At 43.7% G+C, this 144,179-nt stretch overlaps 1 long non-coding RNA gene across 2 annotated transcripts; it reads right to left on the bottom strand.

Annotated features, from left to right (window-relative positions):
• Window positions 1-37,255: 37,255 nt before the first annotated feature.
• On the bottom strand, window positions 37,256-101,013 carry LOC140069585 (uncharacterized). Of its 2 annotated transcripts, none has more exons than XR_011848817.1 (3): window positions 100,836-101,013; window positions 94,552-94,674; window positions 37,256-43,550 (listed from the first exon to the last, which is right to left on the bottom strand). It is a non-coding gene; the product is annotated as an uncharacterized lncRNA (long non-coding RNA). The 2 variants fall into 2 exon arrangements; XR_011848818.1 differs by lacking the exons at window positions 94,552-94,674; window positions 100,836-101,013 and adding exons at window positions 51,797-51,946; window positions 56,544-56,642.
• Between the last annotated feature and the right edge of the window lie 43,166 nt (window positions 101,014-144,179).

Below are 144,179 nucleotides of genomic sequence, written 5' to 3'. Positions count from 1 at the left end.
GACCTCTGGTGAAGTTCTCAGGATCTTACTATAGTCCCAGACTGTAATGATCAGCTGTAAGGTGTCTGTAATGACGTTTTATTAAATGACAGTACAAAATCTTGAAAATCCAATTGTCACAGGTGCAAAAATTTTTTTATCTGCAGTTACAATTATATAATATACCAGTTCCGACTTACATACAAATTCAACTTAAGGAAAAACCTAAGGAACCTATCTTGTATGTAACCCGGGGACTTTAAGTATTCTAATCTGGACATTCACATTAAATTTAATTCATCTTCCACATACAACTATTTCTTCAATTATTAAAAAAATGTACATGGGTGATGAGAATTTCCTATATATGCAGCCATATTGTCCCTTAGTAACGAGATAGCTGACCTTGGACACGACCAAGTGGAGTGCTTGCACAAAGAAACAAATTATTTTTGCATATTAAATGTCTGGGAGTTACTCCATATCCTGTGGTAATGAACAATATATACAAGTGGTCTGGCGTCTCAATAGTGAATGCATGGCCACCACTGCCAGAGTGCAGGGTGGCCATATCCAAGGACAACTATGTTGTTTCTAAGGGACAACATGATTGCATTTATGGGAACTTATCTTTTAACAGGTAAATTTTTTTAATAACATGCCCTAATTGAAGAAATGTTAGTGGTCTAAAGAAGTGGTATAAAAATAATGAAGCACTCCTAATCTCAGTACTTACCTCTGGTGTAGATACTCCTGTCACTACTATTATGTCACATCAGCAGCATTCAGCCACTAAAGCCATATACAGGGTGCAACCATAGGCTGTAGTAGGAGCACTTTTTAGGTTAATGTCACCACTTAGCTTCTGTATACCAACAGAGACTGACAGTGATGAGAGGCGCCAAGCTGGACTGGATCTTAGGAACAAGGTAAGTATAAGTGTTTTTTTTTAGGCTACATTGACATCTCATTTATTTTTTGTATACGCTAAGCAATCTATGTCTTTCCATACTGCTTCCTCCTGCTGAGTGATGTATACTATCATCAGAGTCCATTGGAGGAAATGGGGGACAGATGTGAAGTATTGCACCCTCCCCAGACCTCCACTGAGAGTACTCTCAGAGTGGACCCCAAAGTTGTCATTGTCCATAAAAGAACAGTGACATCACTAGGGATAACATCCTAAACATCTGGAGCAGCCAATTACTGGACCCTGTCCATGTCCGCACCTTCTCCTGCTTTCAGGGTAAAAAGAACAGGATGACGTATCCCACTTTATGAGCAAACAGTGGAATCCATCCTAGCCCTCTGTTGTAAGGATACATCAGGAATCCTCTCGACTTTTCTTCACAACAGAGGAGAAAAATGTGATATGCACCCAACCACCTGGGTTCCATGGTAAAAACATTAATGAAGCCAGACAACCCCATTATTGTCCCCATAGACATCAGATGAAAATCTGCTGAAACCACAATTTTTTACAAGTTTGACCAACTATCTTATTTGTATGCAACCTCTAGATTTACCCTGATTCTCTTTCAACATAAGGGCAGATAAATATTGGGAAAATTGGAATTCATCTTTCTCCATTTTAGTTTGTGAGATAGTTGTCATATGAACAGCCATTCATCGGACAATGTGTATGAGTAGATTTATTACTATAAAAGTTGCATAAGTAATCTTTAGCTCCAATCCCAATTCTCTTCACAACCAAATAATAAAAGTGTCAATCTTTATTCATTTATATTTTTTAGTTTATTACAACAGTTACAAATGTAGAACAAAACAAAAAGTCCAAAAGTGTCAATCTTTATTTATTTGGCACCATCATATTCACAAGAACTTTACAGACCATGGGGATATATGCAAACAAAATATGACATTACAAAGTAGTAACATGGTCAGATGAAATAGTAGGAGTGAGGGCCCTGCTTGCAAGAGCTTACAGTCTAAAGGATTTATTACCATTGATTGTAGAGGACAGGGCTGGATTATAGGGAGGTCTCCAGGGGCATGTGCCTCAGGGCCCCCACCACTTTGATCATAAGGTGCCCCCACCTGCAATATCCGACAGTCAGCTCACAGCTGTGAACTGACTGTCTCTGGGAGTGATGGCCAGTGGCAGTGGCACCATGCTGCACATGCGTCTGCCTCCATACTGTCAGGGCGAGCAGACATTCTGCAGGCTTTCTTCTGTGAGAGGAGGAGAGTGGACTCTTGTGGAAGCAGTGGTGTGTGGGACTCACATGGTGACTAGGACATGTAATCAATACTGCCACTGTACCAGCTAGGCCAGCAGCTAAGCTAATATGTAAGTAGCAGAAAATGTAGAATATTAATGATAATTTAGAATAGTAAGGTATACCACTGTCTGGGTTACATACAGTGGGGGCCTTAGCAGATTTTGCACCCAGGGACCTCCAGCAACCTTAAAGGGGTTTTCCCATGAAGGTAAGTTAGGCCCTATCCGCGGGATAGTGCCTAATTTGCTGATCAGTAGGGGTCTAAGTGCTGAGACCCCCGCAGATTGTGAGAACGAAGGGTCCGACCGACCCCTCGCCGCTACTCAGACTAATGGAGCAGATGGCCGCGCATGACCGTCCTGCTCCATTAATCTCTATAAGGGCTGACGGAGATCGGTGAGCACAGTAAATGTCAGGGCCAGCGCCAGTACTTGGCATACTCAGGCAAGTGTCGGGGGCCAGAGCTTCTAGTGGAGCCCACGTAAGGCTGTGCATAAAGAATCCATGGATTGAGGGGAGCTATAACTAATTAATCCATGGTGGGAGTGGGGGGGCTTATATAAAATAACCATAAGCGGGCTGTTTGGTATGGTACACTAGGGAATATTTTAGGGAACACTGTTTTAGTTTCTGAATTTTTAATGCTGCCACGTGAGTTCACTGCAAAGGGGCCCACTGAGGCTCTGTCACCCAGGGGCCTACTGACACCTGGAGCCGACCCTGGCCACAGTGTCTGAGTCTGTGAGTAAGTTTCTCTGGTTTATCATGCCTGACTTTAATGGTAGATTTCCTTTACCATTACTTACGCTCAACAAATAGTGTAATTAAAGGGGTTGTCCGAGACTTATTAAAAAAACTAAAGGTGGCTGCTAAAAAAATAAAGATGTACTTACCTCCCGGTTCCCTCTTGGCGCCCTGCGCTGCTATGGCTCTGGTCCGTGCCCCATGTAAACAAACATGACCATGGGAGCAGCACTGGATTCAGCTTCAGCAACCCCCTTAAAGGAAACCTACCACTTGAAGTGGCAGGTATAAGAGGGAACTACCGAGCACCAGCTGAGGGTGAGCTGGTGCCGGAGCTTATTTTTGTTAGTGTTTTAAACCGCAGTATCGCGGTTTAAAACACTTTTTAAACTTTATGGCCGGAGCTGCTTCGGCGCAGGGAGGTACGCGCTCAGCGCTTACCATGCCCTCTTATACCTGCCACTTCAAGTGGTAGGTTTCCTTTAACACCAAAAAATGGATGCTATCTCTGAACTGGATAAGATTTCAATTCTGTTGGGGTGGATGTACCATGACACCGACCCAAGATTCTCCTAAATATTCATAGACGGATACTTACTACATTTTGGTGCTCTCCTGTTCTGTAGATGCTGCCAGCTGATTGGGCAGGTCCCCCACCAAGACTACTCTGTGTGTAATATTATAATTAGGATTGGATTTGTTTAAATAAACGGTTCTAGAATATGCAAACTGTACGTTTTATTAGAACCTTCTTCAAAGGAAGTGTGTTCTTTCCATACTATAAATCCCCATGTCCCGGCCATGTGGGCCCTTCCTGTGTGGCTCATGGTTAGAGCGACACACATGTTGCTTTATTAGTTTCAGTATGGGCAACATGCACTGTCCACCTTCTGAGGACATTTCAAAGCAAGGGTCCCATCTGGTTTACTTTATATACAGCCGGGCCCTTACAACCACATGCATTTAAACAACTACATTCTTTATTTTTCGGAACAAACCTTGAGGCTCATATTGGATTAGCAGCAAAGACATTAATCTGAGTTGAGTTGGAAATGGTCAGTGGCAGGAGGGTTCTGCTTTCAATATGTCACTAAGTTATTTTTAGATTTTGTACTTTAATGGGGGAGAACAAAAGAAGAGAAACAGCGATGGAGTAAGGCGATGTAGAATTGTACAGAGAAAGGCAAAAGTATGAATTATACTACAAAATGAAGAATAGTCAACGGGGATTGGCCAATATTAAGTATACTTTCAGGTACTATTGGGGGTGACCAATCATCTGCTTTCAATTCAGTTGACTCTGTGTCCCTTTATCAGTTGGAAATACCAATTACAGCTGCTGTTCCCACACATTTTCAATGGGATTCATGACTACCTTATGTAGCGTTTGCAAATACGTTTTCCAAACAATGCCTCTTTTTGCTTGCTTGAGCATTTTACTTACCTAAACATCAAGCATGACTTTCAAGAAGCCTAATAGCATGATGTGGGTTTAAAGCCAAACCAGTTTATCTATTCCAGAAGGAGCAGATTCCCAACTCTAGACAACATTGGGGCAGATTTACTTACCTGGTCCTGTCGCGATCAAGCGGCGCGTTCTCTGACGAGGATTCGGGTCTTCCGGCGATTCACTAAAGTAGTGCGCCCGATGTCCACCAGGTGGCGCTGCTGCACGGAAGTCCGTCGGAGTTCACTGAAGTTCACGATCCTATTCCTGGTGAAGGTAAGTGTGTGTCAAGCGACAGAATATTTTTAAAAAAATTCTGCGGTTTTGCCGAATCCGTCGGGTTTTCCAACAGCCACGCCCCCCGATTTCCAGCGCGTGCATGCCGGCGCCGATGCACCACGAACCGATCACATGCACCAAAAACCAGGGGCAATTCAGGGAAAAACGGCACAAATCGGAAAAATACGGGAAACAAGACGAAAATGCGCGAATAGGACCCTTAGTAAATGACCCCCATTGCTTTGAAGTGTTTGTATCTCTTCAGTACAGTGTAGGGAGTCTCCGTAAAGAGAGCTCTTACTTCCTGGCCTTATGTTGAGAGCAGATAATCAATATATTGGCTGGGTGTCCCCAAGTATTGATTGTCTATGAGTAGCCAATCATTCAAAATTCGATTCCCTGAAGCTTTGTCATACTTTTAAAAAAATTGGGTTCAGGTCAAAATTGAATCAGTCTGAGTAGATGTTGCTCCAATAGTCTAAGAAAAAAGAGATATTTTTAAATGTCCTATCTTAGGGTTAGCATAAGGCTTAAGGTTAACAATAACCCCAAAGCCTCATGGACACAAACCTAAAATGGGTGCATGTTTTAGGCAGGCCCGGCGCCAGCACCCGGCCAACCCGGGCAAGTGCCGGGGCCCCGGGGTACTGGAGGGGCCCACTCGGGCCCCGGATCAATTGTACAATTGATGGTACAATTGATCACCATCCGGATCGATCACGTTTCTGCCTCTATGCTGCGCTGAATCTAAAACTCACCTGTCCCGGTTCCCACAATGCAGCGCTCCGTAGGGTATGCGACGGCTCTGAAGCCGGCGCACATGATGACGTCATCAGATGCCGGCTACAGAGCCGGCGCGTACGGGAGGCCCAGGCCGAAGACAGCTGGAGGCGCTGCTCCGGGGGCACCAGGAAAGGTGAATTCTTTTTTCTTTCCCGGTGGGTGGGTGGGTGGGGGTGGGGGGGTTCAGTGTGTCTGCAGGGAGTGGGATGAGGGAGGGGGTCAGTGTGTCATCAGGGAGAGGGGAGGGGAGGGAGGGGGTCAGTGTGTCATCAGGGAGAGGGGGGGGGAGGGAGGCGGTCAGTATGTCATCAGGGAGAGGGGGGAGGAAGGGGGTCATTGTGTCAGCAGGGCGGGTCATTGTGTCAGCAGGGGGGGGGGGGTTCAGTGTGTCCGGAGGGGGGGTTCAGTGTGTTTGGAGGGGGGGGGGTTCAGTGGAGGGCGGTGGAGGGCGCCCACTGGAGGGCGGCCCACGGAGGGGCCCACTAAGGCTCTGTCGCCCAGGGGCCCACTAAAACCTGGAGCCGGCCCTGGTTTTAGGCATTAGTTTAGCGGCTACCACACTGCCCAATTTATTGTATTGGCTCAATAGCCGATCCGGGTAGGATTAGTACTTTTATAGGCCGGCAGTTCTATTCTCCAGTCATCAGTGTGTTTGTGACGCTCACCCACCAATGTCATACGGGCCACAGACGAGGGACCATGGTCCTTTACTACTTTTGCTACAAACACCACACGTTTGTGTATATGGGGCCGGACCCTAATGAAAAAGTTTGTTGAAAGGTAACAAAACCATGATCTATAAACAAAAATTAAGTATTTAGAGGACTGGGGGGGGGGGGGGGTGTTATATATCCATTTCCAAGACAAGTGGAGCAACATCAATTTGCCTTAAACTATTTAGAAAAATTTGGTGCAACTTGAATCTACAGACAAACCAACCGATTTACTTGTCTCTACCTATCAGCAGTGAATCCTTACCAAGCCTTTTAAACATAGAGGCACATTTTTGGTAGTAATGAAGGAATTTTGTAAATTAAACTACCATTCTCTAAGGAGGATAACAGTAGTGGATTATAATACAGGTGTTTTGGGTAACTCAGGGGCCTAAGTCTTCTGGGAGGCCAATGTCCATCAATACCAACCACCAGATTTTATACTGAGAAGGGCCTTAAACCAATGAAAGAACAGAAAAACAAAACCAGCATTCGTCCTGACCTTAAGCATGTATTCATGGATACAATCCTATGGTCCTGGCAGGGCGATTGCTCATGGACAGTTAGAGATCACATGACCCTCCATCTGTGGCCATGTTATGGACAGGAGGCGTCACTTTACATATCAGGAAAGCAGAGCAGAACTATAAATAGATGTATATTAGTAAATTACTTAACATCCTGCCTCTTAGGCTACATTTACACAAACTTATGGGGACGTATATACGGCCGACGTATATACGGTGTATATACACTCACCGGCCACTTTATTAGGTACACCTGTCCAACTGCTCGTTAACACTTAATTTCTAATCAGCCAATCACATGGCGGCAACTCAGTGCATTTAGGCATGTAGACATGGTCAAGACAATCTCCTGCAGTTCAAACCGAGCATCAGTATGGGGAAGAAAGGTGATTTGAGTGCCTTTGAACGTGGCATGGTTGTTGGTGCCAGAAGGGCTGGTCTGAATATTTCAGAAACTGCTGATCTACTGGGATTTTCACGCACAACCATCTCTAGGGTTTACAGAGAATTGTCCGAAAAAGAAAAAACATCCAGTGAGCGGCAGTTCTGTGGGCGGAAATGCCTTGTTGATGCCAGAGGTCAGAGGAGAATGGGCAGACTGGTTCGAGCTGATAGAAAGGCAACAGTGACTCAAATCGCCACCTGAACCAAGGTAGGCAGAAGAGCATCTCTGAACGCACGGTACGTAGAACTTTGAGGCAGATGGGCTACAGCAGCAGAAGACCACACCTGGTGCCACTCCTTTCAGCTAAGAACAGGAAACTGAGGCTATAATTTGCACAATCTCATCGAAATTGGACAGTAGAAGATTGGAAAAACGTTGCCTGGTTTGATGAGTCTCGATTCCTGCTGCGACATTCGGATGGTAGGGTCAGAATTTGGCATCAACAACATGAAAGCATGGATCCATCCTGCCTTGTATCAACGGTTCAGGCTGGTGGTGGTGGTGTCATGGTGTGGGGAATATTTTCTTGGCACTCTTTGGGCCCCTTGGTACCAATTGAGCATCGTTGCAACGCCACAGCCTACCTGAGTATTGTTGCTGACCATGTCCATCCCTTTATGACCACAATGTACCCTGTAACATCTGATGGCTACTTTCAGCAGGGTAATGCGCCATGTCATAAAGCTGGAAGCATCTCAGACTGGTTTCTTGAACATGACAATGAGGTCACTGTACTCAAATGGCCTCCACAGTCACCAGATCTCAATCCAATAGAGCATCTTTGGGATGTGGTGGAACGGGAGATTCGCATCATGGATGTGCAGCCGACAAATCTGCGGCAACTGTGTGATGCCATCATGTCAATATGGACCAAAATCTTGGACGAAAAATTGAGGCAGTTCTGAAGGCAAAAGGGGGTCCAACCCGTTACTAGCATGGTGTACCTAATAAAGTGGCCGGTGAGTGTACGTCCCGCATACACGGCAATGGGCGCACGGCGCCCTACGGGAGCTGGACGGTGAAGCACACATGCAGCAGCATACTGTTACGTAGCCGGGAGAAAGATAGGACATGTCCTATCTTTCTCCGGAATACGGCGCCCTGTGCAATGTCCCTCTATGGAGAGGGGCGGGGGAGAGCAGTGCTCCCCCCTCCTTTTCTCCCTGGCGCCGACGTGTGTCTGCCGTGCTACGGTACAGCGGCACATGTCAATGTGAATGTAGCCTTACCCTTACAACACATCACAAAAGTGGCCAAGCCCATAAACTGCTTCTTCACTTTGGTCACAGTGCCCTTTATCCAATGTTGTAGATCTGTGATTATAGTTACCTAATGATTTATAATGATTGTATAAAAATGGTTGTAATGATAATAACTGAAAGAAGTCAAACATATTTTGATAATCTATACAATAATCATGACAATTCATTGTGGGAAATGGGTTCGCTGCACTGTCCTAAGGAAAAAGGAACTTATTGTACAGTAGATCAGTTTACATGACGACCAAAGTTTTACAGGATGTTTGTCATAAGCCAATACAGGGAAATCATATTAGTAATCCGGTTCCCTGTAAGGCGGCTGATTCACTCATTTCTTTAGTTGAATAAATGGAATAGGAAATAGAAGGTTACACATCTGCAATCACATGTCAACATAATGGGGCACATTTACTTACCCGGCTGACGGAGTTCACCCGAAGTGCATTGTCCGCCGATAATGCACTGTGCTACGATTCAAAAAGATTGTGCGCCCGATATAAAGCATGTGTCGCTCAGTCCAAATCAGACAGCCCCATTTTCTGTCGCATGCTGCGCTAAAATCCGATCACTTGCAACACAATCCCCTTCTAAATCCCTGTCCCAGAGAATCAAATCAAAAGACAAGGGGACACTGTCTCCATCTTGAGAAAACAAGGTTTAATCACCAGAGGCGACAGGGCTTTTTTACTATGAGAACTGTCAATCTGTGGAATAGCCTGCCTCAGGCGCTGGTCACAGCAGGGACAGCGGAGAGCTTCAAGAAGGGTCTAGATTAGAGATGAGCGAACATGCTCGTCCGAGCTTGATGCTCGGTCGAGCATTAGGGTACTCGAAACTGCTCGTTACTCGGACGAATACTTCGCCCGCTCGAGAAAATGGCAGCTCCCGCCGTTTTGCTTTTTGGCGGCCAGAAACAGAGCCAATCACAAGCCAGGAGACTCTGCACTCCACCCAGCATGACGTGGTACCCTTACACGTCGATAGCAGTGGTTGGCTGGCCAGATCAGGTGACCCTGGGATAGACTAGCCGCTGGCCGCGCTGCTCGGATCATTCTGTCTCTGGATGCCGCTAGGGAGAGAGCTGCTGCTGGTCAGGGAAAGCGTTAGGGTGTTCTATTAGCTTACTGTTAGGCAGGAGTGATTCTCAAAGAACCCAACAGCCCTTCTTAGGGCTACAATAACGTTCTACTTTTTTTATTTTAATTTGCATCTTTTACCATTTTGTGAGGAATTAGCAGGGGGACTTGCTACCGTTGTGTTTAGCTCTTAGTGGCACACATATCCATAGCAAAGACCGAAGTGGGAAAATTCAGTAGGGGTTGGATTTCTATTAGGCAATAACTCAGTGTCATCTCATCTGGCATAGTAGTGTGCTTCCTTTGATACTTGGCTAGAAAATAGCCATAGGAGAATACAAATAGCTTCTTGAAGCCTACAGTAGCGTTCTATATATTTGATTTCTGGTTGATCTGCTGGTGGCTGTAGTTTCTGCAGTGCATGTACTTGCCAATTCTGAGCAATTTGTAGTGAGACTTGCGACCGCTGTGTTCTGCGCTTAGTGGCGCACATATCCATAGCAAAGGCTGAAGTGGCAAAATTCAGTAGGGGTTGGATTTCTATTAGGCAATAACTCAGTGTCATCTCATCTGGCATAGTAGTGTGCTTCCTTTGATACTTGGCTAGAAAATAGCCATAGGAGAATACAAACAGCTTCTTGAAGCCTACAGTAGCGTTCTATATATTTGATTTCTGGTTGATCTGCTGGTGGCTTTAGTTTCTGCAGTGCATGTACTTGCCAATTCTGAGCAATTTGTAGTGAGACTTGCGACCGCTGTGTTCTGCGCTTAGTGGCGCACATATCCATAGCAAAGGCTGAAGTGGGAAAATTCAGTAGGGGTTGGATTTCTATTAGGCACTAACTCAGTGTCATCTCATCTGGCATAGTAGTGTGCTTCCTTTGATACTTGGCTAGAAAATAGCCATAGGAGAATACAAACAGCTTCTTGAAGCCTACAGTAGCGTTCTATATATTTGATTTCTGGTTGATCTGCTGGTGGCTGTAGTTTCTGCAGTGCATGTACTTGCCAATTCTGAGCAATTTGTAGTGAGACTTGCGACCGCTGTGTTCTGCGCTTAGTGGCGCACATATCCATAGCAAAGGCTGAAGTGGCAAAATTCAGTAGGGGTTGGATTTCTATTAGGCAATAACTCAGTGTCATCTCATCTGGCATAGTAGTGTGCTTCCTTTGATACTTGGCTAGAAAATAGCCATAGGAGAATACAAACAGCTTCTTGAAGCCTACAGTAGCGTTCTATATATTTGATTTCTGGTTGATCTGCTGGTGGCTTTAGTTTCTGCAGTGCATGTACTTGCCAATTCTGAGCAATTTGTAGTGAGACTTGCGACCGCTGTGTTCTGCGCTTAGTGGCGCACATATCCATAGCAAAGGCTGAAGTGGCAAAATTCAGTAGGGGTTGGATTTCTATTAGGCAATAACTCAGTGTCATCTCATCTGGCATAGTAGTGTGCTTCCTTTGATACTTGGCTAGAAAATAGCCATAGGAGAATACAAACAGCTTCTTGAAGCCTACAGTAGCGTTCTATATATTTGATTTCTGGTTGATCTGCTGGTGGCTTTAGTTTCTGCAGTGCATGTACTTGCCAATTCTGAGCAATTTGTAGTGAGACTTGCGACCGCTGTGTTCTGCGCTTAGTGGCGCACATATCCATAGCAAAGGCTGAAGTGGCAAAATTCAGTAGGGGTTGGATTTCTATTAGGCACTAACTCAGTGTCATCTCATCTGGCATAGTAGTGTGCTTCCTTTGATACTTGGCTAGAAAATAGCCATAGGAGAATACAAACAGCTTCTTGAAGCCTACAGTAGCGTTCTATATATTTGATTTCTGGTTGATCTGCTGGTGGCTTTAGTTTCTGCAGTGCATGTACTTGCCAATTCTGAGCAATTTGTAGTGAGACTTGCGACCGCTGTGTTCTGCGCTTAGTGGCGCACATATCCATAGCAAAGGCTGAAGTGGCAAAATTCAGTAGGGGTTGGATTTCTATTAGGCAATAACTCAGTGTCATCTCATCTGGCATAGTAGTGTGCTTCCTTTGATACTTGGCTAGAAAATAGCCATAGGAGAATACAAACAGCTTCTTGAAGCCTACAGTAGCGTTCTATATATTTGATTTCTGGTTGATCTGCTGGTGGCTTTAGTTTCTGCAGTGCATGTACTTGCCAATTCTGAGCAATTTGTAGTGAGACTTGCGACCGCTGTGTTCTGCGCTTAGTGGCGCACATATCCATAGCAAAGGCTGAAGTGGGAAAATTCAGTAGGGGTTGGATTTCTATTAGGCACTAACTCAGTGTCATCTCATCTGGCATAGTAGTGTGCTTCCTTTGATACTTGGCTAGAAAATAGCCATAGCAATAGGATAGGATTGTTTGGTTCTAAAAACTCAAAAAAAAACAAAAAACACAAAAAAAAACAAAAAACACAAAAAAACACAAAAAAAAACAAAAAAAAGTAAAAAAAAAAAAAAGTTATAACTCTCATTTTAAAAATGTTTAACCCCAGGGCTAGGGGTAGAGGACGAGGGCGGGGACGTGGGCGTCCAACTACTGCAGGGGTCAGAGGCCGTGGTCCTGGGCGGGGTGAGACACCACCTGCTGATGAGGGAGCAGGGGAACGCCGCAGAGCTACACTCCCTAGGTTCATGTCTGAAGTTACTGGGACTCGTGGTAGAGCACTGTTGAGGCCAGAACAGTGCGAACAGGTGATGTCGTGGATTGCTGACAATGCTTCGAGCAATTTGTCCACCACCAGTCAGTCTTCCACGCAGTCCACCCATGTCACCGAAATCCCCACTCCTCCAGCTCCTGCACCTCAGCCTCCTCCCCCCCAGTCTGCCCCCTCCCAGGAAAATTTGCCATTTGAACCGGCATACTCTGAGGAACTGTTTTCTGGACCCTTCCCACAGTCACAAACCACTTGTCCGGTTGCTGCTGAGCAATTTTCCGATGCCCAGGTTTTCCACCAGTCACAGTCTGTGGGTGATGATGACCTTCTTGACGTAGTGGAAGTGTGTAAAGAGGTGTCCGACGATGAGGAGACACGGTTGTCAGACAGTGGGGAAGTTGTTGTCAGGGCAGGAAGTCCGAGGGGGGAGCAGACTGAGGGATCGGAGGATGATGAGGTGACAGACCCAAGCTGGGTTGAGAGGCCGGGTGAACACAGTGCTTCTGAGACGGAGGAGAGTCCTCGACCTGAACAGGTTGGAAGAGGCAGTGGTGGGGCCAGACGGAGAGGCAGGGCCAGAGCTGGTGCATCAGCGCCACTGTCAACTAGTGAAGCTCCCGTGGTGAGGGCTCTTGCGGCGAGGGCTAGATCTTCAGAAGTGTGGAGGTTCTTTAAGGAAACACCGGATGACCGACAGACTGTGGTGTGCAACATTTGCCAAACCAGGCTCAGCAGGGGTTCCACCACTACTAGCTTAACTACCACCAGTATGCGCAGGCATATGAATGCTAAGCACCCCACTCAGTGGCAACAAGCCCGTTCACCTCCGGCCGTGCACACCACTGCTCCTTCCCCTGTGTCAGCTGCTAGTCAGCCCCCTGCCCAGGACCCTGGCCCAAAAACCCCATCGTCGCCTCCACGATCCTCCACAGCATCCACCAGCGTTCAGCTCTCCATACCCCAGACGCTGGAGCGGAAACGCAAATATAGTGCAACCCACCCGCACGCCCAAGCCCTTAATGTGCACATCTCCAGATTGCTTAGCCTGGAGATGCTGCCCTATAGGCTAGTAGAGACCGAGGCCTTTCGCAACCTCATGGCGGCGGCCGCCCCTCGGTATTCGGTCCCCAGCCGCCACTACTTTTCCCGATGTGCCGTCCCAGCCCTGCACCAGCACGTGTCAGACAACATCATCCGTGCCCTGACCAACGCCGTTTCTGACAAGGTCCACCTGACCACGGACACGTGGACGAGTGCTGCCGGGCAGGGCCACTATATATCGCTGACGGCACATTGGGTTAACTTGGTGGAGGCTGGGACCGAGACTGACCCTGGGGCTGCTCATATACTGCCGACGCCGAGGATTGCGGGGCCTACCTCGGTCCAGGTGTTTCAGGCCTACTATGCCTCCTCCTCCTCCCACCCCTCCTCCACCTCCTCCTCCGAACTACCATCCGTGGGCACGGCGCCATCAGTCGGTAGCTCTAGGCACAGCAGCAGTGCCGTCGCTAAGCGACAGCAGGCGGTGCTCAAACTGCTGAGCCTAGGCGACAAAAGGCACACCGCCCAAGAGCTATTACAGGGCATCACGGCGCAGACTGATCTGTGGCTGGCACCGCTGAACCTCAAGCCGGGAATGGTTGTGTGTGACAACGGCCGTAACCTGGTGGCGGCTCTGCAACTCGGCAGACTGACACATGTGCCATGCCTGGCCCATGTGTTAAATCTGATAGTGCAGCGTTTCCTCAAGACATACCCCAATCTGTCTGATTTGCTCACGAAGGTGCGCCGCATCTGTGCGCATTTCAGGAAGTCCAGCCCAGATGCTGCCACTCTCAGGGCAGCGCAGCGCCGCCTCCAACTGCCCGCTCACCGACTGTTGTGCGACGTGCCCACGAGGTGGAATTCAACACTGACCATGTTATCCAGAGTTTACCAGCAGCGCAGAGCGATTGTAGACTGCCAGATGTCAACTTCCACCAGAACTGGTAGTCAGGTCAGTCAGCTTCCTCAAGTCTACAATGAGGAGTGGACGTGGATGTCTGATATCTGTCAGGTGCTGAGTAACTTTGAGGAGTCAACACAGATGGTCAGTGGCGATGCCGCCATCATCAGCCTCACCATCCCGCTGCTTGGCCTGTTGAAAAACTCTCTGGTCAGCATGAAGTCGGAAGCTTTGCGCTCGTCACAAGAGACGGGGGAAGAATATTCCCTTGTTGATAGCCAAAGCACCCTGAGGTCTGTTTCTCAGCGCATATCGGAGGAGGTGGAGGTGGAGGAGGATGAGGAGGAAGAGGAGGAGAATGTTGGCGAGACACAAGAGGGGACCATTGTTGAGTCCTTCACTGTTCAGCGTGTATGGGCAGAAGAAGAGGAGTTGGAGGAGTTGGAGGAGGAGGAAATGGACAGTCAGGCCAGTGAGGGGAGTGAATTCTTACGCGTTGGTACTCTGGCGCATATGGCAGATTTCATGCTAGGCTGCCTATCCCGTGACCCTCGCGTTCAAAGAATTTATTCCAGCACCGATTACTGGGTGTTCACTCTCCTGGACCCACGGTACAAGCAAAATCTTGCCACTCTCATCCCTGCAGAGGAAAGGAGTGTGAGAATGCATGAATACCAGCAGGCCCTGGTGCACAAGCTGAAACAGTATTTCCCTTCTGACAGCGCTAGCGGCAGAGTGCGTAGTTCTGCGGGACAAGTAGCGAGGGAGAGTAGGCGAGCAGGCAGCTTGTCCAGCACTGGCAAGGGTACGCTTTACAAGGCTTTTGCCAGCTTTATGTCACCCCAGCAAGACACTGTCACCTGTCCCCAGTCTCGGCAGAGTAGGGCTGATCTTTACAGAAAGATGGTGAGGGAGTACGTAGCTGACCATACCATCGTCCTAAATGATCACACAGCTCCCTACAACTACTGGATTTCAAAGCTGGACATGTGGCACGAACTGGCGCTGTACGCCTTGGAGGTTCTTGCCTGCCCTGCCGCTAGCGTCTTGTCCGAGCGGGTTTTCAGTGCAGCTGGTGGCATCATCACCGATAAGCGTACACGCCTGTCGACTGACAGCGCTGACAGGCTGACGCTTATTAAAATGAATAAAGGCTGGATTTCTCAGAATTTCCAATCTCCACCAGGTGAAGGAAGCTCAACCTGAATAATTGATCCACTCCTCCTCCTCCTCCTCCTCATTTTCCTCCTTCTCCTCCTCTTTGTACAGTAAAGCAGAGGAAAATGGCTATTTTTTGACAGGGCCCACTGGCTCTTGCTATACTTCATGCATTTAATTTTTCTGGAGGGCCACCTACCCGGTCCTCTGTTTGAAACAATTTTTGTGAGTGCCACATACAGGCACTCAATCTATTCCATTTTTCTGGAGGGCCACCTACCCGGTCCTCTGGTTTGAACAATTTTTGGGACTGCCACATACAGGCACTCAATCTATTCCATTTTACTGGAGGGCCACCTACCTGCTCCTCTGGTTTGAAGAATTTTTGGGACTGCCACATACAGGCACTCAATCTATTCCATTTTACTGGAGGGCCACCTACCTGCTCCTCTGGTTTGAAGAATTTTTGGGACTGCCACATACAGGCACTCAATCTATTCCATTTTACTGGAGGGCCACCTACCTGCTCCTCTGGTTTGAACAATTTTTGGGACTGCCACATACAGGCACTCAATCTATTCCATTTTACTGGAGGGCCACCTACCTGCTCCTCTGGTTTGAAGAATTTTTGGGACTGCCACATACAGGCACTCAATCTATTCCATTTTACTGGAGGGCCACCTACCTGCTCCTCTGGTTTGAAAAATGTTTGGGACTGCCACATACAGGCACTATCCAAATTAAATTGTCTCCATAGCAGCCTCCACACGTTGTCTCCATTGCTACCTCCAAAAGTCGTCCATATAGCTGCCTCCATACATCGTCCCTTTATCAAACGAGGTGTGTCAGGCAGAAATTTGGGTTGTTTTCATGGATTCCACATCAAAGTTGTTAACTTTGTCGCCACCCTGCTGTGTTATCCACAAAATATACTGGCAAACTTTTACCATTTAGGGATATTATTTCAGCGCTTCTTGCGCATCTGTTTACATTCCCCTAACCCGCCATATCCCAAACTTATAAGAACGCTACTACACTTAACTTGGTGCAGGCTGGGACCGAGTCTGACCCTGGGGCTGGTCATATACTGCCGACGCAGAGAATTGCGGGGCCTACCTCGGTCCAGGTCTCAAAGGCCTACTATACCTCCTCCCACCCCTCCTCCACCTCCTCCTCCTCCGAATTACCATCCGTGGGCATGGCGCCATCAGTCGGTAGCTCTAGGCACAGCAGCAGTGCCGTCGCTAAGCGACAGCAGGCGGTGCTGAAACTGCTGAGCCTAGGCGATAAAAGGCACACCGCCCAAGAGCTATTACAGGGCATTCCACATCAAAGTTGTTAACTTTGTCGCCACCCTGCTGTGTAATCCACAAAATATACTTGCAAACTTTTACCATTTAGGGATATTATTTCAGCGCTTCTTGCGCATCTGTTTACATTCCCCTCACCCGCCATATCCTAAACTTATAAGAACGCTACTACACTTGATCTTATACAAAAGTGCTGTTTGGGGAGTAGCCTAGAGACAGGGGCTTGGATTTGCGAAAGCTCGCCTGGCAGCGGAGCGCCAGCTCCATGCGCATCATGCGCTTCTTGCGCATCTGTTTACATTCCCCTCACCCGGCATATCCTAAACTTATAAGAACGCTACTACACTTGATCTTATACAAAAGTGCTGTTTGGGGAGTAGCCTAGAGACAGGGGCTTGGATTGGCGAAAGCCCGTCTGGCAGCGGAGCGCCAGCTCCATGCCAAGATCCAACTAACATAGTTTTAACTGCAGCACCTTTAATCTACTACTAGTTCACTGCCTCCATACATGGTCCCCTTATCAAACGAGCTGTGTCAGGCAGAATTTTGGGTTGTTTTCATGGCTTCCATGTTAACTTTGTCGCCACCCTGCTGTGTAATCCACAAAATATACTGGCAAACTTTTATCATGTACCGATATTATTTGAGCACTTCTTGCTCACCTCCTTTGGTTCCTCTCTGCCACCCATTGGTTTGAAGCCTGAGTCCATTTAGGGTATGTCGCCATGACACTCTCTAGCCTGCTGCCGCTGCCTCTGCATGCCGTCCCCTATAGTGTCAGGGTCAATTATTGCATGTTTTAGATACTATCTAGCTTCATTCTGTCACTCTGTCATGGCCATGCTGTTGCCCATAATTTTGGCATAATGGTGCGTTTAAGCAGCCTCAGAGGCATCCATGCATGCTGCCCCTGCTGTTTCCTGTCCATTTCTGTGGTGTTTCCATCCTTTTCTGAGGTTCCCAGGTGTTTGGCCAAGCTTCCCTGTGCAGAGCCTTGGTCCCCTTGAAAAATGCTCGAGTCTCCCATTGACTTCAATGGGGTTCGTTATTCGAGACGAGCACTCGAGCATCGGGAAAAGTTCGTCTCGAATAACGAGTACCCGAGCATTTTAGTGTTCGCTCATCTCTAGTCTAGATGCCTTTTTACAACTAAATAACATTGATGGTTATGCTATATAGGATTGTTTCCCATAAATCTCTTCCTCATCCAATCCCTTCCCTTCCTTGGTTTAACTTGATGGACTTGTGTCTTTTTTCAACCGTATAAACTATGATACTATGAAATCCCGTAAAACATGAAAAGTCTGAAGGAAATGCGATCCGCGGACCCTTAGTAAATAAGCCCCAATATGTTTATAAATCTAGATATAGATACGTTTTTAGGCATAAAAGTTATTCAGGGCGATGCTATGATTCATAAAGCAAGATAACTATTTCCGCCCCTTATTGTATTGTGTCACTTTGCAACTTTCTAAATTACCAAATGATACAGCAAGGTAAATACATGAGAACTGCGCCTAAATGTTATCATAGCATAAGGGTATGTGTAACTATTAATACATGCACGCTGTGCTAGGCTGCACTCCAATAGAGAGAGTCCAAGATAGTCAATAAGTAACAAACTAAGTTACTAAGTTAATTAAATATATATACCTTATATACTCGAGTATAAGCCTAGTTTTTCAGCACAAAAAAATGTGCTGAAAACCCAAACTCGGCTTATACTCGAGTAAAAAATATATAGGTTTTACCAGGTTTTTGTGGTAAAATTAGGGGCCTCGGCTTATACTTGGGTCAGCTTATACTCGAGTATATACGGTATATATGTATATAAAGGCAGTAGGTTTCTTAGTTTTGTTCTTAAGTTGAATTTGTATGTAAGTTAGAACTGATATATTTTATAATTGTAGATCCAGACACATTTATTTTTTTTTGTCCCAGTGACAATTGGATTTTCAAAATTTTTAATACTTAAATCCAGACACCTTACAGCTGATCATTGCAGCCTGGGACGAAAGTAACATCCAAAGGGGTCAGAGAGGTCCGTCTGTAACTAGGGGTTGTCTGTAAGTCGGGTGTCCATAAGTAGAGGACTGCCTGTATGTTAAAGTTCATCAGTATTTTACAAAATAAAATAAAATTTGATTCCCTCAATAAAGAAACAGCTGATCTTTCCATGTTCTACCTGAATGATTTACATTACTGTGCAAAAGTTGTAGGCAGATGTAAAAGCAATTATTGCTATAAGAAAATTATTAATATTATAACCACCTGACTTCTCAGTTATTTCATAAGTTATTGCATCAGCTATTGACCGCCGAAAATAGTAGTGGTGGAACAGACAGAACAGGAGCAAGGTTTTTTTGTAATTACTGTATAGCTCATCTCTCTGAAATGTCCACTCTTGGTTTTTGGCTCACAATAACTATAATAATAATAATCTTTATTTATATAGCGTTATCATTTTCTGTAGCTCTTTACATGGGGGACATATACAAATAAAATAATTCATGACAGAGTACAAATAGTCACATGGAACAATAGGAGTGAGGGCCCTGATCACAGGAACTTATAGTCTATGAGGATGAGGAGGTGACACAAGAGCTTACAGTCTATGAGGATGAGGGGGTGACACAAGAGCTTACAGTCTATGAGGATGAGGGGGTGACACAAGAGCTTACAGACTATGAGGATGGAGAGGGTGACACAAGAACTTACAGTCTATGAGGATGAGGGGGTGACACAAGAGCTTACAGACTATGAGGATGGAGAGGGTGACACAAGAACTTACAGTCTATGAGGACGAGGGGGTGACACAAGAGCTTGCAGTCTATGAGGATGAGGGGGAAGACACAAGAGCTTACAGTCTATGAGGATGAGGGGGAAGACACAAGAGCTTACAGTCTATGAGGATGAGGGGGTGACACAAGAGCTTATAGTCTATGAGGATGAGGGGGTGACACAAGAGCTTACAGTCTATGAGGATGAGGGGTGACACAAGAGCTTACAGTCTATGAGGATGAAGGGGGCGACACAAGAGCTTACAGTCTATGAGGATGAGGGGGTGACACAAGAGCTTACAGTCTATGAGGATGAAGCGGTGACACAAGAGCTTACAGTCTATGAGGATGAGGGAGTGACACAGGAGCTTACAGTGTATGAGGATGAGGGGGTGACACAAGAGCTTACAGTCTATGAGGATGAGGGGGTGACACAAGAGCTTACAGTCTATGAGGATGAGGGGGTGACACAAGAGCTTACAGTCTATGAGGATGAAGCGGTGACACAAGAGCTTACAGTCTATGAGGATGAGGGGTGACACAAGAGCTTACAGTCTATAAGGATGAGGGGGTGACACAAGAGCTTACAGTCTATGAGGATGAGGGGGAAGACACAAGAGCTTACAGTCTATGAGGATGAAGGGGTGACACAAGAGCTTACAGTCTATGAGGATGAGGGGATGACACAAGAGCTTACAGTCTATGAGGATGAGGGGGTGACACAAGAGCTTACAGTCTATGAGGAAGACGGGGTGACACAAGAGCTTAGAGTCTATGAGGATGAGGGGGTGACACAAGAGCTTACAGTTTATGAGGATGAGGAGGTGACACAAGAGCTTACAGTCTATGAGGATGAGGGGGACACAAGAGCTTACAGTCTATGAGGATGAGGGGGTGACACAAGAGCTTACAGTCTATGAGGATGAGGGGGTGACACGAGAGCTTACAGTCTATGAGGATGAGGGGGAGACACAAGAGCTTACAGTCTATGAGGAAGACGGGGTGACACAAGAGCTTACAGTCTATGAGGATGAGGGGGAAGACACAAGAGCTTACAGTCTATGAGGATGAGGGGGAAGACACAAGAGCTTACAGTCTATGAGGATGAGGGGGTGACACAAGAGCTTATAGTCTATGAGGATGAGGGGGTGACACAAGAGCTTACAGTCTATGAGGATGAGGGGTGACACAAGAGCTTACAGTCTATGAGGATGAAGGGGGCGACACAAGAGCTTACAGTCTATGAGGATGAGGGGGTGACACAAGAGCTTACAGTCTATGAGGATGAAGCGGTGACACAAGAGCTTACAGTCTATGAGGATGAGGGAGTGACACAGGAGCTTACAGTGTATGAGGATGAGGGGGTGACACAAGAGCTTACAGTCTATGAGGATGAGGGGGTGACACAAGGGCTTACAGTCTATGAGGATGAGGGGGTGACACAAGAGCTTACAGTCTATGAGGATGAAGCGGTGACACAAGAGCTTACAGTCTATGAGGATGAGGGGTGACACAAGAGCTTACAGTCTATAAGGATGAGGGGGTGACACAAGAGCTTACAGTCTATGAGGATGAGGGGGAAGACACAAGAGCTTACAGTCTATGAGGATGAAGGGGTGACACAAGAGCTTACAGTCTATGAGGATGAGGGGATGACACAAGAGCTTACAGTCTATGAGGATGAGGGGGTGACACAAGAGCTTACAGTCTATGAGGAAGACGGGGTGACACAAGAGCTTACAGTCTATGAGGATGAGGGGGTGACACAAGAGCTTACAGTTTATGAGGATGAGGAGGTGACACAAGAGCTTACAGTCTATGAGGATGAGGGGGACACAAGAGCTTACAGTCTATGAGGATGAGGGGGTGACACAAGAGCTTACAGTCTATGAGGATGAGGGGGTGACACGAGAGCTTACAGTCTATGAGGATGAGGGGGAGACACAAGAGCTTACAGTCTATGAGGAAGACGGGGTGACACAAGAGCTTAGAGTCTATGAGGATGAGGGGGGTGACACAAGAGCTTACAGTCTATGAGGATGAGGGGGTGACACAAGAGCTTACAGTTTATGAGGATGAGGAGGTGACACAAGAGCTTACAGTCTATGAGGATGAGGGGGAGACACAAGAGCTTACAGTCTATGAGGATGAGGGGGTGACACAAGAGCTCCCAGTCTATGAGGATGAGGGGGTGACACAAGAGCTTACAGTCTATGAGGATGAGGGGGTGACACAAGAGCTTACAGTCTATGAGGAAGACGGGGTGACACAAGAGCTTACAGTCTATGAGGATGAGGGGGTGACACAAGAGCTTACAGTTTATGAGGATGAGGAGGTGACACAAGAGCTTACAGTCTATGAGGATGAGGGGGACACAAGAGCTTACAGTCTATGAGGATGAGGGGGTGACACAAGAGCTTACAGTCTATGAGGATGAGGGGGTGACACGAGAGCTTACAGTCTATGAGGATGAGGGGGAGACACAAGAGCTTACAGTCTATGAGGAAGACGGGGTGACACAAGAGCTTAGAGTCTATGAGGATGAGGGGGGTGACACAAGAGCTTACAGTCTATGAGGATGAGGGGGTGACACAAGAGCTTACAGTTTATGAGGATGAGGAGGTGACACAAGAGCTTACAGTCTATGAGGATGAGGGGGAGACACAAGAGCTTACAGTCTATGAGGATGAGGGGGTGACACAAGAGCTCCCAGTCTATGAGGATGAGGGGGTGACACAAGAGCTTACAGTCTATGAGGATGAAGGGGGTGACACAAGAGCTTACAGTCTATGAGGATGAAGGGGGTGACACAAGAGCTTACAGTCTATGAGGATGAAGGGGGTGACACAAGAGCTTACAGTCTATGAGGATGAAGGGGGTGACACAAGAGCTTACAGTCTATGAGGATGAAGGGGGTGACACAAGAGCTTACAGTCTATGAGGATGAAGGGGGTGACACAAGAGCTTACAGTCTATGAGGATGAAGGGGGGACACAAGAGCTTACAGTCTATGAGTATGAAGGAGGTGACACAAGAGCTTACAGTCTATGAGGATGAGGGGGAGACACAAGAGCTTACAGTCTATGAGGATGAGGGGGTGACACAAGAGCTCACAGTCTATGAGGATGAGGGGGTGACACAAGAGCTTACAGTCTATGAGGATGAAGGGGGTGACACAAGAGCTTACAGTCTATGAGGATGAAGGGGGTGACACAAGAGCTTACAGTCTATGAGGATGAAGGGGGTGACACAAGAGCTTACAGTCTATGAGGATGAAGGGGGTGACACAAGAGCTTACAGTCTATGAGGATGAAGGGGGTGACACAAGAGCTTACAGTCTATGAGGATGAAGGGGGTGACACAAGAGCTTACAGTCTATGAGGATGAAGGGGGGACACAAGAGCCTACAGTCTATGAGTATGAAGGAGGTGACACAAGAGCTTACAGTCTATGAGGATGAGGGGGTGACACAAGAGCTTACAGTCTATGAGGATGAGGGGGTGACACAAGAGCTTACAGTCTATGAGGAAGACGGGGTGACACAAGAGCTTACAGTCTATGAGGATGAGGGGGTGACACAAGAGCTTACAGTTTATGAGGATGAGGAGGTGACACAAGAGCTTACAGTCTATGAGGATGAGGGGGAGACACAAGAGCTTACAGTCTATGAGGAAGACGGGGTGACACAAGAGCTTAGAGTCTATGAGGATGAGGGGGGTGACACAAGAGCTTACAGTCTATGAGGATGAGGGGGTGACATAAGAGCTTACAGTTTATGAGGATGAGGAGGTGACACAAGAGCTTACAGTCTATGAGGATGAGGGGGAGACACAAGAGCTTACAGTCTATGAGGAAGACGGGGTGACACAAGAGCTTAGAGTCTATGAGGATGAGGGGGAGACACAAGAGCTTACAGTCTATGAGTATGAAGGAGGTGACACAAGAGCTTACAGTCTATGAGGATGAGGGGTGAAACAAGAGCTTACAGTCTATGAGGATGAAGGGGTGATACAAGAGCTTACAGTCTATGAGGATGAGGGGATGACACAAGAGCTTACAGTCTATGAGGATGAGGGGGTGACACAAGAGCTTACAGTCTATGAGGAAGACGGGGTGACACAAGAGCTTACAGTCTATGAGGATGAGGGGGTGACACAAGAGCTTACAGTTTATGAGGATGAGGAGGTGACACAAGAGCTTACAGTCTATGAGGATGAGGGGGAGACACAAGAGCTTACAGTCTATGAGGAAGACGGGGTGACACAAGAGCTTAGAGTCTATGAGGATGAGGGGGGGACACAAGAGCTTACAGTCTATGAGGATGAGGGGGTGACACAAGAGCTTACAGTCTATGAGGATGAGGGGGTGACACAAGAGCTCACAGTCTATGAGGATGAGGGGGTGACACAAGAGCTTACAGTCTATGAGGATGAAGGGGGTGACACAAGAGCTTACAGTCTATGAGGATGAAGGGGGTGACACAAGAGCTTACAGTCTATGAGTATGAGGGGACATAAGCAGTAAAGGGCTTGTATGATAGTCCACACGTTCCCTATAAAGGAATGGATTTAAATAATTTAATAAATAAAATCTGATGAAAAAATGAAAATGTGAACTCACCCTAAAAAAATTATATCACAGCAAAACAGCCAAAGTCATCAAAGGAAAACTGTCCCCAGATTAAAATAGCAGCCTCCTCAGGTAGGGTTAAATGTTCTTTGTAGAATTCCCTCTTTTATGTGAAATCTTACTCGTTTACCTATTAACAAAAATCTCCTCCAATGTCCTGTGAAAATGAGCAGAGAAGAGTCATATTTTGCCTGGGATGAGTCAAGTTTGAAGGCTGTAGGGGAAAAGTTAATCAGATGTCTCTACTTTCGGTCATATAGTACCTTGAAACATGTTTTACATGGTGTCATATTAAAGATAAGAATCTCACCTTTCAGGCTTGTAGTTCTTGGAGCTACAGACCCACAAATATGGGCAATTGGATTTTTATCTGCAATCTGAAACTTTAAATATTTATATGTAATATGACACCAAAAACATGTTTCTAGTTACTAGAGAGCCCAAGACAGGGGCCTCAGATGTGACCCTTCCACTGCAACCTCTAAACTTGACTCATCTCATGCAAAATATGACTATTCTTTGCTCATTTTCACATGAGTTATGGAGGAGATCTTTTATAGGAAAATGGGTGAATTATACATAAAAGTGGAAATTCTAGAAATGACATTTTGATAAATTACCAGAGGGATCTTGTAGATTAATAAAGTAAAAATCACACAGGTTCCCTTTAAAAACTACTGCAGGCATAATGAAGAAGAAATGATGACATAGAGGTCTATAATTCTAGACAGAACATCATACAGTCGGTCTCTCTGGGATTACCTAAAAAGAATTTGAGCAAGCCTATATACACAGAAGATCTGTGGTTGGTTCTCCAAGATGTTTGGAACAATGTCCCTGCCGAGTTCCTTTGTGCAATCCTACTTAAAGGAATTGATGCCATTTTGAATGCAAAAAGAAGTCTATACTAAATACTGATTTTAATTTTTTTTTTAATTTACTTAAATTTCTATTTTTAAAAGTTTTCTTACTTTGCAGCATTTTCCCCACCAGCCTAATTTTCTGGACTTATTGGAAATCCCTGTTCAAGAGAAAATTATGAGAAACCTTTTCAAAAGGGAAGGGGGAACCTAGTCATGCAAGGAAGCAGACAGCCTAGTTGTGGCTTGGAAAAAGAGGAATCAATGGTGGCGGGGAAATCATGTACAAGATAAGTCACAACATGCGGTGTCAAAACAGCACGGACCAGGAGAACTTCCCCATTTTATAGAAACGCAGGGAAATTTTCCTTTGACATTTGGCAAATACAGGTCTATAGGTGCTAAGTTATAATTATGGGAATTGTCTATATAATATTGAAATAATAGCTACAGCATGGGGGAGTAGTGGCAGAGCAGTGCCATAGTTGCCTCAAAGTCTTCTATAGTTATGATCAGACTTGTTGCAATTGGAACCTGGTATAAATCAAACCTGGCCAAATACAATTTTTTAAATTGTGAGTGTTAACTATTTAAAATCAGCTGGTTGTGTGAGTTATCAAATAGCTAACCTGCTGACCAGTCCTCTCTAAAATACCAATCCTCTCTAAAGTGGCGGTGCCCGTTGCTGCCGGCAGGTAGAAACCATTTAAATGCCACTGGCGACTTTTCCAGAAGTATTTCACATGATAAAACCTGCAATTGGTGATGGTCCCACTGGGCATAAAGGCCCACAAAACAAGTTAGGCCCTATCCACAGGATAATTTGCTGATCGGTGGGGGTCTCAGTGATGGGAACCCCCCCAGATCATGAGAAAGGGTGTCCAAAGGAGTCCAATGTACCCCAGTTGGACCCCTCGCCGATCCCCAAGATGGCTGGAGTAGACAGAGGGGACGCACACTAGTAGGTTGATGTGCTTGGTTTACAATCCTTCATTCTGATGGTAGATGTCCTTTAAAGGAAATCTTGAATTCAAATCAAAATGAAACTTTTAAGATTATGCTAATGTGCCAGAAGTCCTTTGGCTCATTGGCATATTTTAAATGTTCATTTTAGAAGGAAAGAGGCCATGGATAACAAATGCAAGAAGATTACCATACGGTGGCTGGATCTAGGAGTGTCTCTGGTTTATCATGCTTGATTTTGATGGTAGATTTCCTTTAACCCCTTAATGCTGAAGCCACTTTTCACCTTCCTGACACGGCCCATTTTTTAAAATCTGACATGTGTCTATTTAAGTGGTTATAACTTTGGAACGCTTTAACATATCCAGTTGATTTTGAGATTGTTTTTTCGTGACACATTGTACTTCATGCTGGTTGAGAAATTTAATCAATATATTTAGTATTTATTTATGAAATAAATGGAAATTTGGCAAAAAAACAATGTTTTCCAAATTCAAAATGTTCTGCTTTTTGGAAAGTTGGTCATATCACTAAAATAACTTGATAACTAACATTTTCCATATGTCTGCTTTAACTTGGCATCATTTTTCAAACATCTTTTCCTTTATTTAGGATGTTAGGAGGCTTATAACTTTAGGTGCAATTTTTCAGATTTTCACGAAAATCATCAAAACCTACTTTTGGAGGGTCAATTTAGTTAGAAGTGACTTTATAAGGCCTACTTGACAGAAACCCCCCACAAATTACACCATTTTAGAAACTACACCCCTCAAAATATTCAAAACAACCTTTGGGAATTTTGTTAACCCTTTGAGCGTTTCATGAGGGTGAAAGATAAATGAAAGTGAAATTACAGAAATGTAATTTTATCTCACTATAGATTCATTGAACACTAAAATTTGCACCTTCACAATGGGTTAAAAAGGAAAATGCATTTTACAATGTTGAGGGCAATTCCTCTTGAGCATGCCAATACCCATTTTGTCACTGTACCCTGCTGTACGGCCACAGGGGGGCACTTGGAATGGAAAGAGCGTTGTTTCGTTTTTGCAGGGCAAATATGGCTGAAAAAGTTTACATGTGTCAGGATGCATTTGGAGAGCCATAGTGGTACCAAAACAGAGGAAAGCCCCAACATGAGACACCATTTTGGAAAGTACACCCCTTGGAGAGTTTAGCAACGTGTAATTTGTGTATTTTCCCCAACAGGTGTTTGATTCAATTAGGCCCCAAAAGTGAAAAAAGGTGAAAATTTTCTCAAAAAAGTTACTTTTACCCCAAATTTTTGTAAGCCACAAGGGATAAAAGATGAAACAACCCCCATAAATGTGTAGAACTATTTCTCCTAAGCACAGAACTGCACCACTTTTGCATATAAAGTGTTGTATGGGTGCACAGTAGGGCTCAGAAGGGAAAGAGGGGCTTTGGCCTTTTAGAAGCCAGATTTGATAATCATCCTTTACATGTGTCAGGATGCATTTGGAGAGCCCTAGTGGTACCAAAACAGAGGGGAACCCCAACAAGTGTCACCATTTTGGAAAGTGCACCCTTTGGAGAATTCAGCAAGGTGTGATATGTGTATTTTCCCCTACAGGTGTTTGCTTCAATTAGGTCCCTAAAAGGAAAAAGGTGAACATTTTCCCAAAAAAGTCCCTTTTACGGCTAATTTTTGTATCCCATAAGGCATTAAAGATGAAACAACCCCAAAAAATGTGTACTAACATTTCTCCCGAGTATAAAATTGCCCCACACATGCAAATAAAATGTTGTATGGGTACGCAGTGAAGCTCAGAAGGGAAAGAGGGGCGTTGGCCTTTAAGAAGCCAAATTTGACAGACATCCTTTACATATGTCAGGATGCATTTAGAGAGCCGTAGTGGTACCAAAACAGAGCGGAACCCCAACAAGTATCACCATTTTGGAAAGCACACCCCTTAGAGAATTTAGCAAGGTATAATATGTGTATTTGTCCGTAAAGGTGTTTGATTTAATTAGGACTTAAATAGATAAAAGGTGAACATTTTCCTATAAAGGTCATTTTACTCCTAATTTTTTATAGCCACAAGGGATAAAAATATGTAATAACCCCTCAAAATGTGTAAACCTATTTCTCTCGAGTGTAGAAGTACCTCACATGTGTATATAAAATGTTGTATGGGCGCACAGTAAAAGGAAAGGGGAATGTTTGCCTTTTAGAAGCCAAATTTGACAGAGATGTTTGACATGCATTTGGAGAACCCTAGTGGTATAAAACAGAGAAGAATCCGAAAAGTGACCCTAATCTTTGAATGCACACCCCTTAGAGAATTTTGCAATGTGTAATATATGTATTTGCCCCTACAGGTGAATGATCCAATTAGGCCCTAATCATTAAAAAGGTGAAAATTTTCCTATAAATGTCACTTTACCCCTAATTTATGTAAGCCACAAGGGATAATATATTAAATAACCCCAAAAAAGGTGTAAAACTATTTCTCCCGAGTGTAGAAGTACCCAACATGTGCATATAAAATGCTTTATGGGGGTACAGTAGAGGAAAAGAGGGATGTTTGTCTTTTAGAGGCCAAATTTGCAAGAAATCCTTCACATGTGTCAGGATACATTTGGAGAGCCGTAGTGGTACCAAAACAGAGGAAAACCCGAAAAGTGACCCTAATTGTTGAATGTTCACCCCTTGGGGAATTTAGCAAGGTGTAATATGTGGTGTAGTGTAATACACGTCGTGAAATGAGCATTTGAACATATAGGTGGTTTCCAAATACGATGTGCAATGGAGTCCAAGATGGAAATTGCAATTATTTCTGGAAAGTTCAGTGCCCGCTATGTGGCGCCCCTTATGAAATAATGGAGGGTTATAGGGAGCAACGGGACATAACAGTTGTTACAATTATTCATTTTACTGAAATTAATTCACAATAGGTTGGGCGTGAATTATGAATGTGTTGCGTATAAGGAGGTAGAATATATCAAGGGACCAACTAAACTTTTGTCACTCTGGAGGTGTCGCAGGTCTCTTAGTAGTATGTAGTGTCCATCCCAACTCCTCTTTTGGAACAGACTCTTTATTGAGTCCTACCATTAGAAGCAGCAGAATTCACCGGGAAAATGCTGTCCTGGCAAAACACAGGAACATCTAAACCAGAGGTACTGGGGCCCCATCCTTCTTGTCCCAATATTAGTTTCCTAATATGTTCCTCTTGAAAACGGAGAAATGATACGGCAGGACCTGCACATTGGAACAGCTCGTAAGAGTTGTACAGCATCATCTGTACAATGTGCACAGCCAGCGCTTTTCTTCGTTTTAGTAGGGAAATTATCGCCAAGTGTTGCTCTTATTCACCTTAGCGATGCCTATTGTGAAGAATATTGCTGCTTTTGGCTGGACCAAATCGACCAGCCAATAGCGGCAAACATGGACAGAGGGGGGCAACAAAACCCCTCTGGACCGCAAGGCAAAATTGGTGGCTGTCAGGAACAGCCGCCACCCTGCCCCGATCACCGTGTCTACAGACATGGTGACCGGTATTACTGACGTCATAAGTAAATTCGCTGCTATTGGCTCGTCTGAATTGATGAGCCAATAGCAGCGATAATAAACTGGGGGTGTGTGGGGGGAACGTAACCCTTCTGGTCCATGGGGCAGGATGGATGGCTGTGAGGAACAGCCGCCGTCTTACCCCGATCAGTGAACAGCCGCCGTCTTACCCTGACCGGTGTTGGAAAGTCACTACTCGCCGCACCGTTCTATAACAACGCTCGTTGGGAATAGGCTATACAATCTTTATTTATTTTTTAAGCAATTTAGACAAATAAGGGCTTATTTTTTGCGAGACGAGATGCACTGTAAAAAAAACTTAATTTTAGTGGGTTTTTAGCTTATTGAAGCAATTTTATTAACTTTTTACGTGTGGAGGAAAATAAAATCTTCAATTCTTGTTTTGGATTTTTAGCATTTTTTTGGGGGGGTGTTCACTGTAGCATAACAATAATATATTATCTTTATTCTACGGATCACTACGATTACGGTGATACCTCATTTATATAGTTTTATTTTTATTTGTCCAATTTTATTGAAGGAAAACTAGAATAGAAAAAATTGAATTTGTTTTAGTATTGCCATTTTTATAGCGGCATTATTATAGTATTTTTTGGTTTACGGAGCTGGTTGTAAGCTTATTTTTTGCGTGACAAGTTGCTCTTTTTATTGGTATCATTTTGGTGCTTGTAACTTTTTCGGATCACTTTTTAGAACATTTTTTGTAAAGCAATTTGATAAAAAGTTTTAATTTTTGGCAAGTTTTTGGGGTTTTTTTTTTACCACGTTCACCGAGCGGGTCCAATTATGATTAGGATTTATTGTACAGATTGTTACGGACGCGGCGATACCAAATAAGTGGGTTTTTTTCGTGATTTAGTGTTTTTTATACTTTATTACTTGTGTAAAGGGAAATGTGGTGTTTGGGGGGACTTTCACTTTCTTTTATTATTTATTTTTATTGTAAAAAACCTTTATTTATTTATTTTTACTTTTTTTACAGTGACTGACATCTAAGCTTGAACAAGTGATCAGAAGATCACTTGTTCAAGCTTTTTTTACAGGTTACACAGTGCAATACAGATGTATTGCACTGTGTAATGTAAGACACTGAGCATGCTGCGCATGCCCAGTGTCTTACAGCCGGGTCCTGCCAGAAGGCAGGACCCGGCTTCCGGATCAAGATCTCGCAGCCCCGGGCACCGGCAGTCCCGGGGCTGCGATCGGAGCAGCGGACCCCCCCGGTAAGCGCCGCGGGGGGGTCCGATTCAGTTTTTAGTACCTTTAAATGCCTCTAAAACGCCGCGGTCAGCGCGACCGCGGCGTGTTAGGGGTTAACACCCGCGATCGGAGAAATCTCCGATCGCGGGTGTTAGAGGCGGGTGTCAGCTATAATATATAGCCGACACCCGCAGCTTCTGGCGCCGGCTCCGTTCAGGAGCCGGCGCCAGAAGCTTGACGTAATAGTACTGCATTTTGCGGGAACGCACCTCCCGCGATGCAGTACTATTACGTCAAATGTCGGGAAGGGGTTAAAGGAAAGCTACCATGAGGAATGTACACTCAGAAGAAGATTCAATGGTAGATTACTCCTGCCTGCCTCTACCCTAATCTGTAATTTAATAATCCTGGAACCTAACTTGTTAAAAACTTTATTTTAGTAATATGTAAAGTAACTGCAGAGGCTCTGCTGTTATTGAGATATTACTAAAATAAAGTTTTTAAGAAGTTTGGTTCCAGGATTATTAAATTACAGATAAGGGCAGAGGCAGGAGAAGGAGTAATCTACCATCACATCTACTTCTGATGGTAGATTCCTCACGGTAGGTTTCCTTCAAATTCCAAATCCTTCTTCTGTCTGAACCAAATTCATCTTAATTTTTGTTGTGTTTTCATTTGATTTGATTTCATAAAAAACTTACATTTTTTTCTTTCAATAAATAGTTTGGCCTGGACGATTGAACACACGACAACACTTGACTGGTCATGGGACATTGTTAATCCCATAAGGGAAAAAGTATGTTTTTCTGTTTACAGGAATATCCACTTATGGGAAAGAAGCTTGGCATTTGACAATTGAAGATATGGTCTAAGCAGATTGCATAAGTTGCCTGATCTGTTCTAATTTTTCAAGGGGGAAATGATGTGGTATTTAAGGTCAGATGAGTGCATTTCTTTTTACACAATATATGTCTATGTTTTATATGTCTGAAAACATGTACAACTACATAGGGCATGATTTTGTGGTTTCCTTTGCTACAATAATGAGCGATATTTGTGTGGAGTCCTACGTTAGTTCTGCACTTTAATTATATTCTCCATGCATTTTTACATATTCATCACTTTATGTGAGAACTTTCCTAGTGAAAGAAAGGAGGGTGAAGACTTCAGCAAAACATTGCTGCAAACTGCTGTAAAAAATATGCAACTTAAAGGGTCAAATATTTATGGAATGGCTACATAGAACACTGGATTTTCCACCAAAGAACCGTGGGTCAAAAATAATGCAACAGGTAAAGGTTACTTGTACACTTTGTGCTGGACACGAAGAAACCAGGTCATGTTGTGTTTGGTCTCCAGGCTCTTTGTAACCTTGAGGACAAAAGACACAAGGGTCAGCGGCCACACTATCGTTGGTTTTTCCAACGTATTCGGGATTTGCGGCACTGGGACAGGTATATAACTGGTGATTGTGTCGCACGCGATTGGATTGTGACACGGCTGTGCTGGATTTCATGAGACAGAAATCAGGGGGCGGGCCGTCCGATGATCTGTCTGATTCGGACTGAGCGCGGGATTTAACTTTCAAATTGTGCCGCAAGATCAAGCACTTACATGCACCAGGAAGAAGAAGGTGAACTCTGGCGGACCTGAGCGGGGAAGCGACACATGCAAGATGTCGGGTGCATGATCTTAGTGAATCGCGGCACAGTGCATGATCGTCGTACAATGCACTTTCTGTGAAATCCGCAGGACGGGTGAGTAAATGTGCCATAAAGGTTTTCACATCACAGGTGCTCTGTCTGGGGTAATAAGTGGGATTTCTTGCCTTATAAATGGTGTTGGGACCATCAGTTGTGTTGTGCAGAAGTCAGGCGGATACACAGCTGATAGTCCTACAGAATAGACTGGTATAATTTGTATTATGGCTAGAAAAAAGCAGCTGGGGAAAAGGGGAGCCTTTGCTGGTGGCTCTGTTGGGGATTTATTCAAAATTGAAGGTACACTGAACCAGCATGGTGACCACAGCATCTTGCAGCAGGATGTTATTCCATCCAGTATGCGTTTAGTTGGACCATCATTTATTTTTCAACAGGACAATGACCCCAAACAGACCTCCAGGCTGTGTAAGGGCTGTTTGACCAAGAAGGAGAGTGAGGGGTGCTACACAAGATGACCTTTGCCTCCACAGTCACCAGACCTGAACCCAATCGAGGTGGTTTGGGGTGAGCTGGACGGCAAAGTGAAGACAAGAGGACCAACAAGTGCTAAGCATCTCTGGGAACTCCTTCAAGACTGTTGGAAGACCATTTCTGGTAACTACCTCTTGAAGCTCATGAAGAGAATAGAATGCCAAGAGTGTGCAAAGCAGTAATCAAAGCAAAAGGACCTAGAATATAAGGCATATTTTCACATTTTTGTTTAGTTTATAATTCCACATGCGTTAATTCATAGTTTTGATGCCTTCAGGGTGAATCTACAATTTTTATTGTCATGAAAATACAGAAAACTCTTTGAATGAGAAGGTGTGTCCAAACTTTTGGTCTGTACTGTACATGTGCAACATTCTGGCGCATGCTGCATAGTAAATCTGCCCCAATACTAAAGACTTAAGTTAATCATTTTACAATTGTAATTGTGTCCCAAATTTTTTTTTGTCCCTCTCACAATTGGTTTTCAAAATGTTGTGCTGGATTATCATTAAAATACAACTGATGATTGCAGCCTAGGACTAAAGTAAAGCATCCAGAGTGGTCCGTCTTTAACTAGGGGTCGTCTGCAAGCGTGGTGTATTTAAGTTGGGGACCTCCTGTACATAGTTTCTGAAATCATATCTAGCTGTATATCACCAGTAGAAGGTTAAAAATGGGAAATTTGGGTGTCCGTCTGAGGCCCAAAGCTTCTTGTTTCCCAAGGTCCTCCCAAATCACCTGTCAAGTTTGACTGCCATGCAGATATAACAAGCAGAAGGGTTTCCAGTGCAATTCTATGTATGTCGATTCCTGTCACATATGCATACAAGCGCTCTTCCAGGACCTTTTAAAGGTCCTTAAAGTCAACCTGTCAGCAGAAATGTCATTTTTAGCTGGTGACAGTTTCCAATAGCCTATGCTATGCTGATTTTAAAAATACCTTTAGCAACATTCTCAATACTGTCACTACCTTACAAATCTTTATGTCACATTACCTGGCTTTCCGCCAGCCGCACATGATGAGTCCGGGGGAGGGGTCAGAAGGGGTGACAGCTGCAGCAGCTTCTTCCTCTCCTGGATAAGTGCAGAGGAGGGGAAATTGAGGCAGGACACACACAGGCTACTGTAGCTGCCCCCATGGGACTTACCACATGCTGCTGGTAGGGAGCCAGGTAATGTGAAACAAAGTTTTATAAAGTAGTGACAGTATTCTGACAAAGGCATTATAAAATCAGCATGGCATAGGCTATTGGAACCTGTCAGCAGCTAAAAATGACATTTCTGCTGACAGGTTCGCTTTAAATGGCAGTAGTTTACTGGACTTCACTTCCTTTACTTTGATACATGAAGTTAGCTTGGCATTAATAACATAACATTTAAATAAATAGATAGTAAGGAGCCTCACAATTTTCCTACAGCCCAGGGCCCATGGCAGTCTCAGTCCGCCCTTATATACATCATTGATAATGGGTGGAGGGATTAAATAGAGCACGATATAGATCAGTAAAAGATCACATTTTTTCACATTATTATCCATCAAACATGTGTTTTTTTTTAAACAGTTTGTGTTGCTACCGTGATTGTCCAGGAAACCCTTGAACATGAACTACAACCAACTAAAGCAAACAATTAAAACATTTCATGACATACGTAAAACTGTACAAAAGTGCAAACATAAAAATGATGCAATAAAACACAAATACAGTAAGGCTACATTCACACTGCCGTATGGAGGACGTATATACGGCCGATATACGTCCTCCATAGACGGCAATGGGTGCACGGCGCCCTACGGGAGGGCGCACAGTGCCGCTCCGTACCCAGAAAAAGATAGGACCTGTCCTATCTTTTACCGTAATACGGCGCCGTTACTTCCTATGGAGAGGGGCGGGGGTGAGCTGCGCTCACCTCCTCCTCCTCTCCCCGTACACTGCCGTTGCCCGCTACGGTATGGTACGGGCGGGCAACGGCAGTGTGAATATAGCCTTAAACAGTAAAACACTATGCAGCCATTTCCAATTTTTATTTTATACTTTCTACCTTTTAAATGCCATATCTGTTCACAGAGCTGCATTAGGGCTTGTTTTTTGTGGCACATATTGTACTTCATAATGACACCATTTCATAATCTGTTTGATCTTCTTAAAAGCGGGAAAAAAACAGAGTAGGGTTGAATTTAAAAAAAGGGTTGGGCTTTTTCCTTTGTTTTTTACTGCAATCAATGTATGGTAAAAAATTAAAGTTATCTTTATTCTGCGGGTCATTATGCATAATGTACACAAATTATTGTTGTTTTAATTATAATTTGATAGCTTTTTAAAGAAAACCTGAATAATTATGATACTTGTTTTAATTATGTATCTCTGAGGAACTTTAGTTCAATAACTATGGGGCACATTTACTTACCCGGTCCAGTCGCGATCCAGCGGCGGGTTCTCCGACGCTGATTCGGGTTCTGCCGGGATTCACTAAGGTCCGTGCGCCGATATTCACCAGGTGTCGCTGCTGCGCCGAGGTCCGCTGGAGTTCACCTGCTTTTTTCTGGTGCATGTGAGTGCTTGATCTTGCGACACAAATGGCTTTTTAAATTCTGCGGTTTTTCCGAATCCTTCGGGTTGTCCGGTGGCCACGCCCCCCCATTTCTGTCGCGCGAAAGTCAGCGCGACTGCGCCAAAAATCGATCGCATGCGCCACAATTCGGTGAAATACAGCGCAAAGAGGAAATATTCGGGAAAAACCAGACGGATTCGCGGCTGCGGACCCTTAGTAAATGTGCCCCTATTTCTTTTGTGGTACAATTTGCAGGATATGATCACAAATTTGTTGGGTCAAGGATTGTGATTCAGGAATGTTGATTTTCAATGTTAATTGTATGGGGTAATATTTTTAGATTTTGTATTTATTTTAAATATATAAATATATATTTAAAATAATTATAAATATATATATATATATATATATATATATATATATATATATATTGAACAGCTGAGAATCCCTGTGATGCATATTTTTTCTTTTACATTAGCAGAGCTAGGAACAGAGGTGGGTCTTTAAGCTTGTAGACCCCCTCAACCTTCATGGCCCGGTAGCAACTGTTACATTTGCACCCTATATAGCTACACCACTTAAAAGAAATCTACCTCTTCCCCTTGTGCTATATTACCTTTTAACGCTGCTAGATAGATCCCAGCAATGTTAATAGAAATATCTTGCTCCTGTAGATGACTTTTAAAAAGGGGTTGTTACTGGAGCCCCTCCAGGCTATGGGTGCTTTGGCTATAACACACCCAATGGAGCCCTTCTTCCCCAATCCCCTTCTCCTTAGTAGAGTTAATGGGTAATCTACAACAGGAGGAAGTGGTAGTATTAAGAGCCTTAGAAAATACCTGTCTGCCATGAGACCTTGAGACCCCCACCCACCAGCAAGTTAGGCCCTATCCTATTTTGTGGGAAAACCCTTTTAAGAAAAATTGAACAATGGTTCCCTGTTTGTGCAACCCAATTTTTTTGAGTTTCTGCTAAACTTCTGGGTAGTAGGGGGAGACTGCTTGCCACATGGCTTGCCTCTCGCTCTGCCTTGGGTCCCACCTACTTCACTGCCTTAGGTACCCCTACATCCATGGGGCAAAGGGATGCATTAGGGATGACCCATAAAGCCAAGTGTCAGATATCTTTGGCCAGGTCATGGCGCGGTGAGCACACGGTGCATCACCGTGACCATATTGGGCGGCCACTCCGCAAAGTATAGGACTTGCCTCTCTTCTGCCTATGGAGGGAGGAGAGTAGCCGAGTGCTCACCCCTCCACCTACTCCCGGACCCTGTGCTTGCTTGGGATCAGGTCCGGGCCAGCACAAGGCCTTGCGAATGTCCCCTATGGCAAGATGGACAGAGGCTATAGAAAGGGGAGGAGGGGGAGATTTTTACTCACCAGACAACTGTAAATCACAGAAACCGATAAAAATAATATCCAAGATTACAAGTCATATAACAACATTTTCAAAGGTGAGATACACTACTTCTAGAGATCATAGCTACAAAATCTAGAATCATGACACACTACTAGAGAAATAAAATCTGACAAATTCTATTCTGAAAGTATGAAATTCTACTTCTGTACAGTAATATCTGACATATATAGGAACTTTGGTGGTGGTGGTGCTGCGATCCTTTCATTTCCTCCTCGCGTTCTTGACGAAGAGAACAAAGTCATGTCATGTTAACTCTTCATAATGCAATATATCATGGAAATGCGTCTTTATTAACAAAGTCACTATATGTCAAGAAAATACCAAAAGGTTTAGGTTTGATATAGATATATAGAAGCCTTAATGGATTAGTAGTAATGTGCTGTAGGACAATGGTAATCCCCCTTATACAGTAAGTTACCCTATCACTTACTAAGTCTATCACATTTAGAGAACTTCCGAAGAAATGAGGAACAGACAAAAACATGATTATGCAGATGCGGTAAAAGAGAAAGAATTTTATTACAGCAGCACAAGTCACACATTTTTTACTTTACAAACCATAATACAAGGTTAAAATGTAATGGTCAGAAGAAGGTAGTATAGATCTCTACGTGTCACGTCCAGTGTAACCCAAACACTAGCAGGAGGTCAATGAAAAATGAAATTGCTTTGCACATCAGTTTCAGTTCACTAATTATATTTCCACATTAGGCCAATGCTGGTTCTTATAGAGCTTTAGGCTCCCTGCAATATGCGCAGTAAATGTTCCCGACCTGCCATGTTTCATATGGTTTCCATATAATATGCAGTATCCACATTGTATTTTCTTACACAGTACTGCTATCCATGTATTACATTATATTGCCATAGACTAGAGTACTTAATGGGTTCTTATCCTTGAAGAACCTCAAGAACTAGCAGACGTGGGCAGTCCGCCCACTTTGCCTCCCTCTACCTTCGTTCCTCTCTCCAAAATGGCAGCTGTTGACATCTCCAAAAGCTTTTGAACAGGATTGCTTGGGACTGATTTCAAAATCGTCACACATGCAGACAACAGAGGAGAGCAGCCAATATTATTAGTGGAATGGGGGGACTAGTATACAATGATAGATTACTAAACTTGTGGTTATATATCTTAAAAGAAAACGGCTAAGAGGAGGCCTTATTATAATCTATAAATATCTTGGTAGTGCAGGGATCTTCCATTAATCTCTTTATACCTAGCCCTGTGGCCAGGAAAAGGGTGCATCCTCTACACCTAAAGGAGAGGTGATTCTACCATCACCATAGACAGGGGGCATCCTCTACACCTAAAGGAGAGGTGATTCTACCATCGCAATAGACAGGGAGCATCCTATACACCTAGAGGAGAGGCGATTCTACCATCACCATAGACAGGGGGCATCCTCTACACCTAAAGGAGAGGTGATTCTACCATTGCAATAGACAGGGAGCATCCTATACACCTAGAGGAGAGGAGATTCTACCATCACCATAGACAGGGTACATCCTCTACACCTAGAGGAGAGGAGATTCTACCATCACCATAGACAGGGTACATCCTCTACACCTAGAGGAGAGGAGGTTCTACCATCACCATAGACAGGGGACATCCTCTACACCTAGAGGAGAAGAGGTTCTACCATCACCATAGACAGGGGGCATCCTCTACACCTAGAGGAGAGGCAGTTCTACCATCACCATAGACAGGGGGCATCCTCTACACCTAGAGGAGAAGCGGTTCTACCATCACCATAGACAGGGGGCATCCACTACACCTAGAGGAGAGGTGGTTCTACCATCACCATAGACAGGGGGCATCCTATACACCTAGAGGAGAGGCGGCTCTAACATCACCATAGACAGGGGGCATCCTCTACACCTAGAGGAGAAGAGGTTCTACCATCACCATAGACAGGGGGCATCCTCTACACCTAGAGGAGAGGCGGTTCTACCATCACCATAGACAGGGGGCATCCTCTACACCTAGAGGAGAGGAGGTTCTACCATCACTATAGACAGGGGACATCCTCTACACCTAGAGGAGAGGAGGTTCTACCATCACCATAGACAGGGGGCATCCTTTACACCTAGAGGAGAGGCGATTCTAACATCATCATAGACAGGGGGCATCCTCTACACCTAGAGGAGAGGCGATTCTACCATCACCATAGACAGGGTACATCCTCTACACCTAGAGGAGAGGAGGTTCTACCATCACCATAGACAGGGGGCATCCTCTACACCAGTGGTTCTCAACCTTTCTAATGCTGTGACCCCGCAATACAGTTCCTCATGCTGTGGTGACCCCAAACCATGCAACTCGCAGTAAAAACACAGTAAAATTGCGGCTCTGATGGCTTTAGGCGACCCCCGGTTTTGGTCGTTCGACCCCCGCTGGGGTCCCGACCCACAGGTTGAGAACCACTGCTCTACACCTAGAGGAGAGGAGGTTCTACCATCACTATAGACAGGGGACATCCTCTACACCTAGAGGAGAGGAGGTTCTACCATCACCATAGACAGGGGGCATCCTCTACACCTAGAGGAGAGGCGATTCTAACATCATCATAGACAGGGGGCATCCTCTACACCTAGAGGAGAGGCGATTCTACCATCACCATAGACAGGGTACATCCTCTACACCTAGAGGAGAGGAGGTTCTACCATCACCATAGACAGGGGGCATCCTCTACACCTAGAGGAGAGGTGGTTTTATCATCATCATAGAGAGGGGGAATCTTCTACACCTAGAGGAGAGGTGGTTCTACCATCACCATAGACAGGGGGCATCCTCTAGACCTAGAGGAGAGGTGGTTCTACCATCACCATAGACAGGGGGCATCCTCTACACCTAGAGGAAAGGTGGTTCTACCATCAACATAGACAGGGGGCATCCTCTACACCTAGAGGAAAGGTGGTTCTACCATCATCATAGACAGGAGGCATCCTCTACACCTAGAGGAGAGGCGGTTCTACCATCACCATAGACAGGGGCATCCTCTACACCTAGAGGAGAGGAAGATCTACCATCACCATAGACATGGGGCATCCTCTACACCTAGAGGAGAGGTGGTTCTACCATCACCATGGACAGGGGGCATCCTCTACACCTAGAGGAGAGATGGCACTACCATCACTATAGAAAGGGGGCATCCTCTACACCTAAAGGAGAGAAGGTTCTACCATCACCATAGACAGGGGGCATTCTCTACACCTAGAGGAGAGATGACACTACCATAACCATAGACAGGAGGCATCCTCTACACATAGAGGAGAGGTGGTTCTACCATCACCATAGACAGGGGGCATTCCCTACACCTAGAGGAGAGGCGATTCTACCATCACCATATACAGGGGGCATCCTCTACACCTAGAGGAGCGGCGGTTCTACCATCACCATAGACAGGGGGCATCCTCTACACCTAGAGGAGAGGCGATTCTAACATCATCATAGACAGGGGGCATCCTCTACACCTAGAGGAGAGGCGATTCTACCATCACCATAGACAGGGTACATCCTCTACACCTAGAGGAGAGGAGGTTCTACCATCACCATAGACAGGGGGCATCCTCTACACCTAGAGGAGAGGTGGTTTTATCATCATCATAGAGAGGGGGAATCTTCTACACCTAGAGGAGAGGTGGTTCTACCATCACCATAGACAGGGGGCATCCTCTAGACCTAGAGGAGAGGTGGTTCTACCATCACCATAGACAGGGGGCATCCTCTACACCTAGAGGAAAGGTGGTTCTACCATCAACATAGACAGGGGGCATCCTCTACACCTAGAGGAAAGGTGGTTCTACCATCATCATAGACAGGAGGCATCCTCTACACCTAGAGGAGAGGCGGTTCTACCATCACCATAGACAGGGGCATCCTCTACACCTAGAGGAGAGGAAGATCTACCATCACCATAGACATGGGGCATCCTCTACACCTAGAGGAGAGGTGGTTCTACCATCACCATGGACAGGGGGCATCCTCTACACCTAGAGGAGAGATGGCACTACCATCACTATAGAAAGGGGGCATCCTCTACACCTAAAGGAGAGAAGGTTCTACCATCACCATAGACAGGGGGCATTCTCTACACCTAGAGGAGAGATGACACTACCATAACCATAGACAGGAGGCATCCTCTACACATAGAGGAGAGGTGGTTCTACCATCACCATAGACAGGGGGCATTCCCTACACCTAGAGGAGAGGCGATTCTACCATCACCATATACAGGGGGCATCCTCTACACCTAGAGGAGCGGCGGTTCTACCATCACCATAGATAGGAGGCATCCTCTACACCTAGAGGAGAGGCAGCTCTACCATCACCATAGAAAGGGGGCCTCCTCTACTCCTAGAGGAGAGGAGGTTCTACCATCCCCATAGACAGGGGGCATTCCCTACACCTAGAGGAGAGGCGGATCTACCATCACCATAGACATGGGGCATCCTCAACAACTAAAGGGGAGGCGGTTCTACCATCACCTTAGACAGTGGGCATCCTCTACACCTAGACAGAAAGTGGTTCTACCATCAATATAGACAGGGGGCATCGTCTATGACTAGAGGAGAGGTGGTTCTACCCTCACCATATGCAGAGGGCGTCCTCTACACCTAGAGGAGAGGTTGTTCTACCATCACCATAGACAGGGGGATCCTCAACAACTAAAGGGGAGGCAGTTCTACCATCACCTTAGACAGGGGTCATCCTTTTTTGTCTAGAGGAGAGCCGGTTCTACCATCACCTTAGACAGGGGGCATCCTCTACACCTAGAGGAGAGGTGGTTCTAACATCAGCATAGACAGGGAACATCCTCTACACCTAGAGGAGAGGTGGTTTTATCATCATCATAGAGAGGGGGAATCTTCTACACCTAGAGGAGAGGTGGTTCTACCATCACCATAGACAGGGGGCATCCTCTACACCTAGAGGAGAGGAGGTTCTACCATCACCATAGACAGGGGGAATCTTCTACACCTAGAGGAGAGGTGGTTCTACCAACACCATAGACAGGGGGCATCCACTACACCTAGAGGAGAGGTGGTTCTACCATCACCATAGACAGGGAACATCCTCTACACCTAGAGGAGAGGTGGTTTTATCATCATCATAGAGAGGGGGAATCTTCTACACCTAGAGGAGAGGTGGTTCTACCATCACCATAGACAGGGGGCATCCTCTACACCTAGAGGAGAGGTGGTTCTACCATCACCATAGACAGGGGGCATCCTCTACACCTAGAGGTGAAGTGGTTCTACCATCATCATACACGGGGGGCATCCACTACACCTAGAGGAGAGGAGGTTCTACCATCACCATAGACAGGGGGAATCTTCTACACCTACAGGAGAGGTGGTTCTACCATCACCATAGACAGGGGGCACCCTCTACACCTAGAGGAGAGGTGGTTCTACCAACACCATAGACAGGGGGCATCCTCTACACCTAGAGGTGATGTGGTTCTACCATCATCATACACGGGGGCATCCACTACACCTAGAGGAGAGGTGATTCTTCATTTCTCATAGACACGTATTAATTACTAAAAGAGCAGTGAGTCTACTAGATTTTGTAATATCTCATAATTTGTGTATGTACAAGAGGGACCAACATGCCTTTCTACAGAGCTCCTGTATCTGCTCATGTGCACACTACTTTCCCCTGGTCCTGTTTCCCCTGATAGAGGAGCTATAATGATTGGGATCATTAAATGGCAGCCCTGCAGTGGCGTGCTGCGAAATCCACCAGGTGTCCACAAGTCACGACCCACCCCAAAATTATTCCAGCAATATGTCTGCTGCCCTGGGGAGGGGTGTTACTGTCCACATCCCCTGCAGCGGGTGGTCATCTCTGTGTTTGACACCCATAGGTGCTGATAGCACCCCCTCTCCTTCTTCTCTGCCCTTATGTCAGTACTCAATGTATTTCTGGTATTGTCAATGTCTTCTTCTTATCTCTTAAAACATGGGAGAGAATTAAAGAAGTACTTGCAGATTTGAAATTGCAGGTCTGCATGATATTACATCAGATTTATACTCCATTAGATGATTCCATTTAGATGTGACTGGAATCAGAAAATATGTAACTATAGGTAAATTATTGCGGCACTGGATGTGAGTGGAATATCAGAGATGATCTAATGGCACTACAATGTTGTCTAAGTGCATGGCAAAGATAAGACTGTAGCTCTGGATGTGACTGGAGTATCAGAGATGATTTAATCCCAAGGATAAGACTGCAGATCTGGGTGTGACTGGAGTATCAGACATGATATAGTGGCAAGGATAAGACTGCAGCTCTGGATGTGACTGGAGTATCAGATGATCTAATGCCTATACAACAATGTTCGCTAAGTGTCTCAATGAATCATATTAACTCACACATAAGCTGTCATATACTACGAATGGCCATTGCTTATAGCAACCAATCAGAGCTCATATTAATATTAATGAAATGCAGGTTCCTAGGGTAGAAGGCAAATTGCTTTGCCATAACTTAAAGGGAACCTGTCAGCAGAAAACAACATTTTAAACCACTACCAGTACTTTATCAAGTGGATTAACGCCTACCAGTTTATGTCCCTTTAATGAGCCAGTATGAAGTCACCATCCAAAAATACAACTTTGAAGTGATTTGCAAATTAAGGGTCATTTTTTTTCATGTATTATGCATCAGCTTCAACGTCCGTTGGTTCGGAGAAAGACCATAATGGAGAAATGTCCTACAAGCTGCTCACCAGATGGTACTTGACCTATGATACGGTTCACAAATTCCTGCCTCCTCTCTGGCAGCTGGTGGGTGGTAGCTCGGGAAGGTTCTGCAAATAAAACATCATGGTTAATGATACGTTCTTGTGCAAATTTAGCCGAAAATTGCGGCGCTACTACATATCTCAGATTTGGATCATAGATTTCTTTTAGAACTTGGATAACCTTCCCAGACCTTCAAACAAGAAAATTAAACTTATTGGTTCAAGTCTCAGTTCAAGCCCTTTTTTTTGTAGCTGCAGTTGACTTTATTGTTGGAATACTCCACCTTGGAAGCGCAAAGATGATTTATGTTATGGCTGTTATAGAGCAGGTGCATAGCACAAAGTAGATAACAATTCATTCTAATAAATGGACACCTGGGTATACAAATATGTCAGGTGTTTGGCGAATGGCGGCAGAACAAAGCTGGTCAAGACTAAGTCAAGTTAGGTAAACCCTGTTGCAGATAAATAATTCGTGGCAGAAGAGGGAAGCTAAGGTGTGGGGACTGTTCAGAGGATCAATAATTAAAATATCTCTGAGAAAACTACTCTAGGGCCAATTTTAGCCATTAATTGGGAATTTTTTTAAGTCAACATATCATATTGAGCATATAGTACTATTTGTATATAGAAAGCAGTTTGTTATAGAGCAGGAGAAGCTAATCACATTGTGCACATTGTCCTATCTGCAGCTAGCATTATGCACATTGTACATAGTTTCCTATCTGCAGGCAGCATGTTACGGAGCAAGAAAAGCTGAGCTGATTGTACATAGTGTCCTATCTGCAAGCAGCATGTTATAAAGCAGATGGCGCTGAGCAGAATGTGCAACACCCCTTCCAATGCATAGGCAATGTGGTTGTTGCGAATAGCGCCCTCTCTGTGTCAGGATCTATCTGGTGAGCCTGTGCAATTCATTCAGAAGCTACTGCTGGTTAAACTTAGTAATTGTTGCTTGAAGCCACAGCCTGGTAAGGCAAGAGTTAATAGGTGGAATGTAAATAACCAATAATATTCCTTGTACCATTGTAAAGCAAGTTGGAAGCTGGTTGGAGAGTGCTACCACCTGACCAGGGGAGCATAAAAACCCCTGGTGGGTGGGAGCACATGCTCAAAGTGAGAGACTCCATCTTGGAGGACTTGTCAGTTCCAGTAAGCAGAGTGAGAAGCAGGTCCAGTGTGCAGCTCCTGCAGAGCTGCCAACCAGAGACACTACCAGGAGGCAGAGGTGTTTTAGGCCGCTGCCTGACGCCCTTAGGGCAAATCTGTAGACTAAGCCCCAGAGCAGAGGTCTACTGTCTGGACTTGGCTCCACCTTTACCAGCCCACCCTGAAGTTACTACCAGGCTGCGTACAATCCTTCCTGCGGACCAGCTATCTCCCACCTGCTTTCCAGGCTACTGTTACTGTTTGGCTGTTGTCTGCCATTTGGAGTTGAATAAAGAACTGTAAGTTGATTTTCTCATCCTCTGGTCTCAATACCAAGCACTGTGACCACAGAGTGCCCCAGGCCAAATGAGCCATCCACTCCGGTATTCTGGGCCCCGGCTGTCCACAGCCACCGAAGAAAGGCCAGGCCCTTGTGGGGGATGTTGCAAATGTACATCAAAATCCATCCTGGTAAACCAGGGACACTTACTCATAGAGACAGGCAGCATGATTGTGGCAATCTTCTTATATTTGTTATCCATGGTTTCCTTCCTTCTAAAATACATTTTAAAATTTTGCTTATGAGCCAGAAGGGCATTACCAGAGCCCCTCAGAGCTGCAGCTTTACAGGCTTTACAGGAGCTGTTCCCCCTCTCACAGTGTGAAATTACATCAGACAGAGGGAGGGGGTAGGGCTTAAAGGAAACCTACCCTTTGCTTTTATGCATTATGAACCAAACTTAGGTTGAGAATGCTGTAGCTACACTGATGCAGAAAAATATTTTGTTTAATCCCTTAACCCCTTAACGACTTGGCCTTTTTTAGTTTTTTCACTTCCATTTTTCACTCACCAACTTCAAAAATCTATAACTTTTTTATTTTTCCACATAAAGAGCTGTGTTATGGCTTATTTTCTGCGTAACAAATTGCACTTCATAGTGACGGTATTTAATATTCTATGGCGTGTACTGGGAAGCGGGAAAAAAATTCCAAATGCAGTGAAAATGGTGAAAAACCACATTTGTGATGTTTTCTTGTGGGCTTGGATTTTACAGCTTTCATTGTGCGCCCCAAATGACATGTCTACTTTATTCTTTAGGTCGGTACGATCACGTGGATACCAAATTTGTATAGGTTTTGTAATGTTTTCATACATTTAAAAAAATTAAAACCTCCTGTACAAAATATTTTTTTTTTATTTTGCCATCTTCTGGGGCCAATAACTTTTTCATACTTTGGTGTACGGAGCTGTGGATAGTGTCATTTTTTACGAATTTTGATGCCGTTTTCATTACTATAATTTTTGGGACTGTGCAACCTTTTGATCACTTTTTATTAATTTTTTTATATTTTTCAAAATGGCAAAAAAATGCCATTTTCGACTTTGGACGCTATTTTCCGTTACGGGGTTAGACATAGTGAAAAAACATTATCATATTTTGATAGATCGGGCATTTTCGGAAGCGGCGATACCTAATGTGTTTATGATTTTTACTGTTTATTTATTTTTATATCAGTTCTAGGGAAAGGGGGGTGATTTGAATTTTTAGGTTTTTTTATTATAATTTTTTTTTTTTAAACTTTTTTTAATTTTTACTTTTACTATTTTTCAGACTCCCTAGGGTACTTTAACCCTAGGTTGTCTGATCGATCCTATCATATACTGCCATACTACAGTATGGCAGTATATGTGGATTTTACTCCCCATGCATTACAATGTGCAATTAGCACATTGTAATGCATGGGATAAAACGAAGTAGCCTCGGGTGTTCGGAACACACGAGGTTACCATGGCGACGGATCGCCGCTCCCCGTGACGTCATCTGGGAGCAGCGATCCACGACAAGATGGCGGCGCCCATGCGGAGAGACCCGATGCGAAGAGACCTGCGATCGGTGCTAGCAATATGCAGCAAAGACTTACCGGCTATGATGAGGGCTCGGCCCGCGAGCCCTTTCCATGCGTCGGGAAGGGGTTAACTAAGTTGTTTTTTGCTGAAAAAAACTATTATAAAATTATGAAAATGATGCTCTGTCGCTCCTGTGGCTGCCCGGCGCTCCCCTCATTATGCACTGCTCCAGCCTTGTCCTTCCCAGCATAAGCCAAGAACACAGCATCACTGTGTTGTTCCTAACAGGCAGAAGTAATCAATCGCTGTGTCATCCCCCAGCTGCTGTGTATGAGTAATCCAGCTCAGGTTGATTAGTCCTGTCTGGACAGTTCAGGAAGCTCTTTGTAATGTGTTTATGTATGGCAGCCAGTCTGCACCCAGCTTTCCCAAGGTCCTGAATTTCAACATTGTTTTTTGAGCAAAGACACTCAGCTCAGGGATTAAACAAGATATGTTTCTGCCTCAGTGTATCTACAGAATTCTCAAGGTATATTTGGTTCACAATGCATAAAAACAAATGGGAATGATACCTGAGAGGGGGACCGGGGGTTAGGTGATCAGTAGATATACCGACCCCAGATCTCCAGTAGGGGGAAGGGAGACAATAAAAGACAGGAGCGCTCTCTTCGTGTGATATTGTAAAAGCTGCTTGCAAAAGGTCTAAAAGAACAGTTTAAAAGTGCTCACCTTGTAGCACAAACACATGTGCATGTAGAATAAAATAAAGGATTCCTGGCGCCGTTCTCCTTTCTACCTGGATCCGCCCAGCGGTAGACTGATCGGTAGTGGTATGAATTCAGCAATAGATTCTGAGCCCCAAGCACTGGAGCAGGATGAAGTGGCGTTCAACGCGGAATCAATATCCAAGGACAATGTTGCTGGTCCAATGCTGGTTTATTTAAATGCTACGCGTTTCGGTCCGGTACCCGGACCTTTGTCAGGCATAAGATTCATTACAAACAAAGTTGTTTATATAGATAAAAGGTATGAAAACGAGGCACCGGCGCCTCGTTTTCATACCTTTTATCTATATAAACAACTTTGTTGTGAATTTTATGCCTGACGAAGGTCCGGGTACCGGGGCTCAGAATCTATTGCTGAATAAAAACAAATGGTAAATTTTCTTTAAGGAACAGGGGTGAGATGGGGCAACAGCCTGTGAATCTGCAGCACAGAGTGGCTCTGGTAACGCCCGTAGAAGTCTTGTAGCTCATTAGCATAATTATAAAGGTAGAGGCCATGGATCACAAATATAAGAGAATTATCACAGTCACATTGACTCGGTCTACGGTTTATCAGGCTTGATGTTGATGTTTGAGTTTTATTTAAACCTCCCATTCATTGGGGCACATTTACTTACCCGTCCTGTCGTGATCCCTGAGGTGCGTTGTCCGACGAGGATTCGGAGTGCCTTGATTCACTAAGATCATGTGTCCAATTTCCTGCATGTGTTGCTTCCCCGCTCAGATCCGCTGGAGTTCACCTGCTTCTTCCCGGTGTATGTAAGTGCTTGGCTTGCGACACAATTTTGAATGTTAAATCCCATGTGTTGTCCGAATCCGCCAGAACGTCTGTCGGCCTGCCCCCCCCCCCCCCCCCCCGATTTCTGTCTCATTTTTGCGCCGAAATCCGATTGCGTGGGCCAAAAAACCCTTCTAAATGCGGCGCACATCGGAAATCTTCGGGTATTCCGACGATAGTGCTGACCGTGGACCCTTAGTAAATGAGCCCCAATGTCTTACTTTACTCCAGGAAATGCAGCAGCATTTGTTAAAATTGTTTAGTGCATGGATTAGCAACTCCTGTCACACCCGCTTCTCCTTCATAAACTTTACCAAATTTTTTCATTAGAGCCATGCTTGGAGATGAGGACTATTCCTAGCTCTGTTTTCTCAGACTGCACTGTGTTAGAATTGCAGTTTTGGAAGTTTGACCCAATATAACGTGAAATGAAGCGAATTAGCAGGATTTGGCTGCGGTGGTCACCAGCTGATGTGACGTCATTGCTGCAGCTCTGTAAACATAGACTGACGGGGCGGCGATTTAACAGGTAACTCATGTTGATTTTGTTACCTTACACCATGGCCGGGGACAGACAGCCCCTTGATAGCTGGAGTTTTATGTACTTTTGTTTTTAATGGTAAGAGCTGTACTTTTTTTTACCTCCCCTTATTATAAATATAGTGAATACTGCTGATGTCTACCAAGGGTTAATGATTAACCTCTTGTATTGCTCTGATTAAACATAGCTTTAGACTCTTATGGAGCCATAATACAGGACCAGCTATAATTCTACTGCACTTTTCTCCAGCAGCAAACCACGGATCTGTGGTCCGATTTGTGTGGACTGTATGACATTTAGTGTATGATCCATATCTGAAAAAGGTGTTTCTAGCTTGTCCCAACCTCTCGAAGGATCACATGGTTGTGATTCCTAGCAAGTGATCCGCAAATACAAACAACATCTGTGTGTCATCTGTGTGCTGTCTGTATTTTTCATTTTCTTATAGACTCCTATGGGAAGGCTCGAGCCACAAAGACGAGTAGCCACAGGACCCGCTCTTAGGTTTCGACAGCCTCCACGCGGATCCGTGAAAAAACATGTTCATGTGTATGTGTCAATTGAAATTAATGTATCAGTGTCCGATCAGCAAAGAAAAAAAAAAACAGACAAAAACAAGTTTGGGTCACTAACTGGGTCGGCTCCTGGTTTCAGTAGGCCCCTCGGTGACAGAGCTTCAGTGGGCCCCTTTGCAGTGAACTTACAAGGTGCCATTAAAAATTCAGAAACTAAAACAGTCTCCTGTTGCCTAAAATATTCCCTAGTTTATCATCCCGAACAGCCCACGTCATGGTTATGTTATATACAGGCCCCCCTTTCCTCCAATGGATTCATTATATATAGCCAGGCGCTGCCAGGCTGCTTGGTCTGAGATTTGTTCATGTGGGCCCCCCCAGGAGCTCTGGGTCTCAGCACTTGCCTGGGTATGCCAGGTGCTGCCCCTGGTCACTTCATCTATACTCATCTGTAAAAAAAAGGAGTAACATGTCTTGGGTGAAACTAGCCCATATGTAGTGCAGCAACATATGTTATCCATAATATTTCAACTCTTTTTCCCCATTGTGTACTTTCATAATGTTATTTATTAGTATATATATATTGCATAGTTACATAGTTAGTACGGTTGAAATAGACATATGCCCATCAAGCTCAACCAAGGAAGGGAAGGGATTGGATGAGGAAGGATAATGATATTAGGGAAACAATTCTATAGTATAACATACAGTGCTGGGTACTGGGGGGCAGTGTGCTGGATACATAAATACTGGGCTGCAGTGTGCTTGATACATATATACTGGGGTCAGTGTGCTGGATATATATATACTGGGGGCAGTGTGCTGGATACATAAATACTGGGGGCAGTGTGCTGGGTACATATATACTGGGGGCAGTGTGCTGGATATATATATACTGGGGGCAGTGTGCTGGGTACATATATACTGGGGGCAGTGTGCTAGAAACATAAATACTGGGGGGCAGTGTGCTAGAAACATAATTACTGGGGGGCAGTGTGCTAGAAACATAAATACTGGGGGCAGTGTGCTGGATACATAAATACTGGGCTGCAGTGTGCTGGATACATATATACTGGGGGCAGTGTGCTTGATACATATATACTGGGGGCAGTGTGCTGGATACATATATACTGGGGGGCAGTGTGCTGGATACATAAATACTGGGCTGCAGTGTGCTGGATACATATATACTGGGGGCAGTGTGCTGGGTACATATATACTGGGGGCAGTGTGCTGGATACATAAATACTGGGCTGCAGTGTGCTGGATACATATATACTGGGGGCAGTGTGCTGGATACATAAATACTGGGAGCAGTGTGCTGGGTACATATATACTGGGGGCAGTGTGCTGGATACATATATACTGGTGGGCAGTGTGCTGGGTACATATATACTGGGGGATGGCTACTGGGCATTCACTATCGGGAGAGGTATTTCCTATTTTGGGCTTATACTCAAGTCAATAAGTTGTTGCAGTTTTTTTGAGGCAATGGGGCACATTTACTTACCCGGTCCATTCGCGTTCCAGCGGCGGCTCCTCCGACGAGCGTTCGGGTCTTCCGGCGATTCATGAAGGTCCTGCGCCCGATGTCCACCAGGTGTCGCTGCTGCGCCGAAGTCCGCCGAGGTGCCCCAGAGTTCATTGTCTTCATGTTGGTGCATGTGAGTATGGCCCGTGCGACCAATTTTTTTTTTTAAATGCGGCGGTTTTTCCGAATCCGTCGGGTTATCGTTCGGCCACGCCCCCGATTTCCGTCGCGTGCATGCCAGCGCCGATGCGCCACAATCCCGGAGCAATTCAGGGAAAATCGTTGCGCAAATCGGAAATATTCCGGTAACGCGTTGGGAAAACGCGAATCGGGCCCTTAGTAAATGACCCTCAATGTCTCTAATATTTTTTAATTTGGTGGGGGGCTTTTTATGCTACAACCGGGGCGCATTGTATCTATATTAATGACCCTAGGTGTGGGCGACTTTTTTGAGATTTGCCCTGTACAACAAAGAAACTGCATTAGACCCAACCTCTCCTAGTTACGCCCCTACCATCTGTTTATATAGGTGACCCTCCTTTTCCTCAGTGATATTGGGGGGGTTTATAGATTACACCAGATTCGGACTGAGCGCGGGATTTAACTTTCAAATTGTCTCGCAAGCCCAAGCACTTACATACACCGGGAAGAAGAACTCTGTCGGACCTGATATCGGGCGCACAATCTTAGTGAATCGCGGCAGAGTGCATTATCGTCGGACCATGCACTTTCTGTGAACTCCGCGGACGGGTGAGTAAATGTGCCCCATTGTCTCCTTCACACTCTTCTGACTTATAGACATACACCACCACCTTTCCTATTTGCCCCTTATTTCCAAAAGAGTAAAACATTTAGACTCACAGCCCAATCATGTGATGTATTGCATGTAATGTGATGCATGTAATGTAATGTCTATTACCAATGTTTCTAGTATCCTCTGCACTCGACCTTCTGTTTGTTTGTTTTTTTTTTACTGGACAACCCCTTTAATAAACAGCTCCAAGTTCTCCTAATAGATGTAATGGCAGCAGGCCTGCATACTCCATCTGGTCTACGTGCCATCATTACAGAACAATCATTTACTCATTCCTTCCTGGGTTCCTGAACTGTCTGAATAACTGTTTCAGGATAAAATATTCTTAACCTGTAAAGTTATAGATTTACCTTGTACGGAAAACATTTCACTAATTAAATGATGCAGAAGGTCTTAACCGTCAAGTTAATGGGGAAGAATGACCTCAAGGCACCCTGAAGTGATTTGCCGTAGGTCACATGTGACTGAAATTAACTTTGCTTCCAAATCAGATGAATAATCTAGATAAACAAGACAAAAAATGGATGTGCGACTAAATATTTATAGATCAAAGTTGACATACATCATTGTTATGGTGGGTCGTATGGGAAACAGGTGCATTTAGAAACGGTGTACTTTGTCTTCTACAATCGTAATTAGGTTTCCAAGTGCAAAACTTTTTGGGGGTTTACCATAGGGTGCATTATAACATGACTATAACTACCTAATAATTATTATTAGTCTGTGCATAAGTCTTACAATTCATTAAATTCTATTAGAAAAGTAGTCTGAATTGCCCATAAAGATTGAGAAGTTATTCCCCCAATCATAATGGACAATAGTGGTGGAAGTAGAAAGGTGTCAAGTCCTATACCCTTGTTACAGCGAACCTGTCACAGGAATGTGATTTTTAGCTGATGACAGATTCCAGTGGGCTACGCTATACTGATTTGTCAGCATTCTGAATCATTGCAGGACTTTACATAAGTTTAATTCACATTACTTGGCTCCCTGCCAGCAGCGTGTTGGTGAGTCCTGGGGGAAAAGGACAGCTGCAGCCTGTGTGTGCCTGTGTCTTCTCATGCATTCTTCCTCTACTCCACAACATTTCCCTCCCTGCTCATTGCACATAATAGGAAGAGGGGAGGAGTAAGGGAGGCACACACAGGCTGCAGTTGCCCCACCCTCCCAGGACTCACCATATGCTGCAGGCAGGGAGCCAGGTAATGTGAGTTTAACTTATATAAACTACTGAAATTATTTAGAATGCTGACATTTTTAAAATCAGCATTATATCCGCCGCAGAGCTATGAAGGGTGTATGGTTAAAAGGGTTGGCCATTATAATAAAACTTAACCTATATAAGTACACCCTAATTGAGTCAACCATGTACTATTTACTGCTTAAGTTTCTATAAAGCCCATATGCAGCAGGACTTGGCCTGCCCCTCCAATCACTTCTACAAGAGCAGTTATGATGGAGGGGGCACTAATGTCAGCATGACACAGGACACATGCCCTATCTAGTACAGTGGTGGCGAACCTACGGCACGGGTGCCAGAGGTGGCACTCAGAACCCTTTTTGTGGGCACCCAGGCTGTCGCCCCAGCACACCAGACAGGACTCTAAGAATATTCCTGCAGTTCCAAGCAACTTAAAAGATGCTGCTTCCAGTCATATTTTGATACTTACTTCGCTACTTGGGACTGTATTTTTGGAGGACCTCCTGCTGGTCCCACGAGTCTCTGGAAGAAGAAGCTAAAATGATGAAAATTTTCCATCTTTCTACTGTGTTGCTGTCCTCAGGAGGCCAATATGATTGAAAGTTGTTGAACAGGGAGCAATAAGTTACTGCTTTAATTTTTGGTTGGCACCTCGCATTAAATAAGCCGGTTGCAGTTTGGGCACTCGGCCGTTAAAAGGTTTGCCATCACTGGTCTAGTACCTACCCCAGGTAAAGTTTTGTGATAGTGGTCAAACCCTTTAACTTCCTTTTTGATCCTGGTTGTCCGTTCCATGTCTTTACTACAAATCCAACCTCTTGGAGGGATTATTTATATGCTTAAAACATTATGTTAAATGGAGAAAGGGGAGTATATTCCATTTGTGGTCTGTTCCTTTTCTAGGACAATGTTAGGTGTTGGGAGAAGCTTATATCCTTTGAGACCCAAACTATGGGTCATGTTAGGGAAGAGGCTGAACTATATACATAAGAAGGTTGGCTGGTCCTGCTTATCTTTAGGTTTGGCTGCATTATTATAAAGTTTACGCTCACCTTTAGCATAAGTAATAATGTTGCTGTTCTGGAGATCCCCTTGAAGTGCAATAATTTGACTACTATCCAAACGAGAACAGTATATGATATAGTTGTGGACCATTGTCATGTATATGTATGTATGTCATGTATATACTAAGCATCTACTAGAACTTTTAAGTGAAATTGCTACAAAGATTATGTTGACTACTCATTCTACCTTCGCACTACTGTTTTTTAGCAAGTATGTGAAAAAAGTCAAGTAAAGTGCAATGTGATTCCCGCTTCTTCTCTTTCATGATCTAGATCTATCTATTTACAATGGCCCAGTGTTTCTGAATAGCTCCACTAGAACCCGGTGTCAAGTTTAAGGAAGAGGAAATGAGTTACATTTGTAGAAGAATGTCATTAAACAAGAAGGCTAATTACAAATGGCTGTGAATTCTGCTCAATTAACCCTTGGACTACCATGCTTCGTATCGATACGACTTATATCAACAAGAAGTCATTTTCCCCTTGTACACAATACCCTCCCAGTGACATCCCAGACGAAGGAACCTCTACACTATAATGTTGCCGATAGCACGAAGTTAAAAAAAATAAAAAAAAGATGAAAATGTAAACATCGTTTTACATACGAACAATGCGAAGGGAATGCCTGTGTTAAATTAATGATCTACACATGGGTCTCATGAGAGTCTGTGGGTACAGATAACTTCTTACTAAGAAGAATTCCATGAATGCATATAGGAACAAACAATGGGGGTTGTATGAAGCCACCCGCATGAACGTAGAAGGCCATGAAAGTCCCTCGTAAAGTTAGGCATATATGCCAAAAACGCAGCTTTTCTGAATATGTACCTTTGAAGAAATTTGTATAAAGTTTCAGTAACTCCCAATGTGGTCAGCTATAAAAAGTTAACCAGTAATAATATGTAAGTAAGGGCCATTGCATATGACGTGGACAAGTTGGTCCGATGTGCTCTCTATCCGGTTCAGTTGTAGTCGGCTCGGGCTGAAATCTGTCCTACAACCAAATCAAATTTGTCATGTTAAACCAACCAGTGAGCAAATATCATATATATATATATATATATATATATATATATATATATAAATATATATCTATATATATTGTAAGCCGATGGCTGGTAAGATACTGGCAGGGATGTACAGATTGCATTGTTTAAGTGCTGTGCACTGGGCTGGTTTCTTTTAAGGGAATGGCCGGTAGGCTGGTAGTGGGACTTGCCTTGCGGACACTTCTGGGGAAACTCAGGTGTCTGGGATTGTCCTTAGGGAGGAATGAAAACTCTGCTAGCAGAGCAGACAATGGCAGAGCTTGGCTGGTAATCCATAAAGACTGTCTTGACGGTCTGAATTTGTCACTACATTGTAGGTGAGGCAATCAATTTGTGTTTAGTTAAAACCCAGAAGGACAGGTGTTTATTTTAAGTTTTGTTCGTGTGCGGTATATACTTTGTTGGAGTAAATAAAATTGGAAATTTTGGACTGTTACCCCAGATCCTGACAACTGGTGGAGGAAGCGGACAACTCAGGGGTTGTTAGGGGCAATGGCAAGACAACTCCTTGCTGAAAGAATTGTATATGTCCTGGGTGAAGGCTGCCGCTGTCATACAAGTCCAGACCCGCAATATGGAGATGCTGCTGAAGCATCTGGTGCAGTCCAATATGCAGAACCAACAAACCAAGTGGAATGTGCAATAAGCTTTGCAAAAGTTGACCCCAGATGATGATGTAGAGGCCTACCTCACCATGTTCAAAAGGGTGGCTGAGCAAAAAAGACTCTCAGCTACTGACTGGGCTGGTTTCCTCACCTTATCTGACAGGTGAACCCCAGAAAACGTATTATGACCTCTCCCAGCAGGATGTCAGAGACTATGACAAATTGAAAGCAGCTATTCTTGCTTGGCTCTTATAATTGGAGTTACTATATGGACAAGCCTGCCAAGTCCCAGATGTATGATCTCATTCACCTGGGAAAGAAATGGCTGGAACAAGACTCCTGTACCCCTGGGCAGATTATTGGAGAAGGTTCTCCTAGATTGGTTCGTCAGAGCTATTCCTCCTGAGGTGCAGCGCTGGGTAGGACATGGAGACCACAAAGATGCCAACCAACTTGTCAACCTGGTGGAAAGGGTCCAGACGACTGAGGCTGAACATTGTGATGTCTCTACACCTCGATCACTCCCCAGGAACACCAGATGAAGGTCATCTCCTGGTAAGACTGTTCCATATTTTGAAGGGGGGGGGGGAGCAAAGATAAAGGCAAAAGAGCTTTAGAGGTGTCTCATGGCTGAAAGATGTCCGTAGTTTCATGGTTCCACTACCCAACATTGAAGTACCTTTTGAAAGAATTGCTATGGATTTGGTGGGTCCAATAGTCAAGTCAGCTACAGGTCACCAATATATATCCTAGTTGTCTTAGATTATGCTACTCGCTATCCTGAGGCAGTACCCTTGCGTAATTCTACATCAAAGAGTATTGTGAGTTGTTCTGTATTTTTTCACAAACAGGCATTCCAAAAGAAATACTGACTGACCAGGGTACACCTTTTATGTCAAAGGTGATGAAAGAGCTCTGCAAGCTGTTTAAAATTGCCCACATACAGACCACAGTGTATCATTCCCAGACAGATAGGTTACTGGAGCGCTTTGACAAAACTCTCAAACATATGCTTAAAAAAGAAGTGGAAAAAGATGGTCGTGATATAGTCAAAGAAACATAGGAAACAGAGGCTACCCCATAAACAGGCACAACCCCCAAAGCAGAGTCCTTATTTTTGTGCCCACAATGGAGAGCAAGTTCTTAGCGAGGGCTTGTAAACTATAAAGTGTACTAACCTGGATGAAGGAAGACATTTCAATTCTACCATGTAAACTTGATCAACCTCGGTAACCAGAGGGAAGCCTTGGTGGCCTCAAATGCAGAAGAAGGTTTCATCACCAATTCCTTCAGTTCGTATAAATGAGACCCAGTCAGCGCCCCAACAACTAGAGATAAAAGAGTTACTACTAAGTTCTCTGAGCTGCCAGGGCTATGCACCGCATAGAGACAACCTAGGCGGAAAGTAAACCTCAAACCCTATAGAATAACAGAGGCACGTAGGGAGGGGGTGTCCACTGAGATTAAAAGCACACTTGAGTTAGATGTTCTTGAGAAGTCTAACAATGAGTGCACTAATCCAATTGTCCTGATACCGTAGCCCAATTGGACTTGGAGGTTTTGTAACAATTTCAGAAAGTATAATGAAATTTGAGAGTTTAAGGCATATCCTTTTCCCAAAGTAGATGAGCTGATTGAGAAGATGGGCAATACGAGGTACATAACCACACTGGATCTCAGAAAAGGTCACTGGCAAATACCTTTGTCTGAGGAGGCCAAAGAGAAAACTGCATTTGCTGTGCCAGAAGGACTGTGCCAGTACAGAGTGATGCCATTTGGGTGTCATGGAGCTCCTGCTATCTTTCAGAGCTTGATCTTGTGACCACATCGAGACTACACAGCGGCCTACCTGGATGATGTGGTAATTCACAGTCTGGACTGGGGAAGTCACTTCTCTAAGGTACTCCATTAATGAAGTAGGAATTACAATCAACCCCGAGAAGTGACTGTTGGAGTTAGAGGGAGCCAAGTACTTGGGATATGTAATTGGAAAAAGAGTAATAAAGCCCCAAATCAACAAGGCGGAGGCAATAGAGACCTCTCACAAAAAAACAAGTCAGGGCATTTCTTGGGGTTGCAGGCTACTAACGTAGGTTTGTGCCAAATTTCATAACTAAAGTGTATGATCACATACTTATCCACCACCGGTGGGACAGTTCCCACTCAAAGTAGTCTTCTATGCACTAGATCCGACCTGGTATATTCCAGTTCATTCAATGCATGACCAAAGTATCACATAAATGGTCAATATGTAGGGCCTCCCAAACACATTAGATAGCTAAACATTCAACTAAGAGTAATTTCTATTGACTCTCTCTTAGATTTCCACAATTGCATCTCTGGTTCCTAAGAACAAATATATCAAACAGTTTAATTTTAAACTGCCTGATCCTCATCTCTGCCCGAAGGGGAAAGTCAGGGGATAGGGCGTAAGCACAATACCCATGGGGGGGGGGGGGGGAGGTTTGCCAAACCCAATGAAATGATCATATTCTGACTATTACCCAGTCTAATATGTATGGGGTGCCTAATGCTCCAGTGGCAAGATGTAACCTGAAAGTCAATGGAATCTGGATTCTTGGGGACTGGTAAATGTTTGGCTTCTTTTTATGCCAGATTGGCGCCAGATTCATGAAGAACGCACCACTATTCATGAATGTGATGCACACTGCACCCTCTATGGGCACTATTTTTGATAGATGTGGGCCAGTGAGTCAAGTGCCTCATACATTTCTATTAGGGATAACAGCTTTATCATATTTATGGGGACTTTTAACCCTTTAAAGACACAGCCCTTTTTGTTTCTGCATTATAACTCCCCACATTCAAAGATCCATAACATTTTTAGTCTCCAGTGCTGTACACTGCTTGTTTTCTGCATAACCAATTGCACTTCCTAGTGATAGTATTTAATGTTCCATGCCGTGTACTGAGAATCTGGAAAAAAAATCCAAATGCAGTGAAATTGATGAAAAAACACATTTGCACCATTTTCTTCTTGGGCTCTGTTTTTACGGCTCTAACTGTGTGCGCCAAATGACATCTACACTTTATTCTTTGGGTTGGTACTATCACACCACATTGATATAGGTTTTGTTTTGTGTATGGACCTATGTAAGGTGTCGTTTTTGTGGGATGAGATGACATTTTCATTGCTACTATTTTAGGGAATGTTTGACCTATTGATCACTTTTTATTAAAGTTTTTGTGTGTTTCGTGTGCCATTTTTGTGCAAAATGGCAAAAAAGTGGCGATTTAGGCATTATGCAGCAAACATCTAGTGTTTATGAAGAAGGCTCAGTCCATGAGCCCACTCCAAACTTCCACTGCCACACCATGACCTTGGGGAATGTCATGGGGTTAAACAGTTTAAATTTAGACTACAAAATCTTACATTGCGCCAGGTTATCAAAGTGTCAAATACTGAATGAGCAATCAGTCTAGTCAAATGTCACCGACCACGATTTCTTGGCTTAGATTTTGGTGCATTGGCAATGTCCCATGACCAGGGCAGGGCTGAGCTGAAGGGAAAAGGGGGGGGGGGATAGCTATTAAGCAAAAAGGCCTACCTATCATAAACTAACTAAATAAAACACCGACAAAGTTATGTTGGAAAAGTGCTGGTCACAGCTTTATTCAAATCTTGTAACAATCTGTAAAATATAAACTTTATTAAAACATAATAACATATATGCATTTTATTCAACAAACATATCAGTATTATTAAATTAAGTGGTCGAGTACTTGACAACAAAGCTGGATCACTTTTAAAATTAATAAGTAACACCTAAGTCCAGCATCATTACCAACCAACCATAGTTGTTAATACCTCTCAAAATCACTCTCTGCGTGCAAAACCACAACTACCATATCCACAAGCCGCTAACCTCCTGGCGAGTGGCGAGAGCAGAATGTGGCTACCAACCAAACATATAACCAAACCAACTGCTGAGGTACACCCCCTCAAGCAGTCTATGAAGAACTTTCATTAGTAAAGCCGGACATGACCAAAATCATCACCACCAATTTACCTTCTTACCGGATAACTGTTGCCAAGTACCCGCCCACCTTTACAAGAAGCATCCTAATCTCCCTAGCACCGCCCTAAACATAAGGATCTGAAACTAATTGTATCCCTCCTCCCCGGTGAACACATAATGCGACCCTGATACACAACATATAATAGGGAGGGTGGGTGGGACAATTTTGTTCGGCCACCAAAGATGGCTGGCCCTTCCTGTCACCCCTTAAAACCCCCCATTAACTCCTCCCCCCAAAGTAAAACCCACCTATCACATCATTCTATACTCCATCCCCCAAGAATCCAATCGCCTTCTCCCCCCCCGTCCCCTCCCATGCCCGCCCCGTCATGGCCGCGCTCCGCCTACCTACGGATGGCTCCATGCTAACATTTCAGTGAAGTCAACAAGTAAATGTAAAAGTGAACAAAATTTGTCCAAAACACACAGTGGGATTTATCAGAGCTTGTGCGCCAATTTAATGGGGTACAAGTCCCGGAATAGTTGCAATACCTTGGGCCAGCAGATGCCCTGGCGCAGCCTCTAGGTATATTCTGCACGGTGGATGGGGCAGGGTTTATATCACACATAATGGGGGGGATTTAACAATGTGTCTTGGGTTTACCCATTTTCTGGCTGGAAAACACTTTTGCTGCGCCAGATTTCTGACTGTGAATTCTGGTGCAGCATAAGTCTGTCAGTTCCTACTTTAAAGCTACTTTTAGTCTAAACTGTGCGCCAGAATTTTGGCGAGGTCACATCTAGCTCCCGAAGGTCATGCCTCCTTAATCGAACAAGTCGGAAAAGTGCCAAAAAAGTCTACAACCCTTGCAAGTCATTTTAGACAATGGGGGGAATTTATAAACACACTTTTGCCACAATTCGGGTGGTTTTGAGCCAAAAGCACTGGGGGACATGTATTATCATATCTGCACCCAAAAAATGCTGTGATTTCACAGGTTTTTTTAGCGCAGAATTGTTGCGGCTCATTTATAATGATTTTGCGCCAGAAAGAACAGATGTTTCTGACTATCCCTACTCCTCCGGGTTTCTTTTTTTGGCGCAAGTGGGCGTGGCCTAACTTTTCCACATTATCTGTCACATTTATGTGTATTTTGTCTGCATTTTTAGGTGAAAATATTGGCGCACAATAGACCAGGAATAAAAAAATCAGAAAGCAAAATTAAGGCGCAGTCCATGTAAGATTTTGGCGCACATCCCATTGATGTCGGCATTTTTATGGCGCACGACTGATTAGTTCCGTCTACCCATTAATTACTTACAGCTGTGCGCCACTTCAATACATCGGGCTGTCGTGTTTACGCCAGAATTAGTAAATCCCCCCACTTTCTAAAATGCCACATTTATCAAGGCATTAAGACCTTTTTTTGGCACTACCCCAACTTGCCCGATTAAGGTGGCCTGGCCTCCAGCTAGAAACTGGCGGAACCAGAGACACATTGTTAAATCCCACCTAGCGTTTTGGCGCAAAACCACCAGAATTGTGGTGCAAGTGCGTTTATAAATCCGCCCCAATGTATGTCCTTGTTTGTTTGGAAAGAACATGCAAACTGCTTGCACATGTATTTAAGCAGTGTGCGTGACACATTTGTGTCGCATCTGCACCATATTTCATAATTTGGCGCCCCCTGCACACTTCACAGGCAAACTGCTCCTACTGCAGATTGCACAACTTTTAATAAATGTGGGCAAATGTGTTTATTGACCCATTTTTAGCTGCTTTATGGATATTAATGGATTTAGCTCTGTATAACCATTATCATAATGAATATGGTGCCTACAATGCGAATATGGCTTACGCACGCCATCACGGGTAAAGGTTGTTTCTACGACTGATCTGCTAATTGTATTCCAGAAATTGCAGCCGTTACTACTCATGTGGAAACTGTGTTCGCCAGACCCCCAAGCACTGTGGGGGTTAAATGCTTGCTTAGAAAAGTAATGGGTTCCTTGTGTGCTCGGAGGTTGAATTATCCCAAAATGTGGGGCCCATCTGCAGAATGGCTGGGGTCAGTGAATATGTGTCCCACATGGGTCCTGCAGCCTCGCAGTCTCATCCAGCCGGAGTAGGCCCAGAGCTGCCTTCTCTCTGTGCTACAGAAAGGCTCCTCAATAAGGTCTTTGTTCGTCGGCCGTGCCATCCTGCAGCCTCAGCAGGCCTGTCTGAGTGTGGAAGTGCCAGCTTCTGACCTAACAACCACTTCCCGAAAATCCCCCCCCCCCCCCATCCCAACCAAGCACTTTTTTTGTTTCTGAAACCTCAGATGAACGCTGGCAGATAGGAAGCAAATTCTCCGCTCCCTCCCCTCCCCCTGTCCCCCTCTCCCTGCTTCTCCCTCTGTTTGCACAGTTATGGTCTTTATTTGTCAGGATCTATCGGAGCCATAAAGAAAGAAGCTAAATAATAGGAACCATTGATAATAAAGGAAAAAGAGGAATTCTGCTTCCTTGCTCCTTGCACTGTGAGAGTCTCTCCTGTTTGGGTATTAAAGGGAAAGATAGATTGGCCAAGCACCAGGGCCGCTCATGTGGATGACTGCGTTGGTTGCCTATTTCAGGAAAATAATATTCTTGAGGAAAGAGGAATGCGCTTCTTCTCATCTACCTGCCCTTTGTCTACAATACAACATGTATTAGTCATCTTCCTTATTTCTGAATGCAACAAGTTATGTTATTACAGTGATGTATTGACCTCTAGCACATTTAAAAAGTGCAGCCCAATTTGCAGGCAGAATGTTATAGAGCAGAAGGAACTGTGCAGATTGTACATAGTGTCCTATCTGCAGGCAGCATGTTATAGAGCAGGAGGAGCTGTGCAGATTGTGCATAGTGTCCTATCTGCAGGCAGCATGTTATAGAGAAAGAAGAGCTGAGCAGGTTGTACATAGTGTCCTATCTGCAGGCAGCATGTTATAGAGCAGAAGGAGCTGAACAGATTGTACATAGTGTCCTATCTGCAGGCAGCAGGTTATAGATCATACATTGGCCCACATTTATTAAAGCATTTGTACCAGTGTACATAGGACCACATTTATCAAAACTAGTGCAAACTGCACTATATGCAGTTTGCCTGTAGAGGGTGCAGTGTGCGACAGATTCATGAAATGTGTTGCACGGTCTTCATGTATCTGGCGCCCCCTGCACTTCTCCGATAGAATGCACCATTTTTTTTCTGGTGCACTCTCTTAGGCTGCATTCACACGGACATGTATTTCTCCAGTCCTGTATCTACAGGCTGTATTTCTGTATAAATACGTGACGTTTTTCATCCGTATGCAGCACGTATTTAACCCGTATTTTATACATGCCCATAGACTTTTAGGGCATACAGAACTGAAATACGGGAGAAAATAGGACATCCTCTATATTCTTATACGGCCAGTATACGGTCCGTACACTCCAGTGTCAAAAACGGCAGTATAAATGGTTGGACGTATTGTCCATTGAAATGAATGTGGCCGTATGTAACCCGTAAAAAAACGGTACGTATACGGCCGTTTTTATACGTCCGTGTGAATGTAGCCTTAATGCTTTAGAGTTGTGGCGCTGACACAATTGTAGCGCACTATCCAACTGTGTACCAGAACGCCCCTTTAGGAGCTAATTTTTCTGTCTGGTCGGACAGGGCAGCCGCGACACAAAATTGGCGCCAACACTTCAGAAATACATGTGCGATCAGTTTGCACTTTCTTTCTAGTGCAAAGTCAGACAGAAAACTGTGGGCCATAGTGGGCCATTTTTTTGTATTGCTGCACTGTGTCCTACAAGCACTGCCGAACTTCTAGGGGCATGTTAGTGTCAGTGCTTAGTGGGAGTTTGCAGCTTGAACAAAGTGCACCCAAAAAAATGGTGCCCACCAATGCCAGGGGCGCCAGATTCATGAAGACCAAGCGCCAGTTTTGATTAATCTTCCGCACTTTGCGTACTCTACAGGTAAACTACACTTAGTGGCGTTTGTACTACTTCTGATTAATGTGGACCACTGGGCATGTTATCGGACAACAGAACAGTGTCCTGGCTGTAGAATTCTTGTTTTAGAGAAAGGGACATGTTCGGACTGATATATATATATAGGCCCTCATTTACTAAGAACAGTGCAGTCTATGTGCAGTTACCTGTTTAGTGCACAGGGGGCACCAGATTCAGTATTCCTGGCGCACGTTCTTCATGAATCTGGCGCCCCCTGCACTGCCCCCACAAAGTGCACCACTTATTTTCGGTCCTTTAACATAGGGTGTGCAACACATTTCTGACGGACTTCGCATGAAAAATTTGGCACATGGTCTGACTGTGCACCGGAACACCCATTTCAGTGCAGTATAGTGTCTTGGACACTTCTTAAATACCTGTGCAAGTAGTTTGCACTGAAAAGAATGTGCAAAGTCCGACTGAAACTGGCGCAGGGACTTTAATAAATCTGGGACATAGTTTTGTAGAAATAGATTCAGTGTAAATATTGAGATACACAAAATCCCTGCTTATTTTGGGTACGTACAATTGAAGGTCCCAAATTATGACACTATGTACAATCTGCTCCCCTCCTCTTGCTGTATAACATGCTGCAGGCAGACAGAAGACTATTCACAATCTGTTCAACTCCACTTGCTCTATAACATGTTGCCTGCAGATAGGACACTACGTATATTGTTCTCAACTCCTGCTTTTTAACAAGCTGTCTGCAGATAAGACACTGGGGGTCATTTACTAAGGGCCCGATTCGCGTCTTCCCGACGTGTTACCCGAATATTTGCGATTTGCGCCGATTTTCCCTGAATTGCCCCGGGATTTTGGCGCACGCGATCGGATTGTGGTGCATCGGCGCTGGAATGCACGCGACGGAAATCGGGGGGCGTGGCCGAACGAAAAACCGACGGATTCGGATAAAACCCCGCATTTAAGACAAAAAATGTGTTGCGAAAATTACACTCACCTTCATCCAGGATAGGCCGGTGAATTTCAGGGCATTCCAGCGTGCCTCCGGGGAACTTCAGCGCAGTTCTCTGCGCTGGATTCGGGTCCGGCCGGGATTCACTAAGGTAGTTCCTCCGCCGTCCACCAGGTGGCGCTGCTGCGCTGAAGTTCCCCGGAGGCGCGCTGGAATGCCCTGAAATTCACCGGCCTATACCTGGTGAAGGTAAGTTTAATTTTCGCAACACATTTTTTGTCTTAAATGCGGCGGTTTTTCCGAATCCGTCGGGTTTTCGTTCGGCCACGCCCCCGATTTCCGTCGCGTGCATGCCAGCGCCGATGCGCCACAATCCGATCGCGTACGCCAAATTCCCGGGGCAATTCAGGTACAATCGCCGCAAATAGGAAACATTCGGGTAACACGTCGGGAAAACGCGAATCAGGCCCTTAGTAAATGACCCCCTATGTACAATCTGCTCAGCTCCTCCTGCTCTATATCATTCTGTCTGCAGATAGGACACTATGTAGGATCTGCTGAGCTCGTCCTGCTCTATAACATGCTGCCTGCAGATAGGACACTATGTACAATCTGCTCAGCTCCTCCTGCTCTATAACATGCTGCCTGCAGATAGGACACTATGTACAATCTGCTCAGCTCCTCCTGCTCTATAACATGTTCTTTGCAGACAGGAGACTATGTATAATCTTCTGAACTCATCTACATCTATAACATGTGTGTAACGTTTGCCTTGTAGTGAGGATGAGTTGTTGATTTCTTTTTCCATTCAGACCCGTCATATTGCAACGTAAACAGCACGTTTTTAGGAATTTCAGGATGACATTCCAGCATAAAGGACATGCCCATTATTGTAAACCTGCAGCCCTGAAATATTCCGGCGCTGTCATTTTACGTATGTCGTACAGCTTTAGAATAGGAAGTAAGGAAATCAGCACTTATGGTTGTGTGGGTGACGGTCAGCGCCACACACAGTCTGCCTCCTGGGTCTGTTCCCCACTGGGGCAGTGAAGGGGTTACGTCCAGCCCCTGTCACATACTATTTACTGCAATGAGCGGCTGCCAGTACAGCTATTTACTTAGTTGCCGGGTACCACCGAGGCTGCAACCGCTTCTGTTTATCTAGAAATTGGGTCAGCGACAGCTGGGTGCGGCTGTATTGATCTGTTACTCATTCAGGTCTGTCTGCCAGGAATCCATATCCCAGCTCCGGAGCTCTGAGCAGTGCCCACATCTATTCCCAGACCCGTCCTATGGGATATCTGTAGCCAGGATTTACACTGCTTTCCATAAAAATGAATACAAGTCACCAGGAGAAATGAATATTTCTGTCTATTCACCTCGGAATAATGTAACTTTCTAATAAACCTTGTAAAAAACGTCAATTTTGTTGTCAGTGAATGGACATATTTATATTTGCATTAAGAGGATGAAAACCTGAAATTGTATTTTTACAGCTGTTAGATTTTTTTTATACTCAAAGCGCAGAGGTGTAGCTACCAGGGGGGCAAAAAGGGTCCTGGCTCTGGGCCCTGGGACTTTGAAGGGCCCACTGACAAGCTTTTAACTCTATCAGTGTCCCTAGGTAAGAGAGACGGCTCTTGTTAGTGAATGACGTGAGCCAATGGTTCACTTAACCCCGCCCCTAACCGGCTCACTACACCCCCTTTAACCTGATACAATCGGGTTACAAGTGGAATGGCGTGGGGTGACTGACTGGCCTGCGGCTCCTTATTATATATTCAATAGGGAGCCATTCAGAAGCCAGAAGAGTCGGATCTTCTTAGTGAGCGGAGCCTAATGAGCCAGCTCACTAAGAAGAGCCGGAATTCCCATCACTACTATTGACCCTCCAGGACCTGCAGTCCTCTAAAGGTCCTTTTTGATCAGCGCAGCAGAAGGAGGAAGAGACTGAGCACATGTGTGAAGTAAGTAGGAGTTTTACATGTATCACTTTGTCTGTTTTCTGTCTGTCTGTTTTGTCTTATTTGTAACTCTTCTTACTTTTGGCATAGCACATCACTACTACCCTACGTTAGGCTGTTGATCAGTTTTACTTCCCCTATCCAGTATAGATGTACACAGCAAAGTGCTACTAATCCTGTCCTGTATATATGGGCACAGCACAGTACTACTACTCCTACCCTGTATATATGGGCACAGCACAGTACTACTACTCCTACCCTGTATATATGGGCACAGCACAGTACTACTACTCCTATCCTGTTTACAGGGGTATAACTTGAGGCAGTGCAGAGGGTGCGTTCTCCGATGCTGATTCAGGTTCTGCTGGGACTCACTAAGGTCGTGCGCCCGATATCCTGCATGTGTCGCTGCTGCGTCGAGGTCCGCCGGAGTTCACCTTCTTCGTCCTGGTGCATGTGAGTGCTATTCATGCGACACAATTTTTTAAAAAAATTCCGAGTTTTTTCCGACGGCCACGGCCCCCGATTTCTGTCGCATCAAAGCCGGCGCCTATGCGCGACAATCTGATCGCGTGCGCCAAAATCCCAGGGCAATTCGGCGCAAAACGGAAAAATTCTGGAAACCCGGCGGAAATGTGCGATCTGGACCCTTAGGAAATGTGCCCCATTAGGGCACATTTACTTACCCGGTCCTGTCACGAACCCCGCTCCAGATGGTCTGACGAAGATGAAGTCCGGTGCGATTTACCAAGATTGTGCGCCCGATATCCTGCAGGTGTCACTTCCCCGCTCAGGTCCGCCGGAGTTCACCTTCTTCTTCCCAGTATATGTAAGTACATTGTCTTGCGACACAATTTAAACGTTAAATCCCGCTCTCAGTCCAAATCCGTCTGATCGTCCGATGGCACGCGCCCCCCGATTTGTGCGTGAAAGCCGGCGCCGATGCGCCAAAATCCGATCGCGTGTGTCACAATCCCCTTATAAATACAGCACAAAATGGTAATTGTCGGAATATCCAACGTTTGTGCGGTCCGCACACTGTTAGTAAATGAGCCCCATCGCATACAATGGGGGGATTTACTAATTCTGGCGCAAGCACGACTGTCGGCATCTGAGATCAGTCTCCGAAAAGCACAACCCGATGTTTTAAAGTGGCGCACGGCTGTAAATAAATAATGGGTAGACGATAAAAATCAGTCTAGCGCCATAAAAATGCCGACATCAATGAGATGTGCGCCAAAATCTTACATGGACTGCGCCTTAATTTTGCTCTCCATTTTTTTCCTGGTTTATTGTGCGCCAAAATTTGCGCCTAAAAATGCCAAAAAAATATACATAAATGTGACGGAAAATGTGGAAAAGTTAGGCCACACCCATTTGCGCCAAAGAAAGACAGAGGAGTCGGGATAGTCGGAAACATCTTTTCTTGCTCGTGCAAACTCATTAGAAATGACATGATACACTTTTGCGCCAAAACCCCCCCCCACGAAACTCACAATTTTTGGGCGCAAGTACGATAATACATCTGCCCCAATGGGTCACAGTGCAATACGAGTTGTGCGTGTCAAAAACATGTGCAGAACGTGTGCGTGAAAAACGCAAGTGTGAAAAGGGCCTTACAAACAATACCAAAAACTAGACATGTGTTTCCAGACATAAGATAAATGTCCCCCAAAGTACTGGTCCACTCATCTCTAGTCGTAAATCCTACAGCCATTACACAAACGTGTGCAGGACACGTTCACATGTGGCGTTTCCAAACACATCGCATAGACTCCTCCTGCCATCAACTATTGAAGTAAGATTGCGTTTGCATGATCGCAGGACTAGTCTGTGTGTTGCATTTGGGAACACAACGCAAATGCAACATAAATGCCACAAGTGAATATGGCGTTACACACGCGGTACTCTCTGACCCATTGAGGGGGGATTGAGTAACGCACTTGTGCCACAATTCTGGTGGTTTTGCGCCAAAAACACTGTCTAAAATGCCTTGCACCACAGTTATCAAGGCCTTTAAACCATTTTAAAAAGTGGAAATGGGCGTGGTGATAAATCTGGTGCAGCAAAATACTAGTGTTTTACAGATAGAAACTGGTGGAAGCTGAGACACAGGGGGTCATTTACTAAGGGCTTGATTTGCGGTTTCCCGCCGTGTTACCCGAATATTTACGATTTGCGACGATTTTTCCTGGGAATTTGGCGCACACAATCGGATTGTGGCACATCGGCGCTGGCATGCACGCAACGGAAATGGGGGGGGGGGGGGCGTGGCCGAACGAAAACTCGACGGATTCGGAAAAACCGCCGCATTTTAAGAAAAAAAGTGTCACTGGACACGCGCTTACCTTCACCCAGCAACGGATCGTGGAACTGCCTTAGTGAATCGCCCGAAGACCCGAATCCACCGCAGAGAACGCGCCGCTGGATCGTGAATGGACCAGGTAAGTAAATCTGCCCCACAGTGTTAAATTCCCCCCCATTGTATTCAAGGGTTTTTAAAAAACTTTTTCACGCACATTGGGGCACATTTAGTTACCTGTCCCGTTGATGCCACCGATCTAGAATGTCCGACGAGGATTAGGAGCTGCCGTGATTCACTAAGATCGTGCGCCCAGTTTCCTGCATGTGTCGCTTCCCCGCTGAGGTTCACCGGAGTTCACCTTCTTCTTCCTGGTGCATGTAAGTCTTGCGACACAATTTGCTTTTTAAAACTCTGCGGTTTGTCCGAATCAGTCGGGTGGTCCGCCATCCACGCCCCCGATTTGTGTCGCATGCAATCCGGCGCCGAGGCGCCACAATCCGATCGTGTGCGCCAAAAACCCGGGGCAGTTCGTTTGCACACAGACCAAATGCTACAGAAAAGATAGAGAACAGTCATCAGTTTTTTTTCATGCACGTTTTATGTGTGTGAAAGACTTTAAAACAAATTGAAAACATTCATGAAAAAACGCAAAATGCTAATGAATCAGATCAAAAACCAATGGAAATCTCAGCTAAAACAGCAATTTTTAAAGTGTGAAAGGGGCCTATTTCATCTGTTTTTTTTTTTTTTTTGCTGGAGTTTTGGATCTGCATCAGTTTATTGTCACGTCCATTGTTCAGCTTTTTTCACATCCGCAAAAATAAAAAGATGGTTTGAAACAGTTTCACAGTAAAACGCCTGGTCCCCAGCATCATTACTGAAAAATAACCATTGCACACAAATGATCCGCAAACCTGAAAAGAACACGTTCTAAAATGTTTTCAATGGATCTAAAAAATATATTGAAAGAAGCTTGAGCAGCAACATGTTACACTGTCTCACCCTCCTCCCTTCTCAGTGTAACAGCCTGTAAAGCAAGATCACAGAGGGGCTGTTGTAGCCCCCTCAGGGTCATTAGCATAATTTTAAAAGTTGATTTTAGAAGGAAGCAGGCCATGGATAACAAATATAAGACGATTACCACAGACACGGTGCCTGGATCTATGAGTAATAACCCTGGTTTATCATGATGGATTTTGATGGTAGATTTCCTTTAAAACCAAGTGGTATCCACAACATCCCTCAGCACCCCCAAATTGTACAGAACTGCCCACCAGTCTTCTCTTTCCTTTGTTGAGAATCTCCAAATCTCTCCAGAGTTCCCTTTTATAAACATACAAAAATAAAATAGGGTCAATTGCACAAAGCCAACTTTTTTTCCTTTTAAAAAGTTATATTGTGGTGTTTGCTACCATCTAGTGGTGAAATTGGGTAATTACAATACACTAAAAATAAAGAGAAGCGACCATTTTTTTAATAGCTTTATGTGTAACTAAAACAAATACCAAAATATATGTGTCAATGGGGGACATGTATCTTTATTTATGCTAGTTAAATTGTCTCATTTTTGCGACTTTTGCTGTCGCTTTAAAAAGTTGTTGCGCCAGAATTATTACAAACTACAACCTGCCTCTTATTAATCACTTTACTTTAGATGAAATTTAGGCACTGTTTAGTTGCAATATAGGCGCAATGTTACATGTGATCCTACTACAAGCTCCTCTCTGCTTCTCTCCCGCACCCCAGCATGAGAATAACCCTCACAGCAGCACCCAGGTGTGTGACACCCTGCACCGAGTGATCTCCTAGGCAGTGGCTTCTACTGGAAGGGATCCTCTGATGCTGATCTTCTGCTGCCCCCCTGTAATTCTGGCCACTATTTTTCCTTAGACACCAGTGTGGTCCTCCTGCTATGTGGGACACTTCTCTGTACTGTCTGCTGCTCCTACACACTACTCTTCTATCCTGCTACGTGGGACACTTCTCTGTACTGTCTGCTGCTCCTACACACTACTCTTCTATCCTGCTACATGGGACACTTCTCTGTACTGTCTGCTGCCTCTACACACTACTCTTCTATCCTGCGACATGGGGCACTTCTCTGTACTGTCTGCTGCCTCTACACACTACTCTTCTATCCTGCTACATGGGACACTTCTCTGTAGTGTCTGCTGCCTCTACACACTACTCTTCTATCCAGCTACATGGGACACTTCTCTGTACTGTCTGCTGCTCCCACACAATACTCTTCTATCCAGCTACGTGGGACACTTCTCTGTACTGTCTGCTGCCTCTACAAACTACTCTTCTATCCTGCTACATGGGACACTTCTCTGTACTGTCTGCTGCCTCTACACACTACTCTTCTATCCTGCTACATGGGACACTTCTCTGTACTGTCTGCTGCCTCTACACACTTCTATCCTGCTACGCGGGACACTTCTCTGTACTATCTGCTGCCTCTACACAATACTCTTCTATCCTGCTACATGGGACACTTCTCTGTACTGTCTGCTGCTCCTACACACTACTCTTCTATTCTGCTACATGGGACACTTCTCTGTACTGTCTGCTGCCTCTACACACTACTCTTCTATCCTGCGACATGGGGCACTTCTCTGTACTGTCTGCTGCCTCTACACACTACTCTTCTATCCTGCTACATGGGACACTTCTCTGTACTGTCTGCTGCCTCTACACACTACTCTTCTATCCTGCTTCGCGGGACACTTCTCTGTACTATCTGCTGCCTCTACACACTACTCTTCTATCCAGCTACGTGGGACACTTCTCTGTACTGTCTGCTGCCTCTACAAACTACTCTTCTATCCTGCTACATGGGACACTTCTCTGTACTGTCTGCTGCCTCTACACACTACTCTTCTATCCTGCTACATGGGACACTTCTCTGTACTGTCTGCTGCCTCTACACACTTCTATCCTGCTACGCGGGACACTTCTCTGTACTATCTGCTGCCTCTACACAATACTCTTCTATCCTGCTACATGGGACACTTCTCTGTACTGTCTGCTGCCTCTACACACCACTCTTCTATCCTGCTACATGGGACACTTCTCTGTACTGTCTGCTGCCTCTACACACTACTCTTCTATCCAGCTACATGGGACACTTCTCTGTACTGTCTGCTGCTCCCACACACTACTCTTCTATCCAGCTACATGGGACACTTCTCTGTACTGTCTGCTGCTCCCACACACTACTCTTCTATCCAGCTACATGGGACACTTCTCTGTACTGTCTGCTGCTCCCACACACTACTCTTCTATCCTGCTACATGGGACACTTCTCTGTTCTGTCTGCTGCCTTTACACACTACTCTTCTATGCTGCTACATGGGACACTTCTCTGTACTGTCTGCTGCCTCTACACACTACTCTTCTATCCTGCTACATGGGACACTTCTCTGTACTGTCTGCTGCCTCTACACACTACTCTTCTATCCTGCTACATGGGACACTTTTCTGTACTGTCTGCTGCCTCTACACACTACTCTTCTATCCTGCTATATGGGACACTTCTCTGTACTGTCTGCTGCCTCTACACACTACTCTTCTATCCTGCTACATGGGACACTTCTCTGTACTGTCTGCTGCTCCCACACACTACTCTTCTATCCTGCTACATGGGACACTTCTCTGTTCTGTCTGCTGCCTTTACACACTACTCTTCTATCCTGCTACATGGGACACTTCTCTGTACTGTCTGCTGCCTTTACACACTACTCTTCTATCCTGCTACATGGGACACTTCTCTGTACTGTCTGCTGCTTCTACACACTACTCTTCTATCCTGCTACATGGGACACTTCTCTGTACTGTCTGCTGCCTCTACACACTACTCTTCTATCCTGCTACATGGGACACTTCTCTGTACTGTCTGCTGCCTCTACACACTACTCTTCTATCCTGCTTCGCGGGACACTTCTCTGTACTATCTGCTGCCTCTACACACTACTCTTCTATCCTGCTACATGGGACACTTCTCTGTACTGTCTGCTGCCTCTACACACTACTCTTCTATCCTGCTTCGCGGGACACTTCTCTGTACTATCTGCTGCCTCTACACACTACTCTTCTATCCAGCTACATGGGACACTTCTCTGTACTGTCTGCTGCTCCCACACACTATTCTTCTATCCTGCTACATGGGACACTTCTCTGTTCTGTCTGCTGCCTCTACACACTACTCTTCTATCCTGCTACATGGGACACTTCTCTGTACTGTCTGCTGCCTCTACACACTACTCTTCTATCCTGCTACATGGGACACTTCTCTGTACTGTCTGCTGCTTCTACACACTACTCTTCTATCCTGCTACATGGGACACTTCTCTGTACTGTCTGCTGCCTCTACACACTACTCTTCTATCCTGCTACATGGGACACTTCTCTGTACTGTCTGCTGCCTCTACACACTACTCTTCTATCCTGCTTCGCGGGACACTTCTCTGTACTATCTGCTGCCTCTACACACTACTCTTCTATCCTGCTACATGGGACACTTCTCTGTACTGTCTGCTGCCTCTACACACTACTCTTCTATCCTGCTACATGGGACACTTCTCTGTACTGTCTGCTGCTCCCACACACTACTCTTCTATCCAGCTACATGGGACACTTCTCTGTACTGTCTGCCGATCCCACACACTACTCTTCTATCCAGCTACATGGGACACTTCTCTGTACTGTCTGCTGCTCCCACACACTACTCTTCTATCCTGCTACATGGGACACTTCTCTGTACTGTCTGCTGCCTTTACACACTACTCTTCTATCCTGCTACATGGGACACTTTTCTGTACTGTCTGCTGCCTCTACACACTACTCTTCTATCCTGCTACATGGGACACTTCTCTGTACTGTCTGCTGCCTCTACACACTACTCTTCTATCCTGCTTCGCGGGACACTTCTCTGTACTATCTGCTGCCTCTACACACTACTCTTCTATCCTGCTACATGGGACACTTCTCTGTACTATCTGCTGCCTCTACACACTACTCTTCTATCCTGCTACATGGGACACTTCTCTGTACTGTCTGCTGCTCCCACACACTACTCTTCTATCCTGCTATATGGGACACTTCTCTGTACTGTCTGCTGCTCCCACACACTACTCTTCTATCCAGCTACATGGGACACTTCTCTGTACTGTCTGCTGCCTCTACACACTACTCTTCTATCCTGCTTCGCGGGACACTTCTCTGTACTATCTGCTGCCTCTACACACTACTCTTCTATCCAGCTACATGGGACACTTCTCTGTACTGTCTGCTGCCTCTACACACTACTCTTCTATCCTGCTACATGGGACACTTCTCTGTACTGTCTGCTGCCTCTACACACTACTCTTCTATCCTGCTACATGGGACACTTCTCTGTACTATCTGCTGCCTCTACACACTACTCTTCTATCCTGCTACATGGGACACTTCTCTGTACTGTCTGCTGCTCCCACACACTACTCTTCTATCCTGCTATATGGGACACTTCTCTGTACTGTCTGCTGCTCCCACACACTTCTCTTCTCTCCTGCTCTGAGCTGCTGCCTTTTGTAAATAGAAGGTCATGAACTGTAAACAGAGGCTGCACGTTGTGTCAGCAGTGTCTGCTGAGCTCTGGTGCTGGGGCTAAGCTGCTCTGCACAAGAGCTTAGTGTTTGTTCTCAGTTTATGCCACTTTCAGGCTGGAGTGTTTTTGGTGCCTAAATTGTGCATAAATGAACAAGTTGCTAATGATGAATGATTATTAGGCACAGCAAAACATCTGGATTGGTAGGATAAATGAGGAAAGCATGGTTATTTTTGCTGCATGGCTAGTTTGGTTTTTAGGCACAAAAATTAAAAAACAAGTGATACGTCTGGCCCATAAAGCTATCCATATTATACATAGATAGCTAGAAAGATGATCAATGATAGATAGATATGAGAGATACAGTAGAACAGAGATAGAAGAAGGATTGATTGATGGATTGATAATAGATAGATATGATTTGTAAAGTGGAATTTGATGGTGCTATATAAAGAAAGATTATTATTAGATGGATAAATAATAGATAGAGGATATATAGATAAATAGATAGACAAAAAGCTAGATAGATAAATGGTTATATAGACAGATATATAGATATATAGGAAATAGACAAATTATAAGAGATAGATAACTAGACAGATCGATGATAGATATATAGACAGGAGATAGATGATAAGAATCTCCACCCGGGCATTCAACCAAGAGGCATTAAAAGAGCAATACATCCTCTGCCCACAAAACTCCACATGCAGGGGGCCCCTTTAGGACATGGGGGCCCTGGGCAAATGCCCAGTTTGCCGTCCCCTAACACCAGCCCTATGTATGGGCTCATTCAGTCAGATCACGGCCCCCATAGACGTCTATGTCTCCTGGTCACAATGCGGTGAGCACACGGTGTGTCCCTGCATTGGGCAGTTGTGTCTCTTCCTATAGAAAGTGGAGGGGTGAAGAGTGCTGACCACTCCCCCTCCTCCTCTCGCCCCTGTGCTCACCAGGAATTTGGTCCAGGCGAGTTGTCTGAAGGGTGCGGTCACACATGGCGCTTACATTTGCATCCATGTAAACTCATGCGATTGGTAACAGCACCCTAAAGGTTTGCCCTATTAACTAGGCTCCCAATAGTGCAATAGCTACAAGGGCAGATACTACATATAGCTGTGGCGGAAATAAGTAAGGATGTAGATAAGTAATAGAACTACTGTGATGACTGTAGACCTGACTCACACGTACTTATTGTTTCCACATGTACGATTACTGAGGAGGCAGAGACCTGCTCATCTCTTACTCACCCTGCGGTACACAGCACAGCCCTGATCTGTTATTGTTCTTATACTAATCCTTATTCTCTGTTCTTGTATTTCCCATGATGACACAACCATGAGACAGATGCCCAAAGGGCTTCATAGCTTTCTATCCCCTGCTATAGCATTGTGCATGATTATTACACTAGTTCACAAGACTGGGAGACATGGAAAGACATGGTTGTAGTTTTACTTGATATTACCTAGTAGAGGACAGGAGACAGATACAACAATAATGGCATTGAGTATTATATTTTTTGGTCTTTACAGTATTGAATGTATAACACTTTAAAGGAAACCTACCATTTGATTTGATGCATTATGAAGCAAACATACCTTGAGAATAGTGTAGCTACACTGATGCAGGATCATATGGTTAATCCCTGTTCTGATTGGTTTTGCTGATAAAACAGATATAACATTATGATAATGAAGCTTTGTCCCTTCTATGGCTCCTTCAACACTTGGTTCAGCGCTTCTTCAAGCACGTGAGTTTTTCTCTGCAGGAGAGGATGAGGTAATTCCTGGGTTGTGCCTAAAGGCAGAATAATCAATTGCTGCACCATCCCCCAGCTGCTGTGTATGAGTGATCCAGCTCAGGTTGATTAGTCATGTCTTGACTAACCTCCGTTTGTAATTACAATCTCCCCTGGGTGTTGTGTTTATGTCAGCCAGCCTGACCCAGCTTTCCCAAGGTCCTTAATGTTATAATTCTTTTTTCACCAAAACCACACAGCTCAGTGATTAACCAAGATATGATCCTGCATCAGTGTAGCTACAGCATTGTCAAGGTATGTTTGCTTCATACTGCATCAAATCAAATGGTAGGTTTCCTTTAAAGAGAACCCTTCAGGCAAAATAACCCCCTAATCTAAATAGATTTTCATAAACTGCCATTAGAAAGCATTGCCTCTATCCCTTCATTGTCCCTCTACATGCCTGTAAACCTAAGCAAAGAGGTCCTAAAGGTGTACGCAAATGACCTGTGAAATGTCCAATGAGTCATTAGCATATTCAAGCTGTCCAGCTTATTCATGAGTGGGAGGCACTGACTGACCGCCTGTATAATGTGTAATGGCTCCTCCATGTGCTGGTGGCCACGCCCCCTGCAGCCTGTGTCTGTATAGGAGAAATACAACAGCTCCAGGCAGCCATGTTATAGCAGAACATGTCAGGTACTTGTGTAGCTGATGCCTGTGTATCACACATGTGTATTAGGAGGGACAGCATGTCAGGAGATACACTAACTATGCTTTACTATACATTACACACAGACATGAGCAGGGGGAGAGAAGGGAGGGGGAAGAGGAGTGACATCACTGCCTCTGACCATGTGACCAGCCTCATTTACATAATAAAGAAAATATGATTTTACAATGATTAATGTATGAAATTACTATATAAAGGCTGTGATGGGATCCTTGTGAGCTGCTCCAACAGGTAGTAGTGACAGGACTAGTGACAGAGACCTGATGACAGGTGTCCTTTAACAATCAGACTTCTTCTGGATATGACAATACAGGGGAAGCAGCCATAGCAGCTGCTATTGGGCCTGGAGTGTCAGGTGGCCCGGCCAACCAAACTCCCACACTGGAGATTGGAGGATGTGCACCACTGTATACATATTATTCCACACAGTGGCGTAACTAGAGTCCGCCGGGCCCTGGGGCAATTTTTGTAATGGGGACCCTCACCATTTACAATAATGATACATGAAAAGTTACATTTTGTGATACTTCTGATATAATAAAAAACATAATGCTGCAGTCTCTTGTTATTCTTTCACTAGTATAATGTAAGAAAATAACAAATAACCCTCAATGCGTGTACGTCTTATTGTTAGTGATGATGAATGGAAGTGCTTCCACTTAACATAAGTATTTGATTTCCGTTATTCTCCTTCATAGTGGCCTCCCAGTGTGTATATGGTGTCTATATACTGTATGTATGTATGTGTATGCTGTATATGTATGAGTGTGTGTATGTGATGTGTGTATTCTCTATATGCTGTATGAGTGTGTATATGTGATGTGTGTATTCTCTTTATGCTGTATGAGTGTGTGTATGTGATGTGTGTATTCTCTATATGCTGTATGCGTGTCTATATGTGATGTGTGTATTCTCTATATGCTGTATGAGTGTGTGTATGTCATGTGTGTATTCTCTATATGCTCTATGAGTGAGTATATGTGATGTGTGTATTCTCTATATGCTGTATGTGTGTGTGCATATGCTATTTGTCTGAATATGGTACTGGATGTATATATATTGTATTTATATACTGTAATTTTGTGTATTCAATGTATAATTACTGCATGTGTATATAAGATGTTCATATACAGTATATATAACTGTATAAAAGTATAAAGTATGCGTAAATGAGTATAAGTGTATACATGTATGTATGTATGTATGTAAGAGTTTAGAAATGTGTGTGCATGAGCATAGAACTGTATGTATGTATATGTATATAAATGTGTGTGATTGTATAAACATGTGTGAGTGTACAAATATGTAAATCTTTAATGGAGTAAGGGGCCCCCTTCCAGAAGTCTGCTATGGGTCCCAGATTCTCTTAGTTGCGCCTCTGCTTTTCACATCATTCAGTTATGCAACTGTCAATCCTGGTTTTTCCATATGTTTTTGTCTTGAAATGCAGTTTGTATCATATTCTGAGAATGAGACATCACAAGCTTCTGAAACATTTGGCTGAGTAGAATACATAACATTTCACATCCTAAAGACTCACAAGATCAAGATCTGTAAACAGTGTCGGATTATGTTTCCTTAGGCCCACCAGAGAAAATTAATCTGGGGGCCCACTCTTCCTTATCCCCCAGGAAATATACTCTAGCAGCCTCCAGATTTGGTTGTTTTCTGATGGACCTCTGGGGTTTAGTGTTGGGTTGAGCCAGGGCCCACCGGAGGATCCTTTGGTACTCTGGTGGGCCAGTCCGACACTGTCTGTAAATGACATCTAAGCCCCTTAACTATGATGAATATTTGGATTTTCTCTATTCTGTGTCATGGGACAACACATTCGGCGACTTTCATACAAGTGTAAGTTTTTTTAAATAAAAATGCTGCATATTTCGAAATGCAGGTTATATGTCACATATTAACGGAAAACTACAACGTTGTAAAATTGTTGAAATATAAGTAAAATATTGAGTGGCTTAACCAGGAGTCACTATGTTGCATTTTGCATTTTAAAATTGTCACCTGTCCCTAGTAAAATTAGTACAAAATGAACACCAGAAATTTTCAGCAAGATAAGCAAAATAGGTGGACAGGAAAAAAGATTTTAGTAGTTGTTACGTCTTATTATTTGTTGCCCCCGTGTGGCTAGAAATGGAATAATAATTTTTTTCTGATGGCCTGGACCCTTATTGATCTGAATGTGAATCCTCTCTATGTTGTTGTCTACTGCCATTAGTACATCATTATAGGAAATCTACCATCAGAATCCATCATGATAAACCAGGGACACTTACTTATACTGTAGATCCAGGCACCGTGACTGTGGTAATCTTCTTATATTGTTATCCATGGCCTCCTTCCTTCTAAAATCAACTTTTAAAATTATGCTAACGAACCAGAACTGTTCTGGTGTGTATTACCAGAGTCCCAACGTGCTGTAGTTTTTCAGGCTGGGTTGGAGTGCTCCAAGAAACTGTAATAGCCTGCGAAACTACAGAAGTGCGGAGGTAGCTGGGGGGGAGGGGGGAGGCTAGAGACATGCTGCTGTGTGATTGGACAGGCTAGACAGATGATGTGTAGGTTGAATGATCATGGCTAGTTGCTACTGGCGTCAATTATGTTTGGGTCGCCCTGCCAAACCTGAACCCCAAACATGAATGGGAATCGCGGGTCTGCTTATCTCTATCTTTAAAAGTATTGAATCAATTGTACAAAATGAAGTTGTGAATAATTCAGTTTTGTTTTTAACCATTATTATCAATGTGAGCAGAATGAGATATTGTCAATTGTTAATGATTGTTACATTGTTGAATTTTCACATATGTAAAGCTGAGTGTATGTATGTGTGTATGTATGTGTGTGTATGTATGTGTGTGTGTGTCTATGTGTGTATGTATGTGTGTATGTATGCGTGTATGTATGCGTGTATGTATGCGTGTATGTATGTATGTGTGTATGTGTGTGTGTATGTGTGTGTGTATGTGTGTGTATGTGTGTATGTATGTACTGTATGTATGTGTGTATGCGTGTGTGTATGTATGCATGTATGTGTGTATGTGTGTGTATGCATGTATGGATGCATGTATGGATGCATGTATGGATGCATGTATGTATGCATGTATGTATGTATGTGTGTGTGTATGTGTGTGTGTCTATGTGTGTATGTGTGTGTGTGTGTGTCTATGTGTGTATGTAAGTGTGTATGTATGTATGTCCACTGTAGGAATCTGCACCGTTGAGTTTACAATCACAAAATTTTGCAGAGATTTTGGCGCTGGACAGCACTGTAACCGTGCTATATTTTTCAGTGGGATGTAAGTTTGTGGCGCAAGGGACTAATGAACTGACGCACGGACAAAATGGTTTAGAACTCCCTAGACCAGCTTGGCCCAAAAAGTGCGCCAAAAAACTAGTAAAAAAACAGAAGTGCCAGAAAACTGTTGGATTCACAAGTGGCGCCAAAATTTGGCGCTCATATTTAGAACGAGAAATCGAGAGTGTAGGAAAACACCAATATTGTGGCGCTGACAATTCATAAATTAAGGCGCAAGAGGGGCAGAAACAAAAAAAAAACACCGACTGTTCTCTGCTTGAAAAGGCCATAATAAATGACCCCCTTTGACTTTGACCTTTAACATCATAGACTAGGTTTTTAGTCAAAATTTTCACCCCGAACTTTTCAAAATACAGTTAATAACCAACATATACAGGAGCCAATGTCTGCTGCATTGGTAACCAATCACAGCTCAGCTTCTTCTTTTGTTACAAGTCATTAATATTAGCTCTGAGTTTTGATTGGTTACTATAGCCAATGATAATAAGGCAGCTTATGTGTGAGGTAAGATGGACAGAGATAGAGACAGACAGAGAGGGAGAGGGAGACAGAGATAGATAGGTAAATAGGAGTATACAAGCTGGAAACCGATTCCCGATATAAGCCATAATATGCCAAAACCCTGGGACGGGCTCACAGAGTTACTGCCATTGTTTTATTGTTTAAAAGCGACATTTGATTTTATCTTTGTAAGTATAATAAACACTTTAAATGAGCAAATTAAAACAGTACTGACAGGGAAGCAGAGACGCGTAGAATAATGCAGCAGTTGCTCTGCTGCTGGGCCCTCCCGGCCTGGGTCCTCCAGAGCAACAGAGCTCTGCACATCAATTGCGTTCATATCTTAAATATACAGGCACGATTAATTTTTCATGTCAGCAATTCGGGCAGCAAAAGCCACCTGAATCGCCCACATTATGGCCCCATATTTTGCCGCCCCCCCTCAGGGCTTGGGCACTTGCTGCCTGAAGCGAGATTCACATCTCACCTCTGCATTAAACAGGATTAATATTTTGCTGTCAGGGGGCAGCAGATTGGCAGTACTATGCTGGCAAGTTTGGACTACTAGTAAATCTACAGGGGTCTAACATGCCTGTGATCTTCTCAGCTTCTGCTGCTCTATAACATGTTGCTCAAAAAAATGTCACTCAGCACTAACTGCTCCTCCTGCTCCACAACATGCTACCTGCAGATAGGACACTATGTACAATCTACTCTTTACAATTTCGCCTGCAGGTAGTATACTATATACCAGTGGTGGCGAACTTATGGCACCATCAACCCAGGAAGACTAAAGGTTTCCTCCTGTAATTTCACGCAACCCAGGACATGCTCAGAGCAATTTAACACAATTTACAGCAACACATCTTGAGCAAGATGGCGTTGGGGGGTCTGATTAACATTGAGGCTCTTGCTCTAGGCCCCGCAATACTTCCTGTTCAGTGGGCCCTGGAGGAAAGTTCCAATAATAATTGGGATTCCCCCTTCTTCTTTCAATGGTATTGGTGATCTCAGATGCCAGTATTGTTTAATTGAATGGCTTTTGGGTTGCAGTTTGGACACTTGGTCTCGGAAAGGTTTGTTATCACTGCTATATACAGTCTTCTCTTCCCTCCTGGCTCTATAAATGCTGCCTTCAGATAGGACACTATGTACAATCTGCTCAGCTCCTCCTGCTCTATAACATGCTGCCTTCAGATAGGACACAATGAACAAACTGCTCAGCTCCTCCTGCTCTATACAATGCTGCCTGCAGATAGGACACCATGTACAATCTTCTCAGCTCCTCCTGCTCTATAACATGCTGCCTGCAGATAGGAGGATACTATGTATAATCTGCTCAGCCACTCCTGCTCTGTAACATGCTGCCTGCAGATAGGAGACTATGTACAAACTGCTCAGCACCTCCTGCTCTATAACATGCTGCCTGCAGATAGGACTCTATTTACAATCTTCTCAGCTCCTCCTGCTCTATAACATGCTGCCTGAGTAATATTAAAAACAGTCCTTATTAAGGACTGAAATCACACATCTACAACCATTTTCCTCTTGGAGCACACGTCCATTCAAAGAAAAACGCTTATGAATGTGACCACAGATCTCAAAAGTAAGAGAATCAATGAAACGAAACAGGACAGTGATAAATAAGTAGGCGAGAAACAAGTAGAAATAGAGACTTTGTAATGGAAAGAATGATTGGTGCAAGGTTGGGCCCAGGAACACATCATATCAGGGCATTCAATGAGATAATGAGGCCGGGACGGAGAATATACAGAGATTGGAGCCTGGGATCTGCATATACAGTATAATTAGCAGTCTGCAGACTTTCGCAGTCCAGATTTGTGTTATTCTGAGAAACTCGCTGCGTTAACTGCTTAGCTGTCACAATCCGGCCTTTCCTGAACAGCGCGGCTTGTTGGCTCATCCGTCGTCAGTCCAGCAGTCACAGGTTAATTTCTCAGCCGTCTGGCCGGTGCCGTTCTGCTTGGCATGGAGTGAAGCTACTATATTTGCACAAGGTTGTTCAGCGAGATCTGCTGATCTGGACCTTTTCCATAACAAATGTCAGCGGTGATTTATCTTGGCAGAGCAAATATCTTTAATTTCTTGATTACCCAGTTCTGCATCCTTGAGCTGTTCCAAAAGTTTTCCGAGCTGTCCACCGAGGAGGACATCATAGTCTACCAAGCCTGGAAGCCCTGTTTTCTTTTTTATCATACTTTCCACAGACAATGGCGGCACTTTTTGGGAATTATCCTACAGCACAAGGTTCTAGCCCAAATACAAGAGGAGAAGTGTATTCTGTTTCACTTCCTAAAATAACGATTCTGATCACTTTGTAGATAAAGGAGATTTTTGGGTGGGTGACAAGATATGGTGACCTTGTTAAGGCTCAGTTCACACCTTCAATTGAACTAAGTTTTTGTTCGCCCTTCTATTATCAAATAATGGAAAAAATAGCGTAGCCGCCAGCATTTTCCACTAATATATCATAACTGTAACTGCAGACAATCTTATGTACATGGAAGTCAACGGAGAATGGAGATTTTCCGTGCACCTTTTGTTCTCAGTTTCTGTTATGCTCTCCTAAAGCGGAGCATGTAACTAAACCCCCCACCCAGGTGTGAACTGAGCCTAATCCATACACTGGTGAATTGGGGAATCTACCACCAGGATGAAGGATTGTACACCAATCACACTGACATACTGGTGTGTGCCCCCTCTGGTAGGATCTGCTCTTCTTTTAGCTTTTTATGCCCTTGTTTTTACCAAAAAAAAGCTTATGCAAAATAGCCTGAAGGGCTCAAGGCTAAATTAGCAGCTATGGATCCCAGAGCCCCTTAGACTCATTTGCATACATTTTTAACCCTTTTTTTGTAAAAAAGAGGGCATATGAATTTAAAAGAAGAGCAGATCCTGCCAGAGGAGGCACACACCAGTATGTCAGTGTACCACCTTCATCCTGGTGGTAGATTTCCTTTAATTGGCTATCAAGGAATATGATCCAGGATTGTAGACTAAGCACACTGACATACTAGTGTGTGCCCCCTCTGGCAGGATCCGCTCTACTTTTGTGTCTTTTATGATATTTATGGATAGGGATATATTTCCATACAACTGTTACACATTATGCAATTTTCTTGGTAAAGGAAACCTACCATAAAATCCAGCATGATGAAGCATGATTTACTCTGACTATAATAATATTTATTATCCATGGCCTCCTCCCTAAAATCTAATTTTACAATTATACTATTGAGCCCGAAGGGTTATACTGTTTCACCCTCCCCCTGCTCCATCAGCACTTCCTCTCTATCAGTGATACCTCACACAGTGTTAAAGCCTTTGAAGCTGCAGCAAGAAAGGGCTTTGGTAACAACCCTAAGAGGGGCTCTATAGATAACAAATATAAGAAGATTACCACAATCACAGTGCCTGAGTCTATGAGTAAGTGTCCCTGGTTTATCCATACTTGATTTTGATGGTAGATTTCCTAAAATATAGTACCGTATTTTTCGGCCTATAAGGCGCACCAAAAATCCTTTAATTTTCTCAGAAATCAAAGGTGCTCCTTATAGGCCGGTGCGCCTTATATATGAACTTATACAGAAATGTACTACAGACAAGATGTACTGTACATTTACCAGTATTTAATAGCTCCATCCCCAGAAATTTCCTGCACCTTCCCACACAGTATACAGGGTCCCTGGCTCCTGAAGTGCCCTGGCACCACAACTAACATTGTGCCCATCCTGCCCTCCCCTAGCACGGAGAGACCGGAGCTGCCATAGTGCCGACCACGAGGCAATCATCATCATCAGTAACCAATCCCCCATACCTGCCAGCCCTGTAACAGGGGAAAGAGAAGAAGACACAGGGAACCCCACAGGAATAACACCCTGGCTGAGGAGGGAAGGAGAAGGGGCTTAACCCCTGCTGCATCACCCTGCATTAACCCCCAGCAGCCCATACCTCTGAGATCGGAGCTCTCTGACACGCTGAAGACAAGTTTCCCGGGAAGTGTAGCTGCTAGAACTGTGCACAGGTCTGCCACCTGCTGGTCATTTTTAGGTACTGCATTTTATCCTGCGCCTTATACTCCAGTGCGCCTTATATATGAACCTAGATGTCTTAGCAGGCATTTATTAGAGATGCGCCTTATAGTCCGGTGCGCCTTATAGGCTGAAAAATACAGTAGTTGTTCTGGTCATTTTCATTGAATTACACCAGTGCTCTGACAATAGGCTCATCTAAAAACATATATTTTTGAGAACCTGGTAGCAAGATTAGAACAGTGGTGGCAAACCTATGGCACAGGTGCCAGAGGCAGCAGTCAGAGTCTTCTCTGTTGGCATGTGGGCCATCACCCCAGCACAGAGTTCACAGCACAGGACTCAAGGGGGCACATTTATTTAGCCGGCCGCTGGAGTTCACCGAAAGTGCAATGTCCAATGATAATGCACTGCTCCGTGAATGAAAGTCATCTTACCCACCCCCCTTACTTTACAATTTAACTCCGTTTTTATTGCTGTTTTAGCTCCTATAGTCAATGTAAAATTCCAGAGTGTGGGCGGGGACTCTGTAAGCAGACACTTCAGTGCTGTGAGATGCTGTGTGCTGACAATGTGCTTAGATTATCAGGTAAAGGGTTATCTACACTTTCATTTGGATTCTAAGCATTCACTAGTATCTGACATACAGTAAAAGAGAGATGAGAGATTTGAGATGATGAGCACCATGAGATGGATATAACACACAATGACACTCTCCAACACTGCTAACTCAGTTATATCACACACACAGTCAGCTCTGCTACATTCCTCTTTCCTCTGATATAAAGATCTTATCTTACCTGTAACTTGTAGATTTATGTTCTTCACACTGAGCAACGCCCCAGAAGAAGCCATACAGGGCGAAACCCAGGGTCAGACGAGAACATGTAACTGGCGTCCCATGTTGGAGTTTTACCTGCGCATTTTTATCACTCTTTTGTGAGTATGTTTTTAATCTAAATAAATACTGAGTGTTAAACTGTACTGCTCTATCTGCGGGTGAATTTCTTCCAGCAATCTACCGCAGCATATGTTGCATACGAAGCAGGTCACAGGAAAAATGCAGGAGAGTTGGTCTGAATAGCGGTATATTCAGAGGATTCAGGAATTTGTGCTGGAGGAGTGTGAACTACTCTATTTTGTGAGTTACATATTGGAAGAAGAAGGACACACGGAAGCAAGAAAATCGGGAGCTCCGGTCAGAACTTATTTTATATCACACACACAGTCAGCTCTGCTACATGCCGCCTTCCTCTGATATAAAGATCTTCTCTTACCTGTAACTTGTAGATTTATGAGGTCCACCGGAGTTCACCATCTTCTTCCCGGTGTAAATTAGAATTTTAAATCCCGCGTTCAGTCTGAATCAGTCGGGTTGTGAGACGGCTGCGCCCCCGATTTATGATGCATGAAACTAGCTGCGATCGCACCTAATTCCCCTGTTAAATGCAGCGCAAATCAGAAATAGTCGGGAAACCCGGCGGAAATGCTAAGGGCTTTGCCCCACACTTTTGTTTGACTGTGCACATTCTTCTGGGTTAAAACGGCTTGCACAGGTATTTAAGAAGTGTCTGCAGCACTACTGTGTCGCACGTGACCCTTTTGTGGTGCTGCTGTGCTGGCCTCCATGCGTCACAAATTAGGGGGCGTGTGCCCCCTAATCTAGTGCCTAGTGCAGCCATAAACACAATTGCTGTGCAGACACTTAAATACCTGTGCAAACAGTTAGCACCTAAAAGAATGTGCAAATGGGGGTCATTTACTGAGGGCCCGATTCGCGTTTTCCCGACGTGTTACCCGAATATTTCTGATTTGCGCTGATTGTACCTGAATTGCCCGGGGATTTTGGCGCACGCGATCGGATTGTGGCACATCGGCGCCGGCATGCGCGCGACGGAAATCGGGGGGCGTGACTGAACGAAAACCCGACGTATTCGGAAAAACCGCAGCATTTAAAAACGGAAAATGTGTCGCTCGGGATGCGCTTACCTTCACTCAGCCGGCCTTGGTGAATTTCGGCGCCTTCAGATGCTTTTCAGCGCAGCAGCGCCACCTGGTGGACGGAGGAACTACCTTATTAAATCCCGGCCGGACCCGAATCCAGCGCAGAGAATGCGCCGCTGGATCGGGAATGGACCGGGTAAGTAAATCTACCCCAATGTGTCCCATTCTGACTGATATTTAGGATGTATAGTTCTATTTGATTTCTGGGCCATCATGGCGCACATACACTCACCTGCCACTTTATTAGGTACACCTGTCCAACTGCTCGTTAACACTTAATTTCTAATCAGCCAATCACATGGCGGCAACTCAGTGTATTTAGGCATGTAGACATGGTCAAGACAATCTACTGCAGTTCAAACCGAGCATCAGTATGGGGAAGAAAGGTGATTTGAGTGCCTTTGAACGTGGCATGGTTGTTGGTGCCAGAAGGGCTGGTCTGAGTATTTCAGAAACTGCTGATCTACTGGGATTTTCACGCACAACCATCTCTTGGGTTTACAGAGAATGGTCCGAAAAAGAAAAAACATCCAGTGAGCGTCAGTCCTGGGGGCGGAAATGCCTTGTTGATGCCAGAGGTCAGAGGAGAATGGGCAGACTGGTTCGAGCTGATAGAAAGGCAACAGTGACTCAAATCGCCACCCGTTACAACCAAGGTAGGCAGAAGAGCATCTCTGAACGCACAGTACGTCGAACTTTGAGGCAGATGGGCCACAGCAGCAGAAGACCACACCGGGTGCCACTCCTTTCAGCTAAGAACATAAAACTGAGGCTACAATTTGCAGAAGCTTATCGAAATTGGACCGTAGAAGATTGGAAAAACGTTGCCTGGTCTGATGAGTCTCGATTTCTGCTGCGACATTCGGATGGTAGGGTCAGAATTTGGCGTCAACAACATGAAAGCATGGATCCATCCTGCCTTGTATCAACGGTTCAGGCTGGTGGTGGTGGTGTCATGGTGTGGGGAATATTTTCTTGGCACTCTTTGGGCCCCTTGGTACCAATTGAGCATCGTTGCAACGCCACAGCCCACCTGAGTATTGTTGCTGACCATGTCCATCCCTTTATGACCACAATGTACCCAACATCTGATGGCTACTTTCAGCAGGATAATGCGCCATGTCATAAAGCTGGAATCATCTCAGACTGGTTTCTTGAACATGACAATGAGGTCACTGTACTCAAATGGCCTCCACAGTCACCAGATCTCAATCCAATAGAGCATCTTTGGGATGTGGTGGAACGGGAGATTCACATCATGGATGTGCAGCCGACAAATCTGCGGCAACTGTGTGATGCCATCATGTCAATATGGACCAAAATCTCTGAGGAATGCTTCCAGCACCTTGTTGAATCTATGCCACGAAGAATTGAGGCAGTTCTGAAGGCAAAAGGGGGTCCAACCCGTTACTAGCATGGTGTACCTAATAAAGTGGCCGGTGAGTGTACATATTTATTTAATTTTTGTGTTCACTGTGTGTTCACTTCAATGTAGCTGGCCCTAGTGGGTAGACCCCTGACATTCTGGAAGAAGAGGTGTGTGGCCATATGGTTCTGTGACCTCATTTCTTCTTTTCAGAGGAAAGTGCACCTGAACAGTTCCTTGCTGGATAAAAAATATTCCCATTATATGAATCAATTGCATGTGCCAAAAAACTAGCTTCTGAAAATCTTGCCCAACCTGTGCTGCTTATTACACTTTGTAATGCATGCATCACACAGACTTCACCTCAATTTATTAACAACAGTGCAGTGTGTACTATGTGCAGTTTGCCTGTGTATAGTGCAGAGGCCACCAGATTCAGGATTTCGGGTGCACGTTCTTGATGAATCTGGCGCCCCCTGCACTGCCCCGACAGAGTGCACCACTTTTTTTTTCTTGCACCTTTACATGGGTCGTGCAACACAATTCTGTTGGACTTTGCATATAAAATCTGGTGTATGGCCTGACTGAGCACCGGTGCGTCCCCTTCAGTGTGGAAATTTGGGTCACTTGAAGAATACTGCAGCCGCACCACAAATTTGTCTCAGACACGTCTTAAATACCTGTGCAGTTTGCACTAGAAAGAAAGTGCAAAGTCCGACAGAAAACTGGCGCACAGCCCTTAGTACATGTGCCCTATATCTTGGGCCATATACAGTATTACTTCTGAAGGGTTCTTTTTCTTCCAAGTCAATTTTATCACCCATTCCACAGCTAAGTGCCGGGGAAACCATCCAGTAGTAAGCATAGCTCTATGTAATACACAACCACCATCTGTAACATTAACCATGAGAAGACAAGGCACATTATCATCATTCCTTGTTGGGATGAATGGGTTCTTTGCTTTCTCCATACTGTACCCTGCACATGGGAGTGAATGATGGGAGGTTTCATCCTGCACCTTAGTTATGGAAGCATCAAACTCATGAGGTCAAGTACATTCCTGGAAATAAATAAAACCTGCCTGAGTACTGTATCCATGAAAGCAAATACAGTAATTATGTGCAAGAAATACAAGCTGCTGTAGTCTCTGGACATGACTGTGCTCTTCCCCACATTATACTGGACATGGGAACACGACAGGCTTCTCCGGTGCTGCGTTTTAATATGTTCTGTCCCACTATGTAAAATATGCAGAAGAAGTCATCAAAAAGTGCAATCTAAAAATAAAAGGTTTACTGGGGCCCATTTGGAGCAACCGATGTGATGATATCTTGTCACCAACTATAGAAAATATTATAACATGATGTCCTTGAATAGATTTATTTATGTTATGAAATTATTGGATTTATTTATTTATTTGTTAATCAATATTTGTATTGATTTGAATTGGTTCCATAGTGTATTTTATGAGACATAGAAAGACAGAGGGAATAGGTTTAAACCGGGAAACATGCAGACAATTGCCTCTTGGGAAATTGGGTGATGACAATAAAGCAAAATTCCCCTATTGTATTTTAGGTTCTCTGTTTTGTTCTGTTTTTTTCCTGTCACTGGTCCTTCTTGAATCTTGACCCTACAACACTCACCCCTCCATCAGGTGGTCCTGAATTCCCTGTGTATTTTAATGATACATTGACATCACCTTTCAGTTCAGGCTCTCAACACATTCAATTGAAGACGCAACCAAACTGAAATGGGTCAACTTCCTTGAAGGAAACAAGCAAAACCCTGATGTACCATGCACCCTTGGACCGTGGTTTTAAGAAATAATCAATCACCACCTTATATAACTTATTCCATTCAGAGAACCCAGCAGAATAATAGCTTATAACCTTCCACATTCATTCTTTTTACTCATTCATTGGAACCAAAAATGACCATTCTGGTCTGGCTGCATTTTAGATTTATTTTGGCTGAACCCACTTATTTTGATGGGACAGGTTGACCTTCTAATGTATAAGGAAAGTCTTCTAACTCTCCACCAGTGGCAAATGTTTGGAGAAGGATTGGGAACTTGCATTCCATCATGCCTGCTACTTTTGGTTTTGGGGGTGCCATATACTGCCAGAGGTGTCTGGCAGGGACTTAAATGACATCTACCACCAGACTACTGGTGGCAAAGTGTCCTAATTAGACTGCTTGTTCAGTCTAGTGCCTCTCAGCTTCATGGGTTATACACTCACCGGCCACTTTATTAGGTACACCATGCTAGTAACGGGTTGGACCCCCTTTTGCCTTCAGAACTGCCTCAATTCTTCGTGGCATAGATTCAACAAGGTGCTGGAAGCATTCCTCAGAGATTTTGGTCCATATTGACATGATGGCATCACACAGTTGCCGCAGATTTGTCGGCTGCACATCCATGATGCGAATCTCCCGTTCCACCACATCCCAAAGATGCTCTATTGGATTGAGATCTGGTGACTGTGGAGGCCATTTGAGTACAGTGAACTCATTGTCATGTTCAAGAAACCAGTCTGAGATGATTCCAGCTTTATGACATGGCGCATTATCCTGCTGAAAGTAGCCATCAGATGTTGGGTACATTGTGGTCATAAAGGGATGGACATGGTCAGCAACAATACTCAGGTAGGCTGTGGCGTTGCAACGATGCTCAATTGGTACCAAGGGGCCCAAAGAGTGCCAAGAAAATATTCCCCACACCATGACACCACCACCACCAGCCTGAACCGTTGATACAAGGCAGGGTGGATCCATGCTTTCATGTTGTTGATGCCAAATTCTGACCCTACCATCCGAATGTCGCAGCAGAAATCGAGACTCATCACACCAGGCAACGTTTTTCCAATCTTCTACTGTCCAATTTCGATGAGCTTGTGCAAATTGTAGCCTCAGTTTCCTGTTCTTAGCTGAAAGGAGTGGCACCCGGTGTGGTCTTCTGCTGCTGTAGCCCATCTGTCTCAAAGTTCGACGTACTGTGCGTTCAGAGATGCTCTTCTGCCTACCTTGGTTGTAACGGGTGGCGATTTGAGTCACTCTTGCCTTTCTATCACCTCGAACCAGTCTGCCCATTCTCCTCTGACCTCTGGCATCAACAAGGCATTTCCGCCCACAGAACTGCCGCTCACTGGATGTTTTTTCTTTTTCGGACCATTCTCTGTAAACCCTAGAGATGGTTGTGCGTGAAAATCCCAGTAGATCAGCAGTTTCTGAAATACTCAGACCAGCCCTTCTGGCACCAACAACCATGCCACGTTCAAAGGCCTCAAATCACCTTTCTTCCCCATACTGATGCTCGGTTTGAACTGTAGGAGATTGTCTTGACCATGTCTACATGCCTAAATGCACTGAGTTGCCGCCATGTGATTGGCTGATTAGAAATTAAGTGTTAACGAGCAGTTGGACAGGTGTACCTAATAAAGTGGCTGGTGAGTGTAATTTGTCCTCGGCCACTTTTACAAAGTTAATATTTAGTTAATAAAGATGCCCGAAAACATGTTAAAAACAGTCCCCCATTTCCTAAACTGAACGTCAGGCTAATTAGGACACTCTACCACCAGTAAACTGGTGGTAGATGTCCCTTAATGCACATTTGTAATTTCCCAGAGTTAGTCTATTATGATCCCACACCTGGTGTTCAATGCTAAAAGGGATTCTGGGGAACTAATCGCTCCATGAGGTTATCAGCAACTCAAGTTCAGAGGTTTACAAGTAAACACACAAATCCACAAGATAATGGCCAAAACTTAGGTAATGATTACATTCTCTCTCCTCTAGTCAGGTGCATGGAATAATACTATCAAAAGATGGAAAAAACACCACCACCTACATCGGTGGAATTATGTAATACTATGTGACTCGAGGGTTAATTTATGCTATGTTATTCTAACATGTAAACATTTTGTAACAATCCTCTGGTAACTTATTGGTTGACATTGGTTGGTACTTCATAGATATAACAAAAGACCCAGGTAATACCTGGTTTACAGGTCTTTGTTATATGTGTGCAGTCCTGATTTAGTGCTTATTTCTGCACACTGGGAGTATACTGCTATTGCTGAGCTGTTGATGCAGCAGAGCCAAACAGGCTCCAAGTGAGACAATCTAGCATAGCTGACTCATAGGTCCAGAGCTGAGTTATTACATGTTCATCCAAGTAAGGACTATTGCCTAAACTCCAGACAGCCAACAGACAGACCTGCTAGTCACAGGAGAAACTGTTGACAGTATGTACTTGGCTGCTGTTTTGACTGTTTGCCATTAAAGGAACTGTGAATTTTTACCACATTACTTCAGTGTCTCCAGTGTGCATTCCCTTCCGCCACTTGCCAGGTATTGACCACCTACAAACACCGGGAGTGCACTCAGGAGGACTATCTACCATACTGCAGCCTCCCCCTTCTTTTTCTTTCTTCTACCCTGCTGGCCCAGACAGTGGTGGACGAGGTCTAGTTTAGGACTAGGCTAGAAGACACTGGCCTCAAGGCCACTACCAAGCCAGACCCTCTGTCCTAATCATCTAGTTAGTCCAGGTGACAGCGCTAAAGGAGGTTATGCATGGAGTAGGACCTGAGGCTGTGACAGTGCGATCTAGAGGGGTGCATAGGGGTGCAGGCTGTCTAAGAAGCATATGGCGGCACTTTCTGTTAAGTAAAAGGACATGAGGGTACAGAATGTGTTTGAATGAAAAGACATTGGGGGTTTGGGCTGTATAAAAGAAGGCAGGGGACATGGGGGGGGGGGGGGTAGGTTTATGTTGCATCCCCAAAACACAGTTTCCCGGCCATACATATATAGGACCACAACCCTCAGCACCTACAAGCTACTTGTGGACCTAGATTTGAAGTATAGACATATTGGTTAACTGGTAGAATATATAGTGTAATTTATATTTCATAGTGTATATTTGAGATATTGAGGGGGCACGTTATGGTTAGCTTTTGTGTGAGGGGTGTGTAGTTTGAGAAGTTTATAATTTTTTGGAGCATAGTATGGGACATATCCAGGTTGACACTATACTGTAAGTGACTGTAGTATTATTGGGGACGCAGTGTGATATTTTGCTACAACGATTATCTGGGGCGAATTCAGCAGCAAATCACATCCCAGGAAAAGTCATCATTAAGCTATGTATCTGAAGGGGCAAATTGTCACCTGACGTCACTATATAACTTTCTAGTGTGGGACATTGATATGCATGTAATATGGTGATCAATGGTAAACTATATTTTGCGCTGGTATAGGGGGTGGGTTTGCAAAATTTGCTAGTTTGGGGGCCACAAAATTCCTTGCTATATGCATGTTTATTGGGGGAGGGGGGACAGTTATCTGTATTGTGTGGCCTATTACACTCTATTGCTGCATCATAAATTCGACCAGTTGCTTTCACACTTGTTTAGGAGTGAATGCTATGGTGTATACTGTCCCAGTGATTGTGAATATATCAGAAACGATGGATACAGGAGTACAGTACTATGCAGATGACAACCTTCTGTGCAGTTATCTATTAATATATCATGGTCTCTGCAGTATCAAATGTAGCAGGGAGATTAAGGGGGATTACAGAGCACTTATCCTGGTCTCTTGGCATATTATAATCAGGAGATCATTTAGTCCGTGTTCTAGATAAAAATGTATTGCTCGGTTTAGTGCCAGGGTTCCTGAACTTGATAATCAGCATAAGAAAATCTTAGGAAGCCATCTACTATGCACCTTCTGTTAGTTACCCTACTAAGGCATGGTAAGTCCTGTCTTACGTGTAGGAATAAGTTTTCTTTTCTGTTATATATTCATTTATTATTGAAGAAAAGTCAGTATCCTTCCACTTGTATTGGTTATAATAATAAATAATAATAATTCCTTTATTTATATAGCACACAGATTACGCAGCGCTGCATAGAGCTTACCAAATCAGTCCCTGTCCCCAATGGGGCTCACAATCTAAACCACCTACCAGTATGTTTTGGAGTGTGGGAGGAAACCGGAGGAACCGGAAGAAACCCACGCAAACACGGAGAGTTAAAGGGGCATCTATGATATAGAAAACTTTGGAAAGTTTTTGAAAAGCTATATGGGTTTTCTGAAGGTGGCCCCTAAGTTGTTGATAGCCGGTTGCATAAATATAAGATCAAAGGGGGTTGGACATCTGACACCCAATCAGGTGGCCTCAGTTCTGGAGGTCAGCTCGATACACTGTGCCTGAGGTCAGTTATAGGCTCCATATTGAGCTGCAGTAACCTGGCTTGACCATTATACTGTGTATGGAGCTGTCTGTGTCTCCAAACCCTATGTTTTTATATGGGGTCCTTGGGCCCACCATATAAAAAATATTCTGGGGGCCCATCTTTCATCAATTCCTAGTAAACAGACATTAGTAGTCTCCAAACAAGGTTATCTTCTACTGGTTATCCGTATTCCAGTATCGGGTTCAAACTAGGGCCCACTGGAGGATCCTCTGGTGCTTAGGTGGGTACAGGGCCGATTCTAGCATATTTGCTGCCTGAGGCGAATATTAAAATGCTGCCCCCCCCCCCAGCTCCCTGTTAAGTAAATCCTTAAACTTTACTAACAATTAACAACCCTACAGACAGCTCCCTGACACTGTGTGACTGACGCTGTGTGACTGACTACAGGTTCTGAGAGTCATTAGTGGCATCTGGTACCTTATAGATGACAATCTCTTCCATCAGGAGGACTTTATTCCGGGTTCTCCAATCCATGATGTATCACTGCTGAATTCACAGCCAGATATCTTCAGCTCCGTGCAGCATCTCCACCCGGCGTCCCTAAAAATACCACAGTCACTTATGATATAAAGTCACCTGGATAACAACACTGCGCTCCTAAATAATATATACCCCTCACAACACAACTGACCGCACTCTCCCCACATATAAAACATCCCTTCATTATATATATATATATATATATATATATATATATATATATATATAGTCTACTGGAATTATAGCATGCTAAGCACCAATCAATATACAACACCCCCAATTTATTAATACAGACCCCCCCCAACATTTGGTTTACATGATGAAAAGTAATCTGTATCCTATAACTAATGTTATTATGTTACAAGATTTTACATACAGTGCAACCCTGATCAAATATATAGCACCCCCTAATGAATATATATATATATATATATATATATATATATATATATATATATATATATACATATATATAATAAATTAATTTTTATATAGCCCTACTCTCATATATTTAAAGGCCTCGTTATTCACCACCCAATTAAATTATATACAGCTCCCATATACAGATCCCCTACAGCTTAAATAAAATCTTTCCCCACATATACAGTCCTCTCCCAGCTAAGTAATATACTGTACCCGATATACAGCCCCCCCCCCAGCTTAGTAATATACTGTATCCCATATACATCCCCCCAGCTTAGTAATATACTGTACCCGATATACAGCCCCCCCCAGCTTAGTAATATACTGTATCCCATATACAGCCCCCCAGCTTAGTAATATACTGTACCCCATATACAGCTCCCCCAGCTTAGTAATATACTGTATCCCATATACATCCCCCCAGCTTAGTAATATACTGTACACGATATACAGCCCCCCCAGCTTAGTAATATACTGTATCCCATATACAGCTCTCCAGCTTAGTAATATACTGTATCCCATATACATCCCCCCCAGCTTAGTAATATACTGTACCCCATATACAGCCCCCCCAGCTTAGTAATATACTGTATCCCATATACATCCCCCCAGCTTAGTAATATACTGTACCCGATATACAGCCCCCCCCAGCTTAGTAATATACTGTATCCCATATACATCCCCCCAGCTTAGTAATATACTGTACCCCATATACAGCTCCCCCAGCTTAGTAATATACTGTATCCCATATACATCCCCCCAGCTTAGTAAAATACTGTACCCGATATACAGCCCCCCCAGCTTAGTAATATACTGTATCCCATATACAGCCCCCTCCCAGCTTAGTAATATACTGTACCCCATATACAGCCCCCCCAGCTTAGTAATATACTGTATCCCATATACATCCCCCCAGCTTAGTAATATACTGTATCCCATATACAGCCCCCCACAGCTTAGTAATATACTGCATCCCATATACAGCCCCCCCAGCTTAGTAATATACTGTATCCCATATACAGCTCCCCAGCTTAGTAATATACTGTACCCCATATACAGCCCTCCCAGCTTAGTAATATACTGTATCCCATATACAGCTCCCCAGCTTAATAATATACTGTACCCCATATACATCCCCCCAGCTTAGTAATATACTGTATCCCATATACAGCTCCCCAGGTTAGTAATATACTGTATCCCATATACAGCCCCCCCCAGCTTAGTAATATACTGTATCCCATATACATCCCCCCAGCTTAGTAATATACTGTATCCCATATACAGCTCCCCAGGTTAGTAATATACTGTATCCCATATACAGCCCCCCAGCTTAGTAATATACTGTACCCGATATACAGCCCCCCCCAGCTTAGTAATATACTGTATCCCATATACAGCCGCCCCAGCTTAGTAATATACTGTATCCCATATACATCCCCCAGCTTAGTAATATACTGTATCCCATATACATCCCCCCAGCTTAGTAATATACTGTATCCCATATACATCCCCCCAGCTTAGTAATATACTGTATCCCATATACAGCCCCCTCCCAGCTTAGTAATATACTGTATCCCATATACAGCCCCCCAGCTTAGTAATATACTGTATCCCATATACAGCCCCCAGCTTAGTAATATACTGTATCCCATATACAGCTCCCCAGGTTAGTAATATACTGTATCCCATATACAGCTCCCCCAGCTTAGTAATATACTGTACCCGATATACAGCCCCCCCCAGCTTAGTAATATACTGTATCCCATATACAGCCGCCCCAGCTTAGTAATATACTGTATCCCATATACATCCCCCAGCTTAGTAATATACTGTATCCCATATACATCCCCCCAGCTTAGTAATATACTGTATCCCATATACAGCCCCCTCCCAGCTTAGTAATATACTGTATCCCATATACAGCTCTCCAGCTTAGTAATATACTGTATCCCATATACATCCCCCCCAGCTTAGTAATATACTGTACCCCATATACAGCCCCCCCAGCTTAGTAATATACTGTACCCGATATACAGCCCTCCCAGCTTAGTAATATACTGTATCCCATATACAGCCCCCCAGCTTAGTAATATACTGTATCCCATATACAGCAGCCCCAGCTTAGTAATATACTGTACCCGATATACAGCCCTCCCAGCTTAGTAATATACTGTATCCCATATACAGCCCCCCAGCTTAGTAATATACTGTATCCCATATAATGCCCCCCAGCTTAGTAATATACTGTATCCCATATACAGTCCCCCAGCTTAGTAATATACTGTATCCCATATACATCCCCCAGCTTAGTAATATACTGTATCCCATATACATCCCCCCAGCTTAGTAATATACTGTATCCCATATACTGCCCCCCAGCTTAGTAATATACTGTACCCCATATACATCCCCCCAGCTTAGTAATATACTGTATCCCATATACTGCCCCCCAGCTTAGTAATATACTTTACCCCATATACAGCCCCCCCAGCTTAGTAATATACTGTACCCCATATACAGCCTCCCAGCTTAGTAATATACTGTATCCCATATACAGCCCCCCAGCTTAGTAATATACTGTATCCCATATACAGCCCCCCCAGCTTAGTAATATACTGTACCCGATATACAGCCCCCCCCAGCTTAGTAATATACTGTATCCCATATACAGCTCCCCAGCTTAGTAATATACTGTACCCCATATACATCCCCCCAGCTTAGTAATATACTGTATCCCATATACAGCTTCCCAGGTTAGTAATATACTGTATCCCATATACAGCCCCCCCAGCTTAGTAATATACTGTATCCCATATACATCCCCCCAGCTTAGTAATAAACTGTATCCCATATACAGCTCCCCAGGTTAGTAATATACTGTATCCCATATACAGCTCCCCAGGTTAGTAATATACTGTATCCCATATACAGCCCCCCCAGCTTAGTAATATACTGTACCCGATATACAGCCCCCCCCCAGCTTAGTAATATACTGTATCCCATATACAGCCGCCCCAGCTTAGTAATATACTGTATCCCATATACATCCCCCAGCTTAGTAATATACTGTATCCCATATACATCCCCCCAGCTTAGTAATATACTGTATCCCATATACAGCCCCCTCCCAGCTTAGTAATATACTGTATCCCATATACAGCTCTCCAGCTTAGTAATATACTGTATCCCATATACATCCCCCCCAGCTTAGTAATATACTGTACCCCATATACAGCCCCCCCAGCTTAGTAATATACTGTACCCGATATACAGCCCTCCCAGCTTAGTAATATACTGTATCCCATATACAGCCCCCCAGCTTAGTAATATACTGTATCCCATATAATGCCCCCCAGCTTAGTAATATACTGTATCCCATATACAGTCCCCCAGCTTAGTAATATACTGTATCCCATATACATCCCCCAGCTTAGTAATATACTGTATCCCATATACAGCCCCCAGCTTAGTAATATACTGTACCCCATATACATCCCCCCAGCTTAGTAATATACTGTATCCCATATACTGCCCCCCAGCTTAGTAATATACTGTACCCCATATACAGCCCCCCCAGCTTAGTAATATACTGTATCCCATATACATCCCCCAGCTTAGTAATATACTGTATCCCATATATAGCCCCAGCTTAGTAATATACTGTACCCCATATACAGCCTCCCAGCTTAGTAATATACTGTATCCCATATACAGCCCCCCAGCTTAGTAATATACTGTATCCCATATACAGCCCCCCCCAGCTTAGTAATATACTGTACCCGATATACAGCCCCCCCCCAGCTTAGTAATATACTGTATCCCATATACAGCTCCCCAGCTTAGTAATATACTGTACCCCATATACATCCCCCCAGCTTAGTAATATACTGTATCCCATATACAGCTTCCCAGGTTAGTAATATACTGTATCCCATATACAGCCCCCCCAGCTTAGTAATATACTGTATCCCATATACATCCCCCCAGCTTAGTAATATACTGTATCCCATATACAGCTCCCCAGGTTAGTAATATACTGTATCCCATATACAGCCCCCCCAGCTTAGTAATATACTGTACCCGATATACAGCCCCCCCCAGCTTAGTAATATACTGTATCCCATATACAGCCGCCCCAGCTTAGTAATATACTGTATCCCATATACATCCCCCAGCTTAGTAATATACTGTATCCCATATACATCCCCCAAGCTTAGTAATATACTGTATCCCATATACAGCCCCCCAGCTTAGTAATATACTGTATCCCATATACAGCTCCCCAGGTTAGTAATATACTGTATCCCATATACAGCCCCCCCCCCAGCTTAGTAATATACTGTACCCGATATACAGCCCCCCCCAGCTTAGTAATATACTGTATCCCATATACAGCTCCCCAGCTTAGTAATATACTGTACCCCATATACATCCCCCCAGCTTAGTAATATACTGTATCCCATATACAGCTTCCCAGGTTAGTAATATACTGTATCCCATATACAGCCCCCCCCAGCTTAGTAATATACTGTATCCCATATACATCCCCCCAGCTTAGTAATATACTGTATCCCATATACAGCTCCCCAGGTTAGTAATATACTGTATCCCATATACAGCCCCCCCAGCTTAGTAATATACTGTACCCGATATACAGCCCCCCCCAGCTTAGTAATATACTGTATCCCATATACAGCCGCCCCAGCTTAGTAATATACTGTATCCCATATACATCCCCCAGCTTAGTAATATACTGTATCCCATATACATCCCCCAAGCTTAGTAATATACTGTATCCCATATACAGCCCCCCAGCTTAGTAATATACTGTATCCCATATACAGCTCCCCAGGTTAGTAATATACTGTATCCCATATACAGCCCCCCCCAGCTTAGTAATATACTGTATCCCATATACATCCCCCCAGCTTAGTAATATACTGTATCCCATATACAGCTCCCCAGGTTAGTAATATACTGTATCCCATATACAGCCCCCCCAGCTTAGTAATATACTGTACCCGATATACAGCCCCCCCCAGCTTAGTAATATACTGTATCCCATATACAGCCGCCCCAGCTTAGTAATATACTGTATCCCATATACATCCCCCAGCTTAGTAATATACTGTATCCCATATACATCCCCCCAGCTTAGTAATATACTGTATCCCATATACAGCCCCCTCCCAGCTTAGTAATATACTGTATCCCATATACATCCCCCCAGCTTAGTAATATACTGTACCCCATATACAGCCCCCCAGCTTAGTAATATACTGTACCCGATATACAGCCCTCCCAGCTTAGTAATATACTGTATCCCATATACAGCCCCCCAGCTTAGTAATATACTGTATCCCATATACAGCCCCCCAGCTTAGTAATATACTGTACCCGATATACAGCCCTCCCAGCTTAGTAATATACTGTATCCAGGGGCGCACCACCCATGAGGCGAGTTGAGAATCTCGCCTCGGGCGGCGCCCCCTGGTGGAAACGAGGGGGCGGCATGCCGACATCATGCAGGAACTTGAGGTCGGTAAAGCAAGGACATGCCCCGTTAAAATAATCATGAATGCGGCATGTCCTGGCTAAAAGTCAGTCAGCAGGAGGAGGGTGCAGTAGACTGAAGTGATTAGTGTGGAGCCGCAGTCAGATCTTCATATGGGCGTCCCCATATGAAGATGTCGATGATCTGACTGTAGGTCTTGCTCGCTGCGATACAAGTTAGTGGCGCAGCCACTGCAAGTAGTTCACACATCACATTCAGGCAGCGGCGCCACTGTGACATGTACCTTGCTCAGTGCAGTGCTGGACCTGTGACTGATGCAGTGCCGGCGACCATCACCCGCATCGCGTGCGTGCTTGTGCTGTAGGTACTGTCTGTCTAAGCAGAGGATCACAGGGTGCACAGGCCGTGGCACGCACCCATTCCCTGCTCCAGCATCTGACAGTCCCCCTGATGACCTCCGTCTGGAGATCTGGTCTGCACAAGATATATGGATGGGGCAGGGGATTACAAAGATGAGCTAGTCTCTCACTGCTGCTGGATGAAGTGCATGATAGCTCCCTCCTCCTCCTCTCTGAACAAGACCGAAGCCCGGGAACATGGAGCAGGAGTTGATGGACGATCATTGCTGAGCGGTGGAGACTATGGAGATAAGAGGCTGCAGCCCCTGTGCACGGGGAAGGGAGGTCAGGTACAATGTGTAGCTGTGTCTGGCAGGAGATACAGTAAAATCACTGGGATTGATATTCACTCTTGCCCTGCTGTTAATGCACACCTCACCCACTGGCCCACATTTATCAAAAACTGTGCAAACTACACTAGATGCACTTTGCCTGTGAAGGGGATATTTATCACAGCTTGTAAACTTGAAAACAGGTGTACAGGATGCAGAGCCTGAGAGTAGCGGGCAGTGGGATGGCAAGGGCGATGCTGCCTTTCGCCTACGCACTGCCTATAGCCTGTGCCGTTCCGGTGCAGGTTATGGGGAATATCTACACCAGGTCAGCTCTGGTGTAGAAGAGCTACGGCGGCCTGAATATATCAGGAGTCCGGAGCTTTGTGATAGATCCAGCAAGCATTGGGGAATGGGAGCAGCATCATATGCTGGTAAATTTAGAGCCAGCCTATAATTGATGTTCCCCAAAATATGCAGGGTGCTCCATGAATCTGGCGCCCTATACACAGCTCAGACAGAGTGCACCAACTTTTTTTTGTGCCCCTTTAACATAGAATGTGCAACACATTTGTGTCGGACTCTGCATGATAGATGTGGTGTACGGTCCGACACGGAACACCCGCTTTTATGTGCAGAGATTTGTATTGCAATGCATATAGCACGGCCACAACGCAAAACTGGTGCAGACACTTGAAACACATGTACAAGCAGTTTACACGTTCTTTTCAGTGCAAAGTCAGACAGAAAACTGGCACAAACACTTCAATAAATCTGGGCCAATGTGTCCCACTAAATATAGTCCCCCACAATGTCCCTGCTGCAATTTATTCCTCCTGGCTGTCACTTAGGGCTTATTTAGTTGACATTACAGGAGCAAACAACCTGCGAGCAGCAGGACTTCCTGCATCTTGGCTATATGTGATAATAAAAGTCCCTGTGGAACTACACAGCATTATAGATGGCTACCATATAGTCAGTCCTGCTCCCTGCACAGTATCTGGTATGAGAAATCTGCCACATTATCCGTATTTCATAGTCAAACACTACTGAATATGCCCCATACTGTCTCTGTTACACCGCACAGAGATCTTGCCACCTATTTGGTATATCTTTAGCTCTGCAGTGTCCACCACCCCTAAAAATTGCTTCCTCCTTTCTCTTACAAAACCCAAGTCACCTCTCTTCCTGGACACCAATTGCCATACCTAGTATCTCTGCCACTTTAAGACCCCTGCCCATGGCTCCCTCCAAAGAGCTGTTATCAATTTGCGGGAGCACCTATGGGGGGGGGGGGGGCGTCTTTCTATAGTTCGCCTCAGGCAGCAGAGAGGCTAGGTTCACCCCTGACTGTATCCCATATACAGCCCCCCAGCTTAGTAATATACTGTATCCCATATAATGCCCCCCCAGCTTAGTAATATACTGTATCCCATATACAGTCCCCCAGCTTAGTAATATACTGTATCCCATATACATCCCCCAGCTTAGTAATATACTGTATCCCATATACATCCCCCCAGCTTAGTAATATACTGTATCCCATATACAGCCCCCCAGCTTAGTAATATACTGTACCCCATATACAGCCCCCCCCAGCTTAGTAATATACTGTATCCCATATACATCCCCCAGCTTAGTAATATACTGTATCCCATATACAGCCCCCCAGCTTAGTAATATACTGTATCCCATATACAGCCCCCCCCAGCTTAGTAATATACTGTACCCGATATACAGCCCCCCCAGCTTAGTAATATACTGTATCCCATATACAGCCTCCCCAGCTTAGTAATATACTGTATCCCATATACATCCCCCCAGCTTAGTAATATACTGTATCCCATATACATCCCCCCAGCTTAGTGATATAGTGATATATAATATATACAGGACCCCCCAGTATAAAATGATTATGGCCCCATATAATATATACAGCACTCCCCCCCCCAGTATAAAATGATTATGGCCCCATATAATATATACTGAATCTTTCCCCAGTATAAAATAATTATGACCCAATATAATATATACATCACCCCGCCTAGTATAAAGTAATTATAGCCCCAAATAATATCTATAGCATCCCCCCCAGTATAAAATAATTATAGCACCAAATAATATATATAGCATCCCCCCCCAGTATAAAATAATTATAGCCCCAAATAATATATATAGCATCCCCCCCAGTATAAAATAATTATAGCCCCAAATAATATATACAGCATCCCCCCAGTATAAAATAATTATAGCCCCAAATAATATATATAGCATCACCCCCTCCCAGTATAAAATAATTATAGCCCCAAATAATATATATAGAACCCCCCCCCCCCCCCGGTATAAAATAATTATAGCCCCAAATAATATATATAGCATCCCCCCCCCCAGTATAAAATAATTATAGCCCCAAATCCCCAAATAAAATATACAGAACCCCCCCTAGTATAAAATATGTATAGCCCCAAATAATATCTATAGCATCACCCCAGTATAAAACAATCATAGCCCCAAATAACATATATAGCATCCCCCCAGTATAAAATAAGTACGGTATAGCCCCAAATAATATATATATATATATAGCATCCCCCCCCAGTATAAAATAATTATAGCCCCAAATAAAATACATAGCATTCCATCACCTCCCCCCCCCCCCCAGTGTAAAATAATTATGGCCCCATATGATATATAGCGTCCCCACCCCCAGTATTAAAAGTTTTCTAGCCCCATATAATACATACAGTACCACCACCCCCGCTCCCAGTATAACATGACACCTCCCCACACACTTATTAGCGAGATTTAATTAATTAAAGTACTTGAAAAATAATAAAATACATACTCACCTGCAGGCAGCTGCTCCCTCGGTGCGCGGCTCCAGTCTTCACGCGGCTCTTCTGTGAGCCGCGGCTCCGCACAGTGACACAGGCGTCGTGACGTCATGACGCCTGTGTCACTGCTTAGAACGGAGCCACGCAGCAGCCAAAAAGGCGCTGCGTCGCTACGCATATAAATCGCACCTGTGTCTTAAAGAGACAGGCGCAATTTATTTAGCTGGTGGGCGATTCGAGCGTTAATGGACGCCCGAATCGCCCACTTTAGAGCGGCAAATTTTGCCGCCCTTTACAGGGACCCGCATTCTGCCGCCTGAAGCGAGATTTTCATCTCGCCTCATGGCAGATGCAGCCCTGGGTGGGTCAGTAGGTTGAGATCACAGACAGATTTTGTGTTTCTTCATATATTGCTCACAGGGATCATCTTTTTCGGGATACCACCCCCTAAAAGTCCATTTTTTAGGGTAGTAATAATAATAATTATTTATTTATATAGCACACACAGGTTACAAAGCGCTGCACAGAGCTTTCCAAATCAACCCTGTCCCCATGGGGCTCACAATCTAATCAACCTACCAGTTTGTTTTGGGTGTGGGAGGAAACCAGAGGACCCGGAGGAAATGCACGCAAACACGGAGAGAAAATACAAATTCTTTGCAGATGTTGACTTGGATGGGATTTGAACCCAGGACCCCAGCGCTGCAAGGATGTAGTGCTAACCACTGAGCCACCCTGGATGAGATGTCACTGTATTTGCCAGGCCAGACAGAGCCCATTGTACATCATGTAGACAAAGAGAACATCTTTAGTTAATATCTCGCCCACTTTCCTTTTGGTGTACATATCATTTGTGTTTGACCACCATTTTGGAATAAAAAACTTGCAAAGGACATAAAAATGAAGTAAATAAGGTTAAATAGAAACACATCTTGAAAAGTGTAAGGCAAGAAATCAATTCCAAACTTTCAGTACAACTTGTTGTCAATGTCCAGGATACATCAGATCTCCGCAGTGATATGTCCCCTGAAGCAAAGTATAATGTAAATATGGAACCTGTCACAACCTGTGCCGCGAGATGTACATCAATCAGCAGATAGTGGACAGCTCATATGTCTCTTCTGTACATTAGACAATTACATCTGCTATGTGATGCTGGAGGGACATGGGAGGGAAATACATCAAAGAGTTTAGGAAAAGTCAATAAGGGCAACATTTGACAGAGGAGAAGTTCTCAAAGACGAGGTCATGTCCTGAAGCTTACAACCATCACGTCGTCTTAGAAGGTCCTTATTAGTAGATTCCAGCACCAGGAGAAACAAAAAGATAGAAAAGGGGTAAAGGATTTCCATTCTTAGTTGGCCGACATAACCTTAATATCTCCAGGCCAAAAATACATTGAAGGACATCAGTTTTGTGATGTTCTTTTAGGATATGAAGAGGCATCAGAACTAAGCTACAACTATCCACAGGCATAAATACATTTTGAGTCAACTGGTTGATATCTCAATTAGCCTGTACACCTGGGACATCAGGACATGAATATCCATCTCCCTACTTCCATGAAGATATAGATTAAAAGGAAATCTAACAGTAAAATCCATCTTCTTATATTTGTTATCCATGTGCAACATCCCCCACCGGGGTCTAGCCTTCTCTTGTGAGCCTGGGGACGGCCGGGGCCCAGAATACCGGAGTGGCTGGTTATTGCAGCCTAGGGCATGCTGTTGTCATGGTGCTTGTTATGGGGACCAGAGGGCTGTCCTACAGCCTGGCAGGTCTCCAGAAAGTGGTGTGTGCAAGAAATAAGGAGGGAGTGGCTGTTGTACTGGTTTCTCCCTAGGGCAGCCCCTGAGTGTCTGTGGAGGTAAACAGCCGTATCCAGGGATCAGACGGAGGCAACGTTGTGTAAATCAACTTTCAGTTCTTTATTGAACCTCAAACAACAGGCAAAGGCCTAAACGGGATTAACATTGGATTCTGGTTACTGGAGTGGTCATAGAGAGTGGTCCGCAGGAATGGTGCACCAGCCTGATAGTGGATGCAGGCTGGGATAGTTGATGTGGAGCTGTGTTCAAATTGTGGAAGCTGCAGCTCTGGGGTTAGAGTCTCCTGGGATTGGTATCCATGGCAGCACTGAAGGTGTAATGCACACACTGTCTATTTCGTCACTCTGACTGACTCCTGAGACAGACCATGTGCTCCCCCTACACATGAGGTTTTTATACTCCCCCTGGTCAAGTGGTAGCACCTCTCCTATCAAACTCCAGCTAACTATACAACAATATAATTGGATAATTAGTTATACCAATTTATCTATTGCCTTTCCAGGCAGAATCTACAGCTGCAATTTACACCAAGTTCTCCTAGCATTATCCTCTGGGTGAGTCGGGCAGGCTCACCAGATAGATCCTGACATGGAAAGGGCGCTATTCGCAACTACCACCTTGCCTATACGTTGGCAGGGGTGTTGCATACCTCTTTGGTATTTGAAAGAGCCATCCACTTCTCTGCCATAGACCGGATGGGAAGGTAGGCTAAAGCTTGGCAGCAGCATATAGCTTCCAGATGATCCATGCACACTATAGAATGTAGGGGTGCAAGTAACTAAGTGCACTTTAGGGTAAGTGCTGGCTATGTGCAGTGTAGGGGAGACAAACCGCCCATGGTCCTGGCTACAGGCACCGGGTTTGGTGTCGGACTAAGTACACAAATGAGGACTGTACAGTTGGTAGCTAAACACCCCTAAAACAACCGCTTTCTTAGGAAAGGTCTGGTGTCATGTCCTGTAATCCACTCCTTGAACTAAGGCCTGAAATTTATTCAAAGACACGTCACCTAGGTGGCATAATCATAAAAATATATAGTGTATGTAGTACACATGGTATACCTATCAACTGGCGGTCTTACCCTAGTGTGCAATTTCTAGGTATCACTGCTTACACACCCCGGTCCTATAAAGACCTGTGGTTTACAGAGGCCACACAAGTACAGAGCTCTGATTTAAGGCGTAAGCCTGCGGTCAGGATTTGACAAATACACAAAGTCGGTCCGACACAGTCTTGTCCTCAAATTTGCAAAGCCTATAAATAGGTTAAATACAAACTGACCTATAGCAATATTACTATAGTTGTGCAAAACAAGATTCACATTGGCTTTAACAGCCGAATGGGTACAGTGCTTGGAACGTTACATAACGTCACTGTAAACAAGATGGCTATTTTTAATAGCAAAGAGAAAGTCCATCGGCACTACATAATGTCTTTCCTGTAATGGAAGGCAAAAAGTGCAATAAATAAACTTTTTCCTTGGAGTAACTGACTATAAGTCTCTCAGAGAGCTCTTGTAGACAGAGTACATCCTCTTGGCACAGTCCGTAATGAAGGAAAAAGCAGGGAAAATAAAGCAGAGGATCTCCTCTTGATGTGAGGGACACAGTCCTTTGATGCAGCAATTGTTGTTGCTCTGCAGTCAGCAGAGAGGGGTGCTTTCATAGCAGAACTGGTGAAAAGTTCAAGGATAGCCTCTAGACTTTTAAACCAGGGATGGGAGTCCAGGATAGTCTCTGGCTCAATAAGGGTAAGTGGGCTCAGCCCAAATGGGAGAAAAAAATTTAAAAATCATATTTACAAAGCAGATAATGGGCTTCAGCCCATCAGGGAGTTACTAATAGGAAGTGTCCAGGTCTGGATCTCGTGATTGGGCTGCAGCCGGCTGGGTACACCTTGTGGCCTTGAGAACTCCAGGCGCCTCGGTGTCATCGCTGGTCTCCTGTGACTTAGGGGCAGGAACGCTGGCCTACGGAATGTTGGCCTCACCAGCCGGTTGCTCTATGAGTCCCACAGCCGTGGATGGTTCTAGAAATAAGTAGATGGAAGCTTGTCCCAGAACCTCCTATAAGCCTTCTGGGGCCAGGTCATTACCCCACTGGTAGGCAGCCGCCAGACAAGGGTCTGTCGTTGGGGAACCCGGAAGAGGCTCATTCACCGGACTATCCCCCACCACGGAGGACCCCTGGGATCCAGCAATGCTGGCAGCTGGGGAGACGTCCGGGGTGCTCCCCTAGACCAGGCCTGGTCCATGGATGGCGATGGGACCCACGCTGACGATCACAGTGGATGGGGCACTTAGATGGGTCACCACCTGGGGAGTTGCAGCCCGGGAAGAAATGTGAGGCTCTGGCCAGAAGTCCTCCGGAGAGTGCTTGTAGAAGAGATGCTCTTCAGGGTCCAAAATCCGGCTGACTCCAGCAGCCCAGGGACCCTGTAGCCCCTCTTGGAGACTGAACTCAATCCATTCCCCTGGCTTGAGGTTATGGAGTTGCTCCTGGAGGTCGGGTCACTTGACGGAGGGGCGGGGATGAACACCTCCAACCCGGCAAAGTCCTCAGTGGCGAACCCGTAACCCTTCTTGATATCGAAGGCCCGTACTTTTCCCTTATGGTCCCACTGCACCCAGGCACCTTTGGTGGATTGACCAGCCACGAAGCGTTGGGCTTCCTGCTCTAGCCAACACTGATCTAAGATGGCGTCTTGCAGGTTCCTGCAGAGTCACCGCGGCCACCACAAAGAAGCCTCCACCGATAGATCAACAGCCGGGGTTGCTGAGTGCTTACTGGAGGCTTCCGGCTTTGAAGTAGGTGGATCAGTCACCTCCGCTGTCACTCTTGTGGGAGAACTCCAGGCCAGACTCTCTGTGTCTGCCTGCATGTGTGTGTCTGCCTGCATGCATCTGTGTTTCTCTGCATGTATCTGTCTCTGCCAGTATGTGTATCTGCCTGTATATATGTGTTCCTGCATGTGTGGACGTGTGCTGGTTTATAGAATATTAATTATAATATTAATATTAATCACCTCAAATGTTTTTTGAGAAGGAGATAGGATTCCTCCATAGAAATGTGTAGGAACATGACAGAATCACATCTGTCTACATGTACATGTCCTGTCTCCTAAAACCCCCAGTAGTTCTTTATTCTGCCCTTTAATGGTATCCAATTTGGTGTGCCTTACATATCAGTCCTGGTACCTTTTTCTCCTGCTCTCACTGGGCATGTGCTACTTCACTGCGTAATGTGGGTGGAGGCTTCTGCTACACAATTATTCTCAAATGTGCGCGCACTCATCAAACAGGAAGCAGAAGTCAACATCTGGACAGCGCAACTGCAGGACATCAATTATACATGGTGGATCTGCACAACAGAATTCAATATATTTACTTTAGAGTGTGCATGAGGTTCTGCATCAGCTAAGATGTGTATTATGACATTCTGCAGCAGCTGAGGTGTGTATTATGATATACTGCAGCAGCTGAGGTGTGTATAATGAGGTTCTGAAGCAACTGAGGTGCATATTATGAGGTTCTGAAGCAGCTGAGGTGTACATTATGAGGTTCCGCAGAAGATGAGGTGTGGTGTATTATGTTCTGCAGCAGTTGTAATATGTATTATGAGGTTCTGCAGCAGCTGAATTGTTCATGTTTTTTTGTTCTGTAGCAGCTGTGTTGTGTATTTTGATGTTCTGCAGTAGCTGAGTTTAAGTTTCAGTTTTATAATTTGGCGGAGGGAAGGAGGGAAATGCAAATTTTTCGGTTCGCCCTGTTGGTTCAATGAGCTCTCACCATGATAGGACTGTTTGGTATGATAGACTAGGGAATCTTTTAGGGAACAGGAGACTGTTTTAATTTCTGAATTGTTAACACCGCCACCTGAGTTCATTGCAAAGGGGCCCAATGAGGCTCTGTCGCCCAGAGGCCTACTGACACCTGGAGCCGACCCTGATTAACTGCAATTTTTTTTTCTTCTCCTTGAAATGGGCTTAATAAGGACAAAGTGGTAAATAAAATCTAATATATTAAACACTTTCCGGATATCTTTTCATAATTCTGAGTATAGAAACATCTATTTTAAGTGATCGGTAAATCCTAAATCTTTATGAAATCAGATAAAACTACCCCCCAAGTGATAAAATGAACACGACTTTTAACTTATCACAATATCTGTCCTCAGCTATGTTTGGTGCCCATCACAGTGCGGGTACACTCTGCAGCCCAATTTATAGAGCTCCATTTCTCCTATAACATACTACACATGTAGATTTTTAAGGGGAACCTGCCAAGAGTCCACTTCCTAGATTGCATAATATAGGCAAACCCACAATCCTCTGCAAAAGTCCAAAATGGTTGCAACCTAGATCTTTTCCAGTGGACAGTGCTGTTGCTACATACTACACATGTAGATGTGGTTGCATCTCATCAGTACAGTGTAGGAAACTGGTTTGTCTGAGTGGGAGGCTATTGACTAGGGTCAGGAAGTAAGAGTTCTCCTTATGGAGACTTTGCCAATTAAGGCCGCTTTGCAGGTGTGTGGAGACTTACACTCATTAACTCTTCACAAGGGGATTCTGGGAAATATACATATAATTTTTCCAGTATGGAAAACCTCACCTCTTCTTCTACCTTGTAAGGCAGCCCCCTTAACATAAAGCATAACTTTCCACAGTACTGATTACCAGTATATGCAACTTCTATACATTTTCCATCAGTGATAAGTATAAATACTTTTTTTTCTATCCAGTGACATTTTTATGCAAAAAAGGGTCTTTTTGATCATTTTGTTTAGAAATTTCTTTTTTTTTCAGGACTGTTCCTCCTCTCTGTTTGTCACAAACCAGTCACAAGTATCTGGCACTTGGAGACCATGTGGCCTCTGGAGAAAAAAAAGTCTCCTAACATTGCAGGATATATGGGGAAGTCTTTGTAGAGAAGTATGTAGTCAATGAATGCTTAGGAAGTAGCATTAGGAAGTTCAAAAGGATCTCATATCTGTCCACAGTTTTCGCAGGTCGCTATGATATTTTGGTAGGATCCTTATAGTAAGGAAAGTAAAATAATATGAAACACAAAAAAAACAGTATTGAAGTGTTGTAGTACCACATTGCTGCCACATGATGGCAGTCAGAGTATTTGGAATCAGATGTAGATATTTTGCTGGACAATTGACATTCCATCCATAGTCACGTGACACTTGGTGTTCTGCGCTTTTACTGTAGTTTCCTTATGAGATCTAAAACTCAATGTTGCAGACAAATTGTTATCCATCATTTCCCAGCAGCATTAGAAAGAAAGGATATAGAAAGCTAATACAACTTATCGAACGGGGGCTGTAATTGTTACTAAGTATATATAGTATATATAGTGCTGGAGAAGGTGCCCTGATGAAGCTTAAGCAATACAGGCAGTCCCCAGGTTACGTACAAGATAGGGTCCGGAGGTTTGTTCTTAAGTTGAATTTGTATGTAAGTCGAAACTGTATATTTTATAATTGTTGATCCAGACTAAAAAAATTTTTGGCCCCAGTGATAATTGGAGTTTAAACATTTTTTGCTGTAATGGAACCAAGGATTATCAATAAAGCTTCATTACAGACACCTTACAGCTGATCATTGCACTCTGGGACTATAGTAAAGTATTCAGAAAGCTTCATCAGAGGTCAGAGGGGTCTGTCTGTAACTATGGGTTGTCTGTAAATCGGGTGTCCTTAAGTAGGGGACCGCCTGTATTTAAGTTACCATAACTTTTTATGGAAGAGTCACCCGGCTAACCTAATGGTGATGCGTATTCATTTTCATAAAGGTTTTATTATTTCTAAACCTATAGTTTATTTGAGCATAACTGGACGTCTACGAGTTATGAGAAAGCAAAACACAAGTCAACAATATATCTGTCAGCCTAAACCATAGCAGCATCTTATAGGATCTGTAAGCCACACATCTGCTATCAGGAAGGAGGAAGACATATACATATATAGGACTGTATAGGAATACAATGGGGCACATTTACTTAGGGTCCGCACGGCGCATTTCCGTCGGGTTTCTTGACTATTTACAATTTGCTCCGCATTTAACAGGGGTTTGTGGTGCACGCGATCGGATTTTGGCGCCGACTTTCATGCGACACAAATCAGGGGGTGTGGCCGTCAGACAACCTGACTGATTCGGACTGAGCGCGGGATATAAAATTCAAATTGTGTCACAAGACATGCACTCACATACACCGGAAAGAAGAAGGTGAACTCTGGCGGACCTGAGCGGGGAAGCGACACATGCAGGATCTCGGGTGCACGATCTTAGTGAATCGCGCCGGACTTCATCCTCGTTGGACAACGCACCTCGGGGATCGCGACAAGACCAGGTAAGTAAAAGTGCCCCAATGTCTGCATAGTATCATTCATACATATACAATATATAAGACATTCATACCTGTACAGTGCGATAGGACATATTGTTACATGTATGTGCACATTTCTATCTATAGTGGACTAGAATATCACATGTCATGTATTCAGTTTAGAATTTCTGATTTCTCAGTGGCCTACTCCATTGGTCCGCACAACCCCAAAGTCCTTAGATATTTCTTGTCTTTAATGGTAACATGTAACATATCAAAAGAAAGAATTATCTAGGATTCACAATGACTTTTTCATATTTTTGTAAACTAAAATGTCATAGGCCATAGTTATATGTTGTGTTTGCTGGCTCTTAAAAGCACAATATATATATATATGATGTATGCACTCCTAAAATTGTGTACAGTCTGGAATCATATCACATAGATGCAGAATTATAATATTCCAGATAATGTATTATGAATAAATATCCAGGAGAAAAAAACTTCTGGATGGGTCAGTACAGGAATAGATGAATTGTTGTCTTTTTATGTACATAGAAATATATGATGTATATAGATAAATTATATGTAAATTGACAGATGATAGAAAGATAAATACTTTAGATAAAGAGAAAGATATGGAAAGAGATGCGTTAGATATGAGATGATGATAACGATAGACAGATAGATATATAATTATGATAGATAGGAGATGATGATAGATATGAATTGATGATAGAGACAGATAGATAAATAAATATGAGATGATAGATAAATAATAATAATTTGGCAAGTTCTGTGCAGCGCTGTGTAATCTGTAGGTGCTATATAAATAAAGAATTATTATTATTATTATTAAATATTAAGATATGAGATAGATGATAGATAGATAGATAGATAGATAGATAGATAGATAGATAGATAGATAGATAGATAGATATGACATGGATATATTGAGTGAGAGAGAGAGCTATAAAACAGATAGATATGAGATGACGGAGAAACCATATAGATAGATGATACTGTAGATAGATATGGGAAACCTATTATACAGTGTAATAGACCATTCTAAATTCAGTAAAGTTTCAAATATTGACGCAGTGGATACCCCTGTAGTATATAATATATAATAAAGCTGTAGAAATACTCCTTGTTGATACAGATGCTGCTCTTAGTGATAACATCTAAACTCTTGCATTTTGATATTTGTTATTTCTATTGTTGAAAATATATCCAACTCTACCTTCTAATAATTATCTTCAGGCAGATCATTTGTGATGCTCCTAGTATGGACATTTAGACATTCAGAGCTCAGTTTTGCACCCAGTGCACCTATAGGTTTTGTATATGTTACTAAGAAGCGCTGAAGCAGGGAAATTCCTAAATATCCTTCTCTAAGTGCACATTGCAGGTCCCCATTCCTGTGCTCTGAAAATGGCTAGGGATTTTAATGACTAAATATAATCTACATGTAGAGGATCCTACACTTGAAGATGGAGTTCCCTAAAGTCCTGGAAATATTGATATGAAAGTTTAGAGTCCTCAATTGTTGATACCTCTTACTGGCTTACTAAAAAGCATGATAATTGGAAGCTTTTGAGAAGACGTGGGTGTCTTCATCATGCCTCAAGCAGTCTCCAAGTCTTGCAATTATCATCATGCTTTTTAATAAATCAATAAAAAGTATTAACAATTGAGGACTCTAAACTTTCATCTATTTAATCATTGGCTAACACAGTATAAAGAATCTTTTAGCATTTGGAAATTTAACATTTTTTGCACACATTTCTCATTGTGAATTTCTTGGATTTTTGTGTATTATTTTATGGTGTGTTTGATTTAGCAAATTTACTCCTGGTTCCTGTTGCACAGCAGATTTGGTACATTTTTGATGCATAGAATCCGGTGTAAATTAAAACTGCATCACAAACCTGTGTACACATCTTATTGTAATACAAAGAGACTTTGCTTATGAACCTCAGCTTGGCAGCAAAATTGTGATGATGAGGTGACTCCCTGAAACCTGATCCTAAATTGTCAAGAAGGCTTGTAAAGCGCACCAAAAAGTGTGGACAGCAGTATTTTTTATGTTTTTATTGTTTAATGTATGTCCTTTAAATTCTTTGTTTCTTTTGGCACATTTCTTTAAAAACATATCTATTTGCAGACTGTTCATCTGTAAAGCAGGTGTGGCTTAAAATTCCCACATTTTGGATGACAAATTTGTATATTTGATACAGGATAATTAATGTTTTAAGTGCAAACTTTTGGCACAAATATTACCAGCCTCACTATGGAAAAATAGTGCCAAATTTCGGCCTGTGCTCAATTACAATTAGTGCAAAATCTGGACAGCTAAGTCTAATAACTTCATGTCTTCAACGGTCAATAGTCGTATCTTGTAGCAATGTATGATTTTTATTGAAAAATTTGACAATTCATTTTGCACTTATCATTATGTCAAGGCAATTTTTTAAAAAAATGTTGTCACCGCAGACCACATTGAGGAGAGCAGGAATCAAGACTGACAAAGTTGGGGACTCGTAGATAAATTTACTATAACTCATATCAGAAAATTGCTGCATATTATTGTAGTTCAATGATGTTTTTCAAAAATTCTGGCAGATCTCCTACCAGGGGTCTGGATGATTAAAACTCTGGATAAAAGGGCTGCCCTCAAAAAGTTGGCTCCTCTTTCTTTATTGATCAGTACCTATTCATGTGTAAATCTGCTCCACTTTTTTCTTTATGTTTTCTTTCTCTGCCCACAGTGTTCTTGGCTAGAAAAAAAATTCTTTAGGCACAAATGTGCGCAATATCGGGCCACAAACAATGGACTGTGGTCCGTTGTTTGTAACCCCTGTGTCTAGTTGCGTGAGGTCAGGGTTGGCTCCAGGTTTCAGTAAGCCCCTGGGTGACAGAGCCTCATTGGGCCCCTTTGCAGTGAACACACATGGCGGCATTAAGCATTCAGAAACTAAAACAGTCTCCTTTTCCCTAAAATATTCCCTAGTTTATTATATCAACCCCTTATGGTTATTTTATATAAAGCCCCCTCACCCTTTATAGATTCATTAGATACAGACCCCTCAATCTCATGGTTTCCTCATGTACAGCCTTATCTGGACCCCCCAGCAGCTCTGGGCCCCGTCACTTGCCCAATGCTGGCACTGGCCCTGTGTGAGGTCTGTGTGACAATGGAACCGCAATCACAGGCAGGTATAGGACCTGCTCTATAATTTATTGTTCAGCCAGTCAGCTCATACAATGGGCCATGGATACCACAGCCGTGTTCATGAGCCCATTGATGGGTCAGTGTGCTGGCTGCTAGAGATGAGCAGACCCAAACTTCAACTTCAGTTCAGGGGTACCCCACATGAACCGGACATATTGCTGCATTGCCAGTTGTGCAGCCTATCTGGTAGCCCTACCTACTCACCAGGGCTGATACCCGTGGCCATTCACAGCCGTGGCTAGAAGGTAGGGGTGCCAATATGCCGGATTTGAGGATGGTAGACTTGCTTTTTGTTGGACTTATCAAGTGGCAAAAATTGTGCCAAAAAAGTGTTGGGAAACTAGAATTGCAGAAAAAAAGTGTCAGGACTCAAAAACTGAAACCAAAATGAGCGACAAAAAGTGCTGTAAAAATATAAAAATTTTTGTGCCGACATATAATAAATCTGGTTCAAGCATCAGGAAAGGATTCCGGCGCAGGAAAAGACACGGACGACACATAGTAAATGCCCCCAAACCTTTGTGTGCTTGAGACCCGAGTGTTGGTGTGAATAGTGTCACATGGACCTGCCCATATATTTCTTACATAAACCCCAGTTGGTTAACCCTTAAAACCCTAGTTGGTTAACCCTTTAGACCTTACTACGAAGGGAGTAGTGTGTGAGATTTTCAGGTCCCAGTTAGCAATTACAAGTAAAATCTTGTGTCTGCTATCAGCTCCAGGTCTGGTCACATCTCTGTGTCAGTTTCAAACGTTTCATATGCAGAGGCTTTCATTAAAATACATCTCCTTTTTTATTCCTAAAAAAAAAAAAGAGAAAAAACCCTCCCCATCCTTCCTGCTCCTCTCTTCTGCAGACTTTGACATGAGGAGTTTAGTGACAGTCTACAGCTGAGATTCCCGGTGTGACAGACAGGTATAAAAGCATCTTTCTTATCCGCAGCCTTTCAGGACTCGGCTTGCACAGAGAATCTTGGTAATTAGCAAACCAGAGACTTCATGAATGCGGCATTATTTATATATCCCATTTCATTCATCCCGGGTCTCTGACAGCACGTCAGCTCTGCCGTATTTACAAAGCTGAATTTCTCTTCACTTTGGTCTTAAAAAAATGTCTATATATAAATAAATGAGTCCAACAAACTAATAGGAGGGGATTAGATATAGCCAGAGGCTGACGCTGCCTGACTTTCATACACAGCCTTGTGAGTTTATCCCTCTCCTTCACCAAAAAATATTAGTTTAATTCATGGTGAATGCATGGAATAGTAGGAAATTAATCTGGATGAAGTCAATAATAATATGTATATGAGTAACATAATAATGTATATATGCATAAAGTTCTTCCTATATATACAGATAGATTGATAGATAGATAGATATGAGATAGATAGATATGAGATAGATAGATAGATATGAGATAGATAGATAGATAGATAGATAGATATGAGATAGATAGATAGATAGATAGAAAGAAAGATAGATAAATATATGATAGATAGATAGATAGATAGATAGATAGATAGATAGATAGATAGATAGATAGATAGATAGATAGATATGAGATAGATAGATAGATAGATAGCATTCGGCCGTAGCATTCAAAATCTCCATTCAAAATCTTTCACTTTTCCCCATGTACGGCGCAGTACCACCCCATTGCCATCTATGGAGACATATAACTGCCCGCAAATTTGCGGTCAGATATATGCGCCCCAGATAGTCGGGTGAATGGGGCCTAAGGCCCCTTCCACACTTGCGTTGCAGATCACGTCAGAGTTTGATCAGGGTGCGATCAGGGTTTGGTCAGTGAAAAACACACATTTTGCATCAGAGTGCAATCAGTTTTCAGTCAGAGTTTGTTCAGTGTCTCAGGTTTTCGCGCGCGTTTTTGATGCAATTTCAATGCGTTTTTCATGCGCAGAAAATGCGCGTGAAATGGACTCAGGGCTGAGCTCTATCTTTTCTATGGCAATTGATGCGTGAAAAACGCAATGCACTTGCAAGTGTCTCAGAGTGCAATGCGTTTTTGCACTTTTTTAGGCCCCTTTCACACTTGCGTTTTTTACCCGCGTTTTCTGCGCGTGCTTTTGACGCGCAGAACTTGCATTGCACTCTGACCCATTGTAACCAATGGGTCTTTTCAGACTTGCATTTTTTTTCACGCACACATGCGCAGTTTTTTTAACGCACGTTTAAATCTCGACATGCTCTACTTTTGCAAGTCACGCGCGTGAAAAACGCACCATACAAGTCTATGGAGATGCACCAAAAACGCATTGCACTCTGAGACACTTGCAAGTGCAATGCAAGTGCAATGCGTTTTTCACGCATCAATTGCCATAGAAAAGATAGAGCTCAGCCCTGAGTCCATTTCACGCGCATTTTCTGCGCTTGAAAAACACATTGAAATTGCATCAAAAACGCGCGTGAAAAACTGAGACACTGAACAAACTCTGACTGAAAACTGATTGCACTCTGATGCAAAATGTGCGTTTTTCACTGACCAAACACTGATCGCACCCTGATCAAACTCTGACGTGATCTGCAACGCAAGTGTGGAAGGGGCCTTAGACTTGTATGGTGCGTTTTTCACGCACGTGACTTGCAGAAGTAGAGCATGTCGAGATTTAAATGCGTGTTAAAAAAAACGAGCGTGTGTGCGTGAAAAAAAATGCAAGTCTGAAAAGACCCATTGATTACAATGGGTCAGAGTGCAATGCAAGTTCTGCGCGTCAAAAGCAAGAAAAACGCAAGTGTGAACCTAATAACCTAATAATACCTAATGTGTGAACCTAATAACACCAATGACATTCAGCCTTCTAGAGAAGACCACCCCTTATCCTGACAGATCCTATATTCACATCAAATTTTTTTAGACATTTAATGTGTATGCCAGGAAATCTCAAAAAAACATGTCCATAGCCATATACTGGCTGGCGGGGGTACCCTCTTTGCCTCCATCTGTTCAATATATGTTGCATCCAGCAGGAAACAATGCACTGCTCAGCGGAGGCCATAAGGTGGCAGATGCCACTATGTAGCCTCCATCCCAGGGTTCCCCTATTCAAACCTTTTGAGTGTCTTCCAAGTGATGTAATTTTCTATATCAGGAAAGTTATTTGGGAAACACAAGGAAAAATTGGCAGCAGCAAATCACTGGCTGCTACCAATAGTGACTCCTCCTCCCACTTACATGGGGGAGGAGCCATATCACTCATAGCGTTCCGCTGTATGAGTATACTATGGAATACGCTGTAGCCCTCTGTTGTAAGAACATGTCTGGTATCCTCCTGACGCATGCTTACATTGGAGGGAAGAAACAAGGTATTAATGTAGTCTAATATGAATAGTAGATTTTTGGTACACATAATATGGTCCTTAAAAAATATACTAAATACTAGAGAAAGGATAATCGTTCTTGTTTCGCATGAAAACCAATCAGAATCCATGTTTTATTTTTACAGTATAATTAAGAAAAATAGAGCTACAACATTATGGGGCTTATTTACTAAGGGTCCCATGGCCGCATTTTCATCTGGTTTCCCAACTTTTCAAGAATCGCGCCGGGGATTGTGTCACACTTGATCAGATTGTGCCGCAATCGCGCCGGCTTTCACGTGATACGGACAATCCGACAGATTAGGACTGAGCACGGGATTTAACATTTAAATTTGTGTCGCCCAAGCACTTACATGCACCAGGAAGAAGAAAGTGAACTCCGGTGGACCTGAGTGGGGAGCGACACATGCAGGATATTGGGCGCAGGATCTAAGTAGATCGCGGCACAGTGCATCGTCGGAGAGTCTGAATCGGGGATCGTGCCTCGGATGGGTAAGTAAATGTGCCCCTATAAGTAGGGCTAGAGTACAGTGAATGCAATGTACCGCGGCCTCTCATGCCCCTTTCTTGTCTCAATCATTATTTTCTCCTATTTATTATCAGACCCCCCACTTAGAAGTTTTTTTTTAATTTTGGGATTTTATGAGATTTTTAGAGATTTTTGAGATACTCATACCCAGACCTGTAATATAAATCCCATTCACACTCTTCTATCTATAGAACAAATGCTGATTCCAAATGCTGAAATGTGATTCCAATCCTCCTGTTCATACATACTCTATGCAGATATATTGTGTATCTGGCCTGCTGGGTATGTGTCTACAAAAGATTTTTCATAAAAAAAAAAGATAATAGCTATTTATATTGAATGTACACCGACAGAATATTGTTACAAATTCTCATTAGAATTTGCATTGAGACATCATTCACTCCATGTAAATGGACCCTTAGGGTGAATTCATATAGACTGCAGATCCAACCTCATTCTCTAGTATAGAGCCTAATTTTCAGCAACAAATCCACCAAGTGTGAACATAGCTGAAGTTCCCTTGTTCTTATCTCCATGTTTTTTATTTTGGTAAATTGTTTTTATTTTGGGAATTTGGTAAGTTTTTTAATTTGGTAAATTCTATTGAGATAAGAATTAGGAAAGATATGTTTATTCTAATTCTACAAAAAAATACACAAAATTGAGATATGTATATTAAATACATTGGAGAAACCAAAGCTGTGACATTAATGGTCACAATGAAAAGATGTGGATTACATATGTACCTTTATCTTTTATTGTTCTATTATACAAAGAAATAGAACCAAAAAAACCCTATAAGCTAATTTCGTCCGAGCCCGTGTTCAGGTAGGCCGTCGAGAGCCATGGGGCCATCATATACATGATACAGCAATAGCTGCCTTATTCATATATATTAAACATTTTATGGTTTTTTTAGGAACAGCCCTACATAAAGTGCAAACTCTGTACAGGCGGTCCCCTACTTAAGAACACTCGACTTACAGACGACCCCTAGTTACAAATGGACCTCTGGATGTTGGTAATTTACTGTACTTTAGCCTAAGGCTACAATAAACAACTACAATAATTATCAAAGGTGTCTGACAACGCAACATTTTTAAAATCCATTTGTCACAGAGACCAAAAAAATTCTGTCTGTGCTTACAATTATAAAATATACAGTTCCGATTTACATACAAATTCAACTTAAGAACAAACCTACAGAACATCTCTTGTACGTAACCCGGGGACTGCCTGTAAACTCACTCATTTACAAAAAAAAAAAATCGAATACAATTTTCAATTTCCCCATCTCCTAAACTAACATCTTGAAGAGTAGTTTCTGAAAAAGAAAACAAAGCAAAAATTGAGTAAATTACCCTCCATGAATTCTAGGAGTCAATTAGAGACAGAATTTAAAAGTTTGTATCTTACTTACCGGTAAAATGGTAGGAATAAATCATTTCGATAAATCATCAAAACACTTGAAAAAAACTAAAAACACAAACTCAATTTCGGAAGAGATTCTTGAATGTCAAAAGAGCAAAAACATTTTCTTATCATGTTTTATTATTTTTATTGCCTGGTAATATTTTTATTATAAGAGGTATTGGTAGTAGTATTAGTAGTGTGAGTATTTTATAGCATTTAATAACTTTAATTTTACGCAAATTTTTTATATCAAAATTATCTTATCTTATAATTTATTGCTCTCTGTCAGCAGCATTGACCATAGTCTTAGGGATTACTGATCCTAGCCTAAATATGTGACTGCTTCATCGCTACTTTATAGGGCGTATTCATTATTTTTGAGTTTTTCTTGTTTTGCTTATTCTTGGGCTCTTGCAATTTTCTGGCCTCATTTATCCAAACATTCATTTATAAGTTTGTGCAAATTTCTCACTGAATGTTGCGCAAATAATATGAAATGGCGCCAAAGTTCTTTCACGGTATATTGTTTTACTTGACTCTGGGAGTGAAGGGGTTTCCGTAAAAATGTTGGCGCATGTTCTAAATGTGTCGGAATTAAAAACGCCAAATAAGCCCCGCCACCAAAAATGCTAAAACCACAAATTAGGGCAAATAAGTCTTAAAAGGGTTCAAGTTAATGATAAATTTGGTGCATGAACAATAAGCAACAAAGATATTTAAAATTTTACAAATCGTAATCAATGGGGGGCATTTATTATTGACTTTCAGGCGGAAAACTGGCTTTGCCTTGCTGCGCCTTATTAATGAAGTGTTGGCTCCACAATATTGGTGCTTTCCTGACAATCACAACAATTTTTTTTGGGGGGGCGCATAATTTTGCCACCACTTGGGAACCCAACACTTTTCTGGCACTTCTAGTTTACCAACACATTTTTTGGCACGGTTTTGGGGCGCAAACTTATAGCAGGAAAAATCTAGTCTAGGGAGTTCTATTTCACTTTCATGAATGGGGAGTTAGGTTAGACTTTATTAGGTTGTGCGCCAATTCATTGATCCCTTGCGCCGCAAACTTACATCCCACTGAAAATTCTAGCACGTTTCCTTCGCTACCCTACGCCAAAATTCATAAATGCCCCAAAAGAGTCCATAGATCTCAATATACAAATACAGGCGGTCCCCTACCACCTTACACCCGACTTACAGACAACCCATAGTTACAGACAGACCCCTCTGACCTCTGCTGAAGCTTTCTGAATGCTTTACTATAGTCCCAGACTGCAATGATCAGCTGTAAGGTGTCTGTAATGAAGTTTTATTGATAATCCCTGGTCCCATTGCAGCAAAAAATGTTTAAACTCCAATTGTCTGGATCTACAATTATAAAATATACAATTTCGACTTACATACAAATTCAACTTAAGAACAAACCTCCGGACCCTATCTTGTACGTAACCCGGGGACTGCCTTTATATAAAACCAAAGAACGGCAGCACTCCAATAGTTCAATAGGAAAATCTGTGCATACTTTATTCACCAGGAGTGCAAAAATGCAAAGTTTCGGTTTTCTATTGAACTATTGGTACGCTGTCGTTCTCTGGTTTTATTTAATGATGGATTGATCAAGTCCAAAATGGTTGCTGGATACTTTTTTGATACATATTTATTATAATATATAAAACTTAGGTCAGTATTTTTTAAAAATTCATTATTTTTTACATTTCTTTTTAGGTTTTATAGCTCCTACACCTAGGGTTGAGGAGGAATGTGAGTGCACACTGGATGTCATGGCGCCCATATTCCTCTGTGTGGCAGCATTGTCATTTGGGAAGAGCAGACAATGAGCAGCCAACGAGAGGTTTTTGTTTAATATTCCGAGACTTACAAAAGACGCTTCAAAAACCCACAAGTTTCCCAACGTCAATAAATAATATTCCCCTCGATGTAGTGTCTGCGACTACTGAATGAGTTAATAAGCAACAACAATAATAATAATAAAATACTAATTATTAAAGAAATATCACCGCCATACACTGGACTGGGTATAGCAGGTCGGATCTAAACGTATACTATATATGAAGTCCATATAGGGGATAATATTTTAGAAGGGTCTAACTATATCTGGCACCGCATCTTATACCAAATCTATTTAGAGGAAAAGGCGAGACAATTAAACCCCTCTCCAAATATTATGTTCGAGCGAGCACCGGCAACAATAACAATAATAATATATAATAATAGGAGGAGAAAAGGCTGCTGCATCCTCCAACCAAAGGGAAATGAATATGAACCGTAGTAAATAATTCAGCTTTAAATAAAGAAATGCAGGAGAGAAGGCATTTGTTTTCCCGTGTAGCATTCCAGCCATATTTCTTAAATATTTACAATTAGTGGATGGGGGTTTTGTGTTGCGTTGCCGAAAGACGAAAAGGAATTTTGAGCTCTCCTCCCCCTCCCCTTCTTTCCCCCACATTGCTGTATAATACAAAATATTGTCTTTCTGCTTGTAACTTGCAGCCTCTAGGAATAACACATTAAGCGATCCAGGAATAAGGCCTAGGAAAAAAAAAAAACGTTATTTGCGCTGGAGGAAGCGACTTTTTTTTTTTTTTAAAGCGATTAAAAAAAAGCCTTAGAAATATAAGCAGATATCTCTAGAGTATTGTAACATAACAAAAGGAGGGGAAGCCTCATTACAGAAAACACAAGGAGAAATGTTAAAAGGTTCTTGGAGAATCGCCGCTCTCTCCATGTCACGTCGTCGCGCTCTCGTAAGATGAGAAAAGAAAGCAATGCTATCTCTGGACAAGGCAATATACAGCCGGTTTTAATATCTGTCTCTTTTTACCCCATGACATTAACACCTATCTGCCGCTCGCCACCTTTGTATTTTGATTTCCCTTCCCCGTATTAAGGTCGGAATTTTTTTTTTTTTTGTTATCGCGGTTAGAACGAGGGTCTGTTTGCGTCCTGCGTTCACAATCGCCCCTCCGCAAGCAGGTGGATTAGAGATAACTCTCATTGTGCCACTGTTTTAACTCTGACACTGTCATTAATCATTCCTTAAAGCCACACTTCAAGTTTCAGTAATCAGGACTGGCTCGCCCTCCGTTCCGGCACAATTGCCTTTTCATGATGCAATGTTAAATTGGAAGCGAATGTCTGTAGCCAGGCACTGCTTCCGCATCCACTATCTGTCTCATCATTAAGGTATTTATCCTTCCTGGGCTTGTGCGGGGAGCATCTCCTGCCATCCCAGGAGAACATACTTGTAACCACGGATCAGATTTGTTACCCAGGCTTTTGGCTTTTGATTGTCCTCCTATAAGTTCAGGATTAAAGTGGAATTTCCCACAGGGCTATGAAGGATTTGCTAGCGTTTAACTGTTTAACCTGCTTCTTTGTAAATGAGAATACCCTGGTCAAGCTTTTTTCCGCAGGGAAAACCTTGTGCTTAGTGCCGAATGCTAAATTCCACTGAAGGCAGGTACGGTTTATTCCCGTGAAATTTCTCAGCCGATAACAAATTGTTTGCTTGTTCTGGATGAGCGCTAATCTCTGAACGTAGAAAAAAAAAAAATACTTGTCCGAATTTTTCCTTTCTGCCTTCTTATTATTTAACACATGGCAGCAAATTGTTGCTGTAACCCTCCACCTTGGTTTCTGACCCTCCACCCCGTGCGTGATTGTCAACCCCCATCTACGGGCCGCGTCTTCCTGGACGGTGCTGAATTGGTTATTCTCAGATACCAAGTGCAAATAAAGAAAACAATTGGGAGATCAATGAACATTTCCAGTTAGGTATCTGCCTGTCTGAGCCGAGCAGCCGGAATATTCCATTTTTTACTCCTGACAAATGTATTTTGGGACACGATTTCTCGGAACAGTTATACATTTGACGTGCGGGCTTCTTCACCCACCCAAAGTTCACAGATTTATAATTAGTTCTATCTCCAACGCATGATTTTTTTTTTTTTTAAATCTCGTTACAATACTCGAACAAAATTTTTTTCTTTTTGCTATGAGTGAACCAATTTATTCCGGTATATTACACTTTTTTTTTGTTATTGTCCTCCCGTTTTTCTTTTAGACTCAAAATATCGCCCCAAAATTTATGTTGTCAACTCTACAAATTCAGAACGGAAAAAAAAAGTTCGATTTTTTAAATTTAATTAATTAGGAATATTGAATTATTTATTCGTTCCTGTAAATTGAAAAGCAATATTAAAAATAGTTTGTAAACCGTTTTATATATACCCAAAAAAAAAAGGAGGCAATATTTTCTACCGTCGTCAGGAAAGGAAAATGTCAGTTAGAAAAATGTTATTTTAAATAAAAAGATAATTAAACCGTTTCCTTGGCTCGGAAATCGGTAAGAACTCCCCGGCGCTGACATAAATCTTCAAATATTGTCTTTTAAATAAAAGAGAGAGATGTCTTGTGGGTATTATTCTTCATCAGTCAGATAATAATCCCCATGTTACGTCCTTGCGATGAAGCTGTGGCATCGTTTAATGGAATGATATGACAATACAAGTGGACATAATTTAGTTTAGGGAAGGCGCCATCACCGATTCTGGAATTTTTTTTTATTTATAATACAGACAGCTTTCAAGCACTCGCCTTGAATCGCTATTAATGAAGAGCGGGAAAGCGTCTTCCTCTCCACCTTGCATTAAACAATTCACTTCATTAGGGGCCATTCACTTCTAGTTGAAATCTGCAGCTAAAATCAATACACGGCAGGAAAAAGGTAATTAAGAGGGTTTTTTTCTTTTTTTTTTTACCTCTTCCTAATTTGCAAATATTTACACAACCTCTTAGATTAGCTGTGAAATTATTTGATTTAAAACTAATGAAATGTTCGGGAGCAGTTCCCTTCTATATAGGAATTGGTGGGAGATTTTTGCTCCTTAGCAGATGGAGGATAAGGCAGCTGAGTCTGGCACTAGGTAATATATATAACTCGCAGCAGATGTGCTAATATGTCTGTGCATGTGAATCTCGGTCACAGGTGGACTAAGCTGGTTAAAATTCCAGGCTCAGCAGCAGAGACAGCGATGACAGTCGCGCGCGTTCTCCATCTATCAGCCACGCGGCGGAAGGAAGGAGTTAAAATGTGTCCTGGTAGTCGCCGCATTCTTCTAAATCGGTTAATGAGGATTATTACACAGGTTAATTAAAACCGAAAAATCCTAATTATAAAATAACAGTGTATTTGTCAAAGTCTTCTGGGTAGACGGCTGCGGGAACAACAATGGAGGGAGAGGACTGGGGCTTGAGAGCATGGCGGATTGATGACAATGTAGGTAGGCCAAGAGACCTCCACAAATCGGCGAGATACATACAAGGCGTGAGAGCAAATCTTATCGTTATTACTAAATCAGATAGAGACGTTAAGATGGAAATCAATGGAGGCAACTGATTGCTTAAAGGAACCTGTCATCAGGTTTTATCTGAAGGAAGTATGCTAAATAGTGGGAGGGGCTAAGATGATTGACATATAGTTTTATGGCAAAAGTGTTAGAAGTACTTGTAGTTCATAAAATTTCATTTAACACACTATTAATGGTAAGGAGTCCTAAGGGCGGGCCTTAGTTATAAAGGGAAGGAGAACCCGCTCGACTCCTAATCCCAGTAAGAGCACAGATTAAAGTGAATTAATTACTATATTTAGATTCTTTTTTCACTAATCAATATATCAATCTGCTCAGCTCCTCCTGCTCTATAACAGGCTGCTCGCATGTCTGACACTATGTACATGTTGGTCAGCTCATCCTGCTCAATAACATGCTGCATGCTGAGAGGACACTATGCACAAGTTGGTCAGCTCCCCCTGCTCTATAATTAAACTTGACACCTTCAGATACAACATTATGTACTGACCTATACCTTCACCATAGCAAGCTGCCTGCGGATAGGACACTATGTACAATCTGCTCAGATTATTCTGCTCTATAACATGCTGCCTGCTGACAGGACACTATGTACAATCTGCTCAGATCCTCCTGCTCTATAACATCATGCCTGCTAAAAGGACACTATGTTCAATGTGCTCCTGCTCTGTAACTACCAGACTATAAATAGGTAAAATATCCTCAACTTCCCCTACTCTATAACATGCTGCCTGCAGAAAGAACACTATAATGTAGTCTGCTCCATTACTGTAATCTGCACTATGACGTTTTGCCTGTAGAAAGGATGTCATGTTCAATCTGTTCAACTACTTCTGCTTTATAACATGCTGCCTATAAATAGAATACCCAGGGTCAACGACAGAGTATCCCCATCTCAGCTTCTTCTTCTGGTTGTTCAGGTAGACTGGCAGTCTTTTCCTCCAAGGTGCTACCTTTTATTTCCGCACAAACAATGACAAAGAATTCTCTATAATAATATAAAGCATAAAGTTTCTAAAGTGGTAAACAACTTTCCAGACAGCAACTGTCATCCTAAATGTTAGACTGTAAACAAGTCTTTTTCTCCTGCAAAATAATTTCTTCAATAGCTGTGGAAAATTACTAGCGTCTCTTTAGTTAGAGATATACAGTCAGAAATGTCTCTCATGTTCATTAACCTTTTCAACAGGTCCATACAGATGCACTACCAATAAACAGAATGTATATAATAAAACACTATAGATTAATGTTAGTTAACCCTTGATGTAAAATAAATTAAGAAGTGCCGTGTAGGGGAAATATTAAAATGAACAATACTGGTTAGCTGGACACTGCATACAGATGCCACATCCGCCATCGAATGCAACTACTGTATGTAAAAATAACTGGTGTAGGGGTCCATCTATCTCATGAGCCTGTCACCTTTTCAGGTAGGTCCTATCTCAGGGCATTTTTCTAGAGCAGATCTTGGTGAAGTTGTAAATCGGAAGCATAGCAGCTCATGTAGCTCTGAGGACCTATGTGTCCAAAGCATTTGTGTTTAAAGGGATTGTCCAATTAAATGTTGTATGGTGCACCTGTGTGACATCACATGACCATATATATAACGAGGCGTGCACCTGTGTGACATCACATGATCATGGAACAGTTTTTATTCATCTAAATTAAACAATTCAAATAGAATGTCAGCAAGAAAACTATGATCTGATTCAGAAAGTTTATTGGAAAATTGCCAAACTTTTCATTATTGAAACAATAACCTAAGTGTACAACCCCTTTAATTCAGAATCTAACACAATCAAGGATAGTACGGTATGTACATTACTGCAAGACACACCAGCACTGAGAATCTGCACTAATCATTTACAGTACAATGTGCAATAAATTATAAAATTAAAATAAAAACAATCTGTAAATATAAAGAAATCTGATTAATAAGGCCGCACACAAGTGCAATTCTACTACTAGTAAAATAGTGGCACACGGCGACACAGGAGCATTGAGAACTTCCACTGAGGCCTTACACTACACATAGATACACCGTATATAATAATGCAACATATAATAAATCAAGTGCAGCATGTAAATATAAAGAAATCTTAAAAATTCAACTCTACAGTACTACTGAGAAATCGCACCCCAGTAACATAGTGTAACATGACCAAGTGCTGTAACACCGATAGACGCGGCAGCGCGGAGAAGCCGCACTAAGCCCTTACAGCGCACAAGTCTCATATTTAAAAATCATCAGCAATAAAGGAAAATCTAGAGAATCGTTTGGAGGGCATACTAATCATTTAATGCAATAAATGGAGCAGCTCTAATTATGTCCCGAGGAAGTGATTTCACACTGGAACAATAACAATGAAGGGATGCGGGGAGCTCGCTGTGCTGAGATGGAGTCAAATATTGCGCCCTATATACTGTACACTATGCTGGGTGACTGCTGCATTCCCACCATAGAGACTTTATGTGGTAACCATTAAAAATGCCATGTCTGGTATATAATCACAATATCCAGTGGTGAAAATTAAAAAAAATTAAACGTATGCAAATAATGCTGGGTAACGGATGAAAAACATGCAAGAAAGAAATGTGCGCAATTCCGAAGACATCATGGGGCACATTTACTTACCCCGTCCGCGGAGTTCACCGAAAGTGCATTGTCCGATGAAAGTGCAGCGCGCGACCCTTAGTAAATGAGCCCCCATGTGTAGGGTAGAGGCAACAGATGAGATGTAATGCTGATTAGGCAATGTATCTGTATATGTAGGCATTGCTGGTCAGTGGCAGCTCTCAATGCCAGGCAGCAGCTACAAAAGCAAATTCAATTTGAAGGTGCAGAAAAAGAGAGATGTTTATCTAACTATAAAAATATTCTCCTTCTATAAATCCATTCTAATCTTAGACGAGCAATTATCAATCGTACATGGAAAAAGAGATAGAGGGTGTAAAGATAAGGAATTAGTTTAAAGGGGTTGTCCGAGTGTTATAAAAATTTAGGAGCAGGGCTGGGGAAGGCTTTTAAAAAATAAACATGTACTCACCTCCTCTGTCGCTCCTGTGTACCACACAGCGGTACATCGGATCTATGCCCTGTATGCTTAGCTTAGATCACCTCCAACAACTGCTTGGCAGCCTGGTACGCCCACCCGTCCCCTCTCACAGAGCTGTATGAGGCACTGAGACAGGAGACGGGTGGGAATGCGAGGCCGCACGGAAGTTGTCAGAGCCGAGCTTGTATGCCACTGTGGCACAGGGCACAGCTCTGATGGACCATGGCGCTGGACAGTGGGAGCATCGGAGGAGGTGAGTACATATTAATTTTTTTTAAAGCCCTCCCTAGCCCGGGTCCTACATTTTTTATAACACTCGGACAACCCCTTTAAATATAGTTTTCATTCGTATGATATTCAATGTATTTATAAAAAATAAGAAGTTTGAAAAAGGGTTTATATTTACTTTCTATATAAAACTAAATCAGTTGACGAGTTTAGGACTTAACTTATGGTGCCACCTGGTGCTCAAAATGTATAGCAGTGAGCTTGTCCACTTTCAAACGCTGGTGGACACACATGCTCCGTCACCGTCGCCTCTTCTAGGTCTCTGTACAGTGATCATGCAGGCCAACCTATAGAAATAGCTATCTGTCCTGCTTGAGAGGGGAAGACTTTGTAGTAGCAGGGCCATATTACGTCGAGGACTCCTTCTTAAAGGGGTTGGCCACCCTTTTTCATAAATTACCAATGTGCTTTTGCCTCCTTGTAGATAATCCTTAAAGTTCATCAAGTGATTCAGCAGTCCTGCTACTTACTTTTCTGCTGTGTGTGGACTCTCTGTGATTCTTTGGTTACACGTGTGAGCAATGATGAATAGGACGAGTTGCATCAGGAGATTATGTCTCATTCTACTGCCCCCCTCTTCCTTTCTCTGTCAGTGAGGACAGTGAGAGAGAGACGCACACAGTGGGAGATGCCATGAGGACGGCCTAAAGCACTGAGAAAGAGGAAGCTGTGTATATATACTGAGGGCAGCATGGTGACAACAAAGAAAGGCTGAAGCTCTCAAAGGAGGCAACAACACAGGTACATATACAAGCAGAGACAGAGAGCTATTTAGGGGAATTAAAATGGGGTTGAACTATCTGCCTAAAGTCCATCTACGGATTAGGAGCAACATTAAGTGAGACACATGTAGGGCAAAAAATATCAAATAGATTTTTTACAGTGTTAAAACCACAAGTAAACTGCTATTAATAACCTTTGTCAGCTAATATTGAAATGGACAAGAATTATATTGAATTATGCAGCAGTAAATCTGCACGTAATATGGACATTGTGCATCCTTCCACCCAGAAAAGGTCTAGTAAAGCTACATTTAACATCCCGTTTTATGGATATATTCACATACTGTATATGCCAGGAAAGCTTCAAGTGCATATACTGAAGTATGTATACGCTTATATAGACATATATTGGCAGACAAAGGCATCCTGTGTCTCTATCCGCAAAGTATACATTGTACCCTGTACCTGTACCAGGATGTAGATGTAGCAAGCTGCGTCTTTCTTTCCTGCTCCCTCCTGCTGAGTGACATACACATTCAGCGGAGGCCATAATAGCCTATGAGGAGGCGGATGCAACAGTATTGCATCCACCTCTGGCCTCCGTTGAGAAAATGCTTTGGGAGGTCCTAGTGATGTGACTGTCCATATTAGGGCAGTTACATCACTGTGGAAACACCCTGAACATAAGTAGCCAATCACTGGTTGCTGCCGATGTTCACTCCTCCTCAGGGAAGGGGTGGAACATAGTGGGATAAGTCCTACCCCTCTGTTTTAAGGATTCCCATTCCTGTACCCTTATGGAAGGCTAAAAATGAGAAATGAATGTAGCATCGCTTTAGATATATATTAATTGTATCTGTGACTTGAAGACATGGATACAATAGAATTTTACTGTATGTGTATCCCAGCCTATTGTTCTCTGCAAGGCACTGATTTTTGGATTAATTTGGGAAATATGATTTGCTATTAAGGTTGATCTTCAGTCACATCTACTACAAGTGTCTCGGTTCTAAAAATTCCGGGGAAACCACAGTATAAATGTCTGCCTTTCTATAAATCCATATGTATATCTGCCAACAAGCAGAAGGCTCCAATGTGACAATTGAGAATACACTTAAAGGCACTTTGAAAGTGGAGTAATTCCGAGCGTGTACCCTGTATAGTTTCTCCGCACTACTGCGCTCTAAAAATGTACAATATTACACTAAGAGCCCCATATTCCTGGCAATCTGTCACAGACATTTTGTTCTGGGTAAAATGTTGAATTTCTAGTCTTGCGTCCTTAACCCTTTGCTGACAGGCTTGCCCACAAGACTCTGCAGTCACATAAGCCAGAGGCTCCCGCAGCGATGACATGGTTAAGGCAGAAGTGGTATGACATGGCTCCTAATGCATGGTTCAATCATCTCCCGTAAAACTGCAGGTCTTCTACGTTCTAGATTGCGCGTGTTCCCAGGAAGAGCGGGTAATTCTGTAGGTAGGGATGCGAAAGGGGGCAGAAGCTGAAAACCACTATTTTTCTAAAGTGTTTATTGCACTTAAGTAAATTCTCTCTTGTTGCCAGAAATTGTGAGTCTTGACTAATGGCTTATTTATGTGCCGTACAAGGACCTGTAAAGCATCCGCCTACCGGTACAACACCGCTAATCATGTGCTATATCTTACACGTCCTACCCAGTACTCCTCTTCCAGTGTCCTTTAACCCGTCCGTCTGAGTGTTCTGTATAGTATATAAGTGGATTTGTCGTGGCAGATGTTATATAGTTGTGCGAGGAAGCAACATACACTATATTCTGTAGACCAAAACAATTCCCACCACCACTTATGTTACCAGATACAGAGAATTGTTTCTAGTAAAAAAACTCAAATTCATAGGACAGGAGGATTTTCAGTCATCGGTGTTACCAAATTCTTATAAGAGGCCACACAGACACCTGCAGTATACAATCCAATCACCCTCATCCTCAAAGTTCTGCCCAGTGCACCTACCACTCCTCCCTCATCTTACATCTATCTCCCACCCAGTGCTTTGCCGGTCATTTACTCTCACGCACATCTCTAAGACTTCTCTTGAGCTGCACCCGTTCTCTGGAATGCGCTATCCTCTGACTAATACCCTACTACTTCAAAAGATAGAAGAAATAAAAAAGGAGGGGCAAACCTTGTGCAAATTAAAGTGTTTCTATATTGTAGCAGTTTCTTATAGTAATAAGTTTTTCATTTTTTTGATGTTTAAATGAAAATTGCTTTGACAATCCATGAGGTATATGGCAACTTTTTATATTGTCCTGATGTACATTAAAAGCGTCAGTAGCTAATACCCTACTACAAAGGATTCAAAGGTGCTCAAAAAATCTCTTCAAACAGGCTTTCACATTCTCTTTGGCCCATGCACCCATGAATTCTCTATGCAAGCAGCATGTTATAGACCAGGAGGAGCTGAGCAGATTGTACATAGTGTCCTATCTGCAGGCAGCATTTTATAGAGCAGAAGTAGCTGAGCAGATTATACATAGTGTCCTATCTGCTGGCAGCATGTTATAAAACAGGAGAAGCTGAGCAGATTATACAGTGTCCTATCTGAAGGGAGCATGTTATAGAGCAGGAGAAGCTGAGCAGATTATATGTAGTGTCCTATCTGCAGGCAGCAGAGCAGGAGGAGCTTAGTTGGTTGTATACTTGCAGACACTGGCCCACATTTAATAAAAGTAGTTCAGTTTGCCTGTTGATTGTTCAGAGTGTGACAGATTAATCAAAACCGGTCTTCAGTAACCTGGCTGTATGACTAGTAATGTATGCTCCTCTCGTTGTATAACATGCTGCCTGCAGATAGGACACCATGTACAATCTCCTCAGCTTCTCTTGCTCTATAACATGCTTCCTGCAGACAAAACACCATTTACATTTCACTCAGTTGCTCCTGCTTTATAACATGCTGCTTGTTGATGTGCATGTATACAATGGGGCTCATTTACTAAGGGTCCGAATCGCGCACCTTCGATTTCCGATTTGCGCCGGATTTTGGCGCACGCAGTCGGATTTTGACACATTGGCGCCGGCTTTCACGCAACAGAAATTGGGAGGGGGGGCGTGTCTCTGTCGGACAACCCAATGGATTCGGAAAACACACGGATCAGCCTTACATGCACCGGGTCGAAGAAGGTGAACTCTGATGGACCTCGGCGCAGCAGAGACACCTGCTGGATATCAGGGGCACGGACCTTAGTGAATCCCGGCAGACCCGAATCCTCATCGGAGAACGCTCCGCTGGATCTCGACTGGACCGGTAAATGTGCCCCACTGTGTTCACTGCAGACATGGAAACAGAGACTTGTGGGTATTTTTGTAGGGATCAATGCTGGCAAGATTTAATCAGTAAATAAAAAGATTTGCAATTTATTTTTTAATCCTGACAACCCTTTAAATGTGTGACCTGGTAAATGATGCAGGTAACGCAGAAGTAACGCAGAACCTGCTCTCCTCTGTGTTCGCTGATGACATATATACATAGGAATGTTCGCGTTCCCTGAATACTCACATTCTTGGTGTTAATGAGAAGCCGATGTGTCCAATAGAACTACATACTGTAAACTGAAATGAGATGCAAATCCTATGCAAATCTATAGAAGCCCTCTTCAGGGAAAACATAGGCATCTTTCGTAGGGCCTTAAACACATGAAAGAAGTGTGCGGCATCTCAGCGACAAAGAGGATCCTCACAATAAAGTCAATTTTGAAGGCAATTGCGTAAAAAAAGCTGTGAAACACGTGAAGCCGAAAAAACTGCTTCAAAGCCAAAGTAAAGTAAGATATAAAACAAAGACTAGAGTATAAGAGGCTGCTGTTATTCCTACAGATAAATAACATTCACCCATCCATTCATTTACGTGTCATTCCAAAGCCAAGAAATACTGTTTGTTTCCATACACTTGTCCATATGGATAGATACATAGATAAACCTCTATAGACTCATCCGATGTCATCACTGAGAAGTGTGCAAACAATCATTACTCCTCCAGATGCAGATGTTAACAAACAACCCCTCCGCAGCTGTGATCTCTGAGACGAGCGCGTGCCGTCACTTTCTATATAAACCAGGTTGTCTATGGAATCAAACTAACTGTAAAAATGTTAAATTTTAGAAAAATCTGTCCCTGCCAAATTGTGTCGCAAGATCAAGCACTTACATGCACCAGGAAGAAGAAGGTGAACTCCGGCGGACCTGATTGGGGAAACGACACATGCAGGATATTGGGCCCACAAACTTAGTGAATCCCGGCACAGAGCATTATCGATGGACAATGCAGTTTCGGTGATCTCCAAGGAACAGGTAAATAAGTGTGCCCAGTGTCAGTGAATGAAGTAATGACAGGTTTTTTTGTTGTCCTAGTGTGTGCACACTGACAACCCGCATAGACGCGCCTCTGGCTGTATTAGGAGAAAAGGAACCTGGAGCCGCGGGGAGAAGAGGAGTATGGCAGGTGAGTATGCAGCTTTTTATTTTAAGTTCTTTTGGCTGCGGCCAGGGACCAGGTGCTCTGCGGCCCAGTGGTAGGGGAGCTTTAAAGGATAGATAAGGATTTGATAATATGCTCAGATGCTTTGTTTTTCTAATAATGTTGAATAAAGTTTATAAAACAATAAATAAACAAAAATAATTAAATAAAAAAGTTCCACATTTGTGTAAAAATCAAAAAGAATGAATAAAAATAAATTGGTATCTCCACATCTGCAATGAATGTATATACTCGAGTATAAGCCGACCCAAGTATAAGCCGAGGCCCCTAATTTTACCACAAAAACCGTAAAACCTATATTTTTTAACTCGTGTATAAGCCGAGTTTGGGGTTTCAGCACATTTTTTTTGTGCTGAAAAACTAGGTTTATACTCGAGTATATATGGTAAATATATATATATATATATATATATATATATATATATATATATATATCGAGTATATATTTTATATATAGCAAATGCCAAAAATGGCAAAAAAAGAAAAAAAGAAACAAGGCAAAAAGCTGATTTTTTTTTTTTACATCCTGAATGATAAAATTGCAGGCTGTACTTAAAAATGGTGTCAATGAAAAATAATCCCACAAAAAAAAGCTAAGTCTGATAAAAAATAATACAGTTTTAACTATAGCTCGGAAAACTTATGGGGGTAAAGGGGAAGATTTATCAGGGCCTGTATGCCAGTTTTTTGCCGTACAAGCCCAGAAATAATTGCAATACCCAGCAGAGTGCTGGGAATTGCGATTAATTCCCCTTTCCCCACCTTCAAACCAGATGGGCGTGAAGGGGTTCGGCCAGCACATGCGCTATAAACTGTGACTGTTCATACCTGAATGGTTGCTGGTAATAGCACAATTCTATGACAGCCGGCCGGAGCCTCCCTATGTATCCGCAGGGGTGGGGCTTATATAATGATGTGCTGGTGTATGATAAATGTCCTTCCAACAGTGGTAAAACATTAAAGCTCTATACATTATTGGTATTTCTGTAATCTTACATATGTGAATGTTATCTATAGTGTAGGAGGAGCTACAAAAAAATCTTAATTGCTCTTGTATTCTTTTGCCACCACTAAAAAAAGCTAATATACAAAATGTACAGAATGTCTCTCAACAGTCCACAGGTGAGGACGGAAAAGCAGAACAAAGGCCCAAACTGGCCAAACTGGTCATCAAGGGGTCCAGTATTAGAAACATATTGGGGCACATTTACTTACCTGGTCCTGTCGCGATCTACGATCCAGGCGGTCCGACGAAGATGAAGTCTGGTGCGATTCACAAAGATTGTGCGCCCGAGATCCTGCATGTGTCACTTCCCCGTTGAGGTCCGTCGGAGTTCACCTTCTTCTTCCCGGTGTATGCGAGTGCATGTCTTGCGACACAATTTGTGATGTTAAATCCTGCACTTTGTCCGAATCAGTCGGATCGTCCGATGGCCCGTCCCACCGCTTTGTGTAGCGTGAAAGCTGGCACCGATGCGGCAAAATCCAGTCGCATGCACCAAAAACCCCTGTTAAATGTGGCGGAACACGGAAATCGTCTGGAAACTTGCACTTCGCGGACCCTTAGTAAATGAGCACCATAATTTCTGTACACCAAAAATTCCTGTTCAGTGGTTGCATTTGGTATTGCAGCTTTGGTCATGTAATACCATATACAACTTTCTGACAGCATCCTTGCTTTGCTAATCCTCTTTGTGGTTTTGTGGGAACAACAACAGAAGAAACAGAGCAAATGAACAAAATCCTGTTTTTAAGAAAACTTACTGTCAACTGCAAAAAACGCTTACATCAGGGCAATGATACAGTGTAGGGGATTTGGCAGTGAAGAGGTTACATTACGGTAGTATTTTGATGATCATTACCATTTGTAGACATCACAATACAAGATACTCTACTTCTCCATTGTCTCCTCCTAGATCCCAAAGCTGCCTTTAGTCACACTATTTGCTCCTTTCGGGTGACCTTAGAGAAGCTTAACCCTTTCATCAAAATAAAAGCTGAGCCAGGGTCAAATTAGAGTTCTCGTATCCAAACTCACGACCCTTTGATCTTCCGGCTATGGAGAAATGATCAGCAGATTCTAAGTCCTCCCATGTGATCTGTGTTTTTTGGAAATTTGTAGAAATTATTCCTAATCCTATTAAGTGTCCCAGGGCTGAACCTGCATTAAATATAGGGAGGCTTTTTTGTTATCAGAAGGTGAATAATAGGGGGGAAACTCAAAGCGGCTTCTCACCACGTTATGGGAATGTGGCCAGTTCATCAGAATTCTAATAATCCTCTCTGATGGGTTCCACCTTTTTGAAGACATCTCTCCCCCCCTTCTTTTCTTCGTCTATTTTGGGGCTCTGAAGCCACTTCATTTTCAGCATATAAATCCAAAGCTGGAATGTTAACATGAATATTGCACATATCAAAAATCCCAAAAATTTTTTTTTTCAATTTACTTCTTCTCTAAGGTTGGGAAGATGGCAATTTTCACCTCTCCTTCTGCGTTTGTCCACGGTCAAAGTAAAGGAAAGAGAAAAAAAAAAATCCTCTGTCCTCTCCTCACCCAAATTCTGGATGACAGTGCGTATCAACCCTCAGTAGATTCTGCTCATTCTGGTGCCAATCTTGTCGGCTTCTTTTTGACATTTTTGTCAATGAAAGGGTGGATTTCCTGGCTGATTAACAAGGAGAACAAAAAATATAATGTGGCTCTTTTTTACCCGGGGATTTGTTGCTATGTGGACAGTGTACATATTAGGATGAGATTTAACCCCTTTTCTGCTGAGGTCAAGGATAAAGGCAAGTAGGGGGGAAACAGTTTGGTCTGAATGAAATACAAAAATAATTAGTAGTCTCAATTAACCCCTCCCGAGACTGGAGAGCATAGTAATGGAGAACTTCTTGCTGAGGAAATGTTATTACTTTAGCCTTAAAAAAAATTCCAAAATGAATAGCTTTTCAAAATTTTTTTGGTAGGAGGTGCTGCCTGCACTCATAAATAAATGTCACTTAAACCCTTCTTAAGTCTAGTGAGTGGCACCGCCAGATGCATGGAGATCCTATTTTTTTACATGGGCCAAAAATTACAGAGTTTTGTCGGATGTCAAAACAATAAATTCTACTGGGAAAATTTGAAAAAATTGTGAAAAGGTAAGAGTATACACATTTCCTGGAGCATGGCCAAGAATTGTCATAATTGTTGCATTAACATGACCCTTAACTTGAAGCTGATGGGCCCCAGTGCAAAGTCTGTGCCAGGCCCCCAACTATAACCTATGGGAAAGTGACACCTTATGGGCCCCCTAAGCCTCTTGGGTGGTTGCGAGTGCACCCTCTACAGCCCCTCAAGTTACGCCCCTGCCTGCAGGCCAGGTGGGTGTTACCATCCCCCCTGTGTACTACCCATAGCCTGCACCACAATCTACGGCAGGATAGGTAGGACATGGGGTAAAACTGCCCTACCAGATACTAGATATATCAGGAGTCTCTCCATATTTCTGGTGTGGAAGGAAGGATGGAGGTTAACATTATACACTGCTATGATAAATCACCTCCATTTACTGCATTTTGTAAACATATAGGGGGACATGTATCTTTGTTTATGCAGTTTTTCTTTATTTATTCTTTACATTGTTTTGTGACTTTTCATGAGACTTTTGCTGTTAATTACACCTCAAGTACACCTGTGTGTAAAGTGCAGTGTACCGTATACAATCTTATTCATTATTTATGTTCTTTATTTAATTACATGTGGATGTTTTTTGTACATTTCAATATGGTGAGTAATATGTTTTTTTCATTATTTTTGTTTTGTAGTGATAACACTTTTAGGTGTTTTCTACTCCTGGCCCATTTTTTTATACTGCACACTTATCCTCACAATCTATATTGGAAGGTTCTAAACAATCAATTTCTTGGTACAACTGCAGCTGAAAAATACTTGGAGGTATTGGTGGATGGTAAACTTAGGCCCCTTTCACACTTGCGAGTGTGATGCACTAAACTCGCATCATGCTCGCAACATGTGCTGCATGGATCTCCCGGCCTGAAATCTGAAAAACGGAACTGAACTCCGCATGTCATTTCAGTTTTGGTTTGCAGTGTTCGGGCCAGAAGATCCAGGCAGCACATGCTGAAAGGGACTTTAACTTTAGCGACCACAGCCAGGCGGCTGCTGCTAAAGCAAATCAAACCTGGTTAGACCACACATGGAATATTCTGTACAGTTTTGGGCACCAGTGTTTAAAAAGGACATAGTAGAACTGGAACGGGTGCAGAGGAGAGCAACCAAGAGCATTAGGGGGATGTGGGGGACTAGAATACAATGACAGATTACAAAATTTGGGATTATTCAGTTTAGTAAAAATATGGCTGAGGGGAGACCTCATTACAATGTACAAATACCTGAATGGACAGTACAAGGATTTCTCCAAAAATCTTTTTATACCTAGGCCTGTGACCAGGACAAGGGGGCATCCTCTAAGCCTAGAGGAGAGGCGATTTTACCATCACCATAGACAGGGGGCATCCTCTACACCTAGAAGAGAGGCAGTTCTACCTTCACCATAGACAGGGGCATCCTCTACACCTAAAGGAGAGGCGGTTCTGCCAACACCATAGACGAGGGGGCATCCTCTACACCTAGAGGAGAGGCGGTTCTACCATCATCATAGACAGGGGACATCCTCTACATCTAGAGGAGAGGCGGTTCTACCATCACCATAAACAGGGGACAACCTCTACACCTAGAGGAGAGGTGATTCTACCATCAACATAGACAGGGGGCATCCTCTACATCTAGAGGAGTGGCGGTTCTACCATCACCATAAACAGGGGGCATCCTCTACACCTAGAGGAGAGGAGGTTCTACCATCACCATAGACAGGGGGCATCCTCTACACCTAGATGAGAGGTGATTCTACCATCATCATAGACAGGGGGTATCCTCTAAACCTACAGGAGAGCCGGTTCTACCATCATCATTGACAGGGGGCATCCTCTACACCTAAAGGAGAGGCGGTTCTACCATCACCATAGACAGGGGGCATCCTCTACACCTAGAGGAGAGGTGGTTCTACCATCACGATAGACAGGGGGCATCCTCTACATCTAGAAGAGAGGTGGCTCTACCATCACCATAGACAGGGGGCATCCTCTACACCTAGAGTAAAGGCAGTGCTACCATCACCATAGACAGGGGCATCCTCTACTCCTAGAGCAGAGGCAGTTCTACCTTCGCCATAGACAGGGGGCATCCTCTACACCTAGAGGAGAGGTGATTTTACCATCACCATAGACTGGGGGCATCCTCTACACCTAGAGGAGAGGAGGTTCTACCATCACCATAGACAGGGGGCATCCTCTACACCTAGAGGAGAGGTGGTTCTACCTTCGCCATAGACAAAGGGCATCCTCTACACCTAGAGGAGAGGCAGTTCTACCTTCACCATAAACAGGGGCATCCTCTATACCTAGAGGAGAGGCAGTTCTACCTTCACCATAGACAGGGGCATCCTCTACACCTAAAGGAGAGGCGGTTCTGCCAACACCATAGACGAGGGGGCATCCTCTACACCTAGAGGAAAGGCGGCTCTACCATCACCATAGACAGGAGGCATCCTCTACACCTAGAGGAGAGGAGGTTCTACCATCACCATAGACAGGGGGCATCCTCTACACCTAGAGGAGAGGCGGTGCTACCATCACCATAGACAGGGGCATCCTCTACTCCTAGAGGAGAGGCAGTTCTACCTTTGCCATAGACAGGGGACATCCTCTACACCTAGAGGAAAGGCGGCTCTTCGATCACCATAGAAAGGGGACATCCTCTACTCCTAGAGGAAAGGCGGCTCTACCATTACCATAGACAGGGGGCATCCTCTACACCTAGAGGAGAGGAGGTTCTACCATCACCATAGACAGGGGACATCCTCTACACCTAGAGGAAAGGCGGCTCTACCATCACCATAGACAGGGGGCATCCTCTACACCTAGAGGAGAGGTGGTTCTACCATCACCATAGACAGGGGGCATCCTCTACATCTAGAAGAGAGGTGGCTCTACCATCACCATAGACAGGAGGCATCCTCTACACCTAGAGGAGAGGTGGTTCTACCATCACTATAGACAGGGGGCAACCTCTACACCTAGAGGAGAGGTGGTTCTACCATCACCATAGACAGGGGACATCCTCTACACCTAGAGGAAAGGCGGCTCTACCATCACCATAGACAGGAGGCATCCTCTACACCTAGAGGAGAGGTGGTTCTACCATCAACATAGACAGGGGGCAACCTCTACACCTAGAGGAGAGGTGGTTCTACCATCACCATAGACAGGGGACATCCTCTACACCTAGAGGAAAGGCGGCTCTACGATCACCATAGAGAGGGGACATCCTCTACTCCTAGAGGAAAGGCGGCTCTACCATCACCATAGACAGGGGGCATCCTCTACACCTAGAGGAGAGGAGGTTCTACCATCACCATAGACAGGGGACATCCTCTAGACCTAGAGGAAAGGCGGCTCTACCTTCACCATAGACAGGGGGCATCCTCTACACCTAGAGGAGAGGTGGTTCTACCATCACCATAGACAGGGGGCATCCTCTACATCTAGAAGAGAGGTGGCTCTTCCATCACCATAGACAGGAGGCATCCTCTACACCTAGAGGAGAGGTGGTTCTACCATCACCATAGACAGGGGGCATCCTCTACACCTAGAGGAGAGGTGGTTCTACCATCACCATAGACTGGGGGCATCCTCTACACCTAGAGGAGAGGAGGTTCTACCATCACCATAGACAGGGGACATCCTCTACACCTAGAGGAAAGGCGGCTCTACGATCACCATACAAAGGGGACATCCTCTACTCCTAGAGGAAAGGCGGCTCTACCATCACCATAGACAGGGGGCATCCTCTACACCTAGAGGAGAGGAGGTTCTACCATCACCATAGACAGGGGACATCCTCTACACCTAGAGGAAAGGCGGCTCTACCATCACCATAGACAGGGGGCATCCTCTACACCTAGAGGAGAGGTGGTTCTACCATCACCACAGACAGGGGGCATCCTCTACATCTAGAAGAGAGGTGGCTCTACCATCACCATAGACAGGGGGCATCCTCTACACCTAGAGGAGAGGCAGTGCTACCATCTCCATAGACAGGGGCATCCTCTACTCCTAGAGGAGAGGCAGTTCTACCTTTGCCATAGACAGGGGCATCCTCTACACCTAGAGGAGAGGTGATTCTACCATCACCATAGACTGGGGGCATCCTCTACACCTAGAGGAGAGGTGGTTCTACCATCACCATAGACAGGGGACATCCTCTACACCTAGAGGAAAGGCGGCTCTACGATCACCATAGAAAGGGGATATCCTCTACTCCTAGAGGAAAGGCGGCTCTACCATCACCATAGACAGGGGGCATCCTCTACACCTAGAGGAGAGGAGGTTCTACCATCACCATAAACAGGGGACATCCTCTACACCTAGAGGAAAGGCGGCTCTACCATCACCATAGACAGGGGGCATCCTCTACACCTAGAGGAGAGGTGGTTCTACCATCACCATAGACAGGGGGCATCCTCTACATCTAGAAGAGAGGTGGTTCTACCATCACCATAGACAGGAGGCATCCTCTACACCTAGAGGAGAGGTGGTTCTACCATCACCATAGACAGGGGGCATCCTCTACACCTAGAGGAGAGGTGATTCTACCATCACCATAGACTGGGGGCATCCTCTACACCTAGAGGAGAGGAGGTTCTACCATAACCATAGACAGGGGACATCCACTACACCTAGAGGAAAGGCGGCTCTACGATCACCATAGAAAGGGGACATCCTCTACTCCTAGAGGAAAGGCGGCTCTACCATCACCATAGACAGGGGGCATCCTCTACACCTAGAGGAGAGGTGGTTCTACCATCACCATAGAAAGGGGACATCCTCTACTCCTAGAGGAAAGGCGGCTCTACCATCACCATAGACAGGGGGCATCCTCTACACCTAGAGGAGAGGAGGTTCTACCATCACCATAGACAGGGGACATCCTCTACACCTAGAGGAAAGGCGGCTCTACCATCACCATAGACAGGGGGCATCCTCTACACCTAGAGGAGAGGTGGTTCTACCATCACCATAGACAGGGGGCATCCTCTACATCTAGAAGAGAGGTGGCTCAACCATCACCATAGACAGGATGCATCCTCTACACCTAGAGGAGAGGTGGTTCTACCATCACCATAGACAGGGGGCATCCTCTACACCTAGAGGAGAGGTGATTCTACCATCACCATAGACTGGGGGCATCCTCTACACCTAGAGGAGAGGAGGTTCTACCATCACCATAGACAGGGGGCATCCTCTACACCTAGAGGAGAGGCAGTTCTACCTTCGCCATAGACAGGGGGCATCCTCTACACCTAGAGGAGAGGCGGTTCTGCCATCACCATAGACGAGGGGGTATCCTCTACACCTAGAGGAAAGGCGGCTCTACCATCACCATAGACAGGAGGCATCCTCTACACCTAGAGGAGAGGAGGTTCTACCATCACCATAGACAGGGGGTAACCTCTACACCTATAGGAGAGGTGGTTCTACCATCACCGTAGACAGGGGACATCCTCTACTCCTAGAGGAAAGGCGGCTTTACCATCACCATAGACAGGGGGCATCCTCTACACCTAGAGAGGTGATTCTAGCATTGCCATCCACAGGGACCTTCCTCTACACTCTCTGAAAACTCTCTGCCACAGTAGGTTGTTATGGAGGCTACTGTATACATGTTCAAGAGAGGCCTTTAAGGTGGGCAAAAATATGGGGAAAAAAAAACATTTGTTTAATTCTTAAAGAATGGACTTGATGGGCTTTTTCCGACCTTATATGCTATTATACTATGATAGCTGAGCACTGTGTAAGAGCTCTCCTTGTGGATACTTTACCAATTCAGGCCACATATGAAGTCTCACAACCATTGACGCTCCACTGGGGGATGAAGCACTGTTTCCATATTTTGGCATCTTGTCAGTACAGTGTTGGGAACTGAATAAGCTGAGTGAGAGGCTTTTGACGAAACGCAAAGACATGGAAACGGCGCTGTCTACAGTTGGGATTCTGTTCCTTCTGCAATAGATATACTGGCTTGGCTTTAATCCAAGGCTCCTTGAAAGTCATGCTTGATGTTAAGAGGGCTGCCAAAATAGGAAACGGTTTCCTTAGCCAATCCCGGAAAACCGATCTGCATATTTCTCACTGTGTAATACTTCATTTCTCCAGAGATGGCGTTGCAGGAGAATTCAACACTTGCTATCAGCTTCCTTATAGATCACAAGTGATTGGTGAAAGTCTAAGCATCAGGACAACGTGTATTCAGCTTATCATGTATGGTCTCTTCTATCAAGACGAGATTGTCCAAAGCAGACCAGCCCCTCACTGCTATCCTTGTGTGCCATTATTTTCCTTATGG

This window comes from Engystomops pustulosus, chromosome 7, assembly GCF_040894005.1.
Source record: "Engystomops pustulosus chromosome 7, aEngPut4.maternal, whole genome shotgun sequence".
Classification (NCBI taxonomy): Eukaryota; Metazoa; Chordata; class Amphibia; order Anura; family Leptodactylidae; genus Engystomops; species Engystomops pustulosus.
The sequence above is the reverse complement of the archived record's forward strand: the minus strand, read 5'-3'. Positions and strand labels throughout refer to the sequence as shown.